The sequence below is a fragment of the Bufo gargarizans genome, chromosome 5, assembly GCF_014858855.1.
Source record: "Bufo gargarizans isolate SCDJY-AF-19 chromosome 5, ASM1485885v1, whole genome shotgun sequence".
NCBI lineage: Eukaryota > Metazoa > Chordata > Amphibia > Anura > Bufonidae > Bufo > Bufo gargarizans.
In genome coordinates this window covers 457,587,186-457,731,364 of record NC_058084.1, presented here as the reverse complement: position 1 = coordinate 457,731,364, position 144,179 = coordinate 457,587,186, and the positions used below count along the sequence as shown (strand labels likewise).

General features: G+C 44.1%; 2 protein-coding genes across 2 annotated transcripts in view; both read left to right on the top strand.

Moving 5' to 3' along the window:
- The first annotated feature begins 27,983 nt into the window (after nt 1–27,983).
- Nucleotides 27,984–89,884, top strand: LOC122938329 (adseverin-like). Its single transcript, XM_044293775.1, has 16 exons — nt 27,984–28,176; nt 29,327–29,481; nt 40,197–40,358; nt 43,482–43,631; nt 54,902–54,994; nt 57,586–57,712; nt 61,605–61,693; nt 62,330–62,545; nt 64,278–64,399; nt 77,329–77,419; nt 80,215–80,385; nt 81,015–81,192; nt 83,453–83,574; nt 85,112–85,189; nt 88,536–88,596; nt 89,751–89,884. Exons 1-16 carry the CDS (start codon nt 27,984–27,986, stop codon nt 89,882–89,884), a joined length of 2,142 nt encoding a protein of 713 aa, XP_044149710.1.
- A 45,935-nt stretch (nt 89,885–135,819) lies between these two features.
- The window catches only part of LOC122939520 (adseverin-like), a 16,351-nt gene continuing 7,991 nt past the window's right edge, over nt 135,820–144,179 (top strand). The window contains exons 1-2 of the mRNA XM_044295589.1: nt 135,820–136,106; nt 143,242–143,396. Of these exons, the coding sequence (XP_044151524.1) occupies nt 135,914–136,106; nt 143,242–143,396 (348 nt within the window). The 5' untranslated portion in view covers nt 135,820–135,913. The remainder of the gene's footprint in view (nt 136,107–143,241; nt 143,397–144,179) is intronic.

The following is a 144,179-nucleotide window of genomic DNA, read 5'->3' as shown; positions in this document are numbered from 1 at the left end:
AAACACATTATGGATCTTCCAGGTCTGCGGAAGATCCAGACGAAATGCCACCGGGTTGACAATCGCAGAGATTTTGTAAGGGCCAATAAATCTTGGACCCAATTTCCAAGATAGTACCTTCAGTTTAATGTTTCTAGTGGACAACCACACCGAATCACACACAGGTCCGGACCAGTCATACATCTCCTGTCCGCCATCCATTTATATCTTTCACCCATTTTTTCCAAATTAACTTGGATCTTCCGCCAGATAGATGACAAGGCGGACGAGAATCTCTCCTCTTCTGGCATCCCAGAAGATCCAGTCCCAGAAAAAGTACCAAACTGTGGGTGAAAACCATATGCTAAAAACACAGAAATATAGTGGCAAATCTGGGGGAGCTGCTCAACCCCTAACACTGTAGCGTGTTTTTCATTGGGGGAGCAGCCCCACCGCATGTGGACCGCAGCAAACGACTATCCCCAGCAAAAAAAAATGCATACGGTGGAGGATGTCGGCACGGTCCACATGCACCACAAAGGCATCCTACACAAAACGGAGCATTGTGCGGATGAAAATACAATCATATAAATCACAGAAGAAATGCACCAAACGGATATGCCACTGACTATACTGGCTAGTCATAAATGCAGATATTAAAAGCTGAGACTTTTGCCAATATATTCCTGTCAGGAAGATATCGGAGCCCATCATGCACCACGTCACGGTTCTCAGCATGGCAAGGGGTCCTACCACTACGCTACCTATGGTGTGAACAAGGTCTGAAGGTGATGTAATCCAGCTCACAGCCAAGCTTCCACACAACCGCCTAGCAGGACAACTAGTGCAATGTGAACAAAGCCAGACTGTAAGCCACACCCATATCAGACCATGTGATGGAGGTTACCAGGTGCAAAGGAGAGTGTTTGAATGCCAGGTAAAGGCACATACACTACATATAAAACAAGATAAAAACACAGAAATATAGTGGCAAATCTGGGGGAGCTGCTCAACCCCTAACACTGTAGCGTGTTTTTCATTGGGGGAGCAGCCCCACCGCATGTGGACCGCAGCAACCGACTATCCCCAGCAAAAAAAAAAATGCATACGGTGGAGGATGTCGGCACGGTCCACATGCACCACAAAGGCATCCTACACAAAACGGAGCATTGTGCGGATGAAAATATAATCATATAAATCACAGAAGAAATGCACCAAACGGATATGCCACTGACTATACTGGCTAGTCATAAATGCAGATATTAAAAGCTGAGACTTTTGCCAATATATTCCTGTCAGGAAGATATCGGAGCCCACCATGCACCACGTCACGGTTCTCAGCATGGCAAGGGGTCCTACCACTAAGCTACCTATGGTGTGAACAAGGTCCCAAGGTGATGTAATCCAGCTCACAGCTGGTGCATGATGGGCTCCGATATCTTCCTGACAGGAATATATTGGCAAAAGTCTCAGCTTTTAATATCTGCATTTATGACTAGCCAGTATAGTCAGTGAAAACCATATGCGCCAAAAAATGGTGACTTATCAGTGGACTCCTGTCCAAGGACGAGACGGGATGGATAAAAGAAGAAGGGATCCTAAAGGCAGAGTGTGAGCCACCTTCGCACGTGCACAGGTCTCACAAGCTGTCACATAACCCTCCACATTCTTGCGCAACCCTGGCAACCAAAATCTCCGGGAAATGAGATTTATGGTGGATTTGCTTCCAGGATCTCCCGCAAGGACCGTATCATGATGTTCCTTGAACACCTTGTATCGCAGTTCAGCAGGAACAAACAACTTGTCTGGAGGACAAGAATCAGGAGCCTCCTCCTGGGCTCCTAACACCTCCATCTCCAACTCGGGGTACAGAGCAGAAACCACCACCTGTCACAACCAGACATCTGAGAAGCTCTGACAGATGCCTTTCAGAACCTCCTCCTTGAGATTTCTTTGTTTTGGTTTTCAGCTCCTCATCTCGTTAGCCTCTCTCAGCTGTCTGTGTGTGTGCATGCTGATCCTATTTCCCAGTCTTCTACAAGATAAGTGCTGTACATTCATTTGTGATTTTCTGTTTGCTGGATCCCAGGTGACCCTGACTCCCTCCGTGTCTAGTGTAGGGAGCCGGTGGTCGTGTCCCCTCACTATTGTAGGGTGTTCAGGTGTTAGATAGTCGAGGTACGAGGATATGCGATCATCCACCATTGGGGTGTTCGCATAGGCTGAGCAGTCAGGGAGAGTGCCAGGTCTTATGCAGGGGTCTCCCTTTTGTTCCTTAGTTCTGGATCCAGTGAGTTATATATTCTTTTTGCATTGTCTTGTTTCCTGTACACCTTTCCGTGACATTATAAACCGCCAAAACCGTCTCAAGCATGGATCCGAGCCTAAGATCTCGCTCCCGGATACGTTCTCCGGGGTAGTGAGAATTTTGTGCGTTTCAGAGAGGCTTGCAAACTCCATTTTCGCCTTCTTCCCCATTCCTCTGGTGATGAGGAACGGAGGGTGGGGATCATTATATCGCTGCCCAGGGGTAACGCTCAGTCGTGGGCCTTTTTGCTGCCGGTGGGGGCATGGCCCCTCCATTCAGTGGATGAATTCTTTCTAGCCCTGGGTCAGATATATGATAATCCGGATCGTGTTGCTTTGGCTGAGTCTAGATTACGTCTGTTATGCCAGGGTAAACAATCCGCAGAGATATACTGCTCAGAATTTCGGAGATGGGCAGCTGATACTGGTTGGAATGATGCTGCACTCCGAAGTAAATTTTGCCATGGTCTTTCAGAGGGATTGAAAGATGCATTTGCCTTTCATGAGAGGCCTATCTCCTTGGACTCTGCTATGTCTCAGGCCGTTCGTATTGACAGGCGTCTTAGAGAGAGAGGAGAGATCTCTCCTTCCTGTCATACTTCGTCCCAGGACAGTGCAGCGGTCTCATTCTGTGTGCAGGGGTCTCAGTCGCTGTCAGCCCCTTCTGAGCAGGAGCCCATGCAGCTGGGGTTGATTGCCTCTGACAATAGAAGATTCAGCCCGCATGGGAAGGTTTGTTTTTGTTGTGGAGGTATAAATCATTTGGCAAATGTTTGTCCCTCTAGGAGATTCAGGCAGTTTTCTGGGAGTAATAAAGAAACAAAAAGGGAAAAATCTTTTAAAAATGTTCCATCTGTTACTATTGGCAGGCTTGAGGCGGAAATTGAAGGTTTTCCGTTTGCTTGTAGTTCCCGTTTTGTCCTGCCTGCCAGGGTGGCGCTAGAGAGCAAGAACATTTTTTGTGAGATTTTTGTAGATAGTGGAGCAGCTGTCAATCTCATTGATAATCATTTTGCGATAACTCATGGTTTCCAGGTGCGCACTTTGGGAAAGGATATTCCTGTTTTTGCTATTGATTCCGCTCCACTTTCTCAGAAATCATTAAAGGGCATAGTTCACAATATTCGTTTAATTGTGAGTGATGCTCATGTTGAGGATGTGTCATGTTTCGTCCTTAGCGGTTTACCTACTCCTTTTGTGTTGGGGCTACCCTGGCTCACTAAACATAACCCCACCACTGATTGGCAAGCGAGGCAAATAAATGGTTGGAGTGACTTTTGCAGAGAGAATTGCCTCACGACATCTGTTTCTGAGGTTTCTACTAAGACTGAACCACCTTTTCTCTCTGAATTTTCGGATGTCTTCTCTGAGAGTGGAGTTCAGGATTTGCCCCCGCACAGGGAGTACGATTGCCCTATTAATCTCATCCCAGGCGCCAAGCTGCCTAAATCTCGTTTATACAATCTTTCCCAACCTGAAAGGGTCGCTATGCGTGCTTATATCTCTGAGAGTCTGAGAAAAGGACACATACGACCCTCGAAGTCACCTGTTGCCACTGGTTTTTTCTTTGTTAAGAAAAAAGATGGTTCTTTAAGACCTTGTCTGGATTTCAGGGAGCTGAACAGTATCACTATTCATGACCCTTATCCGCTTCCTCTGATCCCGGACCTGTTTAAACAGATTGTTGGGGCTAAAGTCTTTTCCAAATTAGATCTAAGAGGGGCATACAACCTGGTCAGGGTCAGAGAAGGAGACGAATGGAAGACGGCCTTCAATACCCCTGAGGGCCATTTTGAGAATTTGGTTATGCCTTTTGGTTTGATGAATGCCCCAGCCATTTTTCAGCATTTCTTGAACAGAATTTTTTATCATTTAATGGGAAAATTTGTATTCGTGTATTTGGATGACATTTAGATTTTTTCTCCTGATTTCAAAACTCATAAAGAACACTTACGTCAGGTCTTGCTCATCCTGCGGGAGAATAAATTATACGCGAAACTGGAAAAATGTGTGTTTGCGGTTCCAGAAATTCAATTTCTGGGGTTTCTTCTCTCCGCTTCTGGTTTTCGCATGGACCCCGAGAAGGTCCGCGCTGTGCTTGAGTGGGAGCTTCCTGAGAATCAGAAGGCGCTGATGCGTTTTTTGGGCTTTGCCAATTATTACAGGAAGTTTATTTTGAATTATTCCTCTATTGTTAAACCACTCACTGATATGACCAGAAAGGGGGTAGATTTTTCTTCCTGGTCGGTAGAGGCGCGTAAGGCCTTTTCTAATATCAAGGAAGGTTTTGCTTCCGCTCCCATCTTGGTACAACCTGATATTTCTCTACCCTTCATAGTTGAGGTTGATGCTTCTGAGGTGGGTGTGGGTGCGGTCTTGTCTCAGGGTTCCTCTCCTGCCAAATGGCGACCGTGTGCCTTTTTCTCGAAGAAACTCTCCTCCGCAGAGAGAAATTACGATGTGGGAGATAGGGAATTGTTGGCCATCAAGTTGGCTTTTGAGGAATGGCGCCATTGGCTAGAGGGAGCCAGACACCCTATTACCGTGTTTACTGACCATAAAAATCTGGCCTACTTGGAGTCAGCCAAGCGTCTGAACCCGAGACAGGCCAGATGGTCTTTGTTCTTTTCAAGGTTTAATTTTGTTGTCACGTTCCGCCCTGGGGTTAAGAATGTGAAGGCAGATGCCCTGTCACGTTGTTTTCCTGGAGGTGGGAATTTTGAAGACCCGGGTCCCATTTTGGCTGAAGGTGTGGTGGTCTCTGCTCTTTTTCCTGAATTGGAGGCAGAGGTGCAGGCAGCCCAGTCAGAGGCTCCTGATCTTTGTCCTCCTGGGAGGTTGTTTGTGCCTCTCGCTTTAAGACACAAGATTTTTAAGGAACACCACGATACGGTCCTTGCTGGGCACCCGGGGGCAAGAGCCACAGTGGATCTCATCGCTCGGAGATTCTGGTGGCCTGCGCTTCGTAAGTCGGTTGAGGGTTTTGTGGCAGCCTGCGAGACTTGCGCTCGTGCCAAAGTCACTCATTCACGGCCATCAGGTCCTCTCCTTTCCTTACCCATCCCTTCCTCTCCTTGGACACATCTGTCCATGGACTTCATAACGGACCTGCCTCGTTCCTCGGGGAAGACCGTGATTCTGGTGGTGGTGGACCGTTTTAGCAAAATGGTGCATTTCATCCCTTTTCCTGGTTTGCCCAATGCTAAGACGCTGGCGCAAGCATTTATTGATCACATTGTCAAATTGCATGGTATTCCTTCAGACATAGTCTCTGATAGGGGCACGCAGTTTATTTCCAGATTCTTTCTGTTCTCGCTTGGGGGTTCGGTTGTCATTCTCTTCTGCTTTCCACCCGCAGTCGAATGGCCAGACAGAGCGCGTCAATCAGAATCTGGAGACATATCTGCGCTGTTTTGTGGCGGAGAATCAGGAGGATTGGTGTTTTTTTTTGTCCCTTGCCGAGTTTGCTTTAAATAACCGTCGTCAGGAGTCCTCTGATAAGTCACCATTTTTTGGTGCATATGGGTTTCATCCGCAGTTTGGGACTTTCTCGGGAGAGGGGTCTTCTGGTTTACCTGATGGGGACAGATTCTCCTCGTCTTTGTCATCTATTTGGCAAAAGATTCAGGATAATCTAAAGAGCATGAGTGAGAGATATAAGCGTGTGGCAGATAAGAGACGTGTGCCTGGTCCGGACCTGAATGTTGGTGATCTGGTGTGGTTGTCTACCAAGAATATCAAATTGAAGGTTCCCTCTTGGAAGTTGGGTCCTAAGTTTATTGGGCCTTACAAAATCCTGTCTGTCGTCAATCCTGTTGCCTACCGTCTTGATCTTCCTCAGACTTAGAAGATCCATAATGTTTTTCATAAGTCCTTATTAAAACCTTATGTTTAACCCATTGTACCCTCGCCTTTGCCTCCTCTTCCGATTATGGTTGATGGGAATCTTGAATTTCAGGTCTCTAGGATTGTGGATTCTCGTGTTGTCTGCGGTTCTCTCCAGTACCTCGTTCATTGGGAGGGTTATGGTCCTGAGGAGAGGATGTGGGTCCCAGTGACGGACACTAAGGCCACTCGTCTCATCAGGGCTATCCATAGGTCCCATCCTGAGAAGGTGGGCTCTGAGTGTCCGGAGTCCACTCGTAGGGGGAGGGGTACTGTCACAACCAGACATCTGAGAAGCTCTGACAGATGCCTTTCAGAACCTCCTCCTTGAGCTTTCTTTGTTTTGGTTTTCAGTTCCTCATCTCGTTAGCCTCTCTCAGCTGTCTTGTAGTTGGACTGATTGCATCCCTTTAAATTCCTCACCATAATGCATTAGTGTGCGGTTTATACAACTTCCTGGAGTGTGTGTGCATGCTGAACCTATTTCCCAGTCTTCTACAAGTTAAGTGCTGTACATTCATTTGTGATTTTCTGTTTGCTGGATCCCAGGTGACCCTGACTCCCTCTGTGTCTAGTGTAGGGAGCCTGTGGTCGTGTCCCCTCACTATTGTAGGGTGTTCAGGTGTTAGATAGTCGAGGTACGAGGATATTCAATCATACACCATTGGGGTGTTCGCATAGGCTGAGCAGTCAGGGAGAGTGCCAGGTCTTATGCAGTGGTCTCCCTTTTGTTCCTTAGTTCTGGATCCAGTGAGTTATATATTCTTTTTGCATTGTCTCGTTTCCTTTACACCTTTCCGTGACACCACCCCATTAGCCAAAATCAGAGCGTGATCCTCCGAATCACTCCCTCCAGGAAAACTACGTGACAACGCATCTGCCTTGACGTTTTAAACCCCAGGGCGAAAGGTGACCACAAAATTGAACCTAGTAAAAAACAGTGACCATCTAGCCTGTCTAGGATTCAGGCACTTAGCAGACTGCAAGTAAGCCAAATTCTTGTGGTCAGTATATACCGTAATAGGATGAGTAGCCCCCTCCAACCAATGACGCCATTCCTCAAAGGCCAATTTAATGGCCAGCAACTCTCTATCTCCCACATCATAATTTCTTTAAGCGGCCGAGAGCTTTCTGGAGAAAAAAAGCACACGGAAGCCATTTGCTAGGGGATGGACCCTGCAACAGAACTACTCCGACCCCCACTTCTGATGCATCAACATCCATGATAAATGGTTGAGACACATCAGGTTGCATCAGAATGGGAGCAGACGCAAAACATTTCTTAATAGCAGAAAAGGCCTGTAAAGCCTCATCCGACCAGACAGAAAAGTCTGCGCCTTTTTTTGTCATATCAGTCAAAGGTTTTACAATGGTGGAATAATTCAAGATGAATTTTCTGTAGTAATTGGTAAAACCCAAAAACCGCATCAGAGCTTTCTGATTCTCAGGCCGATCCCATTCCAGTACCGCCCGGACCTTTTCGGGGTCCATACGAAAACCAGAGTCAGAAAGCAGGTATCCTAAAAGCGTTAGCTCCTGGACAGCAAATACACATTTTTCCAATTTTGCATACAATTTATTCTCCCGAAGGATCGACAACGCCTGTCTCACGTGATCCTGATGGGTCTCCAAATCGGGTGAGTAAATAAGTATATAATCAATGTAAACAACAATGAACCTTCCCACTAAATGATGGAAAATATCATTCACAAATCGCTGAAAGACCGCTGGCGCATTAGTTAAACCAAAGGGCATGACAAGATTCTCGAAATGACCTTCGGGTGTATTGAAGGCCGTTTTCCCACTCATCTCCTTCCTTGATTCTGATCAGATTATAAGCTCCTCTTAAATCCAGCTTGGAGAACACGGATGAATTTGCAGATAGCTGGAACTTATAAATAAACGACCGACTGGCTTGATCCCAAACTAAAGAGCATATAGGTGTACTACTGTACGGCCACATAGCGGGGCGTAGAGTGAAAGGTGCGCCGTATGGTTTTTGGAAGCCAGATTTTGCTGGACAGTTTTTTTGACACCATGTCCCATTTGAAGCCCCCTGATGCACCCCTAGAGTAGAAACTCCATAAAGTGACCCCATCTAAGAAACTACACCCCTCAAGGTATTCAAAACTGATTTTACAAACTTCGTTAACCCTTTAGGTGTTGCACAAGAGTTATTGGCAAATTGGGATGAAATTTGAGAATTTCATTTTTTTGCCTAATTTTCAATTTTAACCCATTTTTTCCACTAACAAAGCAAGGGTTAACAGCCAAACAAGACTGTATCTTTATTGCCCTGACTCTGCTGTTTACAGAAACACCCCAAATGTGGCCGTAAACTACTGTACGGCCACACAGCGGGGCGTAGAGTGAAAGGTGCGCCGTATGGTTTTTGGAAGTCAGATTTTGCTGGACAGTTTTTTTGACACTATGTCCCATTTGAAGCCCCCCTGATGCACCCCTAGAGTAGAAACTCCAAAAAAGTGACCCCATCTAAGAAACTACACCCCTCAAGGTATTCAAAACTGATTTTACAAACTTTGTCAACCCTTTAGGTGTTGCACAAGATTTAATGGAAAATAGAGATACAATTTCAAAATTTCACTTTTTTGGCAGATTTTCCATTTTAATATTTTTTTTCCAGTTACAAAGCAAGGGTTAACAGCCAAACAAAACTCATTATTTATGGCCCTGATTCTGTAGTTTACAGAAACACCCCATATGTGGTCGTAAACTGCTGTACGGGCACACGGCAGGGCGCAGAAGGAAAGGAATGCCATACGGTTTTTGGAAGGCAGATTTTGCTGGACAGTTTTTTTGACACCATGTCCCATTTGAAGCCCCCCTGATGCACCCCTAGAGTAGAAACTCCAAAAAAGTGACCCCATTTTAGAAAGTACGGAATAGGGTGGCAGTATTGTTGGTACTAGTTTAGGGTACATATGATTTTTGGTTGCTCTATATTACACTTTTAGTGCGGCAAGGTAACAAGAAATAGCTTTTTTGGCACGTTTTTTTTTTTTGTTATTTACAACATTCATCTGACAGGTTAGATCATGTGGTAATTTTATAGAGCCGGTTGTCACGGACGCGGCGATACCTAATATGTATACAATTTTTTTTATTTATGCAAGTTTTATACAATAACTTCATTTTTAAAACCAAAAAATTGTTTAGTGTCTCCATAGTCTAAGAGCCATAGTTTTTACAGTTTTTGGGCGATTATCTTGAGTAGGGTCTAATTTTTTGCGGGATGAGATGACGGTTTTATTGGCACAATTTTGGGGTGCATATGACTTTTTGATCGCTTGCTATTACACTTTTTGTGACGTAAGATGGCAAAAAATTGCTTTTTTTACACTTTTCTTTTTCATTTTTTTTACGGTGGTCATCTGAGGGGTTAGGTCATGTGATAATTTTATAGAGCCGGTCGATACGGACGCGGCGAAACCTAATATGTATACTTTATTTTTATTTATAAAAGTTTTACACAATTATTTTATTTTTGAAACAAAAAAAATCATGTTTTAGTGTTTCCATAGTCTAAGAGCCATAGTTTTTTCAGTTTTTGGGCGATTATTTTGAGTAGGGTCTCATTTTTTGCGGGATGAGATGACGGTTTTATTGGTACTATTTTGGCGTACATGCGACTTTTTTGATCACTTTTATTACCTTTTTTGGGAAGTAAGGTGGGCAAAATTTCAATTTTCTCATAGTTTTTATTTTTTTATTTTTATGGCGTTCACCGTGCGGGGAAAGTAACATGACCGTTTTATAGATCAGGTCGTTACGGACGCGGCGATACCTAATATGTGTAGTGTATTTTTTTTATTTTTATTTTTATTCAGTGATAAATGTTTTTTTATTTTATCTTAACTTTTTTCACTTTTTAAAAAAAAAATTGGACCCAGACCCACTTGGTTCTTGAAGATCCAGTGGGTCTGATGTCTGTAAATACAGTACAGAACCTATATAGGTTTCTGCACTGTATTTTACTTACACTGAACAGATCTATGCTTTCAGCACAGATCTGTTCAGCACCATGGACAGCAGGACGCCTGAGCAGGCGTCCCGTTGCCATGGGAACCTTCCCCGTCTGCCACAACTTCGCAGACGGGGAAGGGTGAGGACGGGGCTTCGGGGGGCTCTCTGGGGGCTCTCTCCCTCTCCCATCGGGGGGCTGCAAAGGCACAGCAGCCCCCCGATCGGAGAGGGAGGGAGCTCCTTGCGCTGTTAACCTTTTCCATACAGCGGTCCGTACGGACCGCTGTATGGAAAGGGTTAAACGGCTGACATTGCATCAACGATGTCAGCCGTTTATACCAGGGTGCCAGCAATGTGCTGGCACCCTGGTATAACCCACTGTACACCAACGATTATGCAATGGGAGGCGGGCGGGGGATCGCGATCCCGCCTGCCGCACCGCCCGCCTCCCGCAACGCCCCTACTGCCTGCGACACCCCCCCTGCACCACCCGCCGCCATCAAATCGTGCAGGGGTGCAGGGGGGGGTGCGCAATATTGATTTTAGGCACTCTGAAGTTTCTGATCCCCGCGGTCAGGGACCGCGGGGATCAGAAACTGCAAAAAGCGCAGCAAACCGCAGGTCTGAATTGACCTGCGGTTTGCTGCGATCGCCGACACGGGGGGGTCAAATGACCCCCCCTTGCGTTGTTACGGGATGCCGGCTGAATGATTTCAGCCGGCGTCCCGTTCCGATTAACCCCTGCGGCGCCGGAATGCAGATTTTAAGTCAGGACGTACCGGTACGTCCTCGGTCCTTAAGGACTCGGGAAATAGGGTGTACCGGTACGTCCTCGGTCCTTAAGGGGTTAAAACCCTAAGAGCTCTCCCTGACTGCTATGCACATGCAAGGGTCTCAATGGTAGACTATTGCATGCCCACGTACCTGAGACTGTGTGACACCTGAAAACCCTATAATAGTGAGGGGACACGACCACCGGCTCCATGCACTTAATACGGACGGAGTCAGGGTCACCTAGAATCAAGCCAGCAAAGAAACACAATAAAGGAAAATACTTATCTGAGCAAACAGCAGCAGCAGCCTCCAGCAGTGAACACTTCATCCAGGAAGTAGTATAAACCGCAAAGTGAGGCAGTATGGGAGGGAATATAAAGGAAGACGATTAGTCTAAATAAGTGACACCTTGCAGAAGGAAAGGAGATGACAAAGTGAAACCAAAACAAAGAACGTCATACAAGAGGTAGAGAAGAACGTCTGTCAGACCTTCTCACAGAACTGGCGATGACAGTACCCCTCCCTCTACGGTGGACTCCGGACACTCAGAGCCCACCTTCTCAGGATGAGACATATGGAAAGCCCTGATGAGACGAGTGGCCTTAATGTCTGCCACTGGGACCCACATCCTCTCTTCAGAACCATAACCCTCCCAATGAACAAGGTACTGAAGAGAACCGCGGATAATGCGAGAATCCACAATCCTAGAGACCTGAAATTCAAGATTACCATCAACAAAAATCGGAGGAGGAGGCAAAGAGGAGGGTACAGTGAGTTGGACATAAGGTTTTAATAGGGACCTGTGAAAAACATTATGGATCTTCCAAGTCTGAGGAAGATCAAGACGGAAGGCAACGGGATTGATGACGGACAAGATCTTGTAAGGCCCAATAAACTTAGGACCCAACTTCCAGGAGGCAACCTTCAGTTTGATATTCTTTGTAGACAACCACACCAGATCACCCACATTCAGGTCCAGACCAGGCACACGTCTCTTATCCGCCACACGCTTATATCTCTCACTCATCCTCTTCAGATTACCCTGAATCTTTTGCCAAATAAATGACAAAGACGAGGAAAATCTCTCCTCATCAGGTAAACCAGAAGACCCCTCTCCAGAGAATGTCCCAAACTGCGGATGAAACCCATATGCACCAAAAAATGGTGACTTATCAGAGGACTCCTGGCAATGTTTATTTAAAGAACACTCAGCAAGGGACAAAAAAGAACACCAATCCTCCTGATTCTCCGCCACAAAACAGCGCAGATATGTCTCCAGATTCTGATTGACGCGTTCGGTCTGACCATTCGACTGCGGGTGAAAAGCAGAAGAGAACGACAACCGAACCCCCAAGCGAGAACAGAAGACCTTCCAGAATCTGGAAACAAATTGCGTGCCCCTATCAGAAACGATGTCTGAAGGATTGCCAATGAATTTAACAATGTGCTCAACAACCACCAGAATCACAGTATTCCCCGAGGAACGAGGCAGGTCCGTAATGAAGTCCATAGACAGATGCGCCCAAGGATGGGAAGGAATGGGTAACGGGAGGAGAGAACCCGATGGCCGTGAATGGGGGACCTTGGCATGAGCGCAGGTCTCGCAGGCTGCCACAAAACCCTCAACCGTCTTACGAAGAGCCGGCCACCAGAATCTCCGAGCAATGAGATCCACTGTGGCTCTACTCCCTGGGTGCCCAGCAAGGACAGTATCGTGGTGCTCCTTAAAAACCTTGTGTCGTAAAGCGAGAGGCACAAACAACCTCCCAGGAGGACAAAGATCAAGAGCCTCTGCCTGGGCTGCCTGAACCTCTGCCTTCAAATCAGGATAAAGAACAGAGACGACCACCCGTTCAGCCAAAATGGTACCCGGGTCTTCAAAGTTCCCCCCTCCCGGAAAACAACGTGACAGGGCATCCGCCTTCACATTTTTAACCCCAGGGCGGAACGTAACAACAAAATTAAACCTAGAAAAGAACAAAGACCATCTGGCCTGTCTCGGGTTCAGATGATTGGCCGATTCCAAGTAGGCCAGATTCTTATGGTCGGTAAACACGGTAATAGGGTGTCTGGCTCCCTCTAACCAATGGCGCCATTCCTCAAAAGCTAATTTGATGGCCAACAACTCCCTATCTCCCACATCATAATTTCTCTCTGTAGAGGAGAGTTTCCTTGAGAAAAAGGCACACGGTCGCAATTTGGCAGGAGAGGGACCCTGAGATAAGACCGCACCCACACCCATCTCAGAAGCATCCACCTCAACAATAAAAGGTAGAGAGACATCAGGTTGTACCAAAATGGGATCGGAAGCAAAACTCTCTTTGATACTAGAAAAGGCCTTAAGTGCATCTACCGACCAGGAGGAAAAATCCACCCCCTTTTTAGTCATAGTGGCAGCTGCTCCACTATCTACAAAAGTCTCACAAACAATGTTCTTGCTATCTAGCGCCACCCTGGCAGGTAGGAGAAATTGGGAATTACAAGCAAACGGCAAACCTTCAATTTCTGCATCAACCTTGCCAATAGTAGCAAATGGAAAGTTTTTAGAGGGTTTCTTTTTTTTTTATTACCCTCAGAAAACTCCATGAATCTCCTAGAGGGGCAAACGTTAGCCAAATGATTTATACCCCCACAACAGAAACAAACCCTCCTCTGAGAGCTGAATCCTCTACTATCAGAGGCAAGCAAACCCAGCTGCATGGCCTCCTCTTTAGAGGGAATTAAGACAGACTGAGACACCTGCGCACTGAATGAGACAGCCTCACTGTCCTTGGGCTGAATAATAACAGGAAAGAGTAGTCTCCCCTCTCTCTCTAAGACGCCTGTCAATACGAACACCTAGAGACATGGCAGACTCTAACGAAAAGCAAATGCATCTTTCAATATTTCCGAAAGACCATGGCAAAATTGACTTCGGAGTGCAGCATTATTCCAACCATCAGCTGCCCATCTCTGAAATTCAGAACAGTATATCTCTGCGGACTGTTTACTCTGGCATAAAAGACGCAGTTTAGATTCAGCCAGAGCAATACAATCCGGGTCATCATATATCTGCCCCAGGGCTACAAAAAAAACAAAAAACGGTGTAAAAAAAAATTTTTTTGTTGTTACCTTACACACAAAAACTGTAATACCAAGCGATCAAAAAGTCATATACACCCTAAAATAGTAAAATAGTACCAATAAATATGCAATATAGAGCAACCAAAAATCATCTGTACCTAGTGGCGGATTATAATTGGGGCGTTTGGGGGGCCTAACTAATATATCTGAGGTCTAACTAATAGTTCACTTGCTGAATTTGGTCGCAGTTTGCAGAATGCAGTTAGCAGTAACTATTTGCAGATTGGTTAAGTATGATCTGATATGGTTGTATGCAATTTAGATTGCAATATGGAATTTGAATTTGGATTTTGAACTTTGTAGTTTGCAATAGAATGTGTAGCTTGCAATTTGTATTTCAATTTGCAATTTGTAGCTGGCAATTTGAATTTGCAATTTGTATTTGGTGGAACTGTAAATAAACACACACATATAACTGGTTCAGTATACAGGGAGTGCAGAATTATTAGGCAAGTTGTATTTTTGAGGATTAATTTTATTATTGAACAACAACCATGTTCTCAATGAACCCAAAAAACTCATTAATATCAAAGCTAAATATTTTTGGAAGTCGTTTTTAGTTTGTTTTTAGTTTTAGCTATTTTAGGGGGATATCTGTGTGTGCAGGTGACTATTACTGTGCATAATTATTAGGCAACTTAACAAAAAACAAATATATACCCATTTCAATTATTTATTTTTACCAGTGAAACCAATATAACATCTCAACATTCACAAATATACAAACAAAACAAAAACAAATCAGTGACCAATATAGCCACCTTTCTTTGCAAGGACACTCAAAAGCCTGCCATCCATGGATTCTGTCAGTGTTTTGATCTGTTCACCATCAACATTGCGTGCAGCAGCAACCACAGCCTCCCAGACACTGTTCAGAGAGGTGTACTGTTTTCCCTCCTTGTAAATCTCACATTTGATGATGGACCACAGGTTCTCAATGGGGTTCAGATCAGGTGAACAAGGAGGCCATGTCATTAGATTTTCTTCTTTTATACCCTTTCTTGCCAGCCACGCTGTGGAGTACTTGGACGCGTGTGATGGAGCATTGTCCTGCATGAAAATCATGTTTTTCTTGAAGGATGCAGACTTCTTCCTGTACCACTGCTTGAAGAAGGTGTCTTCCAGAAACTGGCAGTAGGACTGGGAGTTGAGCTTGACTCCATCCTCAACCCGAAAAGGCCCCACAAGCTCATCTTTGATGATACCAGCCCAAACCAGTACTCCACCTCCACCTTGCTGGCGTCTGAGTCAGACTGGAGCTCTCTGCCCTTTACCAATCCAGCCACGGGCCCATCCATCTGGCCCATCAAGACTCACTCTCATTTCATCAGTCCATAAAACCTTAGAAAAATCAGTCTTGAGATATTTCTTGGCCCAGTCTTGATGTTCAGCTTGTGTGTCTTGTTCAGTGGTGGTCGTCTTTCAGCCTTTCTTACCTTGGCCATGTCTCTGAGTATTGCACACCTTGTGCTTTTGGGCACTCCAGTGATGTTGCAGCTCTGAAATATGGCCAAACTGGTGGCAAGTGGCATCTTGGCAGCTGCACGCTTGACTTTTCTCAGTTCATGGGCAGTAATTTTGCGCCTTGGTTTTTCCACACGCTTCTTGCGACCCTGTTGACTATTTTGAATGAAATGCTTGATTGTTCGATGATCACGCTTCAGAAGCTTTGCAATTTTAAGAGTGCTGCATCCCTCTGCAAGATATCTCACAATTTTTTACTTTTCTGAGCCTGTCAAGTCCTTCTTTTGACCCATTTTGCCAAAGGAAAGGAAGTTGCCTAATAATTATGCATACCTGATATAGGGTGTTGATGTCATTAGACCACACCCCTTCTCATTACAGAGATGCACATCACCTAATATGCTTAATTGGTAGTAGGCTTTTGAGCCTATACAGCTTGGAGTAAGACAACATGCATAAAGAGGATGATGTGGTCAAAATACTCATTTGCCTAATAATTCTGCACTCCCTGTACAGTTCACTATGCTAACAGTAGGAACATTATATAACTGATTTGAATACCTATTTTGGCCTCTCTGCTTCCATAAAAACACAGCTCTCAGTGGAGTGAATGTCTCTTCAGCTCCTGTCTCTGGTGAATAATGATTCTAGCAGCTCCTGCTAGGGGAATTCCTAGACAGGCTGTGTGTGAGGCTGGCTGTGATTGGTGAAAACTCTTGCTGTGTGAGAATCTGGCTGTCATTGGTCTAGACTTCTGCCCAGCAACTACAGATTAACACTATGTTTTCTGTTGTTTCTGCTGTGTCACTGAGCTTACCTTGCATTACAAAACAAATCTTAAAAGGCATATTATCTTTTTCTGCTTTTGTGAACACAAAATATAAAAGTTATATGACATCCAAAACATGATGTCACAGTAAATAACTCTGCTTTTGTCTTTAACACACAAACATAGGAACTGTATTAAGGTTATTAGCAGGTCTAGCTGTATACAGATATAAAGCATATTAGCAAACTAGGACAAGTCTTAGCTGGCCAGCTACATGTGAGCCGTTGCTAATGGCAATCCGCAGAAAAAATGCATATAATGGAGAATGTCGCAGCGGACCACATGCACCACAATGGCATCCTACACAAGATGGGATAATGTGTGGATGCAAATTTAAAAATACATAAATCACTGCGAAAGGTGCACCACAATGATATGCAACTGACAAAACTGGCTAATCCCTCAAACTGATGTTAGGAACTGAGACTTTAGCCAATGTATTCCTGTCAGGAACACATCGGAGCCCTTTTGCACCACCGTCAAGGTATCTCAGTGTGGCATGGGTTCCTACCACTAGACTACCTACGGTGTGTGAACACGGTCTGGGAGGTGCTAAGATTCAACTTACAGCCAAGCTCCCACATACCTCCATAGTGAAATCACTCATGTAGTGGGAGAGATGATAAGGCTACCAGCAGTACGCAATGGCACATTGTAAACATATCAAGAAAAATAACTGAAATGAAGTGGCCTAATTGGGAGGAAATGCTCAAAAACCCCAAACACTGTCGCATGTTTATAACCGGGGGAGCAATTCCTCCGCATGTGATTCGTTGCTAATGGCAATCCCCAGCAAAAATGCATACAATGGAGGATGTCGGCAGCAGACCACATGCACCACAATGGCATCCTACACAAGATGGAGTAGTGTGTGGATGCAAATATAAAAATACATAAATCACTGCGAAAGGTGCACCACAATGATATGCAACTGACAACACTGGCCAATCCCTCAAGCTGTTGTTAAGAATTGAGACTTTAGACAATGTATTCTTGTCAGGAACACATCGGAGCCCTTTTGCACCACCGTCAAGGTATCTCAGTGTGGCATGGGTTCCTACCACTAGACTTCCTACGCAGTGATATATGTATTTTTATATTTGCATCCACACATTATCTGATTGGTTGCTATGGGCAACTAAGCAAGTTCTACATTACACCAGTTTGATAAATTACCCCAATTATGAGAAATCTAACGTGTCTGTGTAACAAACTCTGTAGAGACGAGATGCAGCTGAAAGAATTTGTCATGGCGGTCTGGGTCAAACGGAAGAGAACTGGACTGCAGGAAACATCTATGACATCTGTTCTCAGAGAGTTATGAGATGGTTGGGGTTAGACTCCTGGCACCCCCACCAATCAGCTGTTTGAGGAGACCGCGATGTTCCAGTGAGCGCCGCAGCCTCTTTTCTCCTTACCAAGCACAGCTCTGTCCATTTGATAGCACTGCGCTTTGTATTGCAGCTCAGCCCCAATCACTCAGATGGGACAGAGCTACACCCAGACCATGTGACCGATGAATGTTATGTCATATGGCCTAGGAAAAGACTGTGGCACTCAAGAAGCACCACAGCCTCTTCATACAGAATTTTTTACTTAAGGGAGGGAGGGGCCCGAGTGGGGTAGACAGCCCCAGGCCTATCGTGCACTTAATCCTGTCTATACTCTTAAAATGCTACCAACAAAACTGCCACCTTATCCCGTAGTTTCCAAAATGGCATAACTTTTTGAGAGTTTCTACTCTAGCGGTGCATCAGGAAGTCTTCAAATGTGACAAGTCAACTTAAAATTATCCCAGTGAAATCTGCCCTCCAAAAACCATATGGCTTTCCTTTCCTTCTGCACCCTGCCGTGTGCCCGTACAGCAGTTTCAACCACATATGGGATGTTTCTGTAAACTACAGAATCAGGGCAATAAATAGAGTTTTGTTTGGCTGGTAACGCTTTGGGAAATCTGCCAAAAAAGTGAAATTCAGAAATTTAATCTCCAATTTCCATTAATTCTTGTGGAACACCTAAAGGGTTAACAAAGTTTCTAAAATCAGTTTTGAATACCTTAAGGGGTGTAATTTCTGAAATAGGGTCACTTTTTGGAGTTTCTACTCTAGGGGTGCATCAGGGGGGCTTCAAATGGGACATGGCATCAAAAAAACTGTCCATCAAAATCAGCCTTCCAAAAACCATATGGCGTTCCTTTCCTTCTGCGCCCTGTCGTGTGGCCATACAGCAGTTTACGACCACATATGGGGTGTTTCTGTAAACTACAGAATCGGGGCAATAAATATTGAGTTTAGTTTGGCTGTTAATCCTTGCTTTGTTAGCGTAAAAAAATTATTAAAATGGAAAATCTGCCAAAGAAAGTGAAATTCTGAAATTTCATCTCCATTTTCCATTAATTCTTGTGGAACATCTAAAGGGTTAACAACGTTTGTAAAACCCGTTTTTAATACCTTGAGGGGTGTAGTTTCTAAAATGGTGTAATTTTTGGGTGGTTTCTATTATGTAAGACTCACTAAGTGACTTCAGACTTGAACCGGTCCTTAAAAAGTGGGTTTTGGAAATTTTCTAAGCCTTCTAACGTCCCCAAAATAAAATGGCATTCACAAAATGATCCAAACATGAAGTAAACATATGGGAAATGTAAAGTAATGACTATTATATGAGGTATCACTATCTGTTTTAAAAGCAGAGAAACTGAAATTTGGAAAGTTGTGAATTTTTCCCAATTTTTGGTAAATTTGGTATTTTTTTATGAATAAAAATAAAATATTTTGATTCAAATTTACCACTGTCATGAAGTACAATATGTGACGAGAAAACAATCTCAGAATGGCTTGGATAAGTAAAAGCGTTTTAAAGTTATCATCACATAAAGTGACATGTCAGATTTGCAAAAATCAGTCTGGTCCTTAAGGTAAAAAATGGCCCGGTCCTTAAGGCCCCTTTCACACGGGCAAGATTTCCGCGCGGATGCGATGCGTGAGTTGAACGCATTGCACCCGCACTGAATCCCGACCTATTCATTTCTATGGGGCTGTTCCATGAGCGGTGATTTTCACGCATCACTTGTGCGTTGCGTGAAAATCGCAGCATGCTCTATATTGTGCGTTTTTCACGTAACGCAGGCCCCATATAAATGAATGGGGTTGCGTGAAAATCGAAAGCATCCGCAAGATTTTCACGCACGGTTGCTAGGAGACGATCAGGATGGAGACCCGATCATTATTTTTTTCCCTTATAACATGGTTATAAGGGAAAATAATAGCATTCTGAATACAGAATGCTTAGTAAAATAGCGCTGGAGGGGTTAAAAAATAATAATAATTTAACTCACCTTAATCCACTTGATCGCACAGCCAGCATCTCCTTCTGTCTTCATCTTAGCTGTGTGCAGTAACAGGACCTGTGGTGACGTCACTCCGGTCATCACATGGTCCATCACATGATCCATCACCATGGTAAAAGATCATGTGATGGATCATGTGATGACCAGAGTGACATCACCACAGGTCCTGTTACTGCACACAGCTAAGATGAAGACAGAAGGAGATGCTGGCTGTGCGATCAAGTGGATTAAGGTGAGTTAAATTATTATTATTATTTTTTTAACCCCTCCAGCGCTATGTTACTATGCATTATTTATTCACAATGCTATTATTTTCCCTTATAACCATGTTATAAGGGAAAATAATACAATCTACAGAACACCGATCCCAAGCCCGAACTTCTGTGCGATATTTCTCATGCGAGTGCAAAATGCATTACAATGTTTTGCACTCGCGCGGAAAAGTCGCGCGTGTTCCTGCAACGCACCCGCACATTTTCCCGCAATGCCCGTGTGAAACCAGCCTTAGGGGTTAAAGGGGTTGTCCAGGATTTTTATCAGGATAGCCCATCACTAATCTGAATGGTGTGGGTCTGACACCCTGCACCCCCACTAATTAGTTGTTCTGCAGTAATTCTGGCACCTACTACACAGCTTCACCATTGTCTAGTGCTGCAGCTAATGTTATACGAAGTGAAGCATTTGAGGCGGAATTTGGTCCGAAGGAAAACTTTGATTCACAACGAGTCAGAATTTTCTCGCATTTCATGATAACAAATCAGGTTTTCCTATAATGGCGGCTGCACGAGTTACAAAGCGAAAATAAGTGTGGAGGAGACGAGCTCAGGAATGCAAGATCCCCAAAATGCTGTGGAGCCTGCCAATCCACAGATAGCCATTCCCTGTGATGTCACAGCCCTATAAAACCCTCATCCCAGGACATCTCCGTCATTGTCCTGTGAGCTGAGCATAGGAAGAGACTCGGCAAGCTCTCATGCACTAGGGACAGTTTTGCTGCAAATGATTAATAGAAGAATAATGGAGAGGAAGAGTGCAGGGAGATTGTAGGGAGAGCACAGGGACAGTGCAGGGAGATTGTAGGGAGAGCACAGGGACAGTGCAGGGAGATTGTAGAGAGACTGCATGGAGACTACAGGGAGAGTGCAAGGAGACTTATTCTGCATCAGTTTTATTTATTTAATTTTACATTTGCTTATTCCTAAATCAGCCGTAAAAGTAATTCAATACCAGTAAGATGGAAGCCTTTATTATTTCGGTGCCAGCGTGCCAACCAATACCATCCAGTCTGCACCCCTTAGGGTGGCCAGGTCTTAGTGATGACCAACTGCATCTTTTGCTGACTTTACTTCTTCCAAATCGTCCTTCAAAGTCTCCATATTCAAAAAAAGTCAGCAAGATACAGAGAGGAGGATCTGGATATTCCTGATGACATGTTCTCGATATTAGATGATGTGGAAAAGGAGGAAAAGCAGATGGCAGAAGAAGGGCTCACATCTGTCGGGCAGGAGAACGCTGGGGTTGGAGGAGTGGGTATGCCAGAGCTGATTAACCCTTAGAGGACCCTGAGATTTTCCATTTTTGGTTTTGTTTTTCACTCCCCGCCTTCCCATAGTCCTATCTTTTTTATTTTCTATTTACATAGCCTTATGAGGGCTTTTTTTTGCGGGACAAGTTGTACTTTCAAATGGCACCATTTACGGTTGCATACCATATAGTGGGAAGCGTAAAAAAAATTCCAGATGGGGGTAGAATTGGGAAAAAATGCGATTCTGACAAAGGTTTTTTTTTTTTTTTTTTTACACTGTACACTGTAGAATTGGGAAAAAATACAGTCAGTACAGTTACAAAGATACCAAACTTGTATAATTTTTCTTGCGTTTAAATACTGAAAAAAAGTAAAACCTTTGGCAAAAAAATAAAATAAAATTATCACCATATTCTGACCCCTATAACTTTTTTGTAGTTATGTGTATGAGGCTGTGTGAGGGCTTATTTTTAGTGGGACAATCTGTACTTTTCAGTGATACCAATTTAAAGTGTGTGCAACATTTTGATCACTTTGTATAAAAAAATTATTAGGGGGTTGAAGTGACAAAAAATGTAGAATTGGCTGTTTTTATTTTTTCCCATTACACCATTTGCCGTATGCCTTTAATATTGTTATATTTTCATTGTATAGGCATTTTCGCACGCGGCGATGCCCATGATATATATTTTTTTTATTGGTTTTTATTTTTGAACATATATATATATATATATATATATATATATACTGTATATATATATATATATATATATATATATATATATATATATATAGCAAACAAATAAAGTAGCAGCACACCACTAAATGCTCTAAGACTGAGTGAACAGGTGAATGTGTGAACAGGGTCAAATACATGACGCCATTACTTACTGCTAAGCAGTGAAGAAGCTCTTAGCGCATATTATTGATCAAAAATATGTCGAGCCCACCTACCAGACGACAAGGTAGCTTCTTATCAGGTGGGACCTACTCTAACACGGAGGGTCCAGCTCCATTGTTACTCTGATTAAAAACACCAAGGTGTGGGGGATGGGCGGGGAGTGCTAAGTTCCAAAGAGGATGCCTGGTCCTCTATAATATACATATAAGCAAAAATTGGAACAGCACCTTCTGAGACAAATCGCAGGTGCAAGCTACCCGGCAATAATACAGCAAACAAATAAAGTAGCTTGCACCTGCGATTTGTCTCAGGAGGTGCTGTTTCATTTTTCGCTTATATATACAGTATATGGTATATAATTTTTTTACATTTTTTTTATTATTATTTTTTGTATATTTGTAAAAACTTTTTTTTACTTTTATTAAGTCACCTTGGGTGACAATAACCGGCAATCATTAGATTGCCCATTGTGTTCATTGATGGCTATATAGTAATATAACAGGGATGCCCAACCTGCGGCCCACCAGCTATTGCAAGACTAGAAGTCCCAGTATGCGTGGACATCCTACAGCTATTAGGGCATGCTGGGAGTTGTAGTTTTACAACAGCTGGAGTGCCACAGGTTGGTATATTCCTGAAATAGACCTAGTGGCCTGTATTGGTATATTCCTGAAATAGACTCCGAAGCCTGCTTGAGGCTTTGGGCTATTTCAGCAATGTAACAGGTTCCCCGATCTCAGCCGGGGAACGCTGCTACCGGAGCGGAAGCACGTGGCTTACGCTTCTGGACTGCTCAGATGCTGTGGTCATATTTGACCACGGCATCTGAAGGGGAAAATGTATGCAATCAGCTTTATGGCTGATCGCATACATGTGCCGTGGGTCTCTGCTATTTAAAATAGCAGAAACCCGGAGGCTATAGTGCCCGCTGCACGTGCGAGCAGGCGCCATGTTTAAAGACCGGACTTGAAGGGGTTAATATTTAGTGTTTACTGTCAAATATGTATTTTATTAGAAATCAATACACACAATATACTGGTGAAAAACCGGGGCAAGATGGAATAGCCCCACATTACTGCTGCAAAATAGTGACGAAGGCAGCTCAGTTGGCGAAACGCATGTCGACAGTTCTTTTCTCAGTACCAATTAGACCGGACCTTCTCCACTATGGGTAGATTTGGATTATCATAGTTGATGTTGGTGTGAATAGGTTTTGATTTCTTCTGTACATATTTTTACTATTTATTACTGGTTATAATTTTGAAGGGTTGCTGCCTTGTCCTTTGGACTATTTTATACCATCATCAGTTTATGGGTCCTGTTTCAACATCTTGTATTATCTGGTTGCTTTGAGGTCCAATATGGTGGTATGGACTCTATGATACTAATCTATGTCATTGGTCACTATTTATATTATTAGTTAATATTTTACTGGGATTATTATAATTTTTTTGAGCTTTTAGGAGTCTTTATCAGCATTTGGACCCTATTTACTTATCTATTTATTTTTTGCATTATATAGTTTTCAGGAGTCTCTACCAGCATTGGACTGTATTTTATTTATTTGCATTGTTATGGTTCTCAAGGATGGAAGTATCAGTATTAGGTTTAGTAGCTTTTTTTGTATAGCAGGGACCAATAGCATATTTATGGCACCCGTTTGATATTATACCAATATAGGCATTCAATCTATGTGGTCCATAGTCCATCTGATATTCTTCCTATTTTGCAGCAGTAATGTGGGGCTATTCCATCTTGCCCTGGTTTTTCACCAGTATATTATGTGTATAGATTTCTAATAAAATATATTTTTATATATAACTTATGTGTATTTTGTGTATGACTAGTGGCATTCTGTGCAGGTTCATAGTTGTTCAGCTAGGTCCTCTTATTTTTTTAGTATGTATCCAGGTTCTTATTGGTAATTAAGGTGCCGCACGGCCATTAACAATAAAGACCGACTATACAGTGCGGTCTTCATTAACAGCAGCACTGCTCCCATTGAAGTAGGACAGGCCATTAATATAAAAATCCTAGAAAACCCCCTTAAAGTGATTCTTTATCTCCTATATCATATCTGTTTTATAACCCTTTGCAGGTTACTTCCAGGAACTTCTAGATTTGGACCCAGACAAACCAGAGCACCTCCGTTGTTCATCTTGATTGTCAGACTATGAACCAGAAGATTCTTGAATATAGGAATTGTATGGTACCGAACGAGGTGGCTCGGTGGTTAGAATTGGGGTCTTGGGTTTAAATCTGACCAAGGAATGAAGTTTGTATGTTCTCCCTGTGTGGGATTCTTCGAAGACAAGGCTGTCTGGTGGGTCCAGATACACGATTTCAGGTGGCACACCAATTTGCAGTGTTCACAAGTTTTTTTTATTTCATCATTCAGGCGAACATTCAGGTGCATAGTAATATAGAAGCAACGTTTCGGGCTTTAAGACATGAGCAGCCCCTTTTTCAAGCATGTCTGTGCACATGGGTCACATGCCAGCTGTAGGACTTTCTCTCCTGGGATCTCTACATGCATGGTAGACCGCTATAGCATTAACACATAGAGGTCCTTTCTATGATTATAAGCTGCCACATATTTCTGGTGTCTTTATAATCATATATTGTGCCTGTGAATAAAGCAGTGATATGTAGATTCGCTTTCTGAGCAGATCTCAGTGTGGTGAAGCTATAGTACATAGTGTATATGATATGTAGATTCGCTTTCTGAGCAGATCTCAGTATGGTGAAGCTATAGTACATAGTGTATATGATATGTAGATGCTAGGACACAGACACAATCAAAGGGAGAGAGGGTGTGCAGAGCACAGGGGGTGTTACGAGGCAGTGCTCAGACTATTCAGCCCTGCCTCCTGGTGCTTGAAATTCTAATTTGCATATGAATTAAAATGCTGATTTCTCTGCAGCTTTTTAGCATACAGACAAATTAAAGGAATAGTTTTAATCAGCATGATGAGCCCAACCAGCCAGTATGCTTGGTTTAATAGGGTTGATCCTAGTACCAGAACGTCTTTTCCACTACTTGTAATACCATCAACTAGAGCTTATTCATTATACTAGACCCTTTACCCTCTAAATACCTCCCTAGATATTGCATTGACCTGACAGCCAAAACGAGCAGATGCGCCACACTGCAAGTCTTCCAACTATAATTTGTGTGGTACCAATAGATCATCAATATCAGATCGATGTAGGTCCCAATCCCAGGAACCCCGTTGATAAGCACCAGATGTAGCTGCCCCCAGAGCTACTACAAACAGCTGCAATCAGTTGGTGTACTGACAACCAGACCCCCTGAAATCTGAGATTAATGACCATTTCTAAGGATAAGCCATCAATGTAAAAGTCACAGAGAACTGCTTGATGGGGGAAAAACAGGAGATCCCTTAGAATCCCCACCCTTGTCTTTGCCAGCACCAAACCTATTGAAAATTCAATCTACACAAGGTATGCAGTAAGCTCCTGAGCTCCCCCTAGTGGTGACTGCAGGCAGGATAAATGTTAGCATTCAATTCTATGTCTATACAGGGGAGTTAGAGCTCTGCAAAAACACAGAAATATAGTGGCAAATCTGGGGGAGCTGCTCAACCCCTAACACTGTAGCGTGTTTTTCATTGGGGGAGCAGCCCCACCGCATGTGGACCGCAGCAAACGACTATCCCCAGCAAAAAATATTTTGCATACGGTGGAGGATGTCGGCGCGGTCCACATGCACCACAAAGGCATCCTACACAAAACGGAGCATTGTGCGGATGAAAATATAATCATAAATCACAGAAAAAATGCACCACACGGATATGCCACTGACTATACTGGCTAGTCATAAATGCAGATATTAAAAGCTGAGACTTTTGCCAATATATTCCTGTCAGGAAGATATCGGAGCCCCAAGCACCACGTCACGGTTCTCAGCATGGCAAGGGGTCCTACCACTACGCTACCTATGGTGTGAACAAGGTCTGAGGGTGATGTAATCCAGCTCACAGCCAGGCTTCCACACAACCGCCTAGCAGGACAACTAGTGCAATGTGAACAAAGCCAGACTGTAAGCCACACCCATATCAGACTATGTAATGGAGGCTACCAGGTGCAAAGAGTGTTTGAATGCCAGGTGAAGGCACATACACTACATATAAAACAAGACAAAAACACAGAAATATAGTGGCAAATCTGGGGGAGCTGCTCAACCCCTAACACTGTAGCGTGTTTTTCATTGGGGGAGCAGCCCCACCGCATGTGGACCGCAGCAAACGACTATCCCCAGCAAAAAATATTTTGCATACGGTGGAGGATGTCGGCGCGGTCCACATGCACCACAAAGGCATCCTACACAAAACGGAGCATTGTGCGGATGAAAATATAATCATAAATCACAGAAAAAATGCACCACACGGATATGCCACTGACTATACTGGCTAGTCATAAATGCAGATATTAAAAGCTGAGACTTTTGCCAATATATTCCTGTCAGGAAGATATCGGAGCCCCAAGCACCACGTCACGGTTCTCAGCATGGCAAGGGGTCCTACCACTACGCTACCTATGGTGTGAACAAGGTCTGAGGGTGATGTAATCCAGCTCACAGCCAGGCTTCCACACAACCGCCTAGCAGGACAACTAGTGCAATGTGAACAAAGCCAGACTGTAAGCCACACCCATATCAGACTATGTAATGGAGGCTACCAGGTGCAAAGAGTGTTTGAATGCCAGGTGAAGGCACATACACTACATATAAAACAAGACAAAAACACAGAAATATAGTGGCAAATCTGGGGGAGCTGCTCAACCCCTAACACTGTAGCGTGTTTTTCATTGGGGGAGCAGCCCCACCGCATGTGGACCGCAGCAAACGACTATCCCCAGCAAAAAATATTTTGCATACGGTGGAGGATGTCGGCGCGGTCCACATGCACCACAAAGGCATCCTACACAAAACGGAGCATTGTGCGGATGAAAATATAATCATAAATCACAGAAAAAATGCACCACACGGATATGCCACTGACTATACTGGCTAGTCATAAATGCAGATATTAAAAGCTGAGACTTTTGCCAATATATTCCTGTCAGGAAGATATCGGAGCCCCAAGCACCACGTCACGGTTCTCAGCATGGCAAGGGGTCCTACCACTACGCTACCTATGGTGTGAACAAGGTCTGAGGGTGATGTAATCCAGCTCACAGCCAGGCTTCCACACAACCGCCTAGCAGGACAACTAGTGCAATGTGAACAAAGCCAGACTGTAAGCCACACCCATATCAGACTATGTAATGGAGGCTACCAGGTGCAAAGAGTGTTTGAATGCCAGGTGAAGGCACATACACTACATATAAAACAAGACAAAAACACAGAAATATAGTGGCAAATCTGGGGGAGCTGCTCAACCCCTAACACTGTAGCGTGTTTTTCATTGGGGGAGCAGCCCCACCGCAAAAGTCTCAGCTTTTAATATCTGCATTTATGACTAGCCAGTATAGTCAGTGGCATATCCGTGTGGTGCATTTTTTCTGTGATTTAGAGTTAGAGCTCTGCATCAGAAAAAACAGAGTTCTAAACCTTAGAAATATAATGATATAATGAGGAACTAACTAGACAGAATATTAGACCTATTTAGTCATTGCAGGGAGGACATTCACTTTGCATATTGTCAGGTGTCACTATTTATGTTGTAAATTTTCAAAGTCTTACATTTATGGCATTATTAAGCACTGATTGGGTTGTAACGGTGACAGGATTGACAGCAATCCCCTCCCTCTGCAATCCAGGTTATTATCTGTACGCCCTGCAGACATTGACCCTGTAGTGAGATAAACCTCAGCAGAGTCGGATCCCAGGGACCGATCGATAATGGAAGGGAAACACAAGGAATTTGAGAAAGCCGGTCTGAAAAGTGGACATCAGATATGGAGGATCGAACAGATGAAGCTGGTGGAGGTCCCTAAGGAGCAGCATGGTAACTTCTATATAGGAGATGCCTATCTGGTACTCGAAACGGTGGAGATGCCGCTCTTTAAGATATACAGCCTGCATTTTTGGCTCGGTAAGTGTCCACGTGTTTTTGAGTTTTTTTGAGAATTTGCATTGAGCTTGTCTGAAAAAGAACCAATATGGCGGCAGATTTATTAGTCAGTAGGAGAAAGAATACAATTAGATGGTGCTATGACCGAAACAATCATTTGGCCAACAGCTATTTGCCCCTTCTAACTCAGCTGCCTGTACATTGTTGCATATTAAGTAGTTTGGATAATTGGCTGCCTTGTGTATCTGCCGCCGCTCATCGCCAATGGACATATTTACTCTATGAGAGGCTGGAGACATTTCCATACACATTAGATTTTAGTAGATACAATCAGAAGTGGTGGAACTGGCCTAAAAAGCATCTAAAAACTTTGGTAAACTTTTTGGTCATGGAGGGATTTGCATTTATTATTTGGGCTCAATGCCTGGAATTAGGGAAGCAGGAAAAGAAGCTTGCACAATATTCTAATGAAGTTCTCCAAGACAGCCAGTGCATCCAAATGAAAGTGCCACGAGGGTTCGTCTGGAGTCATCATAGGTAATAAACTGTATGAGCAGAGTCGCTTGTGGGCACCACCTCTAGCACTCATGGCCTGGACCATATGATCTCCAGCCTCCTCTGAACTTTGCATTCAGCACAATAAAGGTATTCAGAGCTAGAGCAGGAGAAAGCAGGGAAATCCCCGTGTATTGCTCAACAGTCCCTCAATAATGTCCATGCAGGGCTTCTTGTGATTGCCTGGGATTTCCACATGGACCATAGTAGGTCAATCTGAGGGAATACGAGTTTCAATGAAGTTCAGAAAATAGTAGCTCATTCCTAATTTTGATATGGGTTCCACCGACTTCTTGTGACACCCTTTTAATACCTCTGTACATAAAAACATCCAGATAGACTGCTATTTGTACAGGGTGACTGGCAATTCATGTGCTCAGACTAAGAGGGCACCACAAAGCCACCGAGCCTTCATTTAGTACTGGGCTAGGACAGCAAAATAAATCACTGGGTGATGGAAAATGTAGTTCCAAACTTACTGTACGTTCATAGATACTATATATAAAACCCCAGCACAAAGCAGCCAACATTTTGTAGTATGTATAGTAATAAGAATCAGATGAAGTTGCCAGGAAAGTTTTGCAAAAATAACAAATACTCATCAAAACTCTCATAGGAAGTGAATGCACTCAAGATGAGAGCACGGCCGCAGCCATATTTACAGTACAGATGGACGACCACCTTGGTGGAAAAGCTGTACAATACCGGGAACTCCAAGGATACGAGAGCAACACTTTTCTAGGTTATTATAAATCTGGCATCAAGTATCAGGTACAAAGAACAACTTATTCTTGGTGTAGTAGAGGAGTGAAGTCATCATAAGTGCTGAACTTATCTCAAACATTGTCACAAAATATTGCTCATATAGGAAATAATTCTACCTTACAAAACTACCCCTATAAAGAAGAATAATACCAATATAATACTGCCCCCAATGTACAAGAATATAACCACTATAATACCGCTCCTCTGTACAAGAATATAACTACTATGATATTGCTCATATGTCCAAGAATAATGTAATAAAAGAATGAGGGGCACTCCGTATAAGGGAACAGGAGACAATGGTTCACAATTTAAATTTAATATCACATCAATTCACTATACATAAAATCAACCATAAGATCAATAAAATCAGATGAATTCTATAACAAATGAGAATAAGGATCCTAAATCATTAGTACTATTTCAAAAAGTCCATAGAACAACAAACATCCGATATTCAATCACCACGGATGGTAAGGGCAGATTGCCGTTTCAGGGTGTCTCTTTCAAATGTATCACAAAGAGATACAAGATTTCCTCAATGTCCCATATATAACAGCCGAATTCCGACAAATTTATGGTCAGGTATTGAGCAGGAAAGTTCTCTTGTATAATATCACAGCAACAGCCGAAGTGTCTTACCCTCTGTATGTCCGCACCGCTTGCATGAAGACTCGAGGTAATGGCTGGATGAAGTTAACACGGCGTCCCACGTGGTAAGAGTCTGACGTGACGTCTCACTTGACTCACCAACTTAGATCGTAGTAGCGTATTCCTGTAGCGCTCACCGGCTCTATATTCGGCTGGCTGTGTAGATGGCCCCGACCGAAGCTGTCGCTCAACGGTTCACTCGTAGTGTTTAGGGGAGAGAAGGCTCACTGTCTCGACTTGCCCAAACGCGTTTCGAGGTATACACCTCTTCCTCAGTGGAAGGAACTGAGGAAGAGGTGTATACCTCGAAACGCGTTTGGGCAAGTCGAGACAGTGAGCCTTCTCTCCCCTAAACACTACGAGTGAACCGTTGAGCGACAGCTTCGGTCGGGGCCATCTACACAGCCAGCCGAATATAGAGCCGGTGAGCGCTACAGGAATACGCTACTACGATCTAAGTTGGTGAGTCAAGTGAGACGTCACGTCAGACTCTTACCACGTGGGACGCCGTGTTAACTTCATCCAGCCATTACCTCGAGTCTTCATGCAAGCGGTGCGGACATACAGAGGGTAAGACACTTCGGCTGTTGCTGTGATATTATACAAGAGAACTTTCCTGCTCAATACCTGACCATAAATTTGTCGGAATTCGGCTGTTATATATGGGACATTGAGGAAATCTTGTATCTCTTTGTGATACATTTGAAAGAGACACCCTGAAACGGCAATCTGCCCTTACCATCCGTGGTGATTGAATATCGGATGTTTGTTGTTCTATGGACTTTTTGAAATAGTACTAATGATTTTAGGATCCTTATTCTCATTTGTTATAGAATTCATCTGATTTTATTGATCTTATGGTTGATTTTATGTATAGTGAATTGATGTGATATTAAATTTAAATTGTGAACCATTGTCTCCTGTTCCCTTATACGGAGTGCCCCTCATTCTTTTATTACATTATTTTTCCTTCTGTGCGGTCTGGGTGGACCGAGAGGTGTGCACCCTGTCCATTCAGTATTGGGGTGAGCCGCTGATTTTTACACTTTTTGCTTAATGTCCAAGAATATAACTACTATAATACTGCTCCTATGTCCAAGAATATAACTACTATAACACTGCTCCTATGTACAAGAATATAAACACTATAATACTGCTCCTATGTACAATAATATAACTACTATACTACTGCTACTATGTCCATAAATATATCTACTATAATACTGCTACTATGTACAAGAATATAACTACTATAATACTGCTCCTATGTACAAGAATATAACTACTATAATACTGCTCCTATGTACAAGACTATAACTACTATAATACTGCTCCTATGTACAATAATATAACTACTATAATACTGCGCCTATGTACAAGAATATAACTACTATAATACTGCCTCCTATGTACAAGAATATAACTACTATAATACTGCTCCTATGTACAAGAATATAACTACTGTAATACTGCTCCTATGTACAAGAATATAACTACTATAATACTGCTCCCATGTACAAGAATATAACTACTATAATACTGCTCCTATTTACAAGAATATAACTACTATACTACTGCTACTATGTCCATAAATATATCTACTATAATACTGCTACTATGTACAAGAATATAACTACTATAATACTGCTCCTATGTACAAGAATATAACTACTATAATACTGCTCCTATGTACAAGAATATAACTACTATAATACTGCTCCATAGTACAATAATATAACTACTACAATACTGCTCATATGTACAATAATATAACTACTATAATACTGTCTTCTATTTACAAGAATATAACTACTATAATACTGTCTTCTATTTACAATAATAAAACTACTATAATACTGTCTTCTATTTACAAGAATACAACTACTATAATACTGCTCCTATGTACAAGAATATAACTACTATAATACTGCTCCTATGTACAAGACTATAACTACTATAATACTGCTCCTATGTACAAGAATATAACTACTATAATACTGCTCCTATGTACAAGACTATAACTACTATAATACTGCGACTATGTACAAGAATATAACTACTATAATACTGCTCCTATGTACAAGACTATAACTACTATAATACTGCTCCTATGTACAAGAATATAACTACTATAATACTGCCTCCTATGTACAAGAATATAACTACTATAATACTGCGCCTATGTACAAGAATATAACTACTATAATACTGCCTCCTATGTACAAGAATATAACTACTATAATACTGCTCCTATGTACAAGAATATAACTACTGTAATACTGCTCCTATGTACAAGAATATAACTACTATAATACTGCTCCCATGTACAAGAATATAACTACTATAATACTGCTCCTATGTACAAGAATATAACTACTATACTACTGCTACTATGTCCATAAATATATCTACTATAATACTGCTACTATGTACAAGAATATAACTACTATAATACTGCTCCTATGTACAAGAATATAACTACTATAATACTGCCTCCTATGTACAAGAATATAACTACTATAATACTGCTCCTATAAATAAAGTCACATCATATTGATAGTAAACATCACAAACATTATACACATGGATGTTCCTCCACTACACATTATTGCAGTTATTTTTCCTCATCTTCTATCTTACTACACCATCATTTCGCTCCAGCACAGAGGAGCAGAATGACGCTCCATGTCTCCAGTGTCTCTTGGCTGCAAACTCATGAGCTTTACTCTTTAGACAAGTCTCCTGTAGGGAGACGGGTGTATCTCCTGCAGCCTGTTCTTAGTCTTTACAATGTTCACATTAAGGCCCCCTGCACATGAACGTGTGCACCGCGTGGTCATGCTGCGGGCCGCAATGCACGAACACAGTCCGTGGGGCAGCCACAACGGATCGCGTACCCATTAACTTGAATGGGTCCGCGATCCTGTCGTTCCGCAAAAAGATAGGACATGTTCTATCTTTTTTGAGGAATGGAAGTACAGGACAAAACCCGACGGAAGCACTCCGTAGTGCTTCTGTAAGGTTCCGTTCCGTGCTTATGTTCCGCACCATTCCGCATCTCTGGATTTGCGGACCCATTCATCTCTCCGCAAATGCGGTCCACAATACGGCAACGGGGTGCACACGGTCGTGTGCAGGGGGCCTAACAGAGATTTCTTATAGTCTCATTCAGGTCACTTAAACTTCTTGGCCTTTTTTTTTCCTCCTCCCACTGCTGTGACCTTCAGCTTCTTTCTCCAGATCTTCTTCTCCCAGCGCACTGTAACGTCCAGAAGCTCCGTCTTCTACCGATAGCTCAGGGGTTCTCTCAGGACCGGTGCAATAATAAGGCAGACCAAGCGGCTGCCTTAGGGCGCAGAGACGGGGGAGGGAGGGGGTCGGAAAAAATTAAACTTGTTTATATATTTTTTTAAATACCCTGTATTTTTCACCCCTGGGTTTTATGGGGCGAATACTAATGAAGCGCTTCCATTTTGGAAGCGCTTCATTAGTACCTGATGACCGGGAATCGGTGAAGGATCTGTACTCACCGCTTCCTGGTCCTCCGCTCGGCTGTCTGCTGTAAAGGGCTGCGCACCATGTGACCTCACTGTGCGCAGCCTTCACAGCTGACAGCCGAGAACCAGGAAGAAGAGAGAGCGCTGGTGGTGAGGAGCGGCGGCTTCCAGGAGCAGGAGAGGTAAGTTATTTTATTTGCGCTGATGGCTGACATGGGGGCGGGCATGATTGATGGCGGGTATGATGGCTGACATGGGGGCATGATGGCTGACATGGGGGCATGATGGCTGACATGGGGGATGATGCCTGACATGGGGGATGATGGCTGACATGCCGGGCATGATGCCTGACATGGGGGATGATGGCTGACATGGGGGCATGATGCCTGACATGGGGGCATGATGCCTGACATGGGGGCATGATGCCTGACATGGGGGCATGATGGCTGACATGGGAGCATGATGGCTGACATGGGGACATGATGGCTGACATGGGGGCATGATGGCTTATATTTGGGCATGATGGCTGACATGGGGACATGATGGCTGACATGGGGACATGATGGCTGACATGGGAGCATGATGGCTGACATGGGGACATGATGGCTGACATGGGGGCATGATGGCTGACATGGGAGGATGATGGCTGACATGGGAGCATGATGGCTGACATGGGGGCATGATGGCTGGCATGGGGGTATGATGGCTGACATGGGAGCATGATGGCTGACATGGGGGCATGATGGCTTACATGGGGGCATGATGGCTTACATGGGGGCATGATGGCTTATATGGGGGCATGATGGCTGACATGGGGACATGATGGCTGACATGGGGACATGATGGCTGACATGGGGGCATGATGGCTGACATGGGAGCATGATGGCTGACATGGGAGCATGATGGCTGACATGGGGGCATGATGGCTTATATTTGGGCATGATGGCTGACATGGGGACATGATGGCTGACATGGGGACATGATGGCTGACATGGGAGCATGATGGCTGACATGGGGACATGATGGCTGACATGGGGGTATGATGGCTGACATGGGAGGATGATGGCTGACATGGGAGCATGATGGCTGACATGGGGGCATGATGGCTGGCATGGGGTATGATGGCTGACATGGAAGCATGATGGCTGACATGGGGGCATGATGGCTTACATGGGGGCATGATGGCTTACATGGGGGCATGATGGCTTATATGGGGGCATGATGGCTGACATGGGGACATGATGGCTGACATGGGGACATGATGGCTGACATGGGGGCATGATGGCTGACATGGGAGCATGATGGCTGACATGGGAGCATGATGGCTGACATGGGGACATGATGGCTGACATGGGGGGCTGATGGCTGACATGGGGTCTGATCTGAGGTCTGATTGACATTGGGGGTCTGATTGCTGGTCTGACCTGAGGTGCAATGGAAAATATTATTTTCTTATTATCCTCCTCTAAAATCTATTTGCATCTTATGGGCAGGTGCGTCTTAGAGGGCGAAAAATACGGTCCTCAAACCAGCGATTGTCTGAAGCAGAGAGAAGATACCAGGACCACACAGAGGATAAGCCAGCTACTGCAGACGGGAACAGGGTCACGTGAGCTGCGAGGGGGGGGGGGGGGGCGCCAAAATGTAGCTTTGCTTGTGTTGGCAAAAATCCTTGCACCAGCCCTGCCTTGATTATCCACACTGGTTCCTGTGGCTGGACCAGCTGGCTCTGTGGATGTGGTCTCTGTGGCTGGACCAGCTGGTTCTGTGGACGTGGTCTTTGCGGCTGGACCAGCTGGCTCTGTGGATGTGGTCTCTGTGGCTGGACCAGTTGGCTCTGTGGACGTGGTCTCTGTGGCTGGACCAGCTGGCTCTGTGGACGTGGTCTCTGTGGCTGCTGTGACCTTCAGCTTCTTTCTCCAGATTCCCGGACTGCCTTAATTATCCACACTGGTCCCTGAACACATTGCACCCGCACTGAATCCGGACCCATTCATTTCTATGGGGCTGTGCAGATGAGCTGTGATTTTCACGCATCACTTGTGCGTTGCGTGAAAATCGCAGAATGCTCTATATTGAGCGTTTTTCACTCAACGCAGGCCCCATAGAAGTGAATGGGGCTGCGTGAAAATCGCAAGCATCCGCAAGCAAGTGCGGATGCGGTGCAATTTTCACGCATGGTTGCTAAGATGAAAGTCTATTCCCTGTATTATTTTCTCTTATAACATGGTTATAAGGGATAATAATAGCATTCTTAGTCAAGAATGCTTAGTAGAAGGTCAATTGAGGTTTAAAAAAATAATAATTAACTCTCCTCCTCCTCTTGATCGCGTAGTTGCCGATCTCTTCTTACTTCTTTAATCATGAGCTGCTGGCTAAAGGACCTTGGTGACGTCACATCACATGGCGATGGACCATGTGATTGGACCAGGTGATGAGCTCTGTGACATCACCGCAGGTCCTTTGACAGGTCCTGAAGAAAGAACAGGAGAACGGCAGCTACACGATCAATTGGAGGAGGTGAGTTAATTATTTTTTATTTTTTTTACCATCAATTGATCACCTACTAAGCATTCTGTATTAAAGAATGTTATTATTTTCCCTTATAACCATGTTATAAGGGAAAATAATTACATCTACACAACACTGAACCCAAACCTGAACTTCACTGAAGAAGTTCGGGTCTGGGTATCACAGTCAGTGTTTTATCACGCACGTGCAAAACGCATTACACCCGCGCGATAAAAACTGAGCAACGGGACGCAATTGCAGTCAAAACTGACTGCAATTGCGTACCTACTCGCGCAGGTTTGCCGCAATGCACCCGGACACATCCGGAGCCAAAACGTGACGCCCGTGTGAACCCAGCCTAAGGCCCCTTTCCCACGAGCATGATGGATTAGGTCCGGATGCGTTCAGTGAAACTCGCACCATTTTTCAAGCAAGTTCAGTCAGTTTGCAATTGCGTTCAGTTTTTTCCGCGCGATTGCAATGCGTTTTGATGCGTTTTTCACGCACGTGATAAAAAACACTGTATCTGCTCCTGGATGGAATGCGTTTTTCACTGAAGCTCCATTTACTTCTATGAGGCCAATGCTGCGTGAAAAACTTAGAATATCGAACATGCTGCGTTTTTCACGCAACGCAGAAGTGATGCGTGAAAAAAATGCTCATGTACACAGACCTATTGAAATGAATGAGTCAGGATTCAGTGCGGGTGCTATGTGTTCACGTCACGCATTGCACCCATGCAGAAAACTCGCTTGTGTGAAAGGGGCCTTAGGCTGGGTTCACACGAGCTTGTCCGGATTAGGTCCGGATGCGTCCCGGTGTATTGCGGCAAACCCGTACGATTAGGTACACAATTGCCGTCAGTTTTGACTGCGATTGCTTTCCGATGTTCAGTTTTTATCGCGCAGGTGCAATGTGTTTTGCACGAGCGTGATAAAAAAACGACTGTGGTACCCAGACCCGAACTTCTTCACAGAAGTTCAGGTTTGGGTTCGGTGTTGTGTAGATGTTATTATTTTCCCTTATAACATGGTGATGGACCATGTGATAGCGATATGCCCCCATTGTCTTAGATGGGAATACCCCTTACGGGTCCATTCACACATCCGTTGTTTCTTTCCTGATCTGTTCCGTTTTTTGCGGAACAGATCTGGACCAGTTCTGTACCCATTCATTTTCAATGGGTCCTGAAAAAAAAAATCGGAAATTGTGCTGTCCGATTTTTTTCAGGACCCATTGAAAATGAATGGGAACAGAACTGGTCCAGATCTGTTCCGCAAAAAACGGAACAGATCAGGAAAGAAACAACGGACGTGTGAATGGACCCTTAAGGTCATCTGATGGTGCTGCAGATAGTCCTGTCTGCTGTGCTGCCTGCACTGTGGAGAGCTGAGGGTCCTGTACAATGTCTGTAACCTCTGCTGCACACTGAGCACTTGGTTCAATTAGGGGTAAATTGTCACTCGCAGCACGGAGCGGGGTCTCACTGACCGTATCAGTGCATAAAGAGTTTTCTTGCTGAAGCACAAGACTGACACTCAAATTCAATTCATCAGTGCTACAAAGTCCACTGTGCTTAACCCCTTGCTGTCTGGCACATTTTGTTCTGCAGCATTTGCAGAGGTCAATAGCTCAGACCCCAAATATGGTTCACACAAGAACTGTGACCCTCCAGTCTCTGCACCCCATATAATTATAGGGTTCCTCTGCTTCACAACATTGTAACCATTATACATATATTCTGTTTCTGTTTTTCCATAAATTTCTCTCCTTTTCACAACTTGGGCTCCAGATTCTTTCTTTTTGTCACTTGCCCAGTTTTGTATTTTAGATATTATACTTGTATCTTCCTCCAGACGCCCCTTCAGTAAAGCCAGCTCACGTGTGCAACCATCCAGACACTCGCACTGCATCAGCTTTGTTTTAGGATCAGACTCTTTGCTAATTTCATCTCTTAGGCTACTTTCACACTAGCGTTCGGGTTTCCGTTCGTGAGCTCCGTTTGAAGGGGCTCACGAGCGGACCCGAACGCAGCCGTCCAGCCCTGATGCAGTCTGAATGGAGGCGGATCCGCTCAGACTGCATCAGTCTGGCGGCGTTCAGCCTCCGCTCCGCTCGCCTCCGCACGGACAGGCGGACAGCTGAACGCTGCTTGCAGCGTTCGGGTGACCGCCTGGCCGTGCGGAGGCGTGCGGATCCGTGCGGATCCGTCCAGACTTTCAATGTAAGTCAATGGGGACGGATCCGTTTGAAGATGCCACAATGTGGCTCAATCTTCAAGCGGATCCGTCCCCCATTGACTTTACATTGAAAGTCTGGACGGATCCGTCCCAGGCTATTTTCACACTTAGCTTTTTTTTGCTAATATAATGCAGACGGATCCGTTCTGAACGGAGCCTCCGTCTGCATTATTATGAGCGGATCCGTTCAGAACGGATCCGCCCGAACGCTAGTGTGAAAGTAGCCTAAATCTGTGGATATTCATTTCAAGTTTAAATACATTTTTCCTGGTCACATTTATGGTTAAGTCAGAAACATTGCTGCATTCAGAAGACTCACCAGCCACCATTTCCAAACTCTCCTCTCCATGTTGCAGGCCACACTCCAGGCTCTGGGCTTTCCCAGGATCATCAGCCCAGCTTCCCTCTCCACCACCTGGGTCAGAAGCCATGGAGCTCAGCACCACATGTCTACCCTCTCCTATGGACAAGAATATAACTACTATAATACTGCCCCTATGTACAAGAATATAACTACTATAATACTGCCCCTATGTACTGGAATATAACTGCTATAATACTGCTCCTATGTACAAGAATATAACTACTATAATACTGCCTCCTATGTACAAGAATATAACTACTATAATATTGCTCCTCTGTACAAGAATATAACTGCTATAATACTGCTCCTATGTACAAGAATATAACTACTATAATACTGCTCCTATGTACAAGAATATAACTACTATAATATTGCTCCTATGTACAAGAATATAACTACTATAATACTGCTCCTATGTACAAGAATATAACTACTATAATACTGCCTCCTATGTACTAGAATATAGCTACTATAATACTGCCTCCTATGTACAAGAATATAACTACTATAATACTGCCTCCTATGTACAAGAATATAACTACTATAATACCGCTCCTATGTACAAGAATATATCTACTATAATACTGCTCCTATGTACAAGAATATAACTACTATAATACTGCCTCCTATGTACAAGAATATAACTACTATAATACTGCCCCTATGTACAATAATATAACTACTATAATACTGCCTCCTATGTACAAGAATATAACTACTATAATACTGCCCCTATGTACAAGAATATAACTACTATAATACTGCCTCCTATGTACAAGAATAGAGCTATTATAATACTGCCTCCTATGTATAAGAATATAACTACTATAATACTGCCCCTATGTACAAGAATATAACTACTATAAAACTGCTCCTATGTACAAGAATATAACTACTATAATACTGCTCCTATGTACAAGAATATACCTATTATAATACTGCCTCCTATGTATAAGAATATAACTACTATAATACTCCCCCTATGTACAAGAATATAACTACTATAAAACTGCTCCTATGTACAAGAATATAACTACTATAATACTGCTCCTATGTACAAGAATATAACTACTATAATACTGCTCCTACGTATAAGAATATAACTACTATAATACTGCCCTTAAGTACAAGAATATAACTACTATAATACTGCTCCTATGTATAAGAATATAACTACTATAATACTGCTCTTAAGTACAAGAATATAACTACTATAATACTGCTCTTAAGTACAAGAATATAACTACTATAATACTGCCTCCTATGTACAAGAATATAACTACTATAATACTGCTCCTATGTATAAGAATATAACTACTATAATACTGCTCCTATGTACAAGAATATAACTACTATAATACTGCTCCTATGTACAAGAATATAACTACTATAATACTGCTCTCAGTAAATACGATCATATGTTTCAATAAACATCCATATGATATTATTCGTCCTCAGGCAGGGGGAGTGGCCTCTGGATTCAAACATGCGATTACCAACGACCTCACTGCACGACAACTTCTACATGTCAAGGGAAGACGAGTGATCAGGGCTACAGAGGTTCCGTTCAGCTGGTCCAGCTTTAATACCGGAGACTGTTTCATCGTTGATGTTGGAGCGGTGAGTACAAGGACTGCACCGTTCATACTACATGATGTGCAGCCTTGCCTTCCTATCTTCTATATTAACCCCATCTTTAAAGTTAGACTTTAATTTTACACATTGGTAGAATTCTTGTATACTTCCTGTATAGTTTTATTGGGGACAAAGATAACTGCAGATAATGATCCTAATGAATGATGCAATAAAAACTGCACTTTGAAATAAATATCTTGCAAGAGGCTCCAAAATCTAAAGATAACCCCTTAAGAATTAGAATGATTTCCTTATTGCTGGGAGAAAAATTCTGTGAATTCTTGCAATGACCTTCCCCTGTTATAAATTATGTAAATGAAGCATACATTTATGATGATATTTATTGTATATATTGTATCCTTCTAATATTCAACACATACCACATAAAATGAGGGCAGAGTACAAGCACGCGACTCAGGTAATGTGTCAGCATTAGAAACACCTACTATGCACACCAACATATACCCCTAGCCTAAACTAATAGTGATAGAAGAGCATATTTGTATAGAGCCCAAAAAACCCATGTCACAATAGAGTTAGCGGTCAGTCACCCTTGACCATTAGAGCTATTTTTCACCAATATAGTGCCCACAGTAGTAATGGGGTCTTCAACCCTGTACGTCATATACCTTTTATTGGAGGCAGAGCTCTTTTTCTTCTGACTCCCTATAATGGGAGTAAATAATTAAATTCTGTCTTAATACTGCATACAGATTTTTATAGTTAGGGATTTTATAAATTTGGGTCTTACTTCACTTCCCGAAAGGAGTCCCTTGATCCACATCCTGTCTGCATAATCAAATGTCGGAACTATATAATGAAAGCAGTATAAAGCAATATCTCATTAGCTCTACCTAGTGGCGGCTGAAGGAAGCCATCATTTTATCACACTGTGTATAATTGGAAACATAGTGTCACGATCAGTGTGGGGGGGGAAACTCCACACTGAACACAGGAGGCAAGGGGAACAGTAACTGGGCCTGAAAACTAGGGAGTAAACAGGTCACCTACTAGACAACCCTAATCCGGGCCCTGACTACCTATCAATATGAATAGACCTTGAAGGTAGGAATATTCATATACAGGAAACCTAGGCCCTGATTTCCCCATAAGGCCCTGGAATAAGGTTAGGACCAGACACAACCATTCTTCCCCAGATAGACGAATTGAAGTCTCTGTCTCAGGCCCAGATACAACAACAGGGAAAATAACAAACACAAAAAAACGGGACACTTAACTTCTTTAGAGATGGACGAACAAGAACACCAGAAACTACCTCACACCAGCTCAGCCAAACCCAAATGAAGCTATCTACCGCATAGTCAGAAGGGTGGGGTCAGACTATAAAGGGTAGAAGTGATGACCACTGAGCAACAGTTGAGAAAAGTGAAGTGGTCATTAACCCTATCAACACTGAATCAAGAGAAATCAAGTAGGCTGTTAGATTCTTCCATGCTCAGCCAGTCTCCCTGATCTCCTGACACCAGTCACCTGATGGACTGTGACACATAGGTATCCGAGACAGGAATCAAAATCCTGTATGTTCAGTAGTGATGAGCGGAAGGTGCCATATTCGATTTCGCGATATTTCGCGAATATTTGATTGAATATTTGTCTTATATTCATCGAAATCGAATATTCGTCATTATTATTCTTATTTATCGCAAATAATATGCATTTGAATTATTTGCGTATTGCGATTTTAACTGTATAAGGCAACTTTCCTGACTTGGCTAGGCTATATGTGTATTTTACGAATATTCGCTATATTGCTATATATTCTTGTTTTAGAATATGACAAATATTCAAGAAATCTAAGTTATAGCAATATAGCGAATATTCGTAAAATACACATATAGACTGCAATTTAGCTAATATAATGCTATAACCTTTTTTTTTATAGTCTAACTTTTTTGGTCTCTTCTGAACTTCAGATTTGGAAAAAATGTACACTATAAAAAAAAAATACTATAGGACTATATTAGCTAAATTGCAGTCTATATTTGTATTTCATGAATATTCGCTATATTGCTATAATTTTGTGTTTAAGAATATGACGAATATTCTAAAACACAAAGTTATAGCAATATAGCGAATATATTCGTTATTTAGAATATTCGTCTTTTTTTTTTTAATCTGTACTGTTATTCCACTTTGGCATACTGCTCCCCGACGAGCGTCCCCGTCACCATGGGAACGCCTGTGGGTTCGAATATACCATCGGATCTGAGTTTTCACGATCTCAGGGAAAACTCAGATCCGATGGTATTTTCTAACCCACAGGCGTTCCCATGGTGACGGGGACGCTTGTCAGGGAGGGGTATGCAACCAAATGTACAGATAGGGAAAAAAAAGGCGAATATTCTAAATAACGAATATATTCACTATATTGCTATATATTTGTTTTTTAGAATAATCTTAATTTTTTTCCATATGAAAACATGATTCCTTCCTGCTTAAGTTGCTTGTGGGCCAATGACTCATTGACCCACATGAAAGAAGCAGGGAGGAATTATGTTTTCAGATGTAAAAAATGATGAATATTCGATATAGCGAATATATAGCACTATATTCGAAATATTCGCGAATTAGCGAAGTTGTGATATTCGAGATTAATATTCGCAATTTGAATATTCGTGCTCAACACTAATGTTCAGTGGTAAGAGGGACATGACCCAGAGACCCAGGGACAATTACTATTACTTACCCCAGGAGTAATGTCAGATGCATTTGAGGGCAGGGATGGAAGATTCCTATGTGATGGACACCCATTGAATTTAGAGGGTGTCATATCAGTTTGATACAATGTAGTAACATGTCAGCTATAAAAATGATACTCTGTATCCAGATAGGTGAGTTTCAGTGAATTCAAATAAACAAAAAGGGGAATCACAGAATCACCAGACACTTTTTTTTCTAGAAATAGCGCTACACTTTCCTCTTTGGCAGTGTCTGGTATTGCAGCAGCCAATCTTGAAATACTAGACACAGCCACATGGATAAACAAGGTGCAATTTCAGGGAGAAAAAAATCTGACACTTTTTTCAAAAATCCTGTGCAATTAATTTACCTAAAAAACAAATTATCCTCTCCAAATGTTTTCTGTAGGAAATTTACCAATGGTGTGGAGAGAAATGCAATAAGTATGAGCGCCTCAAAGCGGCACAGCTCGCCAATGGCATACGTCACAATGAAAGAAAGGGCAGAGCGAAACTGATCGTGGTAGAAGATGGAAATGAGCCCGGAGATCTCATAAAGGTAATGTCAGAAAATGCGTGTACTAACCAGAGCCGGCCACATTGTGATCTACTGATAAATAAATGGGCTGTAAAATGAGGAAAACCGATAGACAAACAAAATAGAGGAGATTTACCAGCGCTGGGGTGAAATGCTTCATTTTATGTGAATATAAAAATAACAGATATTGGTCAAAATATCTGTAACTATCTACATACATTACTTATCCAGTACTGATCCTCAGTTACATCCTGTATTATACTGCAGAGCTGCACTCACTATTCTGCTGGTGGAGTCACTGTGTACATACATTACTTATACAGTACTGATCCTGAGTTACATCCTGTATTATACTGCAGAGCTGCACTCACTATTCTGCTGGTGCAGTCACTGTGTACATACATTGCATTGCTTATCCTGTACTGATCCTGAGTTACATCCTGTATTATACTCCAGAGCTGCACTCACTATTCTGCTGGTGGAGTCACTGTGTACATACATTACATTACTTATCCTGTACTGATCCTGAGTTACATCCTGTATTATACTCCAGAGCTGCACTCACTATTCTGCTGGTGGAGTCACTGTGTACATACATTACATTACTTATCCTGTACTGATCCTGAGTTACATCCTGTATTATACTCCAGAGCTGCACTCACTATTCTGCTGGTGCAGTCACTGTGTACATACATTACATTACTTATCCTGTACTGATCCTGGGTTACATCCTGTATTATACTCCAGAGCTGCACTCACTATTCTGCTGGTGCAGTCACTGTGTATATACATTACATTACTTATCCTGTACTGATCCTGAGTTACATCCTGTATTATACTCCAGAGCTGCACTCACTATTCTGCTGGTGGAGTCACTGTGTACATACATTACATTACTTATCCTGTACTGATCCTGAGTTACATCCTGTATTATACTCCAGAGCTGCACTCACTATTCTGCTGGTGGAGTCACTGTGTACATACATTACATTACTTATCCTGTACTGATCCGGAGTTACATCCTGTATTATACTCCAGAGCTGCACTAATTATTCTGCTGGTGGAGTCACTGTGTACATACATTACTTATCCTGTACTGATCCTGAGTTACATCCTGTATTATACTCCAGAGCTGCACTCACTATTCTGCTGGTGCAGTCACTGTGTACATACATTACTTATCCTGTACTGATCCTGAGTTACATCCTGTATTATACTCCAGAGCTGCACTCACTATTCTGCTGGTGCAGTCACTGTGTACATACATTACATTACTTATCCTGTACTGATCCTGAGTTACATCCTGTAATATACTCCAGAGCTGCACTCACTATTCTGCTGGTGCAGTCACTGTGTACATACATTACTTATCCTGTACTGATCCTGAGTTACATCCTGTATTATTCTCCAGAGCTGCACTCACTATTCTGCTGGCTTCAGGCTTGAAATATCTTAGTCTAGCTTGCTTCACATTTGCGTCTGTTGATCCAGCAGGCTGTTGCGGCTGGGAGCAGCCTGCCAGATCCTGCATTGCTGGACACTACCATCATGCCGTCTGGCCCTATTAGCCATAATGGGTCGAGCGGTGATCCGGGATCTGGTAAATATGCAGACAATCGGCCGGACAAATACCGCGGCACGCAGTTTTTTTTCCTGCCGGTTCCCGGCATTCTATGGTGTAACAAGCCTGTCCCCTGCTTATTGTGATGATTTGCATTCTGATAATGTCACAACCAGACAGCTGAGAAGCTCTGACAGAGGCCTTTCAGAACCTCCCCCTTGAGTTCTGTGTTGTGGTATTCAGCTCCTCCTCTCATTAGCGTCTCTCAGCTGTTATGTGTTGGACTAATTGTTTCCCTTTAAATTCTTCCCCAGAATGCTTTTCTGGGCGGCTTATATTTCTTCCTGGAGTATGTGTGCTTGCCCATCTGGTTCTTCTCTCCTCCACAAAGTTAAGTGTTACACTGTTATCTGTTATTTTCTGTTTGCTGGATCCCAGGTGACCCTGACTCCCTCCGTGTCTGGTGTAGGGAGCTGGTGGTCGTGTCCCCTCACTATTGTAGGGTGCTCAGGGCTTCATAGTTGAGGTTGATGCTTCTGAGGTGGGTGTGGGGGCGGTCTTGTCTCAGGGTTCCTCTCCTGCCAATTGGCGACCGTGTGCCTTTTTCTCAAGAAAACTCTCCTCCGCAGAGAGAAATTACGATGTGGGAGATAGGGAATTGTTGCCATCAAGTTGGCTTTTGAGGAATGGCGCCATTGGCTAGAGGGAGCCAGACACCCTATTACCGTATTTACTGACCATAAAAATCTGGCCTACTTGGAGTCAGCCAAGCGTCTGAACCCGAGACAGGCCAGATGGTCGTTGTTCTTTTCTAGGTTTAATTGTCACGTTCCGCCCTGGAGTTAAGAATGTGAAGGCAGATGCCCTGTCACGTTGTTTTCCGGGTGGCGGGAATTTTGAAGACCCGGGTCCCATTTTGGCTGAAGGTGTGGTGGTCTCTGCTCTTTTTCCTGAATTGGAGGCAGAGGTGCAGGCAGCCCAGTCAGAGGCTCCTGATCTTTGTCCTCCTGGGAGGTTGTTTGTGCCTCTCGCTTTAAGACACAAGATTTTTAAAGAACACCACGATACGGTCCTTGCTGGGCACCCGGGGGTAAGAGCCACACTGGATCTCATCGCTCGGAGATTCTGGTGGCCTGCGCTTCGTAAGTCGTTTGAGGGTTTTGTGGCAGCCTGCGAGACTTGCGCTCGTGCCAAAGTCCCTCATTCACGGCCATCAGGTCCTCTCCTTCCCTTACCCATTCCTTCCCGTCCTTGGACACATCTGTCCATGGACTTTATCACGGACCTGCCTCGTTCCTCGGGGAAGACTGTGATTCTGGTGGTGGTGGACCGTTTTAGCAAAATGGTGCATTTCATCCCTTTTCCTGGTTTGCCCAATGCTAAGACGCTGGCGCAGGCATTTGTTGATCACATTGTCAAATTGCACGGTATTCCTTCAGACATAGTCTCTGATAGGGGCACGCAGTTTGTTTCCAGATTCTGGAAGGCTTTCTGTTCTCGCTTGGGGGTTCGGTTGTCATTCTCTTCTGCTTTCCACCCGCAGTCGAATGGCCAGACAGAGCGCGTCAATCAGAATCTGGAGACATATCTGCGCTGTTTTGTGGCGGAGAATCAAGAGGATTGGTGTTCTTTTTTGTCCCTTGCTGAGTTTGCTTTAAATAACCGTCGTCAGGAGTCCTCTGATAAGTCACCATTTTTTGGTGCATATGGGTTTCATCCACAGTTTGGGACTTTCTCGGGAGAGGGGTCTTCTGGTTTACCTGATGAGGACAGATTCTCCTCGTCTTTGTCATCTATTTGGCAAAAGATTCAAGATAATCTAAAGAGCATGAGTGAGAGATATAAGCGTGTGGCTGATAAGAGACGTGTGCTTGGTCCGGACCTGAATGTTGGTGATCTGGTGTGGTTGTCTACCAAGAATATCAAATTGAAGGTTCCCTCCTGGAAGTTGGGTCCTAGGTTTATTGGGCCTTACAAAATCCTGTCTGTCATCAATCCTGTTGCATACCGTCTTGATCTTCCTCAGACTTGGAAGATCCATAATGTTTTTCATAAGTCCTTATTGAAACCTTATGTTCAACCCATTGTACCCTCGCCTTTGCCTCCTCCTCCGATTATGGTTGATGGGAATCTTGAATTTCAGGTCTCTAGGATTGTGGATTCTCGTCTTGTCCGCGGTTCTCTTCAGTACCTTGTTCACTGGGAGGGGTATGGTCCTGAGGAGAGGATGTGGGTCTCAGTGACGGACATTAAAGCCTCTCGTCTCATCAAGGCTTTCCATAGGTCCCATCCTGAGAAGGTGGGTTCTGAGTGTCCGGAGTCCACTCGTAGAGGGAGGGGTACTGTCACAACCAGACAGCTGAGAAGCTCTGACAGAGGCCTTTCAGAACCTCCCCCTTGAGTTCTGTGTTGTGGTATTCAGCTCCTCCTCTCATTAGCGTCTCTCAGCTGTTATGTGTTGGACTAATTGTTTCCCTTTAAATTCTTCCCCAGAATGCTTTTCTGGGCGGCTTATATTTCTTCCTGGAGTATGTGTGCTTGCCCATCTGGTTCTCCTCTCCTCCACAAAGTTAAGTGTTACACTGTTATCTGTTATTTTCTGTTTGCTGGATCCCAGGTGACCCTGACTCCCTCCGTGTCTGGTGTAGGGAGCTGGTGGTCGTGTCCCCTCACTATTGTAGGGTGCTCAGGGCTTTATAGTCAAGGTTCGTGGATATGCATACCTCCACCATTCGGATCTATGCATAGGCTGAGCAGCCAGGGAAAGTGCCAGGTCTTCTACAGGGGTCTCCCTTTCGTTCCTTAGCTTTTGGATCCAGCGAGACATTTATGCATGTTGTTTTGCCTTGTTACCTGTACACATTCCGTGACAGATAAGTGACATGGCGGAGCGGTGCCACTTGGTTAATATTTGGTAGGTCTGGCTCATCCTCTGTCCTGGGTTCAGAAGTCATTTAGTGTCTTGCGAGAACGCCAAGTCTTACTCCGCGGAGTCACCAGGGGACATCTCCGCAGCCTTAATAACCTACATTGAATTACTTGCTGCTACATTTCAAGTTTTGCTTTTGGTCCAATGATCATTTATTTGGCTTTTTCAGGTCTTTGATAAACCCTGGGCTAGGGAAAAAACGTGATTATTATTAGTTTTAAAAAAATAATAATTCTGGCAATAACTTTTTTTATGGGGGGGGGGGGACTTGTATATAAAGGGTTTGTCCAGTATATAGGGGGCAGGGCAGAGTTTTCTGGTCAGTCTGTTACAATAGGGCCCTTTTATCTAGTGGCCAATGAGGCTGTGAGTGTTGTGGCTGGCGGTACTCGAGCAGATCGCTGTAATCCTCGTCATTTTACGGCTCATGCACTCTTATCTGTATCCCGAGCCACAGACATGGATTACTTATCATTATCTTTACCGTTCATTGGAGTTTTCCAATCTGTCCACAATTAATGTTGGCTGTCCATGATTTTGGGATATCATGTATACAGAGGAGTGCACTGACGAGGGGGTTTGCTGTATATAGAGGGTGTACTGTACATAAAGGAGTATCTGCTCTATAGACGGGTGCACTGTATGAAAGAGGTATTCTGTATATACAGTGTGCACTGTATATAGAGATGTATCCCTTATATAGAGGGGTGCACTGTATAGAGGAGTATCCTGTATATTAGGGGTGCACTGTATAGAGGAGTATCCTGTATATTAGGGGTGCATTATATAGAGGGCATTTCCTGTATATGCTATAGAGGGAGTATTCTGTATAGAGAGGGGTGCACTGTATAGAGAGGGGTGCACTGTATATAGAGGGGTGCACTGTATAGAGGGGGTATCCTGTACATAGATGGTGCACTGTATATAGAGGGTGCACTGTATAGAGGGGGTATCCTGTGTATAGAGGGGTGCACTGTATAGAGGGGGTATCCTGTATATAGAGAAGTGCACTGTATAGAGGGGGTATACTGTATATAGAGGGGTGCACTGTATAGAGAGGGGTGCACTGTATAGAGGGGGCAGTGGCGTACACAAAATCCATGGGGCCCCGGTGCGAAACTGATCCATGGGGCCCCCTCCCTGTCGCTCCCCCCCCCCCCCAACCTGCCGCAAGAATTTACTTGGGCCCCCTGGATTGGGATTAATAATGCTCCGTGCCTCTCTGTGACCTTTTTACTACAAAATCACAGTGAGATAAAGTTGTCATTGTGATTTTGTAGCAAATAGATCACAGAGAGGCAAAGAGCATTATTAATCGTGTTAATGCTCCGTGTCTCGGCTGTCCGGGACGGGGCTTGGCTCTCTTTCAAGCAGCAGATTGCCCGCACGGCATCCGCTCATGTGAAAGAGCCCTGAGCCCAATGCATGGCTACACTCACCCAGTCCTAACTAATAAAATCTGGTCCTACCTCATCCAGGGTGTCGCTGGCGTCGGCATGATGTTCACTGAATCCAGAACAAGGTCCCTGTGGTGATAGAGAAAAAAGAATAATCACATAAGGAAGGGAAGGTGACTGCCTCTGTCAAATCACCAGCAGGGGGCGCTGTGCTGGCCTGTAACACTGAGCCATGCCAATGTATAGCATACATTTCCCCTAAGTGCTACTACACAGTACTAATGTCCTCCTTGTGGCCCCTCACAGTAATTAAGCCCACCTTGTGGTCCCTTCAAAATAGCTATGTCCTCCTTGTGGCCCCTCACAGTAGTTATGGCCAGATATATGCCCCCCTCACAGTAGTTATGTCCAGATATGTGTCCCGCTCACAGTAGTAATGTCCAGATATGTGTCCCGCTCACAGTAGTAATGTCCAGATATGTGCCCCCTCACAGTAGTAGTAATGTCCAGATATGTGCCCCCTCACAGTAGTAGTAATGTCCAGATATGTGCCTCCTCACAGTAGTTATGGCCAGATATGTGTCCCCCTAACAGTAGTTATGGCCAGATGTGTCCTGCTTACAGTAGTTATGTCCAGATATGTGCCCCCTCACTGTAGTTATGGCCAGATATGGCCCCCTCACTGTAGTTATGGCCAGATATGTGTCCCCCTCACAGTAGTTATGTCCAGATATGTGTCCCCCTCACTGTAGTTATGGCCAGATATGTGTCCCCCTCACAGTAGTTATGTCCAGATATGTGTCCCCCTCACTGTAGTTATGGCCAGATATGTGTCCCCCTCACAGTAGTTATGTCCAGATATGTGTCCCGCTTACAGTAGTTATGTCCAGATATGTGTCCCGCTTACAGTAGTTATGGCCAGATATGTGTCCCCCTCACAGTAGTTATGTCCAGATATGTGCCCCCCCCTCACAGTAGTAGTTATGGCCAGATATGTGTCCCTCTCAGTTACAGGGGGCAAAATGGAATATATATACAGAGGAGGCAAAAAATTGAATATATACACAGGGGACAAATGGAATATATACAAAGGGGGCAACATGGATATATATACAGGGGCCCTGTGTATATATGTGTGTGTGTATATATATATATATATATATATATATATATATTTTGCCCCCTCTGTATATAGGGCCCCTATGAAGGATTTGCTGCGATTCCCACTGTGCCAGATGCTCCCTGTGTTATAAAAAAAAAAAAAAAAAATTACCTACTCTGAACCTGCTCTGCTCCCGCCATCTTGTTCATAATCCAGTCTTCTGGCGTGCGTCGGCCGCGTCATCCCGTCAAGCAGCGTGATCCCGCGAGACCTGGTGCGAGGGTCATGGGTCTGGAGCGAGGCACTGGCAGCAGCCCTGGATGGAGGAGGGGCCGCCGCGTAAGTTACTTACTGCGAGTGCGCAGTGCTGCACCACCGGCCAGGCATAGAGGCCGGGGCCCGACCGGCCATATACTATTAAAACTTTTAAAATCTGCGGGCCCCAGCTGCCTTCTTGGGTACAGCACTACTGCAGGGGCCAGGGGTCCACAGGCGGCTGGGCCCCCTGGAGTGCCGGGCCCGGTCGCAACTGCGACCGCTGCGACCCCTGTATGTACGCGCCTGAGAGGGGGTATCCTGTATATAGAGGGGTGCACTGTATAGAGGGGGTATCCTGTATATAGAAGGGTGCACTGTATAGAGGGGGTATACTGTATATAGAGGAGTGCACTGTATAGAGGGGGTATACTGTATATAGAGGGGTGCACTGTATACAGAGGGGTGCACTGTATAGAGGGGGTATCCTGTATATAGAGGAGTGCATTGTATAGAGGAGGTATACTGTATATACAGGGGTGCACTGTATATAGAGGGGTGCACTGTATAGAGAGGGTATCCTGTATATAGAGGGGTGCACTGTATAGAGGGGGTATCATGTACATAGATGGTGCACTGTATAGAGGGGGTATCCTGTATATAGAGGGGTGTTCTGTATAGAGAGGGTATCCTGTGTATAGAGGGGTGCACTGTATAGAGGTGGTATCCTGTATATAGAGGGGTGCACTGTATATAGAGGAGTGCACTGTATAGAGGGGGTATCCTGTATATAGAGGGGTGCACTGTATAGAGGGTGCACTGTATATAGAGGGGTGCACTGTATAGAGGGGATATCCTGTATAAAGAGGGGTGCACTGTATAGAGGGGATATCCTGTATAAAGAGGGGTGCACTGTATAGAGAGGGTATCCTGTATATAGAGGGGTGCACTGTATAGAGGGGGTATCCTGTATATAGAAGGGTGCACTGTATAGAGAGGGTATCCTGTATATAGAGAAGTGCACTGTATAGAGGGGGTATACTGTATATAGAGGGGTGCACTGTATAGAGGGGGTATCCTGTATATAGAGGGGTGCACTGTATAGAGGGGGTATCCTGTATATAGAGGAGTGCACTGTATAGAGGGGGTATACTGTATATAGAGGGGTGCACTGTATAGAGGGGGTATCCTGTATATAGAGGAGTGCACTGTATAGAGAGGGTATCCTGTATATAGAGGGGTGCACTGTATAGAGGGGGTATCATGTACATAGATGGTGCACTGTATAGAGGGGGTATCCTGTATATAGAGGGGTGCACTGTATAGAGGGGGTATCATGTACATAGATGGTGCACTGTATAGAGGGGGTATCCTGTATATAGAGGGGTGCACTGTATAGAGGGGTATCCTGTGTATAGAGGGGTGCACTGTATAGAGGGGTATCCTGTATATAGAGGGGTGCACTGTATAGAGGGGGTATCCTGTATATAGAGGGGTGCACTGTATAGAGGTGGTATCCTATATATAGAGGGGTGCACTGTATAGAGGGGGTATCCTGTATAAAGAGGGGTGCACTGTATAGAGAGGATATCCTGTATATAGAGGGGTGCACTGTATAGAGAGGGTATCCTGTATATAGAGGGGTGCACTGTATAGAGAGGGTATCCTGTATATAGAGGGGTGCACTGTATAGAGGGGGTATCATGTACATAGATGGTGCACTGTATAGAGGGGGTATCCTCTGTATAGAGGGGTGCACTGTATAGAGGGGGTATCCTGTATATAGAGGGGTGCACTGTATAGAGGGTGCACTGTATATAGAGGGGTGCACTGTATAGAGGGGGTATCCTGTATATAGAGGGGTGCACTCTATAGAGGGGATATCCTGTATAAAGAGGGGTGCACTGTATAGAGAGGGTATCCTGTATATAGAGGGGTGCACTGTATAGAGAGGGTATCCTGTATATAGAGGGGTGCACTGTATAGAGAGGGTATCCTGTATATAGAGAAGTGCACTGTATAGAGGGGGTATACTGTATATAGAGGGGTGCACTGTATAGAGGGGGTATCCTGTATATAGAAGGGTGCACAGTATAGAGAGGGTATCCTGTATATAGAGAAGTGCACTGTATAGAGGGGGTATACTGTATATAGAGGGGTGCACTGTATAGAGGTGGTATCCTGTATATAGAGGGGTGCACTGTATAGAGAGGGTATCCTGTATATAGAGGGGTGCACTGTATATAGAGGAGTGCACTGTATAGAGGGGGTATCCTGTATATAGAGGGGTGCACTGTATAGAGGGTGCACTGTATATAGAGGGGTGCACTGTATAGAGGGGGTATCCTGTATATAGAGGGGTGCACTGTATAGAGGGGATATCCTGTATAAAGAGAGGTGCACTGTATAGAGAGGGTATCCTGTATATAGAGGGGTGCACTGTATATAGAGGGGTGCACTGTATAGAGAGGGTATCCTGTATATAGAGGGGTGCGCTGTATAGAGGGGGTATCATGTACATAGATGGTGCACTGTATAGAGGGGTGCACTGTATATAGAGGGGTGCACTGTATAGAGAGGGTATCCTGTATATAGAGGGGTGCACTGTATAGAGAGGGTATCCTGTATATAGAGGGGTGCACTGTATAGAGGGGGTATCATGTACATAGATGGTGCACTGTATAGAGAGGGTATCCTGTATATAGAGGGGTGCACAGTATAGAGAGGGTATCCTGTATATAGATGGTGCACTGTATAGAGGGGGTATCCTGTATATAGAGGGGTATCCTGTGTATAGAGGGGTGCACTGTATAGAAGGGGTATCCTGTATATAGAGGGGTGCACTGTATAGAGGGGGAATTCTGTATATAGAGGGGTGCACTGTATAGAGGGGGCATTCTGTATATAGAGGGGTGCACTGTATAGAGTGGGTATCCTGTATATAGAGGGGTGCACTGTATAGAGGGGGCATCCTGTATATAGAGGGGTGCACTGTATATAGGGGGCATCCTGTATATAGAGGGGCATTCTGTATATAGAGGGGCATTCTGTATATAGAGGGGGCATTATGTATATAGAGGGGTGCACTGTATATACAGAAGTATTCTGTATAGTGGGGGGTGCACCTTAAGGAGGGGTATCATTCATATGTACAGTATGTATATGCTCTTGTGTATTAATAGCTCCTTCATATAGCCCTTTCTCCTCCATTAAAGTCTTTTGTACCTCAGTCAGTGCCGTACCCCATGCTTTCTTCCATCCTCTATAGCGTCTACACTTCCTCATAGCACCTGTTCTCCTTTCATTAGGGTCCATGTCTTTGGCCACCAGTTCTCCATCCCTCCTTAGCCCATTGTTTTTTCCACTCCTCCCAGTCCCTCTTCTACATATTGATCAGCGCCGTTCACTCCCCGAGGAGTCGCCCGATCCACAGTGTCCTCCTTTGCCCCGTAACCTCCCTTAGCGGAGCTGCCATCTTAGGCTACTTTCACACCAGCGTTTTACTGGGTTCAGCAAAAACACTTTCGTTACTGATAATACAACCGTCTGCATCCGTTATGAACGGATCCGGTTGTATTATCTTTAACATGGCCAAGACGGATCCGACATGAACTCCATTTAAAGTCAATGGGCGACGGATCTGTTTTCTATTGTGGCAGAGAAAACGGATTCCTCCCCATTGACTTGCATTGGGGTCATGACGGATCCGTCTTGATCCACATCCCAGCAAAGCAAAATACAACATGTTGCGGTTTGCTCTGGGAACGCAACTAAAGGGAACTGAATGAATTTTGGAGTATTGAACATTGGAGCGTTATTGATCCCTATGACGGATCTCAATACCGGAAAACTAAAACGCTAGTGTGAAAGTAGCCTTACATGGCTGGAGCCCCCAAGGACCACGGGCGTTCTGTATCCTCCATTTAAAGGGAGCACTGATGAAGTATGTGCACTGCGACTCCATTGTAACTGTATCAGGGTGTGACAGATTAGCCCCACAGCTTGGTGACAAGTGATCTACAGACTACCCATTTTTATTTCTCAAAGATTTTAGGTCCAAAGCCCCGGTTACCAGAAGGAGATGAAGACACCGACCAAGTTGCTGATGTTACAAACAGGGCAAAGGCGAAGCTGCACATGGTGAGATTGAGGGAAATCATTCATTCATGGAATTCTTGTGCCGTCTATGTGTGATATAAAGAATCAGAATAACTCCCAACATTTCAGAAGGTCATTGGGGGACACAGTCTGATGCACCTCGCCCAACCATGGGGACTGTGCAGCTGGTCATGTCCATAGATAACCCTCCAGCGTCCTATTTGTTGCAGACTCTTTGGAAGAAATATTTGTGGCAAAGCTGAAGTCAAAATTAAACATCTTTTCAAATGGCCTTGATTCAAAATCTCTTAAGGCCCCTTGCAGACGAGCGTGTCCGGATTAGGTCCGGATGCGTCCCGGCAAACCCGCGCGAGTAGGTACGCAATTGCAGTCAGTTTTGACTGCGATTGCGTTCCGTTGTTCAGTTTTTATCGCGCGGGTGCAATGTGTTTTGCACGCGCGTGATAAAAAACTGACTGTGGTACCCAGACCCGAACTTCTTCATAGAAGTTCGGGTTTGGGTTCAAGGTTGTGTAGATTGTATTATTTTCCCTTATAACATGGTTATAAGGGAAAAAAATGGCATTCTGAATACAGAATGCATAGTACAATAGGGCTGGAGGGGTTAAAAAAATATAAAAAATAATTTAACTCACCTTAATCCACTTGGTCGCGCAGCCGGCATCTCCTTCTGTCTTCATCTGTGAGGAAAAGGACCTTTGATAACGTCACTACGCTCATCACATGGTCAGTCACATGATCCATCACCATGGTGATGGATCATGTGACGGACTATGTGATGAACGTAGTGAAGTCATCAAAGGTCCTATTCCTCACAGAACAAGACAGAAGAGAAGTCGGGCAGCGCGACCAAGTGGATTAAGGTGAGTTAAATTATTTTTTTTAACCCCTCCAGCGCTATTGTACTATGCATTCTGTATTCAGAATGCTATTATTTTCCCTTATAACTATGTTATAAGGGAAAATAATAATGATCGGGTCTCCATCCCGATCATCACCTAGCAACCGTGTGTGAAAATCGCACTGCATCCACACTTGCTTGTGATTTTCACGCAACCCCTTTCATTTCTATAGGGCCTGCGTTACGGGAAAAACACACAAAGAGGAGCATGCTGCGATTTTCACGCAACGCACAAGTGATGCGTGAAAATCACTGCTCATGTGCACAGCCCCATAGAAATGAATGGGTCTGGATTCAGTGCGGGTGCAATGCGTTCACCTCACGCATTGCACCTGCGCGGAAATCTCGCCCGTGTGAAAGGGGCCTTACAGTGCTGTGTTTGAAACTCGTATGCAGACCGATGTGTCTCCAGGGCAGCAGAATACCATCCCTGAACGTTGTTTACTCCTCCCGTTACTCACTTTCCTCTCCTACTGTCTGCAAAAATAGGAGGACTACAGGATCAGACTACGCACAAGGTTTGTTTGTAGTCCATGTAACCATGGAGACACATTGATCTGTAAAATAAATAAATAATTACAGTAATAAATGAGAGGTGTTGGTTGTGCACAGGCTTTAGTGCGCTCAGAAGGAGATCATAGTTCCTTACCTGCAAGAAGACCAATAGTAAAGCCTATAAACCGGGGCGTAGCTAAAGGCTCAGGGGCCCTGGTATAAGAGTTCAGCTTGGGCCCCCCTTCCCTCAGTGCTTTGTGGCCAGGGGCAGGGAAGCACATTGCCTTCGTCCTGCCTGAGGCAAAAATTAAGATGGCACCTCCCCTATGCCAAATTCTTAACCTAACCCCTTCCCTCCAGCCAGAGGTATAACTTGACCAGCATGCACTTTCTATAATACCAGTGTCTTCTTATGTGGCACAAGGGTCGTTGGGCCCCCTGAGGCTCCTGGGCCCGGTAGTGACTGCTACCTCTGCACCCCCTATAGCTACGCCCCTGCCTATAAGATATGCTCTTTGCTTTTGACCTGCACCTGCTTTTGGCTCACAATAACTGATGGAAATAACTGGTGTGAACTAAGCACGCAAACGTTGTTCTGGTCTGCATCTGAACCTCAGTTTTTGCGGCTCGGGTGCGGACCCATTCACTTCAGTGGGGCTGCAAAAGATGCAGACAGCACTCCGTGTGCTGTCCGCATCCGTTGCTCCGTTCCGTGGCCCCGCAAAAAAATATAACATGTCCTATTTTTGTCCATTTTGCAGACAAGAACAGGCAGTTATATTAATGGCTGTCTGCGCCGTTCCGCAAATTGAGGAACGCACACGGACGCCATCTGTGTTTTTCGGATGGCAAAACACACAACTGTCGTGTGCATGAAGCCTTACCTGCAAGAAGGGAGCAGGAATGGAGTTGTGTAGTTGTCAGGGTCAAGCTCACACTTTTTCCAACAAGTGGCTCTAGTGCAGGGATGGCCAACCTGCGGCCCTCCAGCTGTTGCAAAACTACAACTCCCAGCATGCCAAGACAGCCTACAGCTATCAGCCTACAGCAGGGCATGGTGGGAATTGTAGTTTTACAACAGCTGGAGGGCCGCAGGTTGGTCAGCCCAGCTCTAATGGGCAAAGTCTGCAGATCTGGAACCTGACAACTATATTTCCAGGAAAGACCTCTTACCTCCAGGATTGTTAGTATGAATTGTATGTCACTTATATCACAGGTTTCAGATGAAAGTGGATCCATGGAGATAACTACAGTGTCAGAGGATAGCCCATTCTCCATGTCCATGCTGCTGACTGAGGAATGCTTTATCCTGTTTGGTGGAGACAAGATTTTCGTTTGGAAAGGTAAAATAATAACAATTAAAATGATAATAATTAAAAAATTTCACCCGTTATCACTACATATGTTGCATAATTGGTTTCTAATGGCATGGAAACAATGTGCGGCACTTTCTTGTAGATGCTGTGGGCTAATAAGTGAGCTGAAACAGATGTGATTTGGATAAGATAAGTAGATGATAGATAATAGATAGATAGATAGATAGATAGATAATACAGTCCTGATCAAAAGTTTAAGACCACTTGAAAAATGGCAAAAAATGGCAACAAACCCTATTTAGCATGGCTGGATCTTAACAAGGTTCCAAGTAGAGCTTCATCATGCAACAAGAAGAAATGGGAGTGAGACAAAACATTTTTTGAGCATTCAATTTAATGAAAACAACGAATAAACTGAAACAGGCTGTTTTTCAGCTGATCAAAAGTTTAGGACCACACCCCCCAAAAAAAAACTAAACCCCCCAAAACAGAAATCCAACTTCCAAACATGAGCTCAGTAATGAGTAGCTCCGTCGTTATTGTTTCGGCATGCTTGATGCAAGCGTTTCCATGAGGTGAGTGGGAACACTTCTCCAAGTGGTGAAGACGGCCGCACGAAGGCCATCTACTGTCTGGAACTGTTGTCCATTTTTGTAAACTTCCCTTGCCATCCATCCCCAAAGGTTCTCAATTGGATTTAGATCAGGGGAACACGCAGGATGGGCCAAAAGAGTGATGTTATTCTTCTGGAAGAAGTCCCTTGTCCTGCGGGCATTGTGTACTGTAGCATTGTCCTGTTGAAAAACCCAGTCGTTACCACACAGACAAGGGCCCTCAGTCATGAGGAATGCTCTCTGCAACATCTGGACATAGCCAGCGGCCGTTTGACGCCCTGCACTTCCTGAAGCTCCATTGTTCCACTGAAGGAAAAAGCACCCCAGACCATTATGGCGCCCCCTCCACTGTGGCGCGTAGAAAACATCTCAGGTGGGATCTGCTTGTCATGCCAGTAATGTTGGAAACCAGGACCATCAAGGTTACATTTTTTCTCATCAGAGAATAAACCTTTCTTGCACCTTTGAATGTCCCATGTTTGGTGCTCTCTTGCAAAGTCCAAACGAGCAGTTCTGTGGCGTTCAAGGAGACGAGGTCTTTGAAGATGTTTTTTGTTTTTGAAGCCCTTCAGTCTCAGATGCCGTCTGATGGTTATGGGGCTGCAGTCAGCACCAGTAAGGGCCTTAATTTGGGTCGAGGATCGTCCAGTGTCTTGACGGACAGCCAATTGGATCCTCCGGCTCAGTGCTGGTGAAATTTTTTGGGGTCTTCCACTTGACTTTTTTGTTCCATAACCCTCAGGATTATTTAAGAAATTCCAAATGACTGTCTTTCTGCGTCCCACCTCAGCAGCGATGGCGCGCTGTGAGAGACCATGCTTATGCAGTTCAACAACCCGAGAGTTTTTTTGCCTTTGCCATCACAACGTGTGACTACCTGACAGAAAATGACAATGAATCCACATCTTTGCACAGATTTGGCCTTTTAAAGGCATGTGGTCCTAAAATCTGGATCAGCTGAAAAACAGCCTGTTTCAGTTTAATCGTTATTTTCAATTAATTGAATGCTCAAAAAATGTTGTGTCTGACTCCCATTTCTTCTTTTTACATGCTGAAGCTCTACTTGGAACCTTGGAAAGATTCAACAATGTAAAATATGATTTTTTGCCATTTTTCAAGTAGTCTCAAACTTTTGATCAGGACTGTAGTAATGAAAGCGGCACAGCGATCAGGGGAGTTGCGTTGTGCCAGCGGCTGCGGAGGCGATCCAACATCCAGTAAAATAAAATAAAGAAATCCCACAGCACTCCCCCAGGTGTGATTCAGAAGTAATGTTCTTTGGTTATTAAAAAACACACCTGTGGGAGTGCTGTGGAATTTCTTTTTTTTAGATAGATGGATAAGTGAGGTTCCCTCTCTGGTCCTCCGTGTGTCAGTAACTCAATACCAGCTAGCTCAAAAAGTTGAAATTACCTTATGCACTGTGCAGCATAATTTGTGACTTTTTAAAGGGTTTCTGTCACCACAATTATCCCTAGTAAACAGGCTGACATCAGGCGCAGTGAGGAAGCTGGCGACCGTCCTTCGCTCACCGCGCCTGCGCTGAATACTGAATGGGACGGCTCGAGATTTTCCCAGCGCACAGGGCCATCAGGAGGAGGTGAACGCTGCCTGGCCCTGTCAATCAAGGATGGCAGGGCGGGATATGAAGTGGAAGAACGGAGCCTCTAGGAGCAGGAGCAACGCCCCTCCCCCCCGCTCCTAGAGGCTAATTTGCATATAATAAAACATTAAATTGCACAAAAACGGGGGCATACCTAAGAAAAAGAATAGCACAGTTAGGCCCCTTTCACACGGGCGAGATTCCTGCGCGGGTGCAATGCGTGAGGTGAACGCATTGCACCCGCACTGAATCCGGACCCATTCACTTCTATGGGGCTGTGCACATGAGCGGTGATTTTCACGCATCACTTGTGCGTTGTGTGAAAATCGCAGCATGCTCTATATTGTGCGTTTTTCACGCAACGCAGGCCCCATAGAAGTGAATGGGGCTGCGTGAAAATCGCAAGCAAGTGCGGATGCGGTGCAATTTTCAGGTATGGTTGCTAGGAGACGATCAGGATGGAGACCCGATCATTATTATTTTCTCTTATAACATGGTTATAAGGGAAAATAATAGCATTCTTAATACAGAATGCTTAGCAAAATAGGGCTGGAGGGGTTAAAAAAGAATAAAAATAAAAAATTAACTCCACAGAAAAAAAAAAAATCCACAGAAAAAAATAAGATAAAAACATCCTGCACGATATGATATATAAATGTGCGGATGTCCCTGGCCATATTATTGAAGAAAACCACAGAAATAAGATAATAATGCACTTATTAAAGTAGATGCAAGCATTATATATGGACAAAGTCCTCACTCTGATATGATAATATCGCTAAAGGTAGGTTTGGGTAGGTTTAACGTAGGACCTGCCTGACCTGAGATCACCTTGGCGTTCGGTAGGCGGGCTTAGATGTGTTTTGATCAAAATATATTGACTAAGTGTCTCAGATATTATCATATCAGAGTGAGGACTTTGTCTATATATAATGCTTGCATCTACTTTACTAAGTGCATTATTATCTTATTTCTGTGGTTTTCTTAAAAAATTAACTCACCTTAATCCACTTGTTCGCGCATCCGGCATCTCTTCTTTCTTCTTCTTTGAGGAAAAGGACCTGTGGTAACATCACTACGCTCATCACATGGTCCATCACATGATCCATCACCATGGTGATGGATCATGTGACGGACCATGTGATGAGCGCAGTGACGTCACCACAGGTCCTTTTCCTCCTGGACTGCAAAGAAGAAGACAGAAGAGAAGCCGGGCTGCGCAAACAAGTGGATTAAGGTGAGTTAATTATTTTTTTTTAATTTACCCCTCCATCCCTATTGTACTATGCATTCTGTAGTCAGAATGCTATTGTTTTCCCTTATAACCATGTTATAAGGGAAAATAATAAAATCTATAGAGTACCTAACCCAAAACCAGAACTTCTGTGAAGAAGTCCGGGTTCGGGTCTGGGTACGAAACATGACGATTTTTCTAACGCTCGTGCAAAACACATTAAAACGCTTTGCACTCGCGGAGATAAACTGCGCATGTTCCCGCAAACGCACCCGCATTTTTTCCCGCAACGCTCGAGTGAACCCAGCCTTAGATTCAGCTGACATTTGCACATGTACAATGTCAGCCTGTTTAATAGGGAAAATTGTGGTGACAGAAACCCTTTAATGTCATAACAGTGGCATAAACACATTGAGGATTTCATTTCTATATTTTACAATAAATCCTCTAAAAATATGTTTCTTTCAGGCAAAAAGTCTAATAAAGAAGAGAAAAAGATGGCCTTGAAAACTGCTGAAGATTATCTGAAGAAGATGAATTATGCTGCCAACACTCAGGTATATTAACCCCGGAATGGTCAGACGGTCAATCTTGCTTTTCCAGATTATAATTTTAAGGCAGATGTAAAAGGATTGTGTCAGAATTGCCCCTTTACCTTCAGAGTAACTCGCACAGTGAATGAGCTGCAGGGAATGGACAGGTAGCAGCAGTTATAAAGCCTTTGAAGTTCAAGAAGTTCATAGATATTCAAAATGATAAAAATAGTAAACTAAATAAATACTAACTTGAAGTGATAATCGGCCTTTGATCCGGCTCTGTGAGGGATGCGTCTATTTAATCGGAAACCTTTGACTTTAGATCAGGATCCACTCGTCGTTGTAAACGACATCTCTCATTACCTTGTCTTCTCCATACTGTGCTTTCCATTACATTCAGCAGTTTGCAGGGGGACTGAAAGCAATTCCTTCCCCACATGTATCAACGCAATAAAGTGTCCTAAATATGAAAGTAAGATAATGAGACACATCAAGACAAAACAGAAAAGACTGTTCTACATGGTCTTCCACATTTCTGACAGTGTTAGAAATTACATATTTCACAAAATAGGAAGAGAAAGGCTTGATGACACTGCCTCCTAGGCTGGGTACTGCTACAGGTCTCATGACACCTTTATATCAACTGTTCTGTTATAGATCATCGTCCTGCCAGAGGGGGGCGAGACCCCAATGTTCAAACAATATTTCAAAGACTGGAAAGATAAAGATCAAAGTCAAGGCTTCGGAAAAGTTGTCACCAAAGGAAAAATCGCGAGTATAAAGCAAACCGAATTTGATGTAAAATTGCTTCACAACTCTCCAAAAATGGCTGCGCGGTACAACATGATAGATGATGGGTCCGGAAAAGTTGAGGTATTTACAAAGTCGCTAGTTTTATTTGAATGTATACTGCCTCCCATGTACAAGAATATAACTACTATAATACTGCCCCCTATGTACAAGAATATAACTACTATAATACTGCTCCTATGTACAAGAATATAACTGCTATAATACTGCTCCTATGTACAAGAATATAACTACTATAATACTGCTCCTATGTACAAGAATATAACTACTATAATACTGCTCCTATGTACAAGAATATAACTGCTATAATACTGCTCCTATGTACAAGAATATAACTACTATAATACTGCCTCCTATGTATAAGAATATAACTACTATAATACTGCTCCTATGTACATGAATATAACTACTATAATACTGCTCCTATGTACAAGAATATAACTACTATAATACTGCCTCCTATGTATAAGAATATAACTACTATAATACTGCCTCCTATGTACAAGAATATAACTACTATAATACTGCCCCCTATGTACAGGAATATAACTACTATAATACTGCTCCTATGTACAAGAATATAACTACTATAATACTGCTCCTATGTATAAGAATATAACTACTATAATACTGCCTCCTATGTATAAGAATATAACTACTATAATACTGCCTCCTATATACAAGAATATAACTACTATAATACTGCTCCTATGTACAAGAATATAACTACTATAATACTACTTCCTATGTATAAGAATATAACTACTATAATACTGCCTCCTATATACAAGAATATAACTACTATAATACTGCCCCCTATGTGCAAGAATATAACTACTATAATACTGCCTCCTATGTACAAGAATATAACTACTATAATACTGCTCCTATGTACAAGAATATAACTACTATAATACTGCTCCTATGTACAATAATATAACTACTATAATACTGCCTCCTATGTACAAGAATATAACTACTATAATACTGCCTCCTATATACAAGAATATAACTACTATAATACTGCTCCTATGTACAAGAATATAACTACTATAATACTACCTCCTATGTATAAGAATATAACTACTATAATACTGCCTCCTATATACAAGAATATAACTACTATAATACTGCCCCCTATGTACAAGAATATAACTACTATAATACTGCCTCCTATATACAAGAATATAACTACTATAATACTGCTCTTATGTACAAGAATATAACTACTATAATACTGCTTCTATGTACAAGAATATAACTACTGTAATACTGCTCCTATGTACAAGAATATAACTACTATAATACTGCTCCTATGTACAATAATATAACTACTATAATACTGCCTCCTATGTACAAGAATATAACTACTATAATACTGCCTCCTATATACAAGAATATAACTACTATAATACTGCTCCTATGTACAAGAATATAACTACTATAATACTACCTCCTATGTATAAGAATATAACTACTATAATACTGCCTCCTATATACAAGAATATAACTACTATAATACTGCCCCCTATGTACAAGAATATAACTACTATAATACTGCCTCCTATATACAAGAATATAACTACTATAATACTGCTTCTATGTACAAGAATATAGCTATTATTATACTTCCCCATGTACGGTACTATTATCTACGCAATCAGTATGTGTAGAGTAACAGTATCATTCATGTCTTTCTCTCTCTTTTGTGCGTTTGGGAAATTAATGTTGATACGTTTGTCACATAAGTTCCCTCCGTTCCCAGTACAGTAAATGGTTGTCATTACTTTTCTAGATCTGGAGAGTTGAATCCACTGGAAGAGTCCCAGTAGACCCAGCGACCTATGGGCAGTTTTATGGCGGGGACTGTTACATCATTTTATACACTTCTGCTAAAGGAACAGTGATCTATATCTGGTGAGTGGAAAAGATGAAAACTTAACTTTTAACCACATAAGGACCCATGACGTATATGTACGTCATGTCTGTCCGGGACTTAAATACCCGTGACGTACATTTACTTCATGGTGATCGGGGGTGTGCAGGAGCTGTGCCCGCACGATCAGTGGCAAGGTCCTGGCAGTCACTGATAGCCGGACTCCTGCTGTATGCACCTGCATCTGTGAAAACACAGATACCGGCGCATTAAACCCTTGCACGGTGGCGTTCAGCGCTTACCGCGGCACGTGCGATGTATGGGGAGGGAGCCCCGAGCTGCTATGATGGGGACCTAAAGGCAGCCCGATGCCTTCCTTAGGCATCGTGGCTGCCTTCCATGACAGTCTGTGAGATCCAGCCCCCTGTATTACACTGGTAATACACTTACAGCCAATGCATCACAATACAGAAGTATTGTAATGCATTGTAAAAGGGATCAGACCCCCAAAAGTTGAAGTCCCAGAAGGGGACAAAAAAATAAAGTGAAAAAAGAAATTAAAAAAATAAAGTTTTACAAAAAAATTAAAAGTTTCAAGTAAAAAAAGCATCCTTTTCCCAAAATAAAGACATATTAGGTATCCACCGCGGCTCTATAACAATATCACATGACCTAACCCCTCAGGTGAACACCGTCCAAAAAGTTAAATGAAAACTGCTAAAAAAAAAAATTGGCGTCACCTTACATCACTAAAAGTGCAACACCAAGCGATCAAAAAGGCGTATGCCCCCCAAAATAGTGCCAATCTAACTGTCACCTCATCCCGCAAAAAATGAGCTCCTACCTAAGACAATCTCCCAAAAAATAAAAAAACTATGTCTCTCAGACTATGGAGACACTAAAACATGATTTTTTTTTGTTTCAAAAATGCTTTTAATGTGTTAAATGTAAACCCCCCCCCCCCCAAAAAAAAAAGTAGACATATTAGGTATCACCACGTCTGTAACAACCTGCTCTATAAAAATACCACATGACCTAACCCCTTAGGTGAATACCGTAAAAAAAGTAAAAATAAAAAAATTAAAATGGTGTAAAAAAGCCATCACAAAAAGTGTAATACCAAACAATCAAAAAGTCATATGCACTCTAAAACAGTACAAATCAAACCATCATCTAATACCGAAAAAAATGAGCCCCTACTTAAGACAGTCGCCCAAAAAGTAAAAAAAAACTATGGCTTTCAGAATATAGTCATATTTGGTATTGCTCTTTAAAAATACCACATGATCTAACCTGTCAGATGAACATTGTAAATAACAAAAAATAAAAACGGTGCCAAAACAGCTATTTCTTGTTACCTTGCCTCACAAAAAGTGTAATAAAGAGCAACCAAAAATCATATGTACCCTAAAATAGTACCAACAAAATTGCCACCTTATCCTGTAGTTTCCAAAATGGGGTCATTTTTGGGGGAGTTTCTACTCTAGGGGTGCATCAGGGGGGCTTCAAATGTGACATGACAGCTTAAAATTATCCCAGTGAAATCTGCCTTCTAAAAACCATATGGCGTTTCATTCCTTCTGCGCCCTGCCTTGTGCCCGTACAGTAGTTTAGGGCCACATATGGAGTGTTTCTGTAAACTACAGAATCAGGGCAATAAATATTGAGTTTTGTTTGGCTGTTAACCCTTGCTTTGTTACTGGTAAAAATTGATCCAAATGGAAAATCTGCCAAGAAAGTGAAATTCTCAAATTTCATCTACATTTTCCTTTAATTCTAAAGGGTTAAGAAAGTTTGTAAAATCAATGAATACCTTGAGGGGTGTAGTATTTAAAACGGGGTGATTTATAGGTGGTTTCTAATATGTAAGCCCCAGAAAGTGACTTAATTACTGAACTGGTCCTGAAAAAAATGGGTTTTGGAAATTTCCTTAAAAATTTTAAGATTTGCTTCTAAACTTCTAAGCCTTCTAACCTCCCCAAAAATAAAATGTCATTTTCAAAATGATCCAAATATGAAGTAGACATATGGGAAATGTAAAGTAATAACTACTTTTGGAATTATTACTATCTATTATAAAAGTAGAGAAATTCAAATTTGCTAATTTTTCCAAATTTCTGGTAAATTTTGTAGTTTTTTATAAATAAATTTTTTTTTTTTTACTCAATTTTACCACTGTCATGAAGTACAATATGTGATGAGAAATCAATCTCAGAATGGCCTGGATAAGTAAAAGCGTTTTAAAGTTATTACCACATAAAGTCAGATTTGTTAAAAATGGCCTGGTCCTTAAGGTGAAAAATGGCTGCGTCCTGAAGGGGTTTAAATAATAACTGCCCGGATTTTATGTTTATATCTTTTGTATCTTATTAGTTCAAGCAGTAAAATAATAGGAGAGAATTCCTGTAGCCTGCACTCTTACATCTGACCAGTAGAGGTCACTATGTGCACGAAGCAGCTTTACCACGGACAGGCCTTATTATTAGCTTTATAACTAGGGATGAGCGAACTCGAACTGTATAGTTCGGGTTCGTACCGAATTTTGGGGTGTCCGTGACACGGACCCGAACCCGGACATTTTCGTAAAAGTCCGGGTTCGGGTTCGGTGTTCGTCGCTTTCTTCGCGCTTTTGTGACGCTTTCTTGGCGCTTTTTGAAAGGCTGCAAAGCAGCCAATCAACAAGCGTCATACTACTTGCCCCAAGAGGCCATCACAGCCATGCCTACTATTGGCATGGCTGTGATTGGCCAGAGCACCATGTGACCCAGCCTCTATTTAAGCTGGAGTCACATAGCGCCGCCCGTCACTCTGCTCTGATTAGCGTAGGGAGAGGTTGCGGCTGCGACAGTAGGGCGAGATTAGGCAGATTAACTCCTCCAAAGGACTTGATTAACTGATCGATCTGCAGCTGTGGATCATTGAGCTGCTGATCCTCAATTGCTCACTGTTTTTAGGCTGCCCAGACCGTTTGTCAGTCACATTTTTCTGGGGTGATCGGCGGCCATTTTGTGTCTTGTGGTGCGCCAGCACAAGCTGCGACCAAGTGCATTTAACCCTCAATGGTGTGGTTGTTTTTTGGCTAAAGCCTACATCAGGGTGAAGCTGTCACACCAAGTGCATTTAACCAGCAATAGTCTGTTCATTTTTTGGCCATATACAAAATCAGGGGCAAGCTGCGCCTGTCACCAAGTGCATTTAACCCTCAATGGTGTGGTTGTTTTTTGGCTAAAGCCTACATCAGGGTGAAGCTGTCACACCAAGTGCATTTAACCAGCAATAGTCTGTTCATTTTTTGGCCATATACAAAATCAGGGGCAAGCTGCGCCTGTCACCAAGTGCATTTAACCCTCAATGGTGTGGTTGTTTTTTGGCTAAAGCCTACATCAGGGTGAAGCTGTCACACCAAGTGCATTTAACCAGCAATAGTCTGTTCATTTTTTGGCCATATACAAAATCAGGGGCAAGCTGCGCCTGTCACCAAGTGCATTTAACCCTCAATGGTGTGGTTGTTTTTTGGCTAAAGCCTACATCAGGGTGAAGCTGTCACACCAAGTGCATTTAACCAGCAATAGTCTGTTCATTTTTTGGCCATATACAAAATCAGGGGCAAGCTGCGCCTGTCACCAAGTGCATTTAACCCTCAATGGTGTGGTTGTTTTCTGGCTAAAGCCTACATCAGGGTGAAGCTGTCACACCAAGTGCATTTAACCAGCAATAGTCTGTTTATTTTTTGGCCATATACTACATCAGGGGCAAGCTGCGCCCGTCACCAAGTGCATTTAACCCTCAGTAGTGTGGTTGGTCAAGCTGTGACACCAAGTGCATTTAACCAGCAATAGTCTGTTCATTTTTTGGCCATATACTACATCAGGGGCAAGCTGCGCCCGTCACCAAGTGCATTTAACCAGCAATAGTGTGGTTATTTTTTGGCCATATCCCAGTCTAATTCTGTCACTAAATCCATACCGGTCACCCAGCGCCTAAATACTAGGCCTCAAATTTATATCCCGCTAAATCTCTCGTTACCGCTGTCCTGTTGTAGCTGGGAAAGTTATTTAGTGTCCGTCAAAGCACATTTTTTGTTCTGGGTTGAAATACAATTCCCAATTTAGCAATTTCATAATTTAGTGGTTTCTGCTATATCAGAGCTATTTGAAATCTATCCCTAAAAGGGTATATAATATTCAAGGTGCACATTGGGTCATTCAGAATAACTTCACACACACCCGCTACTGTGTATTTCCAAGTCTAATTCTGTCACTAAACCCATACCTGTCACCCAGCGCCTAAATACTAGGCCTCAAATTTATATCCTGCTAAATCTCTCGTTACCGCTGTACTGTTGTTGCTTGGAAAGATATTTAGTGTCCGTCAAAGCACATTTTTTGTTCTGGGTTGAAGTACAATTCCCAATTTAGCAATTTCATAATTTAGTGGTTTCTGCTATATCAGAGCTATTTGAAATCTATCCCTAAAAGGGTATATAATATTCAAGGTGCACATTGGGTCATTCAGAATAACTTCACACACACCCGCTACTGTGTATTTTCAAGTCTAATTCTGTCACTAAACCCATACCTGTCACCCAGCGCCTAAATACTAGGCCTCAAATTTATATCCTGCTAAATCTCTCGTTACCGCTGTCCTGTTGTAGCTGGGAAAGTTATTTAGTGTCTGTCAAAGCACATTTTTTCTTCTGGGTTGAAATACAATTCCCAATTTAGCAATTTCATAATTTAGTGGTTTCTGCTATATCAGAGCTATTTGAAATCTATCCCTAAAAGGGTAGATCATATTGAAGGTGCACATAGGGTCATTCAGAATAACTTCACACACACCCGCTACTGTGTATTTCCAAGTCTAATTCTGTCACTAAACCCATACCTGTCACCCAGCGCCTAAATACTAGGCCTCAAATTTATATCCCGCTAAATCTCTCGTTACCGCTGTCCTGTTGTAGCTGGGAAAGTTATTTAGTGTCCGTCAAAGCACATTTTTTCTTCTGGGTTGAAATACAATTCCCAATTTAGCAATTTCATAATTTAGTGGTTTCTGCTATATCAGAGCTATTTGAAATCTATCCCTAAAAGGGTAGATCATATTGAAGGTGCACATTGGGTCATTCAGAATAACTTCACACACACCCGCTACTGTGTATTTTCAAGTCTAATTCTGTCACTAAACCCATACCTGTCACCCAGCGCCTAAATACTAGGCCTCAAATTTATATCCTGCTAAATCTCTCGTTACCGCTGTCCTGTTGTAGCTGGGAAAGTTATTTAGTGTCCGTCAAAGCACATTTTTTGTTCTGGGTTGAAATACAATTCCCAATTTAGCAATTTCATAATTTAGTGGTTTCTGCTATATCAGAGCTATTTGAAATCTATCCCTAAAAGGGTATATAATATTCAAGGTGCACATTGGGTCATTCAGAATAACTTCACACACACCCGCTACTGTGTATTTTCAAGTCTAATTCTGTCACTAAACCCATACCTGTCACCCAGCGCCTAAATACTAGGCCTCAAATTTATATCCTGCTAAATCTCTCGTTACCGCTGTACTGTTGTTGCTTGGAAAGATATTTAGTGTCCGTCAAAGCACATTTTTTGTTCTGGGTTGAAGTACAATTCCCAATTTAGCAATTTCATAATTTAGTGGTTTCTGCTATATCAGAGCTATTTGAAATCTATCCCTAAAAGGGTATATAATATTCAAGGTGCACATTGGGTCATTCAGAATAACTTCACACACACCCGCTACTGTGTATTTTCAAGTCTAATTCTGTCACTAAACCCATACCTGTCACCCAGCGCCTAAATACTAGGCCTCAAATTTATATCCTGCTAAATCTCTCGTTACCGCTGTACTGTTGTTGCTTGGAAAGATATTTAGTGTCCGTCAAAGCACATTTTTTGTTCTGGGTTGAAGTACAATTCCCAATTTAGCAATTTCATAATTTAGTGGTTTCTGCTATATCAGAGCTATTTGAAATCTATCCCTAAAAGGGTATATAATATTCAAGGTGCACATTGGGTCATTCAGAATAACTTCACACACACCCGCTACTGTGTATTTTCAAGTCTAATTCTGTCACTAAACCCATACCTGTCACCCAGCGCCTAAATACTAGGCCTCAAATTTATATCCCGCTAAATCTGTCCTTAGTGCTGTAGCTGGGCGAGTTATTTAGTGTCCGTTCAAGCACATTTCTTGTTCTGGGTTGAAATACAATTCCCAATTTAGCAATTTCATAATTTAGTGGTTTCTGCTATATCAGAGCTATTTGAAATCTATCCCTAAAAGGGTAGATCATATTCAAGGTGCACATAGGGTCATTCAGAATAACTTCACACACACGCTTCTGTGCATTTCCAAGTCTAATTCTGTCACTAAATCCATACCGGTCACCCAGCGCCTAAATACTAGGCCTCAAATTTATATCCCGCTGAATTTGAATACAATACATTGGGCCAAATAATATATTTGTTGTTGTGGTGAACCATAACAATGAGGAAAACATCTAGTAAGGGACGCGGACGTGGACATGGTCGTGGTGGTGTTAGTGGACCCTCTGGTGCTGGGAGAGGACGTGGCCGTTCTGCCACATCCACACGTCCTAGTGTACCAACTACCTCAGGTCCCAGTAGCCGCCAGAATTTACAGCGATATATGGTGGGGCCCAATGCCGTTCTAAGGATGGTAAGGCCTGAGCAGGTACAGGCATTAGTCAATTGGGTGGCCGACAGTGGATCCAGCACGTTCACATTATCTCCCACCCAGTCTTCTGCAGAAAGCGCACAGATGGCGCCTGAAAACCAACCCCATCAGTCTGTCACATCACCCCCATGCATACCAGGGAAACTGTCTCAGCCTCAAGTTATGCAGCAGTCTCTTATGCTGTTTGAAGACTCCGCTGGCAGGGTTTCCCAAGGGCATCCACCTAGCCCTTCCCCAGCGGTGAAAGACATAGAATGCACTGACGCACAACCACTTATGTTTCCTGATGATGAGGACATGGGAATACCACCTCAGCATGTCTCTGATGATGACGAAACACAGGTGCCAACTGCTGCGTCTTTCTGCAGTGTGCAGACTGAACAGGAGGTCAGGGATCAAGACTGGGTGGAAGACGATGCAGGGGACGATGAGGTCCTAGACCCCACATGGAATGAAGGTCGTGCCACTGACTTTCACAGTTCGGAGGAAGAGGCAGTGGTGAGACCGAGCCAACAGCGTAGCAAAAGAGGGAGCAGTGGGCAAAAGCAGAACACCCGCCGCCAAGAGACTCCGCCTGCTACTGCCCGCCGCCATCTGGGACCGAGCACCCCAAAGGCAGCTTCAAGGAGTTCCCTGGCATGGCACTTCTTCAAACAATGTGCTGACGACAAGACCCGAGTGGTTTGCACGCTGTGCCATCAGAGCCTGAAGCGAGGCATTAACGTTCTGAACCTGAGCACAACCTGCATGACCAGGCACCTGCATGCAAAGCATGAACTGCAGTGGAGTAAACACCTTAAAACCAAGGAAGTCACTCAGGCTCCCCCTGCTACCTCTTCTGCTGCTGCCGCCTCGGCCTATTCTGCTGCTGCCGCCTCGGCCTCTTCCTCCGCCTCTGGAGGAACGTTGGCACCTGCCGCCCAGCAAACAGGGGATGTACCACCAACACCACCACCACCACCTCCGTCACCAAGCGTCTCAACCATGTCACACGCCAGCGTTCAGCTCTCCATCTCACAAACATTTGATAGAAAGCGTAAATTCCCACCTAGCCACCCTCGATCCCTGGCCCTGAATGCCAGCATTTCTAAACTACTGGCCTATGAAATGCTGTCATTTAGGCTGGTGGACACAGACAGCTTCAAACAGCTCATGTCGCTTGCTGTCCCACAGTATGTTGTTCCCAGCCGGCACTACTTCTCCAAGAGAGCCGTGCCTTCCCTGCACAACCAAGTATCCGATAAAATCAAGTGTGCACTGCGCAACGCCATCTGTGGCAAGGTCCACCTAACCACAGATACGTGGACCAGTAAGCACGGCCAGGGACGCTATATCTCCCTAACTGCACACTGGGTAAATGTAGTGGCAGCTGGGCCCCAGGCGGAGAGCTGTTTGGCGCACGTCCTTCCGCCGCCAAGGATCGCAGGGCAACATTCTTTGCCTCCTGTTGCCACCTCCTCCTTCTCGGCTTCCTCCTCCTCTTCTTCCACCTGCTCATCCAGTCAGCCACACACCTTCACCACCAACTTCAGCACAGCCCGGGGTAAACGTCAGCAGGCCATTCTGAAACTCATATGTTTGGGGGACAGGCCCCACACCGCACAGGAGTTGTGGCGGGGTATAGAACAACAGACCGACGAGTGGTTGCTGCCGGTGAGCCTCAAGCCCGGCCTGGTGGTGTGTGATAATGGGCGAAATCTCGTTGCAGCTCTGGGACTAGCCAATTTGACGCACATCCCTTGCTTGGCGCATGTGCTGAATTTGGTGGTGCAGAAGTTCATTCACAACTACCCCGACATGTCAGAGCTGCTGCATAAAGTGCGGGCCGTCTGTTCGCGCTTCCGGCGTTCACATCCTGCTGCTGCTCGCCTGTCTGCGCTACAGCGTAACTTCGGCCTTCCCGCTCACCGCCTCATATGCGACGTGCCCACCAGGTGGAACTCCACCTTGCACATGCTGGACAGACTGTGCGAGCAGCAGCAGGCCATAGTGGAGTTTCAGCTGCAGCACGCACGGGTCAGTCGCACTACAGAACAGCACCACTTCACCACCAATGACTGGGCCTCCATGCGAGACCTGTGTGCCCTGTTGCGCTGTTTCGAGTACTCCACCAACATGGCCAGTGGCGATGACACCGTTATCAGCGTTACAATACCACTTCTATGTCTCCTTGAGAAAACACTTAGGGCGATGATGGAAGAGGAGGTGGCCCAGGAGGAGGAGGAGGAGGAGGAGGAAGAGGGGTCATTTTTAGCACTTTCAGGCCAGTCTCTTCGAAGTGACTCAGAGGGAGGTTTTTGGCAACAGCAGAGGCCAGGTACAAATGTGGCCAGCCAGGGCCCACTACTGGAGGACGAGGAGGACGAGGATGAGGAGGAGGTGGAGGAGGATGAGGATGAAGCATGGTCACAGCGGGGTGGCACCCAACGCAGCTCGGGTCCATCACTGGTGCGTGGCTGGGGGGAAAGGCAGGACGATGACGATACGCCTCCCACAGAGGACAGCTTGTCCTTATCCCTGGGCAGCCTGGCACACATGAGCGACTACATGCTGCAGTGCCTGCGCAACGACAGCAGAGTTGCCCACATTTTAACCTGTGCGGACTACTGGGTTGCCACCCTGCTGGATCCACGCTACAAAGACAATGTGCCCACCTTACTTCCTGCACTGGAGCGTGATAGGAAGATGCGCGAGTACAAGCGCACGTTGGTAGACGCGCTACTGAGAGCATTCCCAAATGTCACAGGGGAACAAGTGGAAGCCCAAGGCCAAGGCAGAGGAGGAGCAAGAGGTCGCCAAGGCAGCTGTGTCACGGCCAGCTCCTCTGAGGGCAGGGTTAGCATGGCAGAGATGTGGAAAACTTTTGTCAACACGCCACAGCTAACTGCACCACCACCTGATACGCAACGTGTTAGCAGGAGGCAACATTTCACTAACATGGTGGAACAGTACGTGTGCACACCCCTCCACGTACTGACTGATGGTTCGGCCCCATTCAACTTCTGGGTCTCTAAATTGTCCACGTGGCCAGAGCTAGCCTTTTATGCCTTGGAGGTGCTGGCCTGCCCGGCAGCCAGCGTTTTGTCTGAACGTGTATTCAGCACGGCAGGGGGCGTCATTACAGACAAACGCAGCCGCCTGTCTACAGCCAATGTGGACAAGCTGACGTTCATAAAAATGAACCAGGCATGGATCCCACAGGACCTGTCCGTCCCTTGTCCAGATTAGACATTAACTACCTCCCCATAACCATATATTATTGGACTCCAGGCCACTTCCTCATTCAATCCTATTTTTATTTTCATTTTACCATTATATTGCGATGCTACCCAAAGTTGAATGAACCTCTCCTCTGCCTGTGTGCTAGGCCTAAATATATGCCAATGGACTGTTGCAGTGGTGGCTGACATGAAGCCTGATTCTCTGCTATGACATGCAGACTAATTCTCTGCTGACATGAAGCCAGATTGTCTGTTACGGGACCTCTCTCCTCTGCCTGGGTGCTGGGCCTAAATTTATGACAATGGACTGTTGCAGTGGTGGCTGACGTGAAGCCTCATTCTCTGCTATGACATGCAGACTGATTCTCTGCTGACATGAAGCCAGATTGTCTGTTACGGGACCTCTCTGCTCTGCCTGTGTGCTAGGCCTAAATATATGCCAATGGACTGTTGCAGTGGTGGCTGACGTGAAGCCTGATTCTCTGCTATGATATGAAGACTGATTCTCTGCTGACATGAAGCCAGATTGTCTGTTACGGGACCTTTCTCCTCTGCCTGGGTTCTGGGCCTAAATTTATGAAAATTGACTCTTACAGTGGTGGGTGACGTGAAGCCTGATTCTCTGCTATGATATGAAGACTGATTCTCTGCTGACATGAAGCCAGATTGTCTGTTACGGGACCTTTCTCCTCTGCCTGGGTTCTGGGCCTAAATTTATGAAAATTGACTCTTACAGTGGTGGGTGACGTGAAGCCTGATTCTCTGCTATGATATGAAGACTGATTCTCTGCTGACATGAAGCCAGATTCTCTGTTACGGGACCTCTCTCCTCTGCCTGGGTGCTGGGCCTAAATTTATGACAATGGACTGTTGCAGTGGTGGCTGACGTGAAGCCTGATTCTCTGCTATGACATGCAGACTGATTCTCTGCTGACATGAAGCCAGATCCTCTGTTACGGGACCTCTCTCCTCTGCCTGTGTGTGTGCTGGGCCTAAATATATGCCAATGGACTGTTGCAGTGGTGGCTGACGTGAAGCCTCATTCTCTGCTATGACATGCAGACTGATTCTCTGCTGACATGAAGCCAGATTCTCTGTTACGGGACCTCTCTCCTCTGCCTGTGTGTGTGCTGGGCCTAAATATATGCCAATGGACTGTTGCAGTGGTGGCTGACGTGAAGCCTCATTCTCTGCTATGACATGCAGACTGATTCTCTGCTGTCATGAAGCCAGATTGTCTGTTACGGGACCTCTCTGCTCTGCCTGTGTGCTAGGCCTAAATATATGCCAATGGACTGTTGCAGTGGTGGGTGACGTGAAGCCTCATTCTCTGCTATGACATGCAGACTAATTCTCTGCTGACATGAAGACAGATTCTCTGTTACGGGACCTCTCTCCTCTGCCTGTGTGTGTGCTGGGCCTAAATATATGCCAATGGACTGTTGCAGTGGTGGCTGACGTGAAGCCTGATTCTCTGCTATGACATGCAGACTGATTCTCTGCTGACATGAAGCCAGATCCTCTGTTACGGGACCTCTCTCCTCTGCCTGTGTGTGTGCTGGGCCTAAATATATGCCAATGGACTGTTGCAGTGGTGGCTGACGTGAAGCCTCATTCTCTGCTATGACATGCAGACTGATTCTCTGCTGACATGAAGCCAGATTCTCTGTTACGGGACCTCTCTCCTCTGCCTGTGTGTGTGCTGGGCCTAAATATATGCCAATGGACTGTTGCAGTGGTGGCTGACGTGAAGCCTCATTCTCTGCTATGACATGCAGACTAATTCTCTGCTGACATGAAGACAGATTCTCTGTTACGGGACCTCCCTCCTCTGCCTGGGTGCTGGGCCTAAATATATGCCAATGGACTGTTGCAGTGGTGGCTGACGTGAAGCCTCATTCTCTGCTATGACATGCAGACTAATTCTCTGCTGACATGAAGACAGATTCTCTGTTACGGGACCTCTCTCCTCTGCCTGGGTGCCGGGGCCTAAATATCTGAGAATGGACTGTTCCAGTGGTGGGTGACGGGAAGCCAGATTCTCTGCTATGGAACCTCTCTCCAATTGATTTTGGTTAATTTTTATTTATTTAATTTTTATTTTAATTCATTTCCCTATCCACATTTGTTTGCAGGGGATTTACCTACATGTTGCTGCCTTTTGCAGCCCTCTAGCTCTTTCCTGGGCTGTTTTACAGCCTTTTTAGTGCCGAAAAGTTCGGGTCCCCATTGACTTCAATGGGGTTCGGGTTCGGGACGAAGTTCGGATCGGGTTCGGATCCCGAACCCGAACATTTCCGGGATGTTCGGCCGAACTTCTCGAACCCGAACATCCAGGTGTTCGCTCAACTCTATTTATAACCTCATTTATCTTTGTAGTAATTAGTTTGTGAGACATTAACTTCTTAGTGCATCTAAAGGGGTCTCCACAGGACGTAATCATGGATAGTCCCCGACTGTACCAATCATTGCCCCTAGAAATAATCAGCTTATGCAGAATATTGTTGTGCATTGTATTAATATTGTGCTACAGTAAAATTTAAAATCTGATGTCAGATTACCATAACTGCTGCATTATAACTATAAACTACAATACGACACACACATATATGCATTTACTGGGGTCTCCGCTTTGGACAATCCCTATTTCTTTAAGGGTTCCCCCCGCTAATAAGCCGATCACAGTGTCCTCCTTTTGAGACCTCCAGCGATCTGCTGTGATCTGTAGGGGAATCTGTCAGGAAGTTTTCAGTTTCCCTTCAGCGCCCCCACAGGAGGAATGAAGTATTACATAGAGTCAATTCCTATCAATGGGTTGTCGTGTAATACAGAACAGGACGGGTCCTCCGGAGCGAGAGGGAAGCGTTCTCCACTCAGACCAAGAGTTAAGGATCTGAACGTAGACCCCCTTCCCCCTACATTAACCCAAAACAGGATGTATACATGTCAGATGAGGGGATTTTTCAAACCATCTGGTGCTAGATTAATGGTATTTTCCTAATATGGTGTCCTATTGGTCTTTCTCTCAGGCAGGGGAACCATTCTACAAAGGACGAGATCACAATGTCCGCCTTCCTCACGGTGCAGCTAGACCGATCCATCAAGGCCGGCGCCACTCACGTCAGTATAATGCCGTACTCTATGGCGACTTTGGCTTTATTGTACTGTTTGCTCTTTTTTACTCTCACATCCTCGCTTTATCTACGTCTTTGTGATATCACAGTGAATAATGAATAATCCTGAGCTAATTTCTTCAGTTTAATTGTTCTGCTTTTATTAATTTATTCCCTGTTGTGTAGGTGTAAAGGGATGCGACCTGTGGTCATCCAATTATGACCTGACACCCCCATATACTGTACATGCACTGACCTGACACCCCCATATACTGTACATGCACTGACCTGACACCCCCATATACTGTACATGCACTGACCTGACACCCCCATATACTGTACATGCACTGACCTGACACCCCCATATACTGTACATGCACTGACCTGACACCCCCATATACTGTACATGCACTGACCTGACACCCTACATATACTGTACATGCACTGACCTGACACCCCCATATACTGTACATGCACTGACCTGACACCCCCATATACTGTACATACACTGACACACCCTATATACTGTACATGCACTGACACACACCTCATACTGTACATGCACAAACCTATATATTATACACACACACCCTATATACTGTACATGCTCTGACACAACTATATACATGCATTAACACACACACACCTATAACCATGCATGACACACACACACACACACACACACACGTATGTGATTACTTGCACTGATACTGATGGTAGCCCGGGAAGGGGGGGGGGGCTTGTTTACAGTAGTATAGACTAATGAGTCCCTGAGCGATATCTCAGCCCCTGGGATGTGAATGTATACCCTACATAAGGGCTCTACCTCTCCTCCGCTCTTATCAGCAGTCACACAGTACAAGGCTCCGTCCTATAAACATATACAGCAAGCACAAGCTGAGGGTCACCAGGAGGCTTTTGCCCGGTGCTGTCCATTGATAACATTGTTTACCTGGACGTAAATGGGCTGAGTCATTACTATGACACCCTACAAAAAGCTGCTAGTGAAAGGCACCGAAAACGTCAGCAGTGATAACTGTTACACACATCGCGCTGGACACAACTGATGGAAAAGTAGTACATCTGCCCAGCATCTGTTTCCAGACAGAGAAACCTCAGAATCAGTTTCCATCAGACGTTCTTGTACTGTAGCCTTGCCCAAGGTCCTGGCTATCTCTGGCAGTTCCACAGAGTTGAATGGAGTGGCAATATGCATACATGACCACTGCTGAACCGGGAGAACATGGGGCCTATGTTGTCATACTCAGTCACTCAGGGTATAAGTGTTTATCAAGAGACAAGCCCTTTAATCACAGTGCAAATGGTCCTATGGTCATGTTGGTGCCATTTTCAACTGTGTTTGCATCCCCTGAACCCCAAAACAGTTAAAAAACCTCCCCAACAACTCCTTTCCCTGCCTCTGGCCAGAGAGAGAGAGGAGAGAAGGGACATGCTTGGTATAACTAAAGAAAGAGAAGTAGCCCAGTAATGCTCCTCATTCTCCTCTGAAGGTCTTGTTACTGTTGAAGGACCTGCCAGATAAGATCACATGACCAGATCTGTGCGGGTCCTCAAGCAAAAGCAAGAAGCTTCAAAGCATCGCACAGAGGCTGGGGATGAGACACTATACGTATGTGTCTGGGGTCTATGTTTATTTAAGGGGTCTGTATTTGGTTAGAGGGGCTGATCATCAGTCTGGTCTGCAATTCCATAAATTGTTTTGGATTGTTTTTTGGGTTTTTGTTTTTCTCGTGCTCACTGTGGGGTGAACATAAGTATTCGCTGCATGTCATTCCAATTACTGCAACCCAATAGAGCTGTGCGTGGACATGTTTTTAGTGGGGTGAGGAGCAGTTGATCTTATCACCATTTTGGGGTACATATAACTTTTTATTTCATTTTTTCGGGAGGTGACCCAGCAATTCTGGCATTGTGAATTTTTTATGGCGTTCACCATGCAGGACAAATACTGTGATATTTTATTGGCTTGGACTTTTATGCATGATAAATGACAAATGTTTTTCTTTAGATTTTAAGATGATTATTTAAAAAATTTTAATTTAAAAAATGTTCACCTGCTTGGCATGGATCACAGTAAGCTCCTGAGAATGGTTCATACACTTCCAGGGGCGTAGCTATAGGGGTAACAGAGGTAGCAGTCGCTACCGGGCCCAGGAGCCCGAGGGGGCCCAAAGACCCTTGTGCAGCATAAGAAGACACCGGTATTGTGCATGCTGGGAAGACTGTGTTATAGATTTTGCACTGGGGCCCAGAATGTTCAAGTTATACCTCTGGCTGGAGGTAAGGGGTTAGATAATTGTGGGGGGGGGCTGTTTAAATTTTTGCCACAGGGAGCAGGAAGTCTATGTGCTCCCTGCCCCTGGCCACAAAGCTCTGAGGGAAGGGGGGCAACAGGGCCCATGAGCCATTAGCTAAGCCCCTGTACACTTCCCTGCTGCATGTGTCTATACTTATTTCGGGGTTCTGGATATCGTTGTATGGAAACCTTCACATTGGCTCCACCAATGTGTTAAAATGACCCATCACAGGTCACAGAGCATGCCCACTACACTCTCTCATAAAAGACAATATGTCATCTCCTGTCCACAGGTTTCTAGTCCATGTGCTGTAAAGCAAAACTCAACAGCAGCTCAGACAAGATGGCCGCCTTCATAATAGCCTATTTATAGAACAAATGACTTCCTGTGAAACAGACCCTGATGTGTGTGTGATAGGGAGCCCCACCATGTATAGTAGTTTACATACAGTATATACATGGCTTGTGTCTTTTTGATTTTCTAGACTCGAGCCTCTCAGGGGAAGGAGCCTCCCCATCTTCTGGCCATATTCAAAGACAAGCCACTGATCGTATTCAAAGATGGCACATCGAGGAAGGGTGGCCAAGCTCCTCCTCGCCCCATACGTTTGTTCCAAGTGAGAAAATCCGTGGGATCGGTTACAAGGATAAATGAGGTACAAGCACATTATTATTACATCTGAAAAAAAATATATGTCCCCGAGTCATCTCCATCTGTCAGAAACTCTATTCAGCCATTTCTAGGAAAGCTCAACGGCAACCAATTTGTCAGTCTGTAGAACTCCAACCAAGGTTGACACCTCATATTCCCAGAGTCCTCCTACACTGGAAGTTACATGTTATCAACACTTGGTCTACACCCTTTAACCTCTGTACAGGGATCTGGACGTCGCTTCAGGTGAACCACCAGGCCACTACCTCCTGGAGTTGTCTTTGTTTGGTTGACAGCCGATCCACAGGGGTCAACAGAAACCAGTGCAAAGCACCAAGGGTGTCAGGCAAAACTTGTAGTTTAGTAACAGGCCGAAGTCAGGGCAGGAGGAATACATGCAATATGATATTCAGTTTGAGGACAGGGCGGGCAGCTCAGGGTCAGTATGGAGATGGCAGTATGGCACTGTTATGGGGGTACCATGACTTAGAGGGGCTATAGAAAATGGCTGAATAGAGTTTATAACAACTGAATAAAGTAAAAGTCAACTTTGGATCTTAGAGTTAGTGAAAAATGATTTCAATGACTTCTTAGATGTGTCTCCTTCATAAGTGATTCCATTTTGGTACACAGGTTGACGCTGATGCCTCCTCGCTCAATGCCAATGACGCTTTTGTACTGAAACTCCAAAATAACTCCGCCCTAATGTGGATTGGGAAGGGCGCAAATGAGGAGGAAATCAAAGGCACAGAATACCTGGTGAAAACTATGAATTGGAAAGGAACAAAAATAGAAGAGGGCAAAGAGCCGGGTATGAGATCTATCAGTAAATGTTTGTTACATGGGCATTATGGTTGTGCAGGATGCCCCCAACCCAATCATTTGACCCATATAATCACAGTATGAGTAACATGAAGTCCTAGGTAGGTGACCTGGGCATCTTACATACACCAACCAGAGGGACAGATTGCTTTAGCTGAGACAGTGCTCTTTATGAGCTTTCACTGATGATAAAGTTGGGAAGACTGGTCATTGATATCCGAGCCAAGACTATCCTCAGTTACCGCAACCTTCAGAATCCATATATTGCCTGCCACAGACTTCACTAAACGTTGCCTGCCACAGATGTCCCCATAAATTTCCTGCCATAGCTGCTCCCATATACTGTCCATGTACTACTTGCCACTAGGGTTGATCACGAATATTCGAATTGCGAATTTTTATTGCGAATATAGGTACTTCGAAAAATTTGCGAATATTTAGAATATAGTGATATATATTCGTAATTTCGAATATTCGAGATTTTTTTTTAAATCAGTACACATGATCCCTCCCTGCTTCTAGCTTGTGGGCCAATGAGAAGGCTGCAGTATCTTTGACTTCAGGAGTAGTGTTGATTGCGAATTTTCATAATGCTAATTTTTATCGCGAATTTTTCAATTGCCGTGTAAAAACGTGATTTCTCCCTGCTTCTTGCTTGTGGGCCAATAAGTCATTGGCCCACAAGCAAGAAGCAGGGAGGAATCATGACTTTAGATGGGAAAAATGATAAATATTTTAAAAAACTAATATATAGCACTATATTGGTAATATTTTAAAACAAGAATATATAGCATTATAGCGAATATTCTAAAAAAAACTAATATAGAGAAATTTAGCTAATATAGTGCTATAATCTTTTTTTTTGAATAGTTGAATTTTTTTTCCAATCTTAACTTCAGATGAGAAAAAAATTACAACTATAAAAAAATGATTATAGCACTATATTAGCTAAATTGCTCTATATTATTATTTTTTTTACAATATTCGCTATATTGCTATATATTCTTGTTTTAAAATATTACGAATATTGGAAAAAACTAATATATTTGATATAGTGCTATGACTCATTGGCCCACAAGCAAGAAGCAGGGAGGAATCATGTTTTTACTCGGCAATTGAAAAATTTGCGATAAAAATCGCATTACGAAAATTCACATATTACGCGATCATTACCTTGCAGATTTTTCGAGTGAAAAAAAATCGTAGAATATAACGAATATTCGAATTCGTGAATATTTGACGAATATTCTACAAAATATTTGCGAAATATTGCAAATTCAAATATGACCCCTGCCGCTCATCACTACTTGCCATCCCCATGCAATGCATGCCACAATTAGCCGCTCCATTATATTGCCTGTCCTGCTATTCATGCCCAGATGCATTGCATTCCACAGGTGCCCACATATAGCTTGCCATAGGGCCCCCATAAATTTCCTGCCACAGGCACTACCATATATTGCCTTCCGCAGGTGTGCCATGCATTGTCTGTCATAGATGCCCCATACCTTGCATGCCACATATGTAAGTAGAGCAATCAGGGATTGGCTAAAGTTTCCTACAGGTTTATATTGTTTTGCTGCGGAGGACCTCATTTTCACGGATATTATCATTTTCGTGGAGTGCAGCATTGAAAAGTTTGCTCTGTGCAACCTAAAGACCAGATATAAACGACAGCCAAAGTACCCCGAATAACAGTGCAAGCAGAGTGCTACTATAAACAGTAGTAACATGAAACCACTCAATATGAACAATTACTGCAGAGTGCCCCATATAGACAGTGCCAGAAGAACCCCCTAGTAAACACTACAGCCAGCAGAGCACCTCTCATAAACAGTATGACCATAGAGCTGGCACCGTTATGCTTCCTGTAAACCAGGCTGAATCTTTGAGCTTTTTAATTTCACAGTATATTTTTATGGAGGTCTGTTTGCTGATGCAAAGATCCGAATCCCCTGCCTACAATCGGACAAAATCCTGACAGTCTGTAGCCACCACTAGAGGGAGCTCCAAGCACACCTAAGTATACAGCTCCCATACAGGCAGCAAGATCAACCTCAACACTGCCATAAAATATTAGGGTGAATTCTGATACCTCCAGTACTTGTCTTCACTCACTTTCATACGTGAGGCCAACGTAGCCCCTGGCAAATCAGAGGTGGACACAAGACCCGTGTGTTCTGATCTTTGAATTTCATCGACCTATGGCCGCACACATTATAATCCTATAAATGTCTTCCTTTTACCAGATATATTCTGGACAACCCTGGGAGGTAAAAAGGAATATCAGACGTCTCCTCTACTGGAATCTCAACTGGACGATCACCCACCAAAACTGTTTGGATGCTCTAATAGAACCGGGAGGTTCTTGGTAAGGCTCCTTTTCTAGATATGTCCCAGTACGACAATCCATAAAGAGGATGGTCCCTGAAGCAGGATAGGTGATAAGTGCCTGAGACCTGGGGTGCTGACTGGGTCACCTTTTTCACACAGCCACCATTAGGGGGAGCTTAGTGCAAAGACCTTATTTTAGCTTCCATTGCACTGTATAAACTCTGCACTGAGCTCCCCCTAGTGGTGGCAGCAGGCGGACAGCTTTGTAATATGTGAAGTGAAGCTGGAGAATTTATCAGTGTATTTATGGCAGCTGTCTGATGTAATTGCATTGAGAAATTTGCTTCAGCAACCTTCCGCACCAGCTGTTGTAAAACTACAACTCCCAGCATGCTCCGTTCACTTCTGTGGGAGTTCAGATAACAGCCAAACAAGTGTGCATGATGGGAGATGTAGTTTCACAACACCTGGAGTGCCGGAGGTTGCTCCTCCCTGCTTTAGAGGATGAGCACCATATTTTTGACACATAAGTCGGGTGAAGTGGGTAAGGCTGAGGGCAACTTTTGCATTATTACAATTTTTTAAATCTGCTTAGCGAAAAAAAATAGTAAATTCACCAGTTCTGGGGCTTGTACTTTACATTCTGCATTGCTCGGGCATGTGTCAAGCATTTGTACTGGGAAATTGGTGGCGCAGGGGGGACCATACTAAGTAGCTATGGTGCCACCTAGTGGCCGATTATGGTATTGCTGACAGGTGACCTGCTGTTAGGACCTCTTTGGTCACATGATCCAATTATTTCAGATCCTCAAGGCAAAGTGAGAGCACATGATGGAGGTGCTGTCAAACTTCATGGTCAGACGCAGGTTGGCTATCTCCACCAGTCCCATAGAAATGGATGGAGCAATGGTCATGAATGCACACTATCGCTTTATTTACACGGCAGATTTGGGGACCGGTGGGTGTCCTAGTGGTCATGCCACTACCAATAGTACATTTATCACCTATCCAGCCCCTCTACTAATACAGCATATGGACATCACAGGGGCCCTAAACTCGAGCCCTCTGTCTCTTATAGCAGAGAGCTGCTTGGTCATGGCCAGGACCCCGACCAGCTACGTAATGCATGAATATGAATCACTACATTTGGATACAGTTTACCTAGAACTGATACATAGTAACAACCAGGAGTCCACATTGTTTAGTTCACAGTGGATTGTCTAGATACAGTTTTAGAAAACCTGTGTAAACAACCAAGTCTGGAAGGGTTTCCATCTTCTGTTTCCATGCACTGGCAGCAAGCAGAGATCTGGAAAATAGCAAGGAACTGAAACCAAAAAGTTCACCAGACTAATAGTTAATGCAAGGTTATTCAGTGTTATTTATGGTTCAGAGGCAGAGCTGTCCCTTTAAATCTACCACTGATAGCAGCCACATAGTTTTAGGTCATAGGATCATTATTATGCCATACATCACTCGTTGCACAGAGTATTTCAGGAATGGAATTGCTCTCCGTGTATGTATCTGTCTAGAATATCCTGGTGATTAATATACTCGTCTGTTGTGACTGGCAGGTTGAAGAAGTGCCCGGGGAGTTTACACAGGAAGACCTTGCCGAGGATGACGTCATGATGCTGGATACCTGGGAGCAGGTAAGGACTATGTAAAACTCCATTAGTCCAGCAGATATTATCAGATATTCTAGATTATTAGACACCCATACAAATTACTTGTATAGAAAAAGATCTTCAAGAAAGTCAAGGTCTGTTAATAAGAAGTATGGCACAATCATCATTTAATCAGACAAGTCTTATAATATAATATTTGTTGCTGTAAGCAAATCCCAGATCTTCAGAGTCCCTGGATTATCAAATGCCGAATTAAAGAGGGAAATGTCTTCTTACAAATCTTCTAACTAGGGGACCCAACACTGAACTCCTACTCCTGTTGTGACACATGAATACCCGCAGCCACCTCTAGGGGGAGCTCATTCCCTACAGAAAATACAGTACCTATTAAGTTCAATAGTGGTGGTTGCAGGAAGCCATAATGATATAATTTATCAAGTCAACAAACAGATGTTATAAGTAACCCTGGGGCCCTACAGCCAAAAGTTAAATGGTGCCCTTCTAGACCATGGCCACCTTGAGCAGCAAGTTCAGAAAGGGCTACAGTTTTTTGGTCCTCCTAATACAAACAGATAATGATCACAGTGATGTCACAGTACAGGGATAATAAACACAGTGATGTCACAGTACAGGGATAATAAACACAGTGATGTCACAGTACAGGGATAATAAACACTGTGATGTCACAGTACAGGGATAATGCACACAGTGATGTCACAGTACAGGGATAATGCACACAGTGATGTCACAGTACAGGGATAATTCACACAGTGATGTCACAGTACAGGGATAATGCACACAGTGATGTCACAGTACAGGGATAATGCACACAGTGATGTCACAGTACAGGGATAATGCACACAGTGATGTCACAGTACAGGGATAATAAACACAGTGATGTCACAGTACAGGGATAATGCACACAGTGATGTCACAGTACAGGGATAATGCACACAGTGATGTCACAGTACAGGGATAATGCACACAGTGATGTCACAGTACAGGGATAATAAACACAGTGATGTCACAGTACAGGGATAATAAACACAGTGATGTCACAGTACAGGGATAATAAACACAGTGATGTCACAGTACAGGGATAATAAACACAGTGATGTCACAGTACAGAGATAATGCACACAGTGATGTCACAGTACAGGGATAATAAACACAGTGATGTCACAGTACAGAGATAATAAACACAGTGATGTCACAGTACAGAGATAATAAACACAGTGATGTCACAGTACAGATATAATAAACACAGTGATGTCACAGTACAGGGATAATAAACACTGTGATGTCACAGTACAGAGATAATAAACACAGTGATGTCACAGTACAGAGATAATAAACACAGTGATGTCACAGTACAGGGATAATACACACAGTGATGTCACAGTACAGAGAAAATACACACAGTGATGTCACAGTACAGAGATAATACACACAGTGATGTCACAGTACAGGGATAATACACACAGTGATGTCACAGTACAGGGATAATACACACAGTGATGTCACAGTACAGGGATAATACACACAGTGATGTCACAGTACAGATATAATAAACACAGTGATGTCACAGTACAGGGATAATAAACACTGTGATGTCACAGTACAGAGATAATAAACACAGTGATGTCACAGTACAGAGATAATAAACACAGTGATGTCACAGTACAGGGATAATACACACAGTGATGTCACAGTACAGAGAAAATACACACAGTGATGTCACAGTACAGAGATAATACACACAGTGATGTCACAGTACAGGGATAATACACACAGTGATGTCACAGTACAGGGATAATACACACAGTGATGTCACAGTACAGGGATAATACACACAGTGATGTCACAGTACAGGGATAATAAACACAGTGATGTCACAGTACAGGGATAATAAACACAGTGATGTCACAGTACAGGGATAATACACACAGTGATGTCACAGTACAGGGATAATGCACACAGTGATGTCACAGTACAGGGATAATACACAGTGATGTCACAGTACAGGGATAATAAACACTGTGATGTCACAGTACAGGGATAATACACACAGTGATGTCACAGTACAGGGATAATAAACACAGTGATGTCACAGTACAGAGATAATAAATACAGTGATGTCACAGTACAGGGATAATGCACACAGTGATGTCACAGTACAGGGATAATGCACACAGTGATGTCACAGTACAGGGATAATATACACAGTGATGTCACAGTACAGGGATAATATACACAGTGATGTCACACTACAGAGATAATAAATACAGTGATGTCACAGTACAGGGATAATGCACACAGTGATGTCACAGTACAGGGATAATGCACACAGTGATGTCACAGTACAGGGATAATATACACAGTGATGTCACAGTACAGGGATAATATACACAGTGATGTCACAGTACAGGGATAATACACACAGTAATGTCACAGTACAGAGATAATAAACACAGTGATGTCACAGTACAGGGATAATACACACAGTGATGTCACAGTACAGGGATAATAAACACAGTGATGTCACAGTACAGGGATAATAAACACAGTGATGTCACAGTACAGGGATAATATACACAGTGATGTCACAGTACAGAGATAATAAACACAGTGATGTCACAGCACAGAGATAATAAACACAGTGATGTTACAGCACAGGGATAATAAACACAGTGATGTCACAGCACAGGGATAATAAACACAGTGATGTCACAGTACAGGGATAATAAACACAGTGATGTCACAGTACAGGGATAATAAACACAGTGATGTCACAGTACAGAGATAATAAACACAGTGATGTCACAGTACAGGCATAATAAACACAGTGATGTCACAGTACAGGGATAATAAACACAGTGATGTCACAGAACAGGGATAATAAACACAGTGATGTCACAGTACAGGGATAATAAACACAGTGATGTCACAGTACAGGGATAATAAACACAGTGATGTCACAGTACAGGGATAGCAACTCAATGGTTTCTGTGACCCTTTAGAGATCATTGAGGTCCAAGCAGAGCCATCATTTGAAGCTTCTAGACCCCAATGCAAAATCTGCAATCAGAGTTATTTGTTAAACCCCCCCCCATCCAAAAAAGTAAGCAATCAGCATCTTTGGCAGTTCAGATTGGTTTGTTCTCTGCTGGACTTTATGGGCTCTGCTGTACCTGGGCTTGATTATTTAGCAAGAACTTGGCGGATTTCCTGGTGAGACAGTCCAACCATGGTTCAAGCTCATGGACCACCTCAGTCTTGGCTCTTGACCAATGCTATCTTTTGACATATCTTTGAGCCCCAACCCGTTTTTGTTTTTTTAATAAACATAATGTTTTATTATTTCTTATAGATATTTTTGTGGATTGGAATTGATTCCAATGATGTAGAGAAGAAGGAATCTCTGCTGGCAGGTCAGTCTATTATTCTTCTCCATTTCTTTGTGCAGTAGCTATCATCTCTGGCATTACTATTCAGCTTGAGATAAGCGGCTGCCATACACTCCAGAGGCTGTTGATCTTGGGTAAAGATCTAATCAGTCCAGTTCCTAGTTCATGCTGGCATATTAACATATGTTTGTTGGAGGATCCTGTCAAAATTTGCGTGCCTACAGAGGAAAAGGGGTTGTCCTATCAAGACAGACAACTAGTTCAGTAGCTCCCCTCACAATGAACTGATGTCCTATTATCACTAGTAGAAGCTGGAGGTTACAAATAATATTCTCTAATTATCTTACTGGGCAATTACTGAATACTTGATTGAGTCATCAAGACTATGCCCCTCTAGGGTCTCAAGGTGAGAACTCCCTCTATAACTTACTAGGATATATAGATATGGCTTCTCCTGATGGGACAGCTCCTTTAAGAGTCCAACAGTGCTGTACCTTCTACCTAAAGCAAGTTTTACCCAACATGCATGCTGGGACAACTACGCATTAGAGACCACTGGGTTGCCAGTACATAGATAGGGCAACCCACCTGTTATAAGTTGCCCTTATTGTGATTTTGAGAACCATGGAGGCCAATTGCTCATTGTCAATATATTTCCAATGAGCGTACAGAATTTGATTTATGTAGGACAGATTAGTCCAACCTTGAGAATGGTGCTGAAATCTCAGTTAAAGAGGTTTTCCGGTTTGTAAAACCAGTTTCATACACCTTAGTAGAAAATGATGGGTTATTAGATGGAGACTTCTGTTTAGGGTCTTCATCTCATGGCCACAGTTGAGAGGGGTGACAAAGACTATCTTGCTCTGGAGGACATTTCTTGTCCTGCATTAGACAGACAACCTATTGATATGAATGAAAATGTTGTAATGCTTAATTTGTCCAGAGGTGGTCTGCAGAGAAACTGAACACTTCATACCAGGTTTTCCCACAGATTATATCACTGATCAATAGAGGTCCCGCTTTGTGATTCAGTGTCAAGTGGACCTTCGGACAAGTAGGGATTGTCCAAAGCAGAAAACCCTATCAATGGCCGCCAACAACTCCTGGCCTTTTTGTTGCTTAATTATTTCATTGCTTTGATCCACATTTCCAATAAACCTATTATATTTTGGTTATAGCTAAACGATATCTTGAGAGTGATCCATCAGGAAGAGACAAAAACATCCCGATCACCGTTGTCAAGCAAGGACATGAGCCACCTACGTTCACTGGCTGGTTTTTGGCCTGGGATCCCAAGAAATATCAACAATGAAGGACAATTTGCATGGACATTTCGGACTAATCATATACCTCATTCATCAACTATCACAATCTGTTTGTTGAACATTGGGATCATTTATGATGTTTCTGAGTCATTGAGCCTATTGGTGAAATTTGAATGTAACATTGTTAGCAGTTGCTAAGCAACAGCTCCATCTCCATTGTGATAACTGAAAGGGGTATTCCAGATTAAAGCATATAGCAGAAGATATGTGGTACCCTCACCAATCAGTGATATTGTTGAAAGGTTTGATTTACAGCACTGTAAGCTGTATCCTCCCTCAAGATCTTATCTGTTATGACATTGATGTTGTTTCTACGGTGGGAGTCAGATAAACTGCAGCCAAACTCCTCAGGAGCGGTTCATCTTTAATGAAGATCCAACCTAAATCCCACCTTTGAGCAACTTCCGTTAGTGTCATAGTCTTGGAGCAGAAGGTTGCATGCTCGAACACCAACATCTCTTAGCTCCAGTTGTGTGGTTCAGGGGACCAGGATCTCTCATTCTTACAACTGATGGGGGCCCCAATAGTCATATCCTCAACAATTCAACATTTATTTCCTAATCAGTCGGTAAGTGATAAATGCTTTTGGCTGAAATGATCAATTAATTTGAGAACTCAACTTCATACAATCTTAAAAAACAAACAAACACTATGGTGGCTCCACCATAGCGTTCTGCTGAGCTTGGTAAACCTATAGAATGAAGAACATGAACATTGGCCCTTTCATAAATTCACCAAGATGTGGGGCGGCTGATGTCAAGGGGAACGAAGGATGGGGAGGTTGGACTTCAACATGCCTGATGCTTTTGTTCTCAAGGGATATAAGCCACCACTGTATGTGCAGGTGTATGGGAGGGGGGAGGTTGGAAAAAATAGCCGTCTAATGTGTACAGTTAGCCTAACCCCTGTCAAAGGGCAGTATTTGATCCCCAAGATAAACTGCCCATCGTGTTGGCACAGCAATTTCATATTTGGATTCAGCACTTCATTTCACTGCCAGACCCCTACTCTTGCTTGTCTCCCCTATGTAAGATATTCCACAGTTTCTTCAAAGACTGACAATATCCTTTCTGACGTCTGGTATAAGTTATACATCTTCTTGTATATAGTGATACTAGCAGAAGGAGCCGGCTTCGCTCGGGTATATTTCATCTATTTCATTGAATGTTTGTGTGTGTCGTTAAAAGATATCGACACTATCCCCCATAACAGTGACCTCTACAGCACCCTGCCCCTTTAACAGTGAACTCCACAGTCCCCTACCCCTTTACACTGACCCCCACCACTTTAAAATGGGACCTACACAGCAGCCCATCCCCTTAACTTTGACCTTCGCAGCACCCCGCCCCTTTAACAGTGAGTTTTACAGCCCCCCACTACCTTGACAGTGACCTCCTCAAGGGCCCGTCCCCTTAACAGTGACCTCACAGCACCCCACTGCCTTAACAGTGACCTCCACAGCACCCCGCTGCCTTAACAGTGACCTCCACAGCAGTTGCCCCTTTAATAGTGGCCCCTGCCCCCTTAACAGGGACCTTCACAGTGCCCGCCCCTTTAACAGTGACCTCCACAGCGCCCTGCCCCTTTAATGCTAGGGCTACACGACGACATGTGTTGCGCGACATTTTGTCTCAAATTTTTTTCTAATGATAGGCTATGGTGTCGCACTGCGACAGGTGACATGCTGCGACTTCAACACGACAGTTGCAAAAAATCAATCCAAAATTGATTTTTCTGCGACTGTCGCGTCGCAGCATGTCACCTGTCGCAGTGCAACACCATAGACTATCATTAGAAAAATTGTTGTGTGACATTGGCGCGACATCAATGACGCAAAACACATGTATCAGTGTAGTTGTGCCCTATGTGTCGTGCCACTTATTGTCGTTGTGTAGCTCTAGCCTAAAGTTTACCTACAGCAGTGAAGAAAAATGGCAGTGTTGTTATGGAAACCTGGAGTACAACTGTGTGTATGTGGAGACTAAGGGCCTGCGAGCTTCTATTGGCTGATAAGGGACATGTGACCGTGTGTATGGCAGTTGGGATATGAAGTGAAATACTTGCAGGCTTGTATTGGCTAATGCAGGTAATTTTTGGGGAATATCTCAGGAACGGTACTTCCTAGAGAGCTGAGACCCCCACAAGATTTCTTTCCAGGTAGCAAGGGATGTGTACACCAAGTTTAGTTGAAATCGATGGTTGCATTTTTGAGTGATCACAGAACATACATATATACATACGTTCTTCTATATATATATAGACCATGCAGGTATAACCTGGGCATCTCCTGTATATAAATATATATGTACAGCTGGTTTAAGTTATACATCTTCTTGTATATCTATTGTGGGGATCCGCTCTAGTAGTTAGGACTAGCGGATGCAGTATAGAGGCAAAGTACACAGTTCTTGAATCAAACAGAGGTGTTTATTCACACATTGGTGTATAACAAAATGCAGATAAGGTGTATCACAAAACGCAGGTGGCTTGGTGTTTGTTCACACACAAGGAAAGTCCATAAACAATAAAAGTCACCTTTTCTCCTGGGTGTTAATTAACACCCTGTTAGCCGTTCAGCCTCATCTAGCTCATAGGCGGCCTGTTCGCCTTTAGAGGGGCCTGAGTCCTCCAGCCCGGCTCAAACCTCAAATCCCAGCACAGCCCTCAGTTCACAGTACACAGACTCCTGAGCTACACTGTCAGAAGGAGGTAAATCCACCACACCTGGCAGTGCTGGCTGGTTTTTATGCCTGGCAAAACCCGGCCTGAAACATGGGGAGTAGTCACCCACCCAGCACTTTGACTACTCCCAGTAAGAGCCGTCCCGGATCAGCTATGACAGCCATGCTAAATCTCAAGGCGTCAATTAGCAATAGCTGCTCCTGACACATAAAATACCGGCTCTTACTTCACCGAGGCCAGGAACCTCGGTGACACATACCTTCCATCCACAATGATTCCAGGTACTTTCTTACATACCCCCCCCCTCTCCCCCACCCGCCTTTGTTCAACTCTGAGGGGGTAAACACCTGCCATACAGTATACCCAGGACAGGGCATTTGCATTTCCCTGCAACCGGCCTGCCCTGTGTTCCGAGGAGAACTTAAAGTTCTGTAAGGACAGGAAACACTTGGTGACTCAGGCATTTCTCTCTTTGGCCTGGCTCATCCACTTGAGAGGGGAGTGGTCAGTCACCAGGCGGAACTTTATCCCCAACAAATAGTAGCAGAGAGACTCGAGTGCCCACTTGATAGCCAGGCACTCTCTCTCCACTATGATATACCTGGTTTTGGCTGGGGTGAGCTTGCGGCTTAAAAAGACAATAGGATGCTCCTCCCCGTTGACTTCCTGAGAGAGTACAGCACCAAGGCCTACTGCGGAGGAATCTGTCTGTACCACAAACTCCCTATTAAAGTCGACCGTCACCAAAACCAGTGACCCGCACAGGGCCGACTTCAAAGTGGAAAAAGCCTCTTCCGCCCGCTCATCCCAGCAAAGCCATCAGTTATTTTCGTCCCTTCAAGAGCTCTGTCAAGGGCGAAGCTATAGTAGCAAAGTGGGGAACAAATCTCATGTAATAGCCTATCATTCCTAGGAACGACTTTATTTGTTTGGTGGTGACAGGTCAGGGACAATTTCTTATCGCCTCTATTTTGTTTACTTGGGGCTTGATCTCCTCTAACCCTATCGCAATTTTATTTGGGGTTAGTGGTTAGTCCAGCTTTTCAAAGGGAGTCTACTACAGCCTATACTTTGGGCAGGTGACTTTCCCAGTCGGTACTGTGGTATTATGTTGCGTAGATCTGTCGGCACTGTGTGATAGTGCGTGGGTTAACAGACCTACGGTTGGTATCCCAAACAATAGAAATTATATAACAGGTTCGGCACTCCAGAGTTGCTGTATAGTTATTCTTTTATTGTCACTCTATGACGTGTTTCGGCAAACGCTTAACAGAGTTACAATAAAAGAATAACTATACAGCAACTTTGGAGTGCTGGAACTGTTATATCATTTCAGTCCGTACTGTGGATGACAATATCGTCCAGGTAAGCTAAAGCGTACCGACAATGTGGTTACAGCGCAATGTCCATTAGCCTTTGGAAAGTGGCGGGGGCGCCATGCAGACCAAAGTGTAACACATTATACTGGTACAGCCCCTCCGGTGTGATGAAGGCCATTTTCTCTTTGGCAGCCTCCGTTAAGGGCACCTGCCAGTACCCTTTTGTGAGGTCCAAAACAGAAAAATACTGGGCTTGTCCTAATCTCTCAATCAGCTCGTCTACACGGGGCATGGGATACGCGTCAAACTTAGATACCTCGTTTAATTTTTGAAAATCGTTACAAAACCGCAACATCCCGTCCGGTTTGGGTATCAGTACTATAGGACTGGCCCACTAACTTCTAGACTTCTCAATGACGTCAAGTTGCAGCATTAGTTGTACTTCCTCAGAGATGGCCTGTCGCCAAGCCTCGGGTACCTGGTATTGTTTCAACTGGATTTTGGCCTGAGGCTCAATGACAATGTCATGCTGTATTATGGAATTACGTCCAGGGAGGTCCGAGAACACATCCGTGTTCCTGCTGACGAACTCCCTGGCCTCCTGAGTCTGTTTAGAGGAGAGGCTGTCAGCAATCTTCACTGTGGCAACCGCTTCCCTTACATCAGACTTAGGGGCCGAAACCTCTCCCCTAGAAAACTCGGCCGCAGGCTATCATCAGTATCGGTCTCCCTAGCCTTCCATGGTTTGATTAAATTCACATGGAACACCTGCTCCGGCTTCCGCCACTCTGGCTGGTGTACCTTGTAGTTATTTCTCCAACCTTTTCGAGCACCTCGTAGGGTCCCTGCCACCTAGCCAGTAACTTACTGTCCACTGTCGGTACCAGAACCAAAACCCGATCTCCCGGGTTAAAGATCCGGACCCGAGCCTGACGATTATAGACCTGACTTTGAGCTCGCTGAGCTGCCTCCATATGTTCCTTTACCAGCGGCAACATGGTTTCCATACGTTCCTGCATCTGGGTGATGTATTCAACAACACTTTTATATGGAGTGGGTTGTTGCTCCCACACCTCTTTGGCTATATCCAACAGACCACGTGAATGTCTGCCATATGGTAGTTCGAAGGGCGAGAACCCAGAGTAGACCCGGGGAACTTCTCGCACTGCGAACATAAGATAGGACAGAAGAAGGTCCCAGTCCTTTCCATCCTTAGCTACTACTCATTTTAACATAGTTTTTAACGTTTAATTAAACCTTTCTAATGGGCCATCAGTTTGCGGGTGATAGACAGATGTCTGTATCTGTTTGATATTCAGCAACTTAAAGAGCTCCCGCATGACCTTGGACATAAAAGGAGTCCCCTGGTCAGTCAGAACCTCTTTGGGTATGCCCACTCGGGAAAACATCTCCATTAATTCTTTTGCTATGAGTTTGGCCAATGTATGTCGCAGTGGCACCGCCTCCGGGTACTGAGTGGCATAGTCCAGGACGACCAAGATGTGTTGGTGCCCCCTAGCGGACTTCGGTACTGGGCCTACGAGATCCATAGAGATTCTCTCAAATGGTACCTCGATAATCGGGAGGGGCACTAAGGGACAGGTGCTGGGGGCTAGTGGTTTGGCAGGTCAGGCAAATCATCCACCTCTCTAAAGACACTGGGCCAGTAAAACCGTTGTAGTATCCGGTCCTGTGTTTTCTGCAGTCCCAGATGACCCCAGAGAATATGTTGGTGGGCTAACTCTAACACAAGTTTTTGATAGGCCCCAGGTACCACTAACTGTTCAACATGTTCACCCCGCAGCTGGTTTACCCGATATAGCATATTCTGGTGCACCACAAAACGGGGAAACTTCGACCCGGCCCCGGGGTTGTTGGGGTACACCATCAAGTATTTCAGCATTCTCCCAGGCCTGGGATAGGGTTGGGTCTCAGCATTGGGCTGTACCAAAATTCTCCCCGGAGATGTTGAGGTCTGCCAACCCAGGACCCGGTGGCAACTCCTCCGCGTCTCCCACCATTACCCTACGCGCGGCTGTCTCCCCTCTTCCACCGAAGTGGCGGTCACCCTTACTGCTGATAGTGTGGAGCGAGCATGCTCAGCCGAACGCTAGTTCGGCTCGAGCATCGCTATGCTCGGCACATCGCGGAGTTCAGCCGAACACCGTGTGTGCTCAAGCGATGCTCGAGTCAGTGTATTTAAATCAAATTTAGCCTCTATTTCTATGCAGAAGATCGCTGTACAGTGAGGGAATCCCTCAGTGTGAGTCCGCAGTCCCTGCTCTGACTCCATATATAGAGAAAAAGGACAATGCAACAGCACTCTGCAAACCAGATAAAGTACAATAATGCCATAGTCACAAAAAATGTTATAGTGCTAATGCTACGCCTATTTATAAAGTGAGATGCTTGGCCAATGCATTTTGTACAAAACCATCTGAGCCCGTCTGCCGAACGTCAAGGCGATCTCTGTAAGACGGGAACCTAACACTAAATACTAAGTTATGCGCCATAATGGCCGCTATAAAGTTCAGGAAGTGTTGGTTCCACATGCATGTTGTCTCCACTCTGCCTTTTACCATTTTTGGCATGCATGTTGGTACCTGCATCCCTTGGAAGTAATGGAGGCCATTTTGGCACTAAGATTGAGTTGTACAGTTTATCGGTCACTATAAAGGTGGAAAAAGTTCTGAAAATGATTTATCTTTGTCTCACTTTTTTTAATCACAGAAAACTGACATTTTAACAGGGGTGTGTAGACTTTTTATATCCACTGTATGTATAGCTGGTAAAGGTTATACATCCTCTAGTATATAGGTATATGGACCAAGCTGGCATAACCTGGGTATCTTCTCTATATAATTATATACTGTATGTACAGCTGGTATAAGTTATATGTCTTCTTCTATATAGTCATATGGGCCATGCTGGTATAACCTGGGTATCTCCTGTATAGGGATGAGCGAACTCGAACTGTATAGTTCGGGTTCGTACCGAATTTTGGGGTGTCCGTGACACGGACCCGAACCCGGACATTTTCGTAAAAGTCCGGGTTCGGGTTCGGTGTTCGTCGCTTTCTTCGCGCTTTTGTGACGCTTTCTTGGCGCTTTTTGAAAGGCTGCAAAGCAGCCAATCAACAAGCGTCATACTACTTGCCCCAAGAGGCCATCACAGCCATGCCTACTATTGGCATGGCTGTGATTGGCCAGAGCACCATGTGACCCAGCCTCTATTTAAGCTGGAGTCACATAGCGCCGCCCGTCACTCTGCTCTGATTAGCGTAGGGAGAGGTTGCGGCTGCGACAGTAGGGCGAGATTAGGCAGATTAACTCCTCCAAAGGACTTGATTAACTGATCGATCTGCAGCTGTGGATCATTGAGCTGCTGATCCTCAATTGCTCACTGTTTTTAGGCTGCACAGACCGTTTGTCAGTCACATTTTTCTGGGGTGATCGGCGGCCATTTTGTGTCTTGTGGTGCGCCAGCACAAGCTGCGACCAAGTGCATTTAACCCTCAATGGTGTGGTTGTTTTTTGGCTAAAGCCTACATCAGGGTGAAGCTGTCACACCAAGTGCATTTAACCAGCAATAGTCTGTTCATTTTTTGGCCATATACTAAATCAGGGGCAAGCTGCGCCTGTCACCAAGTGCATTTAACCCTCAATGGTGTGGTTGTTTTTTGGCTAAAGCCTACATCAGGGTGAAGCTGTCACACCAAGTGCATTTAACCAGCAATAGTCTGTTTATTTTTTGGCCATATCCCAGTCTAATTCTGTCACTAAACCCATACCTGTCACCCAGCGCCTAAATACTAGGCCTCAAATTTATATCCAGCTAAATCTGTCCTTAGTGCTGTAGCTGGGCGAGTTATTTAGTGTCCGTTCAAGCACATTTATTGTTCTGGGTTGAAATACAATTCCCAATTTAGCAATTTCATAATTTAGTGGTTTCTGCTATATCAGAGCTATTTGAAATCTATCCCTAAAAGGGTATATAATATTCAAGGTGCACATTGGGACATTCAGAATAACTTCACATACACCCGCTACTGTGTATTTCCAAGTCTAATTCTGTCACTAAACCCATACCTGTCACGCAGCGCCTAAATACTAGGCCTCAAATTTATATCCAGCTAAATCTGTCCCTAGTGCTGTAGCTGGGCGAGTTATTTAGTGTCCGTTCAAGCACATTTCTTGTTCTGGGTTGAAATACAATTCCCAATTTAGCAATTTCATAATTTAGTGGTTTCTGCTATATCAGAGCTATTTGAAATCTATCCCTAAAAGGGTATATAATATTCAAGGTGCACATTGGGTCATTCAGAATAACTTCACACACACCCGCTACTGTGTATTTCCAAGTCTAATTCTGTCACTAAACCCATACCTGTCACCCAGCGCCTAAATACTAGGCCTCAAATTTATATCCAGCTAAATCTGTCCTTAGTGCTGTAGCTGGGCGAGTTATTTAGTGTCCGTTCAAGCACATTTCTTGTTCTGGGTTGAAATACAATTCCCAATTTAGCAATTTCATAATTTAGTGGTTTCTGCTATATCAGAGCTATTTGAAATCTATCCCTAAAAGGGTATATAATATTCAAGGTGCACATTGGGTCATTCAGAATAACTTCACACACACCCGCTACTGTGTATTTCCAAGTCTAATTCTGTCACTAAACCCATACCTGTCACCCAGCGCCTAAATACTAGGCCTCAAATTTATATCCAGCTAAATCTGTCCCTAGTGCTGTAGCTGGGCGAGTTATTTAGTGTCCGTTCAAGCACATTTCTTGTTCTGGGTTGAAATACAATTCCCAATTTAGCAATTTCATAATTTAGTGGTTTCTGCTATATCAGAGCTATTTGAAATCTATCCCTAAAAGGGTATATAATATTCAAGGTGCACATTGGGTCATTCAGAATAACTTCACACACACCCGCTACTGTGTATTTCCAAGTCTAATTCTGTCACTAAACCCATACCTGTCACCCAGCGCCTAAATACTAGGCCTCAAATTTATATCCAGCTAAATCTGTCCTTAGTGCTGTAGCTGGGCGAGTTATTTAGTGTCCGTTCAAGCACATTTCTTGTTCTGGGTTGAAATACAATTCCCAATTTAGCAATTTCATAATTTAGTGGTTTCTGCTATATCAGAGCTATTTGAAATCTATCCCTAAAAGGGTATATAATATTCAAGGTGCACATTGGGTCATTCAGAATAACTTCACACACACCCGCTACTGTGTATTTCCAAGTCTAATTCTGTCACTAAACCCATACCTGTCACCCAGCGCCTAAATACTAGGCCTCAAATTTATATCCAGCTAAATCTGTCCTTAGTGCTGTAGCTGGGCGAGTTATTTAGTGTCCGTTCAAGCACATTTCTTGTTCTGGGTTGAAATACAATTCCCAATTTAGCAATTTCATAATTTAGTGGTTTCTGCTATATCAGAGCTATTTGAAATCTATCCCTAAAAGGGTATATAATATTCAAGGTGCACATTGGGTCATTCAGAATAACTTCACACACACCCGCTACTGTGTATTTCCAAGTCTAATTCTGTCACTAAACCCATACCTGTCACGCAGCGCCTAAATACTAGGCCTCAAATTTATATCCAGCTAAATCTGTCCTTAGTGCTGTAGCTGGGCGAGTTATTTAGTGTCCGTTCAAGCACATTTCTTGTTCTGTGTTGAAATACAATTCCCAATTTAGCAATTTCATAATTTAGTGGTTTCTGCTATATCAGAGCTATTTGAAATCTATCCCTAAAAGGGTATATAATATTCAAGGTGCACATAGGGTCATTCAGAATAACTTCACACACACGCTTCTGTGCATTTCCAAGTCTAATTCTGTCACTAAATCCATACCGGTCACCCAGCGCCTAAATACTAGGCCTCAAATTTATATCCAGCTAAATCTGTCCCTAGTGCTGTAGCTGGGCGAGTTATTTAGTGTCCGTTCAAGCACATTTCTTGTTCTGGGTTGAAATACAATTCCCAATTTAGCAATTTCATAATTTAGTGGTTTCTGCTATATCAGAGCTATTTGAAATCTATCCCTAAAAGGGTATATAATATTCAAGGTGCACATAGGGTCATTCAGAATAACTTCACACACACGCTTCTGTGCATTTCCAAGTCTAATTGTGTCACTAAATCCATACCGGTCACCCAGCGCCTAAATACTAGGCCTCAAATTTATATCCCGCTGAATTTGAATACAATACATTGGGCCAAATAATATATTTGTTGTTGTGGTGAACCATAACAATGAGAAAAACATCTAGTAAGGGACGCGGACGTGGACATGGTCGTGGTGGTGTTAGTGGACCCTCTGGTGCTGGGAGAGGACGTGGCCGTTCTGCCACATCCACACGTCCTAGTGTACCAACTACCTCAGGTCCCAGTAGCCGCCAGAATTTACAGCGATATATGGTGGGGCCCAATGCCGTTCTAAGGATGGTAAGGCCTGAGCAGGTACAGGCATTAGTCAATTGGGTGGCCGACAGTGGATCCAGCACGTTCACATTATCTCCCACCCAGTCTTCTGCAGAAAGCGCACAGATGGCGCCTGAAAACCAACCCCATCAGTCTGTCACATCACCCCCATGCATACCAGGGAAACTGTCTCAGCCTCAAGTTATGCAGCAGTCTCTTATGCTGTTTGAAGACTCCGCTGGCAGGGTTTCCCAAGGGCATCCACCTAGCCCTTCCCCAGCGGTGAAAGACATAGAATGCACTGACGCACAACCACTTATGTTTCCTGATGATGAGGACATGGGAATACCACCTCAGCATGTCTCTGATGATGACGAAACACAGGTGCCAACTGCTGCGTCTTTCTGCAGTGTGCAGACTGAACAGGAGGTCAGGGATCAAGACTGGGTGGAAGACGATGCAGGGGACGATGAGGTCCTAGACCCCACATGGAATGAAGGTCGTGCCACTGACTTTCACAGTTCGGAGGAAGAGGCAGTGGTGAGACCGAGCCAACAGCGTAGCAAAAGAGGGAGCAGTGGGCAAAAGCAGAACACCCGCCGCCAAGAGACTCCGCCTGCTACTGACCGCCGCCATCTGGGACCGAGCACCCCAAAGGCAGCTTCAAGGAGTTCCCTGGCATGGCACTTCTTCAAACAATGTGCTGACGACAAGACCCGAGTGGTTTGCACGCTGTGCCATCAGAGCCTGAAGCGAGGCATTAACGTTCTGAACCTGAGCACAACCTGCATGACCAGGCACCTGCATGCAAAGCATGAACTGCAGTGGAGTAAACACCTTAAAACCAAGGAAGTCACTCAGGCTCCCCCTGCTACCTCTTCTGCTGCTGCCGCCTCGGCCTATTCTGCTGCTGCCGCCTCGGCCTCTTCCTCCGCCTCTGGAGGAACGTTGGCACCTGCCGCCCAGCAAACAGGGGATGTACCACCAACACCACCACCACCACCTCCGTCACCAAGCGTCTCAACCATGTCACACGCCAGCGTTCAGCTCTCCATCTCACAAACATTTGATAGAAAGCGTAAATTCCCACCTAGCCACCCTCGATCCCTGGCCCTGAATGCCAGCATTTCTAAACTACTGGCCTATGAAATGCTGTCATTTAGGCTGGTGGACACAGACAGCTTCAAACAGCTCATGTCGCTTGCTGTCCCACAGTATGTTGTTCCCAGCCGGCACTACTTCTCCAAGAGAGCCGTGCCTTCCCTGCACAACCAAGTATCCGATAAAATCAAGTGTGCACTGCGCAACGCCATCTGTGGCAAGGTCCACCTAACCACAGATACGTGGACCAGTAAGCACGGCCAGGGACGCTATATCTCCCTAACTGCACACTGGGTAAATGTAGTGGCAGCTGGGCCCCAGGCGGAGAGCTGTTTGGCGCACGTCCTTCCGCCGCCAAGGATCGCAGGGCAACATTCTTTGCCTCCTGTTGCCACCTCCTCCTTCTCGGCTTCCTCCTCCTCTTCTTCCACCTGCTCATCCAGTCAGCCACACACCTTCACCACCAACTTCAGCACAGCCCGGGGTAAACGTCAGCAGGCCATTCTGAAACTCATATGTTTGGGGGACAGGCCCCACACCGCACAGGAGTTGTGGCGGGGTATAGAACAACAGACCGACGAGTGGTTGCTGCCGGTGAGCCTCAAGCCCGGCCTGGTGGTGTGTGATAATGGGCGAAATCTCGTTGCAGCTCTGGGACTAGCCAATTTGACGCACATCCCTTGCTTGGCGCATGTGCTGAATTTGGTGGTGCAGAAGTTCATTCACAACTACCCCGACATGTCAGAGCTGCTGCATAAAGTGCGGGCCGTCTGTTCGCGCTTCCGGCGTTCACATCCTGCTGCTGCTCGCCTGTCTGCGCTACAGCGTAACTTCGGCCTTCCCGCTCACCGCCTCATATGCGACGTGCCCACCAGGTGGAACTCCACCTTGCACATGCTGGACAGACTGTGCGAGCAGCAGCAGGCCATAGTGGAGTTTCAGCTGCAGCACGCACGGGTCAGTCGCACTACAGAACAGCACCACTTCACCACCAATGACTGGGCCTCCATGCGAGACCTGTGTGCCCTGTTGCGCTGTTTCGAGTACTCCACCAACATGGCCAGTGGCGATGACACCGTTATCAGCGTTACAATACCACTTCTATGTCTCCTTGAGAAAACACTTAGGGCGATGATGGAAGAGGAGGTGGCCCAGGAGGAGGAGGAGGAGGAGGAGGAAGAGGGGTCATTTTTAGCACTTTCAGGCCAGTCTCTTCGAAGTGACTCAGAGGGAGGTTTTTGGCAACAGCAGAGGCCAGGTACAAATGTGGCCAGACAGGGCCCACTACTGGAGGACGAGGAGGACGAGGATGAGGAGGAGGTGGAGGAGGATGAGGATGAAGCATGGTCACAGCGGGGTGGCACCCAACGCAGCTCGGGTCCATCACTGGTGCGTGGCTGGGGGGAAAGGCAGGACGATGACGATACGCCTCCCACAGAGGACAGCTTGTCCTTATCCCTGGGCAGCCTGGCACACATGAGCGACTACATGCTGCAGTGCCTGCGCAACGACAGCAGAGTTGCCCACATTTTAACCTGTGCGGACTACTGGGTTGCCACCCTGCTGGATCCACGCTACAAAGACAATGTGCCCACCTTACTTCCTGCACTGGAGCGTGATAGGAAGATGCGCGAGTACAAGCGCACGTTGGTAGACGCGCTACTGAGAGCATTCCCAAATGTCACAGGGGAACAAGTGGAAGCCCAAGGCCAAGGCAGAGGAGGAGCAAGAGGTCGCCAAGGCAGCTGTGTCACGGCCAGCTCCTCTGAGGGCAGGGTTAGCATGGCAGAGATGTGGAAAACTTTTGTCAACACGCCACAGCTAACTGCACCACCACCTGATACGCAACGTGTTAGCAGGAGGCAACATTTCACTAACATGGTGGAACAGTACGTGTGCACACCCCTCCACGTACTGACTGATGGTTCGGCCCCATTCAACTTCTGGGTCTCTAAATTGTCCACGTGGCCAGAGCTAGCCTTTTATGCCTTGGAGGTGCTGGCCTGCCCGGCAGCCAGCGTTTTGTCTGAACGTGTATTCAGCACGGCAGGGGGCGTCATTACAGACAAACGCAGCCGCCTGTCTACAGCCAATGTGGACAAGCTGACGTTCATAAAAATGAACCAGGCATGGATCCCACAGGACCTGTCCGTCCCTTGTCCAGATTAGACATTAACTACCTCCCCATAACCATATATTATTGGACTCCAGGGCACTTCCTCATTCAATCCTATTTTTATTTTCATTTTACCATTATATTGCGAGGCTACCCAAAGTTGAATGAACCTCTCCTCTGCCTGTGTGCTAGGCCTAAATATATGCCAATGGACTGTTGCAGTGGTGGCTGACATGAAGCCTGATTCTCTGCTATGACATGCAGACTAATTCTCTGCTGACATGAAGCCAGATTGTCTGTTACGGGACCTCTCTCCTCTGCCTGGGTGCTGGGCCTAAATTTATGACAATGGACTGTTGCAGTGGTGGCTGACGTGAAGCCTGATTCTCTGCTATGACATGCAGACTGATTCTCTGCTGACATGAAGCCAGATTGTCTGTTACGGGACCTCTCTGCTCTGCCTGTGTGCTAGGCCTAAATATATGCCAATGGACTGTTGCAGTGGTGGGTGACGTGAAGCCTCATTCTCTGCTATGACATGCAGACTGATTCTCTGCTGACATGAAGCCAGATTGTCTGTTACGGGACCTCTCTCCTCTGCCTGTGTGCTAGGCCTAAATATATGCCAATGGACTGTTGCAGTGGTGGGTGACGTGAAGCCTCATTCTCTGCTATGACATGCAGACTGATTCTCTGCTGTCATGAAGCCAGATTGTCTGTTACGGGACCTCTCTGCTCTGCCTGTGTGCTAGGCCTAAATATATGCCAATGGACTGTTGCAGTGGTGGGTGACGTGAAGCCTCATTCTCTGCTATGACATGCAGACTGATTCTCTGCTGACATGAAGCCAGATTGTCTGTTACGGGACCTCTCTCCTCTGCCTGTGTGCTAGGCCTAAATATATGCCAATGGACTGTTGCAGTGGTGGCTGACGTGAAGCCTCATTCTCTGCTATGACATGCAGACTAATTCTCTGCTGACATGAAGCCAGATCCTCTGTTACGGGACCTCTCTCCTCTGCCTGGGTGCTGGGCCTAAATTTATGACAATGGACTGTTGCAGTGGTGGCTGACGTGAAGCCTCATTCTCTGCTATGACATGCAGACTGATTCTCTGCTGACATGAAGCCAGATCCTCTTTTACGGGACCTCTCTCCTCTGCCTGGGTGCTGGGCCTAAATTTATGACAATGGACTGTTGCAGTGGTGGCTGACGTGAAGCCTCATTCTCTGCTATGACATGCAGACTGATTCTCTGCTGACATGAAGCCAGATCCTCTGTTACGGGACCTCTCTCCTCTGCCTGGGTGCTGGGCCTAAATTTATGACAATGGACTGTTGCAGTGGTGGCTGACGTGAAGCCTGATTCTCTGCTATGACATGCAGACTGATTCTCTGCTGTCATGAAGCCAGATTGTCTGTTACGGGACCTCTCTGCTCTGCCTGTGTGCTAGGCCTAAATATATGCCAATGGACTGTTGCAGTGGTGGGTGACGTGAAGCCTGATTCTCTGCTATGATATGAAGACTGATTCTCTGCTGACATGAAGCCAGATTGTCTGTTACGGGACCTTTCTCCTCTGCCTGGGTTCTGGGCCTAAATTTATGAAAATTGACTCTTACAGTGGTGGGTGACGTGAAGCCTGATTCTCTGCTATGACATGCAGACTGATTCTCTGCTGACATGAAGCCAGATTGTCTGTTACGGGACCTCTCTCCTCTGCCTGGGTGCTGGGCCTAAATTTATGACAATGGACTGTTGCAGTGGTGGGTGACGTGAAGCCTGATTCTCTGCTATGATATGAAGACTGATTCTCTGCTGACATGAAGCCAGATTCTCTGTTACGGGACCTCTCTCCTCTGCCTGGGTGCTGGGCCTAAATTTATGACAATGGACTGTTGCAGTGGTGGCTGACGTGAAGCCTCATTCTCTGCTATGACATGCAGACTGATTCTCTGCTGACATGAAGCCAGATCCTCTGTTACGGGACCTCTCTCCTCTGCCTGTGTGTGTGCTGGGCCTAAATATATGCCAATGGACTGTTGCAGTGGTGGCTGACGTGAAGCCTCATTCTCTGCTATGACATGCAGACTGATTCTCTGCTGACATGAAGCCAGATTCTCTGTTACGGGACCTCTCTCCTCTGCCTGTGTGTGTGCTGGGCCTAAATATATGCCAATGGACTGTTGCAGTGGTGGCTGACGTGAAGCCTCATTCTCTGCTATGACATGCAGACTAATTCTCTGCTGACATGAAGACAGATTCTCTGTTACGGGACCTCCCTCCTCTGCCTGGGTGCTGGGCCTAAATATATGCCAATGGACTGTTGCAGTGGTGGCTGACGTGAAGCCTCATTCTCTGCTATGACATGCAGACTAATTCTCTGCTGACATGAAGACAGATTCTCTGTTACGGGACCTCCCTCCTCTGCCTGGGTGCTGGGCCTAAATATATGCCAATGGACTGTTGCAGTGGTGGCTGACGTGAAGCCTCATTCTCTGCTATGACATGCAGACTGATTCTCTGCTGACATGAAGCCAGATTCTCTGTTACGGGACCTCTCTCCTCTGCCTGTGTGTGTGCTGGGCCTAAATATATGCCAATGGACTGTTGCAGTGGTGGCTGACGTGAAGCCTGATTCTCTGCTATGACATGCAGACTGATTCTCTGCTGACATGAAGCCAGATTGTCTGTTACGGGACCTCTCTGCTCTGCCTGTGTGCTAAGCCTAAATATATGCCAATGGACTGTTGCAGTGGTGGGTGACGTGAAGCCTCATTCTCTGCTATGACATGCAGACTGATTCTCTGCTGTCATGAAGCCAGATTGTCTGTTACGGGACCTCTCTGCTCTGCCTGTGTGCTAGGCCTAAATATATGCCAATGGACTGTTGCAGTGGTGGGTGACGTGAAGCCTCATTCTCTGCTATGACATGCAGACTGATTCTCTGCTGTCATGAAGCCAGATTCTCTGTTACGGGACCTCTCTCCTCTGCCTGTGTGTGTGCTGGGCCTAAATATATGCCAATGGACTGTTGCAGTGGTGGCTGACGTGAAGCCTCATTCTCTGCTATGACATGCAGACTAATTCTCTGCTGACATGAAGACAGATTCTCTGTTACGGGACCTCCCTCCTCTGCCTGGGTGCTGGGCCTAAATATATGCCAATGGACTGTTGCAGTGGTGGCTGACGTGAAGCCTCATTCTCTGCTATGACATGCAGACTAATTCTCTGCTGACATGAAGACAGATTCTCTGTTACGGGACCTCCCTCCTCTGCCTGGGTGCTGGGCCTAAATATATGCCAATGGACTGTTGCAGTGGTGGCTGACGTGAAGCCTCATTCTCTGCTATGACATGCAGACTGATTCTCTGCTGACATGAAGCCAGATTCTCTGTTACGGGACCTCTCTCCTCTGCCTGTGTGTGTGCTGGGCCTAATTATATGCCAATGGACTGTTGCAGTGGTGGCTGACGTGAAGCCTCATTCTCTGCTATGACATGCAGACTGATTCTCTGCTGACATGAAGCCAGATTCTCTGTTACGGGACCTCTCTCCTCTGCCTGTGTGTGTGCTGGGCCTAATTATATGCCAATGGACTGTTGCAGTGGTGGCTGACGTGAAGCCTCATTCTCTGCTATGACATGCAGACTGATTCTCTGCTGACATGAAGACAGATTCTCTGTTACGGGACCTCCCTCCTCTGCCTGGGTGCTGGGCCTAAATATATGCCAATGGACTGTTGCAGTGGTGGCTGACGTGAAGCCTCATTCTCTGCTATGACATGCAGACTAATTCTCTGCTGACATGAAGACAGATTCTCTGTTACGGGACCTCCCTCCTCTGCCTGGGTGCTGGGCCTAAATATATGCCAATGGACTGTTGCAGTGGTGGCTGACGTGAAGCCTCATTCTCTGCTATGACATGCAGACTGATTCTCTGCTGACATGAAGCCAGATTCTCTGTTACGGGACCTCTCTCCTCTGCCTGTGTGTGTGCTGGGCCTAAATATATGACAATGGACTGTTGCAGTGGTGGCTGACGTGAAGCCTCATTCTCTGCTATGACATGCAGACTAATTCTCTGCTGACATGAAGACAGATTCTCTGTTACGGGACCTCCCTCCTCTGCCTGGGTGCTGGGCCTAAATATATGCCAATGGACTGTTGCAGTGGTGGCTGACGTGAAGCCTCATTCTCTGCTATGACATGCAGACTAATTCTCTGCTGACATGAAGACAGATTCTCTGTTACGGGACCTCCCTCCTCTGCCTGGGTGCTGGGCCTAAATATATGCCAATGGACTGTTGCAGTGGTGGCTGACGTGAAGCCTCATTCTCTGCTATGACATGCAGACTAATTCTCTGCTGACATGAAGCCAGATTCTCTGTTACGGGACCTCTCTCCTCTGCCTGTGTGTGTGCTGGGCCTAAATATATGCCAATGGACTGTTGCAGTGGTGGCTGACGTGAAGCCTCATTCTCTGCTATGACATGCAGACTGATTCTCTGCTGACATGAAGCCAGATTCTCTGTTACGGGACCTCTCTCCTCTGCCTGTGTGTGTGCTGGGCCTAAATATATGCCAATGGACTGTTGCAGTGGTGGCTGACGTGAAGCCTCATTCTCTGCTATGACATGCAGACTAATTCTCTGCTGACATGAAGACAGATTCTCTGTTACGGGACCTCTCTCCTCTGCCTGGGTGCCGGGGCCTAAATATCTGAGAATGGACTGTTCCAGTGGTGGGTGACGTGAAGCCAGATTCTCTGCTATGGGACCTCTCTCCAATTGATTTTGGTTAATTTTTATTTATTTAATTTTTATTTTAATTCATTTCCCTATCCACATTTGTTTGCAGGGGATTTACCTACATGTTGCTGCCTTTTGCAGCCCTCTAGCTCTTTCCTGGGCTGTTTTACAGCCTTTTTAGTGCCGAAAAGTTCGGGTCCCCATTGACTTCAATGGGGTTCGGGTTCGGGACGAAGTTCGGATCGGGTTCGGATCCCGAACCCGAACATTTCCGGGATGTTCGGCCGAACTTCTCGAACCCGAACATCCAGGTGTTCGCTCAACTCTACTCCTGTATATAATTATGCAGTGCCTTGCAAAAGTATTCATCCCCTTGACTTTTTTTTGTATTTTGGTGCCTCACAACTTGGAATTAACATGGATTGTTTGAGGATTTGCATCATTTAATTTACAGAACATTTGCCTACTGAGGAAGGAACTACGGTTCTGAAACGCGTCTAGGATAAATTAGTGTGAACTGGACCCAGCAAGTGGTGCGCTATTCCTGTCTTGGCGCAAAAAAGGATCCTTGCTATTTAACATCTAGAACCACCCGAGAAGAATTGATGCGGTAACGGCAGCGATTTAATTCACAAAAGAGGACTGACTCCATTACCATCTACACAGTTCCAGTGAAGGGGAATTGAACCCTGTACCGGCATAGCTTTGTTACACGGATCTCCGCTACTCCGATCGGCGCAGGTGGATATCATCACCGACCAGTGAACCATCTGCAGGTCAGGTCACGTGAGACGCCGAGAAGGAGAAGCGGTGATACTACCTCGTGGCAGGAGGTAGTCAGCTAATACCGCTACAAAAGCAAGTACAAAGTATCTTCTGGACGCTACAAAAACCTACCGTTGACCGCAGGGTGGATATCTTCTCACCGACTGGTACGGTGAGCATTGGCAAGTTATTCTATAACTATCTGAACATTGTCAAAGTACGGATTCAATGCGCTATTGACAGACACCACACAGCACAACCAAGTGGTCCTACTATCCCTTTGGAGTACTCCTGTTGTTTGGGTATATGCGAGAGCTCCGCATTTAAAATACCCACTTATCTATACTATTTGATATGCTATTAGGATATGTCTAATATTTAGTGGGCAATCTATTTTTATTTTATTTTATAACTGCAATGGCAATTAATCGTGATTTTTATTAAGTGAAATAAATGCAAAAATACTGTGAGCCAGTCTGATTGTCTTTTTAAAATTTACAGAACATGCCCACAACTTTGAAGATGTTTGCAAACAACAAATAGGACAAAATAACAGAAAAAGTCAATGTGCATAACTATTCACCCCCCTAAAGTCAGTACTTTGTAGAGCCACCCTTTGCGGCAATCACAGCTCCCAGTCGCTTTGGATAAGTCTCTATGAGCTTGCCACATCTTACCGCTGGGATTTTTGCCCATTCCTCCTTGCAGAACTGCTCCAGCTCCTTCAGGTTGGATGTTTGCGCTTGTGAACAGCAATCTTTAAGTCTGACCACAGATGCTCTATTGGATTGAGATCTGGGCTGTGACTCGGCCATTCCAACACATTTACATGTTTCCCCTTAAACCAGTCAAGTGTTGCTTTAGCCGTGTGTTTGGGGTCATTGTCCTGCTGGAAGGTGAGCCTCCGTCCGAGCCTCAGATCACGCACAGAGTGGGACAGGTTCTGCTCGAGAATATCCCTGTATTTAGCATCATCCATCTTTCCCTCCACTCTGACCAGTTTTCCAGTCCCCCCAGCATGATGTTGCCACCACCAGGTCTCACTGTGGGGATGGTGTTCTTTGGGTGATGTGATGTGTTGGGTTTGCTCCAGACATAGCAGTTTATTTGATGGACAAAAAGTTCAATGTTAGTCTCCTCAGACCAGAGCAGCTTCCTCCATACATTTTGGGAGTCTCCCATAGGCCTTTTCGCAAACTCACAACGTGCCTTATTGTTTTTAGCTGACAGTAATGGCTTTCTTCTGGCCCCTCTGCCATAAAGCCCAACTCTATGGAGCGTACGGCTTATTGTCGTCCTATGTACAGATACTCCAGTCTCTGCTGTGGAACTCTGCAGCTCCTCCAGGGTTACCTCAGGTCTCTGTGATGCCCTCTCTGATTAATGCCCTCCTTGCCCGTTCCATGAGTTTTGGTGGGCGGCCGTCTCTTGGCAGGTTTACTAATGTGCCATGTTCTTTCCATTTGGTTATGATAGATTTTATGGTGCTCCTGGGGAACATCAAAGATTTGGATATTTTTTTTATAACCTAACCCTGACATGTACTTCTCAACAACATTGTCCCTTACTTGTTTGGAGAGTTCCTTGGTCTTCATTGCAGTGTTTGGTTAGTGATGCCTCTTGCTTAGGTGTTGCAGCCTCTGCGGCCTTTTTCAAAAAAAGGTGTAATGACAGATCATGTGACACTTAGATTGCACACAGGTGACATCATTTCACTAATTATTTGACTTCTGAAGGTAATTGGTTGCACCAGAGCTTTTTATGGGCTTGTTAACAAAGGGGGTGAATACATACGCACATGGCAATTTTCTGTTTTCTATTTCTAAACAATAGTTTTATTTATATATTTTTCTCATTTCACTTCACCAACTTAGACTATTGTGTTCTGATCCATCACATAAAATTCTGATTAACAAAACATTGAACTTAAGTCTGTAATGTAACAAAACACAAAAAAAGTCAAGGGGGTGAATACTTTTGCAAGGCACTGTATATGTATAGCTGGTATAAGTTATATATCTTCTTGTATATAGTGATATGGACCATGCTGGTATAACCTGGGCATCTCCTGTATATAATTATATATGTACAGCTGGTATAAGTTATACATCTTCCTCTATATAGTGATATATGGAGCATGCTGGTATAACCTGGGTATCTTCTGTATATAATTATATACCTACAGCTGTTATTTATGGTGTGTGCCTCAAATACTGTCAGCTGATATCCGAGGCAGATAATCTTTATACTGTATATCTAAGTAATAATCATACATCACGATGATAAAGGCGACATATGGTGTCAGGGAGGTGACACACCGGTCACATTATTGTCTTCTGCTCCGTGTAAAACACCACAGTCATTATGCCATAAATGCTCCTACGTCCCATCAATTTTTAACTATTTAGTACCCCCGCATATCCCCCCCCACCCGATGTCTGTACGTTATCCAGAGTGAATAAATTCTAGCTAGAAGAAAGAAGGCCAGGGGAAACAAGCTTTATTTAATATTCATTGTTAACATATTTCTTCTCTTAGTCAACACTTTCGGTCACTTATTAACTAAGACAGTGCAGAAAAAATTGACAAAGTTTTATTCTGTGTGACAATGCAGCCATTACAGGGCCCAGAGAGACCGGCACTCAGCATTCCTTAGACCTGAATACATATAACGCTGCAGGGCTGTGCATCATGCACAATGAAGTTCTCTTTCTAATTTGCTAGTGTCAGTCTATACTGCAGTTTTGGTGTTCTGTTCATGAACTGGGAAAATTAGGATGGACACTACAAACAGTGTGACGTATAGATTATTCACTTATCCCATATGCATGACGACAGCGAAGAAGACTATGAGTGGAGCTGTGGTCGAGGACTTGCGGTGTCGCTCTCTATGTAAGTCTATGGGACAGACTGAGGCTAAACTTGCCTTTTAATGTCAGCCCCATAGACATTGAATGGAGTGGAGGAGCACATGCCCGACCACCACTCCATTCAAACTGGGGGAGCTTGGGATCCCAGTTTTAGTGATCAACGCCACCCCTAGCATTAGGTCCCCCAGTTCTCGCTTATCCTGTAAACCACTTTAAATGACTTTTATCGTTTGTCTTGGTCATTATCTATTGCTCTGTTTATTGTTTGTTGTTCATAGTATATTTCGTTTTTTTTATCGTTTTTTTTCATTTTTATATTTTTATATTTACATTTGTTATCTTTTTTCAATATTATTCTTTTATTTTTTATATTCAGATTTTAAACTCTTTTTTTTTTAAAGGGAACCTGTCACTGGGATTTTGTGTATAGAGCTGAGGAGATGGCCTCTAGCACATCCGCAATACCCAGTCCCCATAGCTCTGTGTGCTTTTATGGTGTAAAAAAACTGATTTGATACATATGCAAATTAACCTGAGATGAGTCCTGTAGGTGAGAGGAGTCAGGGACAGGACTCATCTCAGGTTAATTTGCATATGTATCAAATAGTTTTTTTTTACTCAATAAAAGCACGCAGAGCTATGGGGACTGGGTATTGCGGATGTGCTAGCGGCCGTCTAGCAACCCATGTCCTCAGCTCTATACACAAAATCCAGATGACAGGTTCCCTTTAAGACATTTTTTATCTTTTTCTTTCTAGCATTTCTTTTTTTTTTTTTTCTTTTTTTTTCTTTTATTGCAATTTTGACCTTTTCTGTTTCGGCCCCACATGTCGCTATCTGGAGTAATTCTGTAGAAAAAAAAACCAGTGCTGCTAAGTGTGCAATAATGCTCTTCCATACAGCTTCTTCTTCCTAACCACAAGCCGGTCATTATCTGTATGGTGTGTTTGGTAAGTATCGTGTTGTAGCACGGTTTTTAATTTACCCAGGACAAAAATTCATTTTTTTGCCCCTTCCCTTTATCTTAAAGACCAGCTACTCTCAGAGCCTTGAGGCAAGCAGTGCGGTCACATGGTACATCAGCCGCTTCTTCTCTAGAGGGCGCTACTGATGGCCTGTGATGTGTGACCGCATTCTTGTTTACATACAGTAGAGCCCAATTATTACACTCATTTATGTATGGAGCTGTTATCTCGTCACTGTATGGTTGGTTGGGGATCTGCTCCGGTAGACAGGCTTGCGGACGCAGTATAGAGGCAACGACAACGTCTTTAACTTAAACAGTTAACCAACCAAAAACAAAAAGTAAGTTTCAAGGAAAACAGTCACCTTGAGTCTGGTGTTTGTTCACACCATGCAGCAATGCAGAAGTCCTTGGACATAGCAGAAACCACCTGCTCTCACGCCAACAAGGTAGCAGGCCTTTACCCAGGCCCAAACTCCCAGGTCCCAACACAGAGACTGACAGAGCTTCACTGTCAGAGAGGAGCAAATTCCTACCACCTGACAGTGCTGCCTGTGTTTTATAGCCCAAACCAAGACCCGGCCTGGAACGTGGGGAGAAGGCACCCACCCTGCACTTTGGCTGCTCCCAGTAAGAGCCGGCCCGGATCGGCTTTACAGCCATACTAAATAGCAAAACCATGTCAGCCAGCACTAGCTGCCGCTGACACATGAAATTACCGGCTCTTACCTCACCGAGGCCAGGAATCTCGGTGACGCATACCTTCCGTCAATGGCGGACCTTTGCGCCTCCCTACATTGGATAAATTGAGCACTGTATGGCAGTATTATGTGAGCACTGTATGGTGGTATTGATTGAGCACTGTATGACAGTATTATTTTAGCACTGCATGGCGGTATTAAATGAGCATTTTATGGCAGCATTATTTCAGCACTGTATGGTGGTAGCAATTGAGCACCATATGGTGATAATTGAGTACTGTATGGAAGTATTTGAGCACTATATGGCAGCATTATTTGAGTGCATCTGTATGAAAATATTTGCCAGGTATAATGTCATTATTGGGACACCATACTGTACGGCACTTATAGTAAGGCACTGTATGGTACGGGAGGCCATGGAAAAGAAGGGTCAAGTACAGTATGTCGGATTTCATCAGACCCTTTTTCTTCTTTTTCTTCTCTATCCCTTTTCTTTTCTTCTCTATCCCTTGGTTGAACTTGATGGACTTATGTCTTTTTTCAACCGTATCAACTATGTAACTGTAGAGATGAGTCTGATAGGGGCTTGTTCCCCCGCCGAGTGTGCAGGTGTATGGAGGAGTCAGAATTGATAGCTGCTGGTCAAAAAACAATACAAGTTTTATACTAAAGGCCAGGTTAGAAGATAATAGGAATGATTTTATTTTTCTGCCGGAGTTTCTCTTTAAGGCCTTAAAACAAGTGGTATTCAAGAACTAACCCCTTCAGCGCCGTACCCATTTTCATTTTCGTTTTATTCTTCCAAGAGCCATAACCTTTTTACGTTTCCACTCACACGGCCTTATAATGCATTGTTTTCTTGCGAGACAACTTGTATTGTGTAATGGTACCGTTTAATTTACCATATGTTGTACTGAAAAACTGAAAAATAAAAAATCTTTGTGGGGTGAAATTGGAAAAATAACCACTATTCCACCATTGTTTCTTGATTTTATTGTTTCTTAATCTGCAGGTCAGTATGATTACGGTGATCCCAAATTTACAGAGTTTTTATTATATTTTACAAGTTTTTTTTCATTGTTTTTCATTTTTACATTTTAATAGTTTGGACATTTTTGAACGTAGCGATACCTGTTATGTTTATTTTTTTTATTGTTTATTTTTATATGTTAAATTGGCAAAGGGTGTGATTAGAATTTTTTATATATTTGTGTTTTTTATTTAAATTTTTGCCTTCCTTTTTTACATTTTTTATATTTATTTTTTTATTCAATTTTTTGTCCCTCTAGTAGGCTGGAGTCTTCAATTATTTGATCGCTCATACTATAGACTTCAATAGTATAATATTGCAGTCTATGGTATTTCTACTGACTGCCTATTAAGCCCTGCTGCAGACAAGGCTTAACATGCAGCTTACTATGAACTTACTATGAGCATAACCCGATGAGACGCGCTGTTTGAATATAATCATGTGAGGTGAATGGCGCCATTTTTCTCTATTTAATGGCGCTGTACTCCACTAACTTCCTGAAGAAGCTCATCGCAGCGAAACGCAGGTCGAGGTGTTCTTCTTTTTCCCTGGGTTCTACGTTCCCTCATCTGTCCATGGGTAGGTAACGTTTTTGGATAGTGATTTTAATTTTGGGACATGGTATATCACTAAGATAATTTATTAGTGGGGTTCATGACTTTGGGGCACCCCCCATTAGGAGATGTTGATACATATTAGATATAGGAGTCTATGGTTACTATTAGTTGAGATTCCCTATACCATACGATTACCCTTTCGCCATGGTATGTGTTGGTCGATCTTATTGGGGGAATGTTGTGATGTCGCGGTGACGGACTTGGTACAGCAAGTTAGGCCTCATGCACACGACCGTTGTGTGCATCCGTGGCCGTTGTGCCGTTTTCCGTTTTTTTTCGCGGACCCATTGACTTTCAATGGGTCCGTGGAAAAATCGGAAAATGCACCGTTTGGCAGCCGCATCCGTGATCCGTTTTTCCTGGCCGTGAAAAAAATATGACCTGTCCTATTTTTTTCACGGCCAACAGTTCACGGACCCATTCAAGTCAATGGGTCCGTGAAAAATCACGGATGCACACAAGATTGGCATCCGTGTCCGTGATCCGTGTCCGTGATCCGTGTCCGTTTTTTCCTATCATTTCAATGGCAAACTTGACTTAGATTTTTTTTTTCATTTTTCATGTCCGTGGATCCTCCAAAAAACAAGGAAGACCCACGGACGAAAAAACGGTCACGGATCACGGACCTACGGACCCCGTTTTTGCGGACCTTAAAAAAAAACGGTCGTGTGCATGAGGCCTTAATGGGTACAAATTGCATGATGTGATGTGATCCTCCAGATTATACACAGTCATGCTTTATAATAATTTTTTTTAAAAATAAAGTTAGATTTTTTTTAACATGTTTGATGGGTATTGCCTCTGTTCCTTCTGGGGAATTATTTTTTGTAGATAGTTATAGGATATATGGATACACCCTGGTTACTTTTTCTGAGGCATTTGTTGGTGTTTTTTTTATTTATTTTTTATTTTTTTAGCTTACTATGACAGGCCGTCATGCCTTCACAAGGCTCCAGGCTGCCATAGTAACCAATTTAAACCCTACGATTTCACCATGACTGCTCTGATTGGAGGACAAAGAGAACCTCTTCCCTCAGCTTAACCTCTCAGATGTCGCAGTGACCTCTGCCTCCTAGGGGTTAAATAGCAAGGTTCGGTGCCATCTCCAATTGGGGGTGATTGTGGCTGGGTGTCAGCTGTATTTACACAGCTGGCAACCGCCGCGTATTGAGTAAGCTCAGCTCGCTCCATACACCCCTCCCTCCCCTTGATCATACAGTTGAAAAACAGTCAAAATGTATCTCACGTCTTATGTTGCCAGGGGCAACACCTGCTGTTTTTGTTCACATGGAGATTTATAAATGAGCCTTGAAACAAAGTATCCAGCGCTGACTAGTAGTCATAATGATGAATTATACATTAGATTCATTTTCCTATATATATCTGCATCACCGCCATGCTGAAGGACGCATTTCTGTTGTAAGGATATGAATAATTAAAAGTTCTTTTAAAGGATATAAGCATCAGAGAAGTCACTGACGTTTATCCTAATGTCTTTCCAGTGAATAACAGGCTGCCGTGACATTGCCGTGGCGACAGTGTTCCATTGTTTCCATCTTTCATGACATTTGTATTAAATGGATACATTGTTACTAACTTGTTCTCTCCAGGCTGTTATAACCTGATAAGCTCCGCCCTAAGCTCCACCCACACTGCCCTGTCTGACTCTAGGACAGGCCAATGGATATCGGAGTGTAAAATTCACCTGATTAGATTATTGTGTAGTGCTGCAACTGCGGTGGTGACATTGTGGTCACTTGGACATTAGGATTGCATGAGAATTTTGACACAACATAGGAGGAAGTGAATTGACACATCGTTTCCTGCAATATTTACAAGTGTTAAGAGTCTGTAGCCTATAATATATTATACTATATATACCTGTATGATAAACCTAAGATACATATGAGAGAAAGAGATGATAGATAGATGATAGATAGGAGTTAGATAGATAGATTCAATTCACCTCGAGCCCGAATTTCCTCGTGCTTCGTGTACGCAAATCGATTTAACCTGAAATAGTGTAAAGATTGAAGATCTCGGCCGAAATCCCGTGCGTGGTAACGTATGACGTCACCACGACGGCCGGTGTGATGACATAATCTCGCACCGCGTGAGATTTCGCGCCAGATCTTCAAGCAAGATGGAAGCGGCCGGCCCCTCACAAGCAAATTGAGGAAGGTAAATTTGATTGAATTTTTTTTTTTTGTTAATTTTACACTCTTTTTACACTCAAATGCCGCAATCATGTATGAACGCAGAATCTGAGGGGTACAATGACGGCGGTGACGCTATCGCAGTTCCCTGTCACTGCACCCACTACTTACAAAAAAATGCACTTCATGACTAAGTAATTCGTCACAATTTTGGAAAATTTGGCCAATCAGCTGAATTTGCTAATCTCTATTGGATAGTAATAGATATAAAATAGATATTAGATTTATAGACAGATATGAGACACATAAGAGACAGATATAGATATTATATAGACAGATAGATATGAGATAGATAGATAATTAGATAGATATTGGATGGATGGATAGATGTAGATATAGTGAGAGATAGCTATGCCATGGCCCAGGGGGAGTGGAGGATGGGAGTGGTAGTGGCTCTGGCTGCAATAATTGTTCACAATGGTTGTCCTTACACAGATGCTTCCTAGGGCCAGGGCAGTGATAGGAGGGCATGCCCTTTCCTCCCTTGGGGCACACTCACATGTTGGGGCTCCAGCCTGGTAGTAGTTGGGATGCCCTTGGTGTAGTGGGCTAGGTACAGGTGCAAAGCAGGAGAAGTAGGTGCTGTGACCTGCGAATGGTGCTGGGGTCAGTAACCAGGCCAGTTGTAGAAGATAAACTCTCTTTACTTTGCTGAGCATGACAAAAGAACTGCTTCTACACTCATTCTGAAGGTCACAAGGGAGTCCTGCCGTTCTGTAAGTGTAATCCCCCCCTCCTTATCTGTTCTGTGAGCTCCAGGGCTGAAAATGAACAGAGTGGGAAGTATGAGAAAGGACGTCACAGCAGTACAGTACTGGCAGATTCCACAGAAGTTGGACTCCTCTGCTTCTGAGTGAAATGCGTCTAGCTGTGCAGCTAAAACAGGGAATAATATGGCTGAAAATGACTGTAGGGAAGCCCGGAAAAGACCTGCTCCTTCACAGTTATGATTGTAAAAAAAAAACACAGCCATTATGCAAACTTTTGGGGAAAACTCAAGTAGGCATTGACCACAGTGACAACCTTACTGACTGACTCCAATGCTTGGCCTTGCAGATTCTCAACCTTCTAGTTCTTTCCTTTCTCCCTCTTCCAAGAGCAATATAGAGATGATTTTCTCTAGGTGGATCTCTCATTAGTGTTTCTCTGGAGATCAGGCCAAGAAATCCGAGGAGTGAGCACTCGGAACGACCTCTCACTTCCTCCACTAGTGCACATCTAAGGCCTCTTTCACACTTGCGTTGTCCGGATCCGGCGTGTACTCCACTTGCCGGAATTACACGCCGGATCCGGAAAAACACAAGTGTACTGAAAGCATTTGAAGACGGAACTGTCTTCAAAATGCTTTCAGTGTTACTATGGCACCCAGGACGCTATTAAAGTCCTGGTTGCCATAGTAGGAGCGGGGAGCGGGGGAGCGGTATACTTACAGTCCGCGCGGCTCCCGGGGGCGCTCCAGAGTGATGTCAGAGCGCCCCATGCGCATGGATGATGTGCCATGCGATCACGTCATCCATGCGCGTGGGGCGCCCTGACGTCACTCTGGAGCGCCCCGGGAGCCGCACGGACGGTAAGTATGCTGCTCCCCGCTACACTTTACCATGGCTGCCAGGACTTTAGCGTCCCGGCAGCCATGGTAACCATTCAGAAAAAGCTAAACGTCGGATCCGGCAATGCGCCGAAACAACGTTTAGCTTAAGGCCGGATCCGGATCAATGCCTTTCAATGGGCATTAATTCCGGATCCGGCCTTGTGGCAAGTCTTCAGGATTTTTGGCCGGAGCAAAAAGCGCAGCATGCTGCGGTATTTTCTCCGGCCAAAAAAAACGTTCCGTTCCGGAACTGAAGACATCCTGATGCATCCTGAACGGATTTCTCTCCATTCAGAATGCATTAGGATAAAACTGATCAGGATTCTTCCGGCATAGAGCCCCGACGACGGAACTCTATGCCGGAAGACAAGAACCCAGGTGTGAAAGAGCCCTAACTGAGCAAGGGGCAGAGCTAAGTCTCCCTTCTAACTTCCTGCAGAGCCAAAGTCAGGATTGTTTACCCCAACTGATACATACAGAGATATGCTGGGACATTATATGGAATTTACATATCAAAAAACGTTACATAATATTACATAACAAGAACAGTGCAAATACCCTGTTTGATAGATAGATAGATAGATAGATAGGAGATAGATAGATAGATAGATAGATAGTAGAGATGAGCGAATCAAATCCCACGAATTTGATTCAAATTTCTCAGCCAAAATCCCGTGTGTGGTGACTTATGAGATTTCGCATCAGATCTTCAAGCAAGATGGCGGCGCCCGCCCGTCGCGAGCAAATAGAGGTAAGTTTGATCATGTATGAACGCGGCATCTGAGGGGCACAATGACGGGGGCAATGCTATATCAGCTCCCTGTCATTGCACCCGCTACTTACAAAAAAATGCGCTTTGTGACGAAGTAATTCGCCTGCCACAGCATCTCCCCATCACGCAGATCGAAACATCTGGAGACAGAGACAATACCAGGTCGTAAAATAATTCCTAAAAATTGCATTTTAAAGTGGGTCTTGGAGAATTTGCGCCATCATACCCCTCTCACTATTATCAGGAATTGCAGATATAATCATCAAAAATACATAAATCAGACTTTAGCCATAAATAGAGCTACCTCCAGGATGAATGGAGCCGTAGGAGAGCAGGCTACGTTCTGTCCATCATGTAAAAAAAAAGAGACATCGCCATTGAGAAATAGTTAGAAGAGAAACTGAGAAACATAGAGCTCGTTAAGTAACGGAAATACAAGAGACCAGGGCCGAATGCCAAAAGCCATGTGTTTATACAGAACGACAGCTGAACTTTGTAAGACATCTATTGGCGATGAGTAAGATCAAGATTGGGCCCATCATGGGATGGAAGCAGCACGGTAAATACAGAGAGTGAAACCAACTAGGTACTGCTCTGTTTGATTGTATTCCCAAGTCCTCTCAGTCTATAAATGTATATGGGTTGTTGACTAGTAAATCCGGCCCTCAAATTCCAAGAACATGTCATGCTTGAAGGATAGTGAGAATGGGTCCCTGATGGTCTCATTTCCCCACAGGACATGCCTGCTGAGCACCCAGCTCAATGCGTTCACACTACTTTAATCACGTGACATGGATGTTCCTATTAGTCACCCAAACCACAGTGACCATCCTCCAGGAACAGTCAGGATCAAAGCTTCATCTTCTCACCTGATCATCAGCCCAGCTGCATAATTAATGGACCATAAGGGCCAGCTCTGGATCCAACAATGGTCCCCAGGGCTGTCATGGGATAGATCCTGGGGTAGGTGGTTTTTTTGTTGTTGGTATTTTAAGGTTCTGAAGGTTGAAAAACATAAGTCCTGGAATTCGCATCAACATAACAATACCCCCTCATGGGTAGACTATATGATCAGATTGCCAATTATTTAGGGTAGGTTTAAGGCTCAGGTCTTCAGGTATAGGCACACAATAGTCTAGTAAGTTAGGCCAATTATCAGATGTTTCTGTTTTTTACCCTTCACATAAAAATGTAATTCTGATCTCCTCCAGTCTCCTCATAACCATACAGACTCAGCTTGGCATGGTATGCAAGTTCAATCAATAAAATTGTGAGGACGAGCTGCTGCTGGATACTGATGCCGCTTATCTTCTAGACCAGGGTTGCCCAACTTGTGTCCCCCCAGCTCTTTCAAAACTACATCTCCCAGCATGCCCTGATAGCTGTAGGCTGTCCAGGCATGATGGAAGTTGTAGTCTTGCAACAGCTGGAGGGCCGCTGGGTGGGCATCCCTTTTCTAGACTAAGCTATGTATGATGTACTTCCCAGTCCTCTCTAATGCGACGCCGGCTGTGCCATTCAATTACCGTGGCAACAAGCCCAGCTGACAGTGGGGATGATTGGCCTATCAGAGACTCTTGGCCAATCAGACGTGGTTTGTGACCTCGCCCCTGTCTGCTGGCTTTGCCTCTGATGTTATCTCCTAGTCTTAACCCTTCTTGATATTTGTACCTGTGTGTTGCCTCAACTTTGGGTCTGTGACTTGAATCTCAGGCTTTGACCTGTTTTTCCTGACTACCCCTTTACCCATTTTAGGTCCAGTGCACTTAGTCAAGGTAGGGACCGTCACCCAGTTGGGGGCCGCTATTTAGGCCAGAGAAGTAGGTAAGGACAGTGGTGTGGATGGAGTTCAGGGCTGCACTGTTCCCTACCTAATGTGACACTAAGGATGTGGAATGTTTTAAATCAACATGGCCTACGCATTCTTTTTCCAATATCCACGGACAACTGACAAACCCCTAAACACAAGTGTCTTTCAGGAAATTCAGCTCTGTTTCAAAATGTAAAACAAAAAGAAAAGGGAATACATAAAAAGTCCAATACATTTTCCACTTATATTTCTTGGGGGTCTTCATTTTATCTTCCTCTTACTGCCTCCTTCCGAGCTTTGACTGTCTAAAAGTCTCTGTTTTGGAAAAATCTACCCAAACAGCTTTGACTGTAGTGGACACCTAGTAAAACTAACGTCCATCCCATTAGATAGACAAGGTCCCCTTACGGTACACCAGTCAAAGCATGTAAACAACCAAGGTGTGAAGGAGCCTATTTTAGTTCTGGAGATTGCTGAAATGACAGAGATGACACCAATTGATTTTTTTCCCCCTCTTTTTTTTTTATTTAATTCTTTTTTTCGACACTACAAGAATAAAAATCTTACACATTATATATTGTAATTAGTGTCAAAAACTTAGTTCCACCCCCCCTACTTTTTCCCCCCATTATCTCAGGAGCCAGTGAGGATTCGCATGGACTCGCAGACAAGACAGTCCGTTAAGAGCAATGGACCACCCAAGTCCAAGCCCATCTTAACATGAGGCTAGGTTCAACTTGCCCATACCTGTTCCCAATGTACTATTTGTTTTTTTAACCGACAAGAAGCCCTTTCATATTTTTTTATCTTATTCATTAGACATCTCCATTCTACAAGTTCAGGATATTTAATAGAACCCCATTTTTTGGCAATTATAACTCTGGCTAGTAATAATCCTTTCAACCAGATTATGCTTTTCTTCTTGTCTGCAATATCTGTGGGAAGACATCACAGGACAACCGATTCTATTCCCAATACAGATTTAAGGGCAAGCTTCCTGTCCATTTCCTCAAGAATCATACCCCAATAGTTCTGAATAGTATTGGGCGAGCATGCTCTGCCGAACACAAATTTTACTCAAGCATCGCGATGCTCGGTACATCATGGTTTTCTGCCGAATACCGCTTGTGCTCGAGCGCGATGCTCGAGTCTCTTCCCCGCACGTTTATTGACTGCTACGCAGCCAATAAACATGCAGGTAAGTACTGCCCTCACTATAATGGCAGTAGCTATGTTGGCTGCTGGCATTACAGTGATTGGCTGGCCGGAACGCGTCATCGGGTGCTATAAAGCACCCGATGACACATGGTTCGGACAGTCTTAGTCAGGGAGAGCTGTGCTGAAGAAGGGACAGACAGTCTAGGGAGTGAAATAGTAATATTTTATTTAAAAAACTTGTTAGAGACCCAAACGTCCTTTTAAGGACTATTGTTGTATCTGGCAGCAATATATATTATTAGCGCAACATGCGCTAAATAGCTTGTAATTGTTTGGCCGCTGCAGACAGCGACATTATCTGCGCTACATCTCCTGTGTAAAGTGTGCACAGCCTAAAAATATCTGTGACATCCAGTGTACTTTTTCCGTAGACTGTGTCTGCTGCGGACAGTTACATTACCTGCGCTACATCTCCTGTATAACGTTTGCGTATCCGAAATATCAGTGACATTCAGTCAAATTATTTTGCTGCTGGGGGCATCGACATTACCTTGCACTACATCTCCAGTATAATGTTAGCGCATCCGAAATATCAGTGACATTAAGTGTAATTTTTAGACATTACCTGCGCTACATCTCCTTTATAACGTTTGTGCATCCTAAAAATATCTGTGACATTCTGTGTACTTTATTTGCACATACATTTACAAAACCTGCACTACTGTACGTGTGACATACTTGCAAGCATTTATACCATTTAATATGCAGAAGGCGAGCAGTAAGGGATGGGGAAGTGGCCGTGATGCTGATGGTGCACGCAGAGGCCGTGGCCCTGGGCGCGGTGAAACTGTGCCTGCTGCCAGAGCACAAGAAACACACTCATCCACGATACCTAGCTTCATGTCCCAGTTTGCAGGGCGGCGCAGGACACCACTCTCAAAGTCAGACCAGTGCGACCAGGTGGTCAGTTGGATTGCAACAGATAATGCTTCCAGTCGGTTAAGCACCACCCTGTCTTCCACAAAGTCCAGTCTCAGTAGCCAAGAGTCTGGTCAACAGAATCCTCACCCTGATACTCCTTCCTCTCACCAAGGAGAGTCTTGGCAAACAAGTGATCCCACACTCGGATATTCCGAGAAGCTCTAGATTTGGGCTTCTCGACAAGCCCACTTGAAGAGGGACATGATGAGATATTGTGCCCTGATTCCCAAACTTTTGAGCATCCACAGTCAGAAGAAGATGATGGTGGGGACTGGCAATTAGTGTTCCACGAGGTGGATGATGATGAGAAACAGTTGCCAATAAGTCAGTGGCAATTAGTGTCTCAAGAGGTTGATGATGAGGATGAGACGCAGTTGTCAATAACTGAGGTTGTTGTTAGGTCAACAAAGCAGGAGGATGAGCAGAGTGAGGAAGTGGAAGAGGAGGTGGTGGACGATAAAGTCACTGACCCAACCTGGGAAAGTGGCAAGCCGAGCGAGGACAGCAGTACAGAGGGGGAGGGATCCGCAGCACCGCAACAGGCTGTAAGAGGCAGTAGGGTGGCAAAAGGAAGAAGGCGGGCCACACCAAACAGGCCCACAAATGTTGCCCGGAGCACCCCCTTGCTGCAATCTCCCTTGCCAAGGGGTAGGTGTTCCGTAGTCTGGTAATTTTTTTAGGAAAGTGCGGACGATAAAAGAATTGTCATTTGCAACCTGTGCCGTACCAAAATGAGCAGGGACGTGAACACTAGCAACCTCACCACCACTAGCATGATTCGCCACATGGCATTAACGCACCCTAATAGGTGGACCGAACGCCTGGGTCCACAATCAGTGTCTGCGGGTCACACCACTGCCTCCTCTTCCCCTGGGTTACGTGCTGGCCAAAGCCCTATCCAAGATGCAGGCCCGGATGCCTCCCGCCCTGCACCTGAACCTGTGCAAGCACCATCAGCTAGCACATCAACTTCTGTGTCCCAGTGCAGCGTACAGATGTCCATACCCCAGGCCTTTGAACGAAAGTGCAAATACCCAGCCACCCACCCACAGGCCATAACACTAAATGCGCACCTTTCCAAATTGTTAGCCTTGTAAATGTTGCCATTTAGGCTTGTGGACACTGAGGCTTTCCACAGCCTGATGGCGGTGGCCGTCCCACGTTAATCTGTCCCCAGCCGCCAATATTATATACAGTGTGCCGTCCCAGCCTTACACCAGCATGTGTCACGTAACATCACCCGTGCCCTGACCAACGTAGTTATTGGGAAGGTCCTCTTAACGACTGACACATGGACAAGTGCTTTTGGCCAGGGATGCTACATTTCACTGACGGCACACTGGGTGAACGTTGTGGAGGCCGGGAGCGAGTCTTACCCTGGGATGGCACAGTTGCTACTGACGCAAAGAATTGCGGGCTCTACTTCCATCAGGGTTTCAGCCAGCACCTACATTAGTGGCTGCAACTCCCTCTTCTCCTCCTCCACTTCCACTTGTGATTTATCATCTTGCAGCACAAGTCAGACATCAGTCAGTAGCTGGAAGCAGTGTAGCACTCCAGTGGGGAAGCGGCAACAGGCCATGCTTAAACTGATCTGCTTAGGTGACAAACAGCACACCACCGCAGAGCTGTGGCAGGGAATAAGGGACCAGACTGAGCTGTGGCTCTCGCCACTCAACCTACAACCAGGCATGGTTGTGTCTGATAATGGCCGTAACTCGGTGGCGGCTTTGGAGCTCGGCAAGCTCACACACATACCATGCCTAGCCCACATGTTCAACCTAGTTGAGTGGTTGAGCGGTTTCTCAAAACCTACCCCAATTTGCCTGAGCTACTGGTGAAGGTGCACATTTCCACAAGTCATCGACAGCTTCCACCGGTCTCGCAACGCTGCAGCAGCGCTTGCAATTGCCAGTTCACCACTGTTATGCGACGTGGGCACTCGCTGGAACTCCACGCTCCACATGTTGGCCACGCTTTGTGAACAGCAGAGGGCAGAAGTGGAATACCAGCTGCAAGATGGTCGTCACCTTTCCAGTAATCTTCCGCTCTTCACAAGCGACGAGTGGGCATGGATGTCTGACCTCTTTAAGGTTTTAAGAAACTTTGAGGAATCAACACAGATGCTGAGCGGCGATAACGCTATTATCAGCGTCACCATCCCACTTCAGTGTATACTCAAACGCTCGCTGCTCACAATGAAGGTGGACGCTTTGCATGTGAAAGAGGTGGAAATGGGGGAAGACAGTACACAGATTAATAGCCAGACCACCCTCAGTTCGTCTTTTCAGCGCAAATTGGATGATGAGGAGGAGGAGTTGCCTCAGCTACAGAGGGTAGTACCCATGGAAGTTTTATTCCATCTGTTCAGTGTGGATGGGTAGAAGAGGAGGAAGAGGATGAGGAGATTGAGAGTCATCCTGCTGATGACGACAGCGAAGTCTTGTCTGTTGGGACTCTGGCACACATGGCTGACTTTATGTTAGGCTGCCTTTCCTGTGACCCTTGCGTTGTATGCATTTTGGCCAACACCAATTACTGGTTGTTCACCCTTCTCGACCCCCGCTACAAAGAAAACTTCTCATCTCTCATTCCTGTGGTGGAGAGGACGAGCAAAATGGTGCAATACCAGAAGGTCCTTTTGGAAAAATTGCTCCAAAGATTTCCAGCTGACAACGCTGGCTGCAGAGTACATAGTTCCTTGGCCAACTGAGGAGGGGAGACGAGGGGAACACACAGCAGTTCCAACACAGACAGGGCAACACTCTCCAAAGCCTGGGACAGTTTTATGACACCCGCCAGCACCCTCAACCTTATGCGCGGCCTAGTGTCACAAGGAGGAAAAAAATTTGGAAGATGGTGAAGAAATACATAACAGACCGCGTCAGAGTCCTCAAGGATCCCTTAGTGCCTTACAACTATTGGATGTCCAAGCTGGACACGTGGCACAAACTTGCGCTCTACGGCTTGCAGGTGCTGGCCTGCCCTGCCGCCAGCGTTTTGTCAGAGCGGGTATTTAGTGCTGCTGGGGGCATAATAACTGATAAGCGCATCCGACTGTCAACTGAAAATGCTGACAGGTTGACTCTTATAAAAAATGAACAAGGCCTGGATTGCCCCTGACTTCTCTACTCCACCAGAGGAAAGCGGCTGAACATAAAGGCACTTTAAATGTGACTTTTATGGTGTATTGAATACACTGCATTCCCATGCACTCCTTCCACCACAAACAAGGGTATATGGTTCAATCTTCCTTTTCTCATCCTCCGCCTCCTCCATCATATCAACATGCTTATTAGGCTGCCCTTGCTCCTAATGTTTTAGAGGGTCAGCTCAGCAGCAGGCCCTCAACCATAATGTTTTAGAGGGTCACCGCAGGCCCTCGCCCATAATGTTTTTGAGGGTCACCAGCAGGCCCTCACCCATAATGTTTTATATGGTCACCAGCAGGCCCTCGCCCATAATGTTTTTGAGGGTCACCAGCAGGCCCTTACCCATAATGTTTTTGAGGGTCACCAGCAGGCCCTTGTTCTTAATGTTTTTGAGGGTCACCAGCAGGCCCTTGTTCTTAATGTTTTAGAGGGTCACCAGCAGGCCCTCGTCCATAATGTTTTTGAGGCTCACCAGCAGGCCCTCGCCTATAATGTTTTTGATGGTCACAAGCAGGCCCTCCCCTCTAATGTTTTAGAGCGTCAGCTCAGCAGTAGACCCTCATCCATAATGTTTTAGAGGGTCAGATCAGCAGGCCATCAATGATAATTTTTTTAAGGCTGTGTATGATGCCCTCCTTTATGTGTAACAAAGGGTGTATTGGAATGCCGATTCTTTGTAATTTTTGCCAGCCCTTTCCCTTAGTGCATAGGCTTTATGAGTGTAGGAGTCCCACTACCTGAACAATTGTACCACAATGTGAATGAGGCCCTCCTTTATGTGAATGAGGCCCTCCTTTATTTAGATTGTATTGGAGTGCCTCTTCCTTGTAATTTTTGGCAGAACTTGCACTTTATATACAAGTAAATATACAGGAAAGAATGTTTCCTAACAATTTTTCCTCTAAAATCGATTTTATCTTCGGTTAGGTGCGTATTATTGTCAGTCTGTAAAAGTGGCGTACTCCTCGGACAACATCGTTCCCAGCAGCGACCTGGGAGTCCAAGATGCATCCAGACACCCCCCCCCCCCCCCACCCGATACTGTTCCCGAACAATTTCGGTGGTGTTTCCATAAATTTTTGTCCTTTTCCTGTGAACCAGACACCCTCCCCTCTGTAGAGCAGGGGGTGCCTGGTTAAATGCTCGGGTTCTCCCATTGACTTCCATTGTGCTACCGAGCATCCCGAGGTGTTCTACTTGAGCACCCGAGCACTTTGGTGCTCGACCAACACTAGTTCTGAATAATCGGGCAGGTCCATATCATATGAATGAAGTCGGCTTGTTCACTTTGACACTTGGGACACCTGTAATCCAGGTCCTTATATATCCCAGAAAGCTGGAGTGGGGGATAATATAAACGATGAACTATTTTAAATTGAGTGAACCTAAAATTACCAGATATTATTGCTCGTTTTATGTTTTTGCAAATATCCCCCCAGTTGATTGCACAATCATTCCCAATCTCTAATTCCCATTTAATCTCACTCCTAAATTTTATCACCTTAGCTAAACCTTTCTGAATTCTTTTATATATTTGTGCCGCAGTGACTCTCATATCTATACAATTATAACAAAAGTTGGTGAAATTATGTTCTTCAATCATAAAATAATTCCTGTTCTTTGGGCTTGCAAAAGCGTGTTTTAATTGTATATATCTATACTTAACTAAAGTGTCTAACTTTAATTTAGGGCATAATTTCTCAAGAGGTCTAATGCGTCCTGCTGTGACCAACTGTGAAACCCGAACTAATCCCTTTTTTCCCAAAAAGCATAATCACTTAATATTATAAACTCCCTTAAATGAAGATTCTGCCATAGTGGAGTGAATTGAAGAGCGTGTGAAATACCAAGAACTTTTTTTTATTTTGTTCCATACCAGCTGTAACGTTCTGCTTATAGGGCATTGTTTCCCCTGGTTACCAAAATATCCCGTTTCTAATATACTTATTATATAACATTGTGAGCCCCTAAACTGCTTTATGAAGTATTGCACAAGGGTGTCCTCTCCTGGCCCAAGGCACCATTGGATTTGTGTAGCCATAAAATAACCCTGAAAGTAGGGTAAGGAGATTCCCCCCTCCTCTTCTGCAAGCCAGAGATATCTCTGCTTAATCCAAACTCTCTTTCTTCCCCGTATCAGATCGTTAATTAGACTTTCCAATTGGTTAAAGAAATGTTCCTCGATCCAGATTGGGCATGCTGTAAGGGTATATAAAATTTGCGGGAGTAGGACCATTTCTATTAGGGCAATTCTCTCTGTTTGACTCAATGTAAGCTTCTGCCATACTCTGATTTTACCTTTGAGTTTACCGAGCAGTGGGATTAAATGTAACTTATCGAAGTCCTGTAATACCCCGCTAATCTTTACGACCAGATACTCCAGCTGGTCTGTGGGGTTCAACACGCTAAAATTTACCACTTCACTAGCCAACCGTCGCTTCAAAGGAAGCAATACCAGTTGATTTCAAATGGAGCCAAATTCATTGATTACCTTCACAACATACGGTATGGCTGCCCATCCAGCTTTTGAGAATATAAGGACATTGTCTGCGTACAGACTTATTTTATCATGTAATCTCCGTCCCCCCGAATCCCATGATATTCTCATCTTGTCTTATTTTGCAAGCTAGAGGTTCTAAGAAAACCGCGAAGAGTAGGGGAGAAAGAGGGAAGTCCTGTCTAGTACCCCCGTGTAACTCAAAAGGGTCAGACCATACCCCATCAATGCTGATTCTTGCCAGTGGACGACTGTAGAGTAGTTGTACCCGTTTAATAAAATGATGTCCCAAGTTCATCTTGGCCATGATCTTCCAGAGGTAGTTCCACTCCACCCTGTCAAATGCTTTAGCAGCATCTAAAGTCAGGATGGAGCGGTCCTCCCCCACCTGGATATTAACCATGGCTCTTCGAATATCAGTTTGAGCATGCCGTTTAGGGATGAACCCAGTTTGATCTGGGTGGATCCATTTATTTATCGCCTTGCAAGTATTTTCGCACAGATTTAAAAGTCTGTATTTAATAGTGATATTGGCCGATATGATCTCCTTTTCATTCTTGCCTTTTTTCGGAATAAGGGTAATAATAATAGCTTGGGGCTGCCCGATTCCCCAGAGTCATTCAGAACTTGAAGTAGATAGGGAAGAAGAGTCTCCTCGTAGCTTCCATAGATCTCAAAGGGGAGTCCGTCAGAACCGGGAGACGAGTTCCCACGGATGGATTTCATAGCTTCGTGTAACTCTTTCAGTTGTATTGGCGCATTCAATAAGGCGCTTTCCTTCTCCGTTAATACGGGGATATCGATTTTAAATGATAAAGGAATCAAAGCCTTCCTCATTCCCTTTTAGACCAGATTTGTATAGCGTTGAGAAGTAATTAACAAACTCCCGTTTAATTTCCTCTGGATCAGTTATTATGTCACCGTTTTTCGATCTAATGCATTTGACTTTATTATTGCCTTTTTGATTTTGGATTATAGATGCCAACAGTCGTCCGGGTTTTCCGGACTCACAGAAATATCTCTGGCCAGAGAAAAAAACCTGTGCTGAGCTTTTGCAAATTAAATATTTTCTATACTCCTCATTTGCTTTGGTTAATTGCTGTTGGATTTCTGTATTTATTTTTTTGACTAATTTCTTTCTCGACTGCCCCGACCCTCTCCTCAAGTTGCGAATATAGCTTTAGTTTTGTTTATTTTACTCATATATACTCCCCGTATTAAATGCCTTTAATGCATCCCATACGAAGTGAATATGGATTGAATTGATATTGTATTTCCAAAACTCTCTGATCTCATTACCTATATTTTCTTGCTTCTTGATCAGGCTTATCCAATGTGGGTTAAGCCTAAATCTCCGGATCTTCCGTACTGGATCCCTGTCTTTAACTACGAGCAAGATGAGAGAGTGATCTGATATACTATGGAGTTCATACTTCATTCGGAGTACCATATCAATAAAGTCAGGGCTTGTCAGTGCGATATCAATCCGTGACATTGCTTTGTATGGGCGGCTTTAAACATGGCTGACTTCAATGTTGGTCTGTCAATGGTCAGCTAAAACGATCATTGGTAAAATTCACCAGACAATGATTTTGATGGAAATCATCTGTTTTGAAAATTTTTGACTAATGTGAATAGCTTTAAAGAGCACCTGTCAGCAGGATCAACCATATTGCCTGGTAGAGTTGATCCTGCTGTTTAAAATGATACATGTCTTGTGAAAATCGGTTGTAGTGTTCCCAAGAAAAAATACTTTTTATGCATATTTGGGCATCAGTGCAGAAAGGGGCGGGGCTTGGCCCCTTGGTCCACTCCACCTACTGAGCTTTCCAGTGCCGGCCCCTCCCCTCAGTCCACTGAAGCTCTCCTTCGCATGAAGAATAAAACTCTTATTTCTCGGGAACGCTGCAACCGATTTTCACAAGACAGGTATCATTTTAATCATCAGGATTGATTCTACCTTGTAGTATTCTGGGTTTAATAAGGTTGATCCTGCTGATAAGTGCCCTTTTAGTCTACAGGAGACATGGAAAAAGCCAAGAACTTTAGTTTCCATTATTTAGGGACAAGCATTGTGGAGGATTGGACAGAGGACTGGGGTCTGCAATTTTAGCAGCCAGTTAGGATCCCAGTGGTAGTGTCCCGTGGACAGAAAATATTTTTTAGTAAATGGAATACCCCTTTTAGTAGCCATACTATTTCAGAAGGAGTTGATAACTCAAGGACTTTAGAGCTATAGTCCGACATGCGAATGCTCATTCCTTGCAGCCCAGACTTCCTGAATAAGCAACTTCATGTCTAACATTCTGCAGACGTTTACACGGTGCATTCACTAGGATCTCGTAGTAAGATTTATACATTTTTTCTCCATTGCGTACTGCTACATAACCTAGCAACAAAGCCTGAAAATTCATTTACGAGACTTGCCAAATCAAAACCAGACCTCAACAGGCAAAACAATGCTGATCTTCTACAGCTCTGCAAACCAAGAGGACATGAAACGAGCGTGCTCTGTGACTACACGTGACAGTCTGCTCCATCCTAACTGCTTTACTGGCCTGGTCATTAGTAGAAGTTTGATATTATTCTAAGTGATTTTAAGAGAGAATTATGCAAAGTATCAAAAAGTGATCTACATTGTTTTTCCTGCGGATTGTGAAGCACATTCCCAGAAACTCTATGGGAATCCCACATACTCATCTAATCACCGAACAGTCTGCTCAGTGACACGAGTGCAGAACCTCTGTAAAGTTTCATGCTAAGCCCAATAAGTAGAGTAATCAATGTTAAAAAGAGCACTAGTCATGTTTATTGGCCACTAACGCAGGAGAAAATACAGTAAATTAGTACTGTTTAGTGTTCAAATAACTGCATTAAAGGAAATCTGTCACAACACAGCTTCATATAAAATCATCTTGCATGCCAGATGTGTGCCTTTCAATACATTCGAATGATGTTTGTCTTATTTTCATCAATGGCCCCATAGTGGAGAAATAAGGCTTTTTATTTTATGTTAATTAGCCCCTGGGAGCAACAGGGGTGGTGTCGTAGTACCTGCCTGCACCCAACGCTCGACTCCTTTTCATGCGAGGTTGTACCTCCACCACTTTGAGCTAGGCAGTGAACACGTAACCATCCCTGACCCTGAAGTCTTACGATTACGCTTTCACTTCACTGTCCAGTGCTTGCAATACAGAAGCTAGGCAGCGATAATAATGCTTCCTATGTTCAAGAATATAACTACTATAATACTGCCTCCTATGTTCAAAAATATATCTAATATAATACTGCCTCCTATGTACAAGAATATAACTACTATAATACTGCCTCCTATGTACAAGAATATAACTACTATAATACTGCTCCTATGTACAAGAATATAACTTCTATAATACTGCCTCCTATGTTCAAGAATATATCTAATATAATACTGCCTCCTATGTACAAGAATATAACTACTATAATACTGCCTCCTATGTACAAGAATATAACTACTATAATACTGCCTCCTATGTACAAGAATATAACTACTATAATACTGCTCCTATGTACAGGAATATAACTACTATGATACTGCTCCTATGTACAAGAATATAACTACTGTAATACTGCCTCCTATGTACAAGATCATAACTACTATAATACTGCTCCTATGTACAAGAATATAACTACTATAATACTGCTCCTATGTACAAGAATATAACTACCATAATACTGCTCCTATGTTCAAGAATATAACTACTATAATACTGCCTCCTATGTTCAAAAATATATCTAATATAATACTGCCTCCTATGTACAAGAATATAACTACTATAATACTGCCTCCTATGTACAAGAATATAACTACTATAATACTGCTCCTATGTACAAGAATATAACTTCTATAATACTGCCTCCTATGTTCAAGAATATATCTAATATAATACTGCCTCCTATGTACAAGAATATAACTACTATAATACTGCCTCCTATGTACAAGAATATAACTACTATAATACTGCCTCCTATGTACAAGAATATAACTACTATAATACTGCTCCTATGTACAGGAATATAACTACTATGATACTGCTCCTATGTACAAGAATATAACTACTGTAATACTGCCTCCTATGTACAAGATAATAACTACTATAATACTGCTCCTATGTACAAGAATATAACTACTATAATACTGCTCCTATGTACAAGAATATAACTACCATAATACTGCTCCTATGTACAAGAATATAACTACTATAATACTGCTCCTATGTACAAGAATATAACTACTATAATACTTCTCCTATGTACAAGAATATAACTACTATAATACTGCTCCTATGTACAAGAATATAACTACTATAATACTGCTCCTATGTACAAGAATAGAACTACTATAATACTGCCTCCTATGTACAAGAATATAACTACTATAATACTGCCTCCTATGTACAAGAATATAACTACTATAATACTGCCTCCTATGTACAAGAATATAACTACTATAATACTGCTCCTATGTACAAGAATATAACTACTATAATACTGCTCCTATGTACAAGAATAGAACTACTATAATACTGCCTCCTATGTACAAGAATAGAACTACTATAATACTGCCTCCTATGTACAAGAATATAACTACTATAATACTGCCTCCTATGTACAAGAATATAACTACTATAATACTGCCTCCTATGTACAAGAATATAACTACTATAATACTGCTCCTATGTACAAGAATATAACTACTATAATACTGCTCCTATGTACAAGAATAGAACTACTATAATACTGCCTCCTATGTACAAGAATATAACTACTATAATACTGCCTCCTATGTACAAGAATATAACTACTATAATACTGCCTCCTATGTACAAGAATATAACTACTATAATACTGCTCCTATGTACAAGAATATAACTTCTATAATACTGCCTCCTATGTTCAAGAATATATCTAATATAATACTGCCTCCTATGTACAAGAATATAACTACTATAATACTGCCTCCTATGTACAAGAATATAACTACTATAATACTGCCTCCTATGTACAAGAATATAACTACTATAATACTGCTCCTATGTACAGGAATATAACTACTATAATACTGCTCCTATGTACAAGAATATAACTACTATGATACTGCTCCTATGTACAAGAATATAACTACTGTAATACTGCCTCCTATGTACAAGAATATAACTACTATAATACTGCTCCTATGTACAAGAATATAACTACTATAATACTGCTCCTATGTACAAGAATATAACTTCTATAATACTGCCTCCTATGTTCAAGAATATATCTAATATAATACTGCTCCTATGTACAAGAATATAACTACTATAATACTGCCTCCTATGTACAAGAATATAACTACTATAATACTGCCTCCTATGTACAAGAATATAACTACTATAATACTGCTCCTATGTACAAGAATATAACTACTATAATACTGCTCCTATGTACAAGAATATAACTACTATAATACTGCTCCTATGTACAGGAATATAACTACTATAATACTGCCTTCTATGTACAAGAATATAACTACTATAATACTGCCTTTTATGTACAAGAATATAACTGCTAAAACACTGCTCCTATGTACAAGAATATAACTGCTATAATACTGCTCCTATGTACAAGAATATAACTACTATAATACTGCTCCTATGTACAAGAATATAACTACTATAATACTGCTCCTATGTACAAGAATATAACTACTATAATACTGCTCCTATGTACAGGAATATAACTACTATAATACTGCTCCTATGTACAAGAATATAACTACTATAATACTGCTCCTATGTACAGAAATATAACTGTTATAACACTTCCCTGTTAATTTAAAAAAAACTTCTCGTAGATCCTATCGGCTTATGCAGATTGAACTCATAAGACGGTTTTATTGCGGTTTGTGTTGTGCGCATTGTATTTTGTGTTGCCTGAATATACCGTAATATGTATAGTATATTATATCACTAGAGGAGATGTAGAAGAGAAAACTAAGGATTTCCCCTGTTGCCTCCTTTTTCTGTTAGGTAGGTACCACAGATACTCATAAAGGAGGCTGAGCTATAAGGAACAAGGGGCCCCTATTCTGCATTTGCACCAGGGCCCTCTGTGGACTTCCCTGATTACTACATCGGCACTAAAGTCATAAAAGAGCCAGTGTCTGCCTAGTACTAGTCCTGGAATAGTCCAGTACCCCGTTGCGCAGAGTTACACACGTCTCCACCTAGAAAACTAATTTTCAGGCTAAGAATACCCCTGAGTATGAATAGCTGCTCTGTGTGTGCAGTGTTTGCGCAGGCCGGGGATGCACGCTGCAGAGAGGAACACACCTACTACACCAGCGAGCACTCCCTCTTCCTGGCACTACTGTATATCAGTGCAGCACACTCGCAGGGTCCCAGCACACTGCGCTGCAGCTGCTCCAGAAGTTCCTTCTCTTTGTTCTTGCTGCATCCACCATGGTCCTCTATCACAAGGAGTTCGCCGATGCCGGCCAGAAGTCCGGTCTCCAGATCTGGAGAATTGAGAAAATGGACCTGGTCCCTGTCCCGGAAAGTCTACACGGTAACTTCTACGTGGGAGACGCTTATATCATTCTCCATACCATACTGAAGAGCAACAGCAAATATTACGACCTGCACTACTGGCTCGGTAAGTTTTGCCTTGACTTCGCACAGTCAACGTGTCTATTGAGTGCTTCGTTTGACAGATGTAGCAGAGCCGAATTTGTCGTATACCTCTCTGAGGTTGCTTCGCGATAGCTCTCTGAGATAGGATAATGCAGAAGGTTTACCCAGAGTGACATCTAGTAGGGACATAGCACTAGCGAATTACGCTAAGTGACAAACTCAGCTCTGCTACCTCAGCGGGCTTAAAACAATCAGCGGCTGAGAGGGAGAGGTGTGGGCGATGATGATAATCACTTTATCATAGAGGCATGTCATAACTGGAGAGATGGTATAATGAGCTTCACTCCAAGAAATTATCGCGCAGTGCAGAGACGTGTTTGTTGTGCTGCACCAGCATCATCCCTGGAGAATGCAAAGTTATAGCTTTTATTAGCGCGCGGTTATTACATTTCAGCCTGTTATTTCCCAGAGTGATATTATCATCAGCATCGGTTATAGAAAGATGGCGTGAGACAATGGGGACCATGATGTACTTCCCTGCTATGTCTTAAAGGGGTTGTCCTAGATTAGAAACAGCGCCACATCGGCCCATGGGTTGCATCGGGTATTGCACTCCGTGAGCTGCAATACCGCCCCCAACCTGTGGACAGGTGTGTCGCTGTTTTAGAATGCTGCACAACCCCTTTAAAGGGGAAAGCCCCTCCGGGGGTCCGGGTACCCCATTAGCTTAAAACACCCTAATAGGACATAGGAAAAGGTCATTTTTGGACATGGTCCATGTTCAAGACATTTCTATTGTGGGGGAAGCGAGATGACAACCCTATGGGAGCCTCAGAATGGTGTTGTCACTATTTATGGTGCAGATGTGACATTTCTCCTCTGGTTTCACCCGCTGGCAATGGGAGCAAGTGACAAGTGACAATGAGGCTGGAAAGATCTTCCGCGTAATAGGCGCCAAAATCTGCATGAACATTCCACCGTCTGAACATACCCAAAGCGGAAAAACTCCCTGGGGGGGGGGGGGGACCCCCTGTTACTTTCTGTAACAACCCCTTTAACTGTCCTGTCCTTCTTCACTATTGCAGAGGTCCTAGAAGCTGAGATATGTGGTGCTGCAGGTTTCCCCCTCTGGGCTGCCTCTTCTCCTGTCCCATGCCACCTGTCACCTGCTAAAGTAAATCACTAGTGACCACAGCGCCCCCCACAGGGCACAAGCAGATCTATAATGTGAGGACTTCAAACAGCTCCCTAGATCTCAGCTTCCTGGGTTTCTATGACTGTATTTGCAAAGCCTAAAGTGTGCATCATACATACATCTGAGGATGAGACCTCGCTAACTGGTGCACAGGACGTGAGATTTGGGTAGCGAGGCGGGCACCATGCCAAGAAGATAATTCCTTAAAAGACTTGTGGCCAAGAGAGTCCATTGTAGTCATTAATAGAAGACTTTCTTAAAGGAACGGCACAAATAAATCTCTCAGCATCAGCAGTATCATCAGCTGTATACAGAGATGTCAGGGGTAGCTGTATACAGTGACATCAGGGGTAGCTGTATACAGTGATATCAGGGGTAGCTGTATACAGAGATGTCAGGGTTAGCTGTATACAGAGATGTCAGGGATAGCTGTATACAGAGATGTCAGGGGTAGCTGTATACAGGGACGTCAGGGGTAGCTGTATACAGAGATGTCAGGGGTAGCTGTATACAGTGACATCAGGGGTAGCTGTATACAGTGATGTCAGGGATAGCTGTATACAGTGATGTCAGGGATAGCTGTATACAGAGATGTCAGGGGTAGCTGTATACAGTAACATCATAGATAGCTGTATACAGAGATGTCAGGGGTAGCTGTATACAGAGATGTCAGGGATAGCTGTATACAGTGATGTCAGGGGTAGCTGTATACAGAGATGTCAGGGGTAGCTGTATACAGGGACATCATAGATAGCTGTATACAGAGATGTCAGGGGTAGCTGTATACAGAGATGTCAGGGGTAGCTGTATACAGAGATGTCAGGGGTAGCTGTATACAGGGACATCAGGGGTAGCTGTATACAGGGACGTCAGGGGTAGCTGTATACAGGGACGTCAGGGGTAGCTGTATACAGTGACGTCAGGGGTAGCTGTATGACTGAGGGCTCAGTGTAATATATACATGAGGCAGGGCTGTATGTGCACTGGATGTCATTCACATTGTGTATACACAAACATGACTCCGATAGCTGTAGACCTGCAGTGCTCTGCACCTTCTGATATAATCACAACTTGCATCCAATGGCAAACTCAGCACTGCTACAACTTGTGCATGAATGGATGTGAACGAAGAGGTAGCAGAGCTGAATTTGCGCTTGCATTGTTTGTGCACTGAAATGAAAACATTCCTGCAGAAATGAGGAGGAGAGTTAAGCGCAGTCTGGTCTGAGGGCTATATTTATATAAGGGGTCTCTATTTTATTAGGGGCTTGGATCAGGGGTCTGTATTTATTTAGGGGGTCTGGTCTGGGGTCTGTATCAATTTAGATCAGTTCTAGGGTCTGTATTAGTTTAAGGAGTTGGATCGGGGTCTGTATTTATTTAGGTGGTCTAGTCTGGGGTCAAATCAGGGTTAGTCAGGGGTCTGTACAGTATTAGCTTAGGTGGTTGGATCAGGAATCTGTATTTATTTAGGGGGACTGGTCTGGGGTCTGATCAGGGTTAGTCAGGGGTTTGTAATGGTTTAGGGGTCTATATTAGTTTAGGGGGTCTGGTCAGGTGTCTGTATTAGTTTAGGGGATTTGATCAGGGGTCTGTATTTATTCAGAGGGTCTGGTGTGGAGTGTGATCATCATTAGTCAGGTGTCTGTATTAGTTTAGGGGGTTTGATCAGGGTCTGTATTTATTCAGAGGGTCTGGTCAAGGGTCTGTATTTATTCAGAGGGTCTGGTCAAGGGTCTGTATTAGTTTAGGGGATTTGATCAGGGGTCTGTATTTATTCAGAGGGTCTGGTGTGGAGTGTGATCATCATTAGTCAGGTGTCTGTATTAGTTTAGGGGGTTTGATCAGGGTCTGTATTTATTCAGAGGGTCTGGTCAAGGGTCTGTATTTATTCAGAGGGTCTGGTCAAGGGTCTGTATTAGTTTATGGGGTCTTGTCAGGGGTCTGTATTAGTTTATGGGGTCTTGTCAGGGGTCTGTATTAGTTTAGGGGGTTGGATCGGTGGTCTGTATTTTTTTCAGAGGGTCTGGTATGGGGTCTGATCAGGGTTAGTCAGGGGTCTGTATTAGTTTAGGGGGTTTGGTCTGGAGTCTATATTTATTTCAGGGGGTTGATCAGGGGTCTGTATTTATTTCAGGGGTTTGGTCAGGGGTCTGTATTAGTTTAGGGGGTCTGATCAGGGGTCGGTATTAGTTTAGGGGGTCTGATCAGGGGTCTGTATTAGTTTAGGGGGTCTGGTCAGGGGTCTGTATTAGTTTATGGGGTCTGGTCAGGGGTCTGTATTAGTTTATGGGGTCTGGTAAGGGGTCTGTATTAGTTTAGGGGGTTGGATCGGTGGTCTATATTTATTCAGAGGGTCTGGTCTGGGGTCTGATCAGGGTTAGTCTGGAGGGAGTCTGTATTAGTTGAAGAAGTCTGGTCTGGGGTCTATATTAGTTTACAGGGTTTGGTGTGGGGTCTATATTTATTTCAAGGGGTTGATCAGGGGTCTGTTCTTATTTTAGGGGTCTGGTCAGGGGTCTCTATTAGTTTATGGGTCTGGAAAGGGGTCTGTAATAGTTTAGGGGGTTGGATCGGTGGTCTGTATTTATTCAGAGGCTCTGGTCTGGGGTCTGATCAGGGTTAGTCTGGAGGGAGTCTGTATTAGTTTAGGGGGTTGGATCAGGAGTCTCTATTTATTTAGAGGGTCTGGGGTCTGATCAGGGTTAGTCAGGGGTTTGTATTAGTTGAAGAAGTCTGGTCTGGGGTCTATATTAGTTTAGAGGGTTTGTTGTGGGGTCTATATTTATTTCAGGGAGTTGGTCAGGGGTCTGTATTAGCTTATGGGGTTTTAGTCTGGAGTCTGTATTAGTTGACGGAGTCTGGTCTGGGGTCTATATTTGTTTCATGGGCCTGTACTTTGGGTTGTGATGCCTGGAGTCATATACATTTCTTGTAATTCCCTTGCCATAGACTGGGGGTGTGCCCTATATAATGGGTGGAGCATATAGTAAACTTTTTGCCTAATACGGGACAATTCTGCATATCCCCGATGTGTGGTTGTCTAGGCCAGTACGTTTTAGTATTTCGTCATACGTTGCATGTACTCTACTATGTCTACATTGGATGTCCCAGGGCTTGTGTGGTTGTGGTTTTTCTATTCTTGCTGTAATAAAACTTCCTCTTATACAAGATAGAGGAACTGGAATTGTGACCCGAGCCTTATCTGGCGCTAGTAATTTGTAGCTATCAACAGCACCATTTGCTTTGAATTTTTGAATTTTGACCCCTGGACTTTCACGCTGCAGTGGAGCACAGTCTGGAGCCTGTGGATAAGCAGATGCAGGGATATCACCATGCTACATACAATACATTCTACAGCTACAATGTATCAAACAACTGTGCAGCCATATAGCGCTCAAAACACAACACATCGCCCAGATACCACCACCACCACCACCACAGAGGCCCTCCGTGGGTCACATTCTAGATATTTGCTGATGCTGGTTTTAATCAGGGGTTGTCGCCCACACATTGTAGTGACCTACAGCATCACATCAGAAATAAACTACCGTAATAGAACTACGACGATGATCATGTGATGTATGAATAATGCAAACCGTGTGTGTGGAAACCGTGACATCGATGTCACACGTGATGTCCAAACAACCCGTGTAACTGAATGGACAGAAGCCAAGACGCCGATACTTTATCAGTCGGCAGCAGGTGGTTTACTACTGTCATTGACGAGTGCACTACTAGGCGAGACGATACCACACTGCGATGGGATAGGAATCCATTTTGCAGGGAGTGGAATTAATAGAATTTGGTTTTGTGGCCCTTGTTCAGAGGCAGCTGCAGTTATGAGGCGGACGGATACTTGCTGAGCCTATTCTAAGCACTATGTGACGCTATTATTTATGCACTGCATAGCTCTGTTATTTGGTGACTACATGGGGATGTATTTCGGCACTCTCTGATGATACTCTTTCGGTATTATTTTTGGTGCTGTATAGCTCAGTTATTTGGTTACTATATGATGGTATATTGTTGTTTGGGCACTAGATAAAGGTATATTGTTTGGGCACTAGATAAAGGTATATTGTTTGGGCACTACGTGGTGCTATTATTTAAAGGGGTCACCTCTCCTGACTTGTCAGTTTCATCAACTACTTACTTTCCCCACGTAACAACCATTTCTATGACTCTATGTTGGGCCATTCCCCAATTACTCCTCCGACAAATTTTTTACGTTTTTTTTTGTCCAAAATGAACTTTATATATTAAAGGAGTTCTTCTCCACTTTGGAAATCTGCAGTATAAACTGAACTACGCAGCAATAATCTGATCACAAAGTGCCCCCCTGCTGGGACCCCAGCGATCTCCTGCAGTCTGTAGAGGGAAACCTGGTGGTCAGTGTTCAATTATCTGCAGCGCCTCCACAGGGGAAATTCATTATTACACATGGTCCTTTCATATCAATGGATGTTCTGCATAATGCAGGACAGGACGGGTCCTCCAGAGCGAGAGACGCTCCTTGTAACCGCTCTCAGCTCCCAAAGATAAGGATCCCATTCAGAGGACCACCTTCTATTACCCCGGAATTCCCTAATAGGGTGTATGAAAATGGGATTTTTAAAGTGGGCCACCCATTAAGGCTAAGTTCACACATCAGTTATTTCCATCAGTTATTGTGAGCCAAAATCAGTAGCGAGATCAGGTATAAAGGTAAAATGTCCTCCTCTCCTGTGTTTTTGACCCGCACTTGGTTTTGGCTCCTAATAACTGATGGAAATAACTGAAGTGTGAACTCAGCCTAAGGCCTCCTGCACACGACCGTATGGCTTTTTCAGTGTTTTGCGGTCCGTTATTCACGGATCCGTTGTTCCGTTTTTTGTTTCCGTTGTGTTTTCGTTTTTCCGTTCCGTTTTTCCATATGGCATATACAGTATACAGTAATTACATAGATAAAATTGGGCTGGGCATAACATTTTCAATAGATGGTTCCGCAAAAAATGGAATGGAAACAAAGACATACGGATGCATTTCCGTATGTGTTCCGTTTTTGTGCGGACCCATTGACTTGAATGGAGCCACGGAACGTGATTTGCTGGCAATAATAGGACATGTTCTATCTTTAAATGGAACGGAAAAACGGTAATAAGGAAACGGAATGCATACGGAGTACATTCCGTTTATTTTGCGAAACCATTGAAATGAATGGTTCCGTATACGGACCGTATACGGAACGCAAAAAACGGCCAGTAAACGGGGAAAAAAACCTGTCGTGTGCAGGAGGCCTAAGTTAGGGCACTTTCACACTTGCGGCAGAGGATTCCGGCAGGCATTTCCGTCGCCGGAACTGCCTGCCGGATCCAGCAATCTGGACGCAAACTGATGGCATTTGTCAGACGGATCCGTCTGACAAATGCATTGCAATACCTGATCCGTCTCTCCAGTGTCATCCGGAAAAACGGATCCAGTAATATTTTTTTTTTGCATTTTTAAAGGTCTGCGGATGCGCAGACCAGAAAGCCGCATCCGTTTTGCCGGAACACTTAATACCGGATCCGGCACTAATACACTTGAATGTAAATTAATGCCGGATCCGGTATTCCGGCAACTGATCAGTATTTTTGGCCGGAGAGAGAACTGCAGCATGCCGCGGTATTTTCTCCATCCAAAAAAACGTAAGAGGGACTGAACTGATGCATCCTGGACGGATTGCTCTCCATTCAGAATGCATTAGGATAAAACTGATCCATTTATTTCCGGTATTGAGCCCCTAGGACAGAACTCTATGCTGGGAAACAAAGTGTGAAAGTACCCTTACAAGTGACTTTGCCGTATCCCAATATTAACATGTTACATTGTATCATAACTATTAATGTAAGGACCCTTATTGCCTTCTCCATCTTAAGGGGGTCTTCTTAGGTCTATTTTAACTTTTATCCTTAAAAATATTCCAAATTTTCCTCCATAGGGAAGGAATGCTCTCAAGATGAAAGCACGTCAGCCGCCATTTTCACCGTGCAAATGGATGACTATCTTGGAGGAAAGCCCATTCAGTACAGAGAACTACAAGGCTACGAATCCAGTGTGTTTGTTGGATATTTCAAAGGAGGGATTAAGTATAAGGTACAGTGAGTTCAGCCATTCTTCTTCTCACTCTGGTCTTGGGGTTCTTACAGAGGAAGACTGCCCGATATATGTGCTACCCAATACCCAGCATCCCACCATCGATAGTCAGTGCTACCATGTATAGCGCCTCCAAGAATAGTCCTTCTGAGAGGATCGGTCACCAGACTGGGCTTTTATTGATAGGATTTGGAACCCTTAATGCAGAGAATAGTACCCCATGAATGCTCTTTGGTGGTTAGGGGCAGAGAAAGTGTTAATACCAGTATCCATAGTGGTCTAGGGCAGAGAAAGGAGTAATGCTAGCATTTATAGTGGTATAGGGCAGAAAAAAGGGTTAATTCCAGTGTCCAAAATGGCGTAGGAAATAAAAAGAGTTAATATCAGTATCCCTGGTTATCTAGGGCAGAGAAAGGGTTAATGCCAGTATCCAAAGTGGTTAGGAAAGAGAAAATAATAATATCATTATTCCTGGTGGTCTGGGGCAGAGGAAGGGTTAATTTCAGTATCCATAGTTGTCTAAGGAATAGATAGGGTTAATATAGGTATCCCTGGTGGACTAGGGCAGAGAAAGGGTTAATGTCAGTATCCAAAGTGGTTAGGAAAGAGAAAAGAATAATGTCAGTATCCCTGGTGGTCTAGGGCAGAGAAGGGGTTAATGTCAGTATCCAAAGTGGTTAGGAAAGAGAAAATAATAATGTCAGTATCCCTGGTGGTCTAGGGCAGAGAAAGGGTTAATGTCAGTATCCAAAGTGGTTAGGAAAGAGAAAAGATAAATGTCAG

Excerpts from the sequence above, each read along its gene's own strand:
- LOC122938329 (XM_044293775.1), top strand. The coding sequence starts at position 27,984 with ATGGAAGGGAAACACAAGGAATTTGAGAAAGCCGGTCTGAAAAGTGGA. Across the intron at positions 57,713-61,604 it reads CAAGATTTTCGTTTGGAAAG|GCAAAAAGTCTAATAAAGAA; the intron begins GTAAAATAATAA and ends TGTTTCTTTCAG. Across the intron at positions 77,420-80,214 it reads TCAAGGCCGGCGCCACTCAC|ACTCGAGCCTCTCAGGGGAA; the intron begins GTCAGTATAATG and ends TTGATTTTCTAG.